This window comes from Amborella trichopoda, chromosome 4, assembly GCF_054954075.1.
Source record: "Amborella trichopoda isolate Santa Cruz 75 chromosome 4, AtrichopodaSantaCruz75HAP2 v2.0, whole genome shotgun sequence".
Lineage (NCBI taxonomy): Eukaryota > Viridiplantae > Streptophyta > Magnoliopsida > Amborellales > Amborellaceae > Amborella > Amborella trichopoda.
Window position 1 is genome coordinate 30701333 of NC_142339.1, and position 144179 is coordinate 30845511.

A 144179-nucleotide genomic window follows, 5' to 3' on the forward strand; every position below is an offset into this window, starting at 1 on the left:
TTAGTTAGTCCAAACGGCATCACTAAAACTCGTAATGACCATAACGAGTCTGGAATGCGGTGTTAGGGACATCTTCTTCCTTGACTCGCAGCTGATGATAACCTGATCGAAGGTCAATCTTGGAAAATACTTGGACCCCTTGGAGTTGGTCAAAGAGATCATCAATTTTTGGCAAGGGATACTTATTCTTCACAGTGACATGTTTCAGCTGCCGATAGTCTATACATAACCTCAAAGATCCATCTTTATTTTTAACAAACAGGATGGGTGCACCCCAAGGCGACACACTAGGCCAAATGAAACCCTTCTCCAGTAATTCTTGCAACTGTTCTTTTAATTCCTTTAGTTCAGATGGGGCCATCCTATCAGGGGCTTTAGAGATGGGGGCAGTGCCAGGGACCACATCTATCTCAAATTCTATTTCTATGGCTGGGGACAGAGAGGTTAACTCTTCGGGAAAGACCTCTGGATATTCTCTCACCACCAGTATTTCTTCTCACTTAGATCAATCATCCTTATTTTCCACTACGTAAGCTAGATACCCAACACATCTTTTAGCCAATAAGCGGGAAGCCCAAATAGCCGAAATAAAATGCAGAGGGGAAACATCCTTGATGCCAAAAAAGTTCAACTTAGGCTGCTTAGGGCATCTAAGGGTTACAGTCTTATCACGATAATCTACAGTACCATGTTGTGTAGATAGCCAGTCCATGCCCAAAATAACATCAAAGTTTTGGATATCTAACAATATTAGATCATAGGCAGCACATACCCTTCAAGAAAACCCCACAGTGTTTAAAAATAGTATCAGTTTCTAAAGATTCTCCCATAGATGTGCACACTACCAATGTTCGGTCAAGCAAGGAAGGTCTAGCATTTATGTGGCATGCAAAGTGACGTGCAACAAAAGAGTATGTAGATTCAAGATTAACTAGGATTTTTGCTTCAATACCACCAACGAAGAGCATACCTCGGATAACTGAAGTTAATGCCTTAGCTTCCTGTTCGATAAGAGCAAACACCCGACCTTAAGTATTTGGACGGTTCTTTGGTCCCCTGGCTGGGCAATTTCTAATATGATAGCTTGGCTTGACACACCTAATGCACGCTCCAGTCTTCCTTCGGCAATCAGCCGCCGAGTGATTATCTTTCCCGCAATGTGAGCACGTTGGGCGTCGGTTCTCCCTTATGTCGCCTAACAAGGTCCTTTAAATCTTCTTACCCCTCGAATTATCTCTTCCCCTGAAGTCCCTCCTTGGGGGCAATCGAGCCTTTCTTTCCAAACTTCCAAACTGGGCTGGGCCAATTCTACAGTTTTCTCTAACCCGGGACTCTTCACAGTCCCTCTCAATCTTCATGGCCAAGTCCACTAATAAGGATAAGGTTTTAAGATTTGTCGAATCACCCTCCCCCGTATGTCTGACCTAAGACCCCTCTCAAACTTACTTGCTTTCCGTGCCTCAATATTGATGATATGTGGTGCATACCTCAACAGCTCAGTAAACTTGGCTACATACTGTTCCATAATTAAATTTCTCTGTTGCAGCTCGAGGAATTCTACTTCTTTTCTTTCCTACATAGAATCAAGAAAGTACTTCTCATTGAAGGCTCCACGAAAGTTTCCCCAATTTACTTCCGTCCTAGCTTCCTCCCACGACTGCTTCACTGAGCTCCACTAGTGCTCAACGTCTCCCTCTAACATAAAGGGCCCCAGTCTGACCTGTTATTCTTCTGTACATTGTAATACCTCGAAGATCTTTTCCATTTTCCGTCTTCATCGATCAGCTCTCTCTACTCCCCCAAGCCCCAAGAAAGTCGGAGGAGCCAGACTCCTAAACTTCTCTATCGAGTTATTGTCATTTAGATCAGGGGTGGGGGTAGACCGGGCCGGCGTTGCCTCCTTCACCATTTGTGTCATGGCCCCTAAGGTCTTGACAAACTCACCAAGGGCCTCGGTGTTCTCATTACTAGAACTGGCTTTGTTGGCCCACGTCCTTGACATCTTCAACCTAAGACAAGCACTCAGTTACTAATATACTAAAACTATTCTAAAGACACTTCTAAACTCCCTAGGCCAAGAACCCAAACCTGGCTGCTCTGATACCATAACTGTCCCAAGCCGGAGGGCAACAGAGTGCGAGATCGCGACCGGAGGTTGCGTACGTCACTCAAGTGGGAGGAGCATCAACAAGTGTTAATAGGGAAGAATCAAAGCAAACAACGAGAAATAAATAAAAACTCATCCAACAAACACTGAAAACTGAATAAATTAAAACCATTAACTTCATTCTTCTTCAAAAGTCTTTACAATAAAGTTTGAGGCTCACAAGCCTAACATTCGTCCCAAAATATTACATCAAACAGAACAACACGTGGCAACGCCCCCAGACACATACAAAGCCAAAAAGAAATCCTGAACCGGTTAGAACTCAGAACACCTGATATCACCAGTTAGTTGCTCACTACACTCGGACAGGTACTAACACTATACATAGATGAAATAAGCGTAGTGAGCAATAAGCCCAGTAAGTAGATCATTGCCCTTGCATTCTTGAATATCAGTGTATACATATAACATGCCCATAGTCCATTAGAAATTGCATTTGTCACACAGAATATGGTCATACATCAGAGTATTAGTTAATAAAGTATTGCTTGTTCTCGATATGGCATCAACCGTTATGCATGTCACTAATATAGCTAGGTGTTCATACATAATACAGAATTCAGATAAGCATAATAGATTAAATTACTCCTGAAGTAGAAGTCACATCGACCAGGCTAATCCAATCCTGAAACTTGGGACTTCTACCCTCATTCCGTAGAGAGGATAATGACAAGCAAAGGTCCCACTTCGTAATATCCATACTCACGCACACATCCCCGATGTGTTTTGGGGTTTTCGATAGGTTGAGGCCTTGCAAGACACGACCCTCTCTTGTACCCTTAAACAATAGGGCGTTACATTACCATTGGAGGACCCAATGCGTAGTACCCATGACAATTTGGGGGGCGCGACCCTCCCTATTATTCACCGTCACCTCTCAACTCCACTCCTATCATATGGGTCGAGGTACAGTATAGCCCACTACCAATGGAAGACCCAATGCGTAGCATTCAGATATCAGTATTCATATAATAGAATCAGAAAGTCTACTACCGATGGAGAACCCATTGCGTAGCAGTCATATATCAGTATTCATATAACAGAATCAGAAAGTCTACTACTAATGGAGAACTCATTGAGTAGCAGTCAAATATCAATATTCATATAACAGAATCAGAAATTCTACTACCAATGGAGGACTCATTGCATAACAATAAGATATCAGTATTCATATAACAGATTAGAAAGTCTACTACCAATGGAGGACCCATTGCATAGCAGTTAGATATCAATATTCATATAACAGAATCAGAAAGTCTACTACCAATGGAGGACCCATTGCGTAACATTCAGATATCAGTATTCATATAACAAATCATAAAGTCTACTACCAATGGAGGATCCATTGCGTAGCAGTCAGATATCAGTATTCATACTTTACTATTTTCAAGAGGTCAGGAACATTCAACATTCACAGCATCATAAGCATGCCATTTCGGTGTCTTATCACCTTGCAAAGGATTTAAGCTATGTTCAAAAGAAACATTGATGCATGACATGTGCATAACTCATATACAACTTAAATTATTGTTCTTATCAATCATGGGCATATACAGAATGAGGCATGACACCCAAATTATGAGGGGAATTTAACTAATTTTTTATTCCAATTTGCTAATAGAGCATTACTTAATTAATTGAGGGTTCAACATATCGTTCTGAATCTTGCTAATTTTTTTCCCATGGGGACATATGTTCACAATTCAAATCATAGCTTGCAACCTAGCAGAAAATTTAAAACAATTTAATCATGCAACTTTTAGTAGACATTCAGAGATTTCAAATGGTTGTGGTTTTGGGGTAATTGGACTTCATTTGTTCAACTAAATTCATGGCAACAAAGACCAAAATTTTGAGTTTCTGTGAGATCTATCAATAGTGACATACTGGAGCATTTCTTAGTATAGCTCATCATTTACACAGAATTTGGGAAAGGTTAAAACATGAAAATCGTATAAGACTCATGCATCTATCAAATGACTATGTTTTTTGGATCATTTGGACGTCAATACTTCAAGCAAAGTTCTAATACAGTAGAAGCAATATTTCTGAAAATTATCATAGTCTGCTAACAGCGGCATAAGAGTACAAAATGAAACACATCTTCCAAACTATCAAGAATCTCAACTGGACATAAACATTCTATGGACTCATAGACCTTTCAAATGGTGGTGATTTGAGGCAAATTGGATATCATTTGCTTAGTCAAAATCTTATTTCAAAAGCATGTAAGTTCCCTGGAAAATCACAGTACACTCATGACACATTCAGAAGACCACTCCATAACTTCAAACCCATATGATATAACAACATGAAACCCTTTTCTATCTTAGGCTAGACTCACACAAGCCACATTCCATAAAATTTCAGGATCCACAAGAGAGATAACAGTGCCCAATTTATCATGCAAAGAAGACCTCATTGCTGGAAAACAGAACACAACATACATGTCATACTTTGTTCATGAAAATTCATGTTTAAATCTCATACTTTCAATTTCATGCTCTTACAACTTTATGCATGGGGGTAGAAATCCACTTATACAGCCAATAATGGTGCCCTCCAATCTTTCTTCTACAGTCCTTCATCTCCAACAATGGCTGCTCCAAAGTGAGGGTGTGAACTTCCACACAACTTGTCTTAGAGAGAGAAAGAGATTTGGAGGAGTGAAAAGTGAAGAACGTGAGGGAGAGGAAAGGGCTTAAGCATCCCCTCAAGTGGCAGATGACAACCCAAGCTGATGGGTGACAACCAACTCCCATGCAGCTGGACAAGTGGCGAACACTTAATCACATATGGCAATGCCGCAGCCGGTGTTGCGCAGTCGGAGCTATGCACACGGCGATGCCCCTTGTTCACTGGCGGTGTTGCGTTCTTGCTGCCGCGCTCTCTTCTGCCGCCGCGCGCTTACTATCGCCGCGTGCTCACCAACGCCGTGCGCTCACCATCGCCGCACGCTCACTATCGCCACGCGCTCACTATCGACGTGTGCTCACCATCGCCGCGTTCTCGCCATCGCTGCACGCTCACCATCACCGCGTGCTCACCATCGTCGGGTGTTTACTATTGCCGCGCGCTCACCATCGCCGCGTGCTTACTAACGCCGCGCACTTACTTGTGTCCTTATATCCCTCCCATTTATAATTTGAACTAAATTGTAAGTGAGAAACTAATCGGCAAAGAATGATGACCATCAAACCATTCAAGGTGGCCAAGGGAGATGAACCCCCCAAGAACCGAAAGCTAAAGAAAAACATATGAAAAATGGGGACAACAATTCTCATTGGATCCATGAGGAGGGAATACCATAATTAGAGAGGTTTCGATACAAATATGTCGAAATGAGTGAAGTTTTGGCAAAATTTGTACGTTAGCTAGCTACCTAACACAACCTAGGCGCCTTTACCTGGGCATGGGACGTGTTAAGGGAAAGTTTAAGTTCATCACCTGTCTTAGACTCATACAGAGTAAATAGTGTATAAAACAAGGGCTAGTTTCTAAACTCCTATATAACTTTAAACCATGGATGGAGTTCTTAGATAAACCTTACACATAGTGAGAGAGAAAAAGAGAGAGAGAGAGATAGCATATTTGCATTGAACCTGTATAATAGCTCTAAGGAGAGAGACTGCATAAGGAGAAGGAACAACAGAACAGAAAAAACTAACCTACAAATTAGTATTTTTTCCCATCATCAAAGATTTATCTCCAACCTGCATTGATATAAGCTTTTTAGCTTCGTGTTCAAGATTTGATTTAGTGCTACTAAATAACAACTTGAACCATATTGAATTAAGGAAAAACAAAATATTATATTGGGAAAACTTATTATATATCCTCACCTACATATATTTTTTCTACATCACCTTGCTCCGAGTCGTTCGATTTGAATGGATGCTTGAGATGCTTTCAGCCTTAATGTCCTTTGATCTAGATCTCATGACTTGGAGTATTTTATGTTCAAATGTTTTATACAAATCATATGAACATGAAATTTGGTGCGTGTCATCAATCTCAATGGGGTGCACCTAAAAAATATGAAAAATATTTCTAAAACGTAAGGTGACCAAAATACTCATGAAACTTTCAGGGGTATTTTGGTCATTTTATTTTATCAGGGATATTTTAATTTTATATTTTTTTATCGGTGCAAGCTTAATAGAAGATTTGGACACCCAAATTTGGTGTCAATATCAATTATAAAAAAATTAAAAATAAAATAGTGTTTAGGGGTGACATTGCGATTGCGGCCATCTATGCTATACATTTAGATTGAACATCTCAGACACAAGAGATGCAGGTAAAAGACATATGAGTGGGGACGTATAGTTAGTTTTCCTATATTAATAAGCTTGTCAAACATACTCATTATCGAGTTTTAAAGCTAGTATTTTGTAAATCAAGATTGATTTGTTTTTTGTTTTGGATTGGGATATTGGTTTGTGTAATGTCCCTAAATATTAATGGCTTATGCATGGACTAAAATACATATAAGAGATATGATAGAAAGAGTATACACATTTGACCAGATTATGCCTTGGGAAATTGATCAAAATTAATTATTTAATATTCTATCTATTTGTAGGTAATAAGATAAATTTTCCTCATGCCTATGATGCAAGGAAGTCGCTTGAACATTGGATATACAACTGGGGAGTCTCATTGATTTAGGCTCAAAATAACACGTGATTATTGTAGGAAAAATTGAATCGAAATGGTTAACCGGATATGGGTAGGAAGTGGTTTCTTGGTACCAACCGATAAACCAACCGATTCAACTGGCTTAACCGAGCAAGTCCAGGGCGGTAAAAAAAGTATTAAAAAAATACAAAAAATCTAACAAACTATGAAAAATATAGTTAAAGCATGATTAAACAAAGCAAATCCAAATAAAATTGAAAATGAATTAATTTTTAAAAAGGCTGTGGTTTCTATAAGGCTACAACCTCACACCTCCAAATTTTATCATAACATGTAATTTTGGTGTAAAATTTCTAAGGATCGTCTGAAAATATATTTTTAGATATAATTATAAAGTTTTAAGCTCCAAAAATGGTTAAAATCAAGTAGATATATAAACATATGAAAATTTAGAAAATGGATGGTCTAGATAATGTGTTTCAAGATATACTATTTATCGGAGTTAATTTTTTTTTTTTCATATTCATACATCTTGATGAGAAGATGATCAATTATAGGGTTTTTCAACATTAAAACAACATTTTTCGATCGATTTTTTAGGTACATCTATATTTCTACACTTTAAGATTGCAACATTATATAAACTTTTTCTTTTACAAAATCGATTTGTGCTCAAAGGTATTTTTGAAATTAGTCAAAAACATGTAAAAATGTAAAAATAAGTATTAATGCCCAAAACAATTTCTAGCTTTTGCCAAACTGATGAAAAATATTAAAAAGACACATTACAAACTAAATACATTATTTTTGAGATTTTATATCAATTCTTTTGATTTTTTTTTTTAAATACCCAACCAAGTTACCAAAACCGGCATAAATCGAAACTGACTAGTTTCGATCTAACCAAACAGTTCCAATTTGAACTGCCTAATTTTTCCTACAATACAAGTGATATAGTTGAGATAGCAATAGGAGCAATAATGTGCATGAGGAGGTTTAAAAGGAATCTTCAAACAAATATGGATAGAAGTAGTGAGAAAATACGAGCAAGAATATGCATGAGGAGGTTTAAAAAGAAAGATTCAAACAAATATGGATAGAGGTAGTGAGAAAAAATAAACTCAAAGATAATCATGATAAAAGCGTATCCTTTGAGCATTCATATACTAGACCCCAAATAATTTGGATTCAACAATGAGGACGATTGCTCCAGTCCGTCAGATTTGAAAATTGACGGGTAGGGCTACTCAGTAGCTAGGCATTACCATGATACCTTCCATATTATTCGCACATGGTGGAGACATATATGGGGGACAGAGGGAAAGCCTGGTATGATTTTTGTTGACAAATGTTTGGGCAATTGAGACGAGCATGTCGGTCTTCATGGGCGACCTTCCCTTCTTCTTTTCACCCAAGGAGGGAACTGTGCTTCTATGCCACCCAAATTCTCGAAGATGGCGTCGACAAGGCCGCAAAGAGCTTTACCCGAAACGCAAAGACCATGGACTTGCTCCTGGCCCAGTTGCGCCAACATATCGACAAGGTACTCCCTCTCTCTCTATCTCTCTACTGCCACTTGTCTATGTAAGGGCAGGATTTGAAGTGGATTTTTGGCCTGACAAAAACAGGTGATTGAGGGTGGAGGCCCTGATGCTGTTAAGAGAAACAGGGATCGCAATAAACTCCTGCCTAGAGCGAGAATCGATTGTCTTCTTGATCCTGGTTCTTCCTTTCTCGAGCTCTCTCAGGTACATGCTTCTGGAACTATTTTTTCTCTTGTTTCTTGTTTCCTATGGCGGATAATTTAAATTCTTCATTGAAATTTTTTCTTGTTTTCATGTGTTGCGGAACCTAAGAGAAAACAGAAGAAGAAGCTTCTATTGGGCTTTAGGTACAGTTTCTCTGGTTAAAGAGATAACACACTCTCTCTCCCCCTGCATGTTTGGGTGGTTCCCCTTAATGCTTATGGCCTTGATTTGTATTTATTAATTTTGGGATGTTCCTCACTGCTTAAGGATGCAGTATGAGGTGGCCTATCCTATGATTACATTTTTGGTTGCCTCTCCTACTCAATAGTGCTCTTTCCTCAATTCTCTCTCCTGTAGTTTTCTCTCGTTCTGTTTATGCCTTACATATACAGGTAACTAGGCTTCTACTTGGAGCTCAATAATGTTTCTTTAATGTGGTAAAACTTATCAATTTGAGCTAACATAGAAATAATGTTTCTTTTTCCAGAGTGTCTGAAGTTCAATTTTTTTTTTCTCTTTTTTCTTTTGTAAACATATGTACCTGATGAGACACATTCCTTTGGTAGTGCAATATAGTTCTACGTCTCATTCTCATGAGGATTTGCAGTTGAAGCATTTTGCTGTTAATTTTGTTACAATAGAATAAGATAGTGGCTGTTTCATTCATTTGGTATGTGTTCTGTGTTACCAGCTTTGTGGTCATCCTAGGTGGGTTTGAGGGTTGTAATAGTACCTGATTTTAATTAATTTTGCATGACTTTCAGCTTGCACTTCTTTATTACAAGCCCCATGTAGGATGGTCTTTGCTACCATAAGACATTTTCGATGAGGAATTTTACCGACCAGTACACCACTACTACTTTTATATTGACTTTGTTTTATTTTGTTTTGGATGGGGGTATCAGAGGTGGAAAAAGTCTCCTACCCATTTTCATTAATCAAGGGAAGAATGCGACATTAATTACAATTAGAAACCCTTTGAAAGGGAGTATTTGTTTTTTTATAATTTAGAGGTAAAAAAACCAAATCAGGTGGCCTACCTCGCCATACTATATCTTCTAATGCCTGGCCAAATTCTGGGTAGTGTATAAGCAACCTGATTAACTTCTTGATTGACATGTTCAATTAAACAAAAACCATAAGGCCTACTGCCTAGCGTCTGCTCTGCTCTGCCCTGCCTGGGGGTAGGCAGGTACTTTTGGGTGCGCTGCCTCTATGCGCCTTTGCCCAAGTTTTGCCCTTGCCCTTCAACAGAAAATGCCTTGGGGCAGGGCCATTTCATCAATTTCTCCTCCATTAAGGGAGAAAAAAGGACTTTTGTTTTTGTTTTGGAAAAAAAAAAAAACCGGAAAAGACCTTTTCAGAGGGCATTGAAGCCCCAAAGAAGAATTTTCATTTTTTTTTTTTTTTAGATTGAAATTTTTTCCAAGTTTCAGAAATCATCTTGAACTTTGTCTTTTTTTTTTTTTTAGGCATTTTGGTCCAAAAGGAAAAGATATAAGGGGTATTTTAAGGTGATTTCGAGCTTCATTTTAATGCAAAAACTTTGAAGATCGGGACAAAAGGTTGGTTTTTGTCTTTGTATTTGAGATTTCCTCACGTTTTTCCAAATATCTTCAACGGATTCTAATTTGAGTAGAGATCTGGGATGGAATATGGTCTTTATTCAGAGAAAAATGTTAAGTATAAAATCTAGTCCAATTTTTGTGGTAAAGATACAAATGTAGCCAATAGATTTAAAAAACACCTCTCGAGTATTAGGGGGATGTTGCCCCATGTAAGGAGGTTTTATGAGAAGTTATGTGGATGCCAAAAATAGGAAGAAGGGAGCAAAGGAGGAGAGTATGGCAGAGTTGAGGGCAGGGTTAAACATTTACAGTGATGATGGGGATGCTGATGATGAAACAGAAATGGAAGTGGGTTCCTCTCAAAATTCTATGAGAGGATTGCTGATGAAGCAGCCTTGTTTTATAAGGCCAATGTAAGCCTTTCCTCTAATCCCGAGCTTGCAGTAGAGAAAGGCAAAAAGTAAGTTACATTAGAAAATGGGTTCAAGAAGGAAGATTGTGGCCTAGCAGATAACTATATTGTTCGGTTTTTTATCAAATTGGCATTTCGTTTAATGCGGTCAGCGGTTCACTTATCCACCTTCTATATAATGTAGGAAGCAATTGGCCACTTTGGGCCAGGATTTAAGGTCCCAACCGCTTATTTGCTTAAGGAGCCATTGCCTTAGGAGGTACAACTCACAAATAAGTACCTCAAGTACCTCAAGATCCATGCATGGATCTTATTTGGGGTCACAATTATGATAGATACGTGGAGTGATAAGAGTAGGAGTGTGATGAGCGTAATGTTGCATTGCCCTTTAGGGATAATATTTCCGAGGTTTTTGGATGCATGTAAAGATCTACATGATGCACAATTCATTTTTATTGACAAGGGCATGGAGGAGGTTGCCGAAGAGAATGTTATAGAAGTGGTAACTGTTAATGTTGCAGCAAATACGGTTGCTGCTAATTTGTTGCACTAAAAGTGGCCTCATATCTTTTGGACTCTGTGTGTGGTACACTGAATAGACCTCATGCTTAAGGCTATTGGTGAAATGCCTAGGATATCTGGTCCTCTTACTAGGCTAATGCCGTGAACGATGTTCATTTACAGCCACACTCTTACCCTAAGCATGATGCGCAAGTTGAATGAGAAGATAGATATAGGGAGGCCTGGTGTAACAAGATTTGCCACTTCTTTCCTAAGTTCACAGATTATATTGGAGAAGGAAAACCAATCGAGATCGATGTTCACTTTAGAAGAATGGTCTAGAGGCAAGTGGTCTAGGCATGCTAAAGGGAAGAGGGCATGAGATATAGTCTTGTCTAAGAGTTTTTCGTGTGGGGTAGTATACTCAGTTAAAAGTATTCTGCCCTTATTGAAGCCTGTTATGTTCTTCTCATATGATGCACTAGATGGACCCAAGAGGGAGATAGTAGGGGCTTTGAGCAATGATGAGGGTATGTGTTCATCAATATGGTATATTATAAATAAAAAATGGGAGACGCTGCTTCATTGATCAGTACATGCAGCTGAGTATTATTTGAACCCAAAGTTCTGTGCAAACTTGGATATTGAGAGGAATGATGCAATTATGAACGGCTTTAATGAATGTCTTGAAAGGGAAGTTTCATACAGTGATTTCCAGGATAAGATATCTGTGATTTTGTATAAGTGTACATTGAAATCATTTGGGAAGGACAAGGTGGTGAGACAACGAACTCAATTAGATCCAGGTAATCTATTTAACTAGAACAATTTCTTCAAGATTCATTTATTTTACATGGTTTCATATGAATGTAGGTATTAAATTTGATCATGGTATAGAATTTGTATGCTTTGAATTTGCACTTTGTAACCCAATTATGGAGCTAGCATGGGACTAGTTTTCCAAAGTTAGAAAGGATGGGCATAAGCATAGTAAGCTTAACATGTAGCTCATTTGGTTGTGATGAAATTGGAGTTCCTTCGAGATGGTAAGAATTTACAACCATTATAGATTTAGTGATCATACTACTAGTGTAGTACTTTAGTTTTGTAAGTTTGAATTATGGTTCATACTTTTTCCTTGAGGTGCACACAAAGAGAAGGAACAAGCTTGAGCAAAAGAGGCTTAATGATTTAGTTTGTGTCGAGTACAATCAGAGGCTACATGAGCATTTTGAGGATTGTTAAAAGAAATGGGTGCGGTTTGTATAGAGCCTAGGCTCTAAACAATCAAATTAGAGCCTACCTTCAAATAGTGTCGATAAATATGCTTTCAACACTGGAAATTTTTGTGGTAGCCTTAAAATATGTTTTCATCTTTATTTATAAAGTTTAATGCTTAAAAAATAGTGTAGATCGATAGATCTATGAAAACTTGAAAATCTTGAAAATTGACGGTCCAAAATGCATTACAAAATACATCATTTCCAAAACTTGAAATCTATGATTTTCTCATGTCCATGCATCTTGATGTCGAGATGATCAAATTGAGGATATTTGAGCATCAAAACAATTTCTTCTAGTGAAATTTTTGAGGTAGGCTCTAATTTGATTGTTTAGAGCCTCGGTTCTATATAAACTTTTCCCAAAAGAAATATCCCCTTGCATCCAAAGACTTGGATGGTGCCAGTGAGTGGTTGGTTGAAGATCCTGGGATTGAAGGGGTCTACCTTGGTGAGAGATTTGACATGGGAAATGGTTGAGGAGGCTTCAGGGCCAGTTTCCAACTCATAGTTGTGGGAACCTTGAGGGCAGGGCTACAGTCCCACCTTGGGAACTCGATCCCATGGTTCCTCTAAGGGATCTTAGAGGGAGTTGGGTTTAGAGAAATAGGGATCTCGCTCCCATAAAATGGATCTCGATCTACATGCATGTGTGATCTCTTCAAGGAGAGGAGCTATACTATTAATTGAACTACTGATCCTCCCCTTGGTATTATAGACTTATTTCTTTAGAATATGTTAAATTGTGGTGCATATCACATCGTTGTGTTATAGAACTATGGTATTGAAAAACTACAGTTTAATATATGGCATTGGTAATAAGCTAAGGTGTATGATAATGGATTGAGTATGCATTGGTTGGATCCTAATTTTATCATATACTATTAATTTATCTTGTGTTGTGTAATGGAGCTTAGACCCCTCCAAGTCAAAACCACATAGTTATCGAAATCTCTCACCCAAGGTTGCGATTCCGATTCTAAATTCCAATTCTACGATTTATTGAATCTCAATTCTACATTTGTTGAATCTGGATTCCACATATAATGATACTCCTCCATCAAATTTGAAACACAAACATAGTGCCATAAACTACAAAATAAAAATTTCGGAACCTATGAGAAGCATCAAATTAGAAGCTCGGATTCCAAAAATATTGGAATCTTGATTCCATATATGAAAGAATCTTGGTCCATATCGGTCGATTCCAAATAAGTTAGAAACCCATCTCCCAAAGGACAGAATCTTGATTCTATATATGTAAGGATCTCAATTCTATTTGGGTTGAATCTCAATTCTTATAAAGTAGAAATCTTGTTTTCCTGCAATTCCCCTTGTACGGACATAGATTCTAAGAATAGGAATCTTCTAGCCAGTTGTGATTCTGCAATTCCAATTCCTTAACCATTCGAAATCTCAGGTGTTTCCAGCAACTATAGTCAAAACCTTGATCCCTAGGACACGAGCTCTCGCTGCCAAGTATGCTAGGATTTAGCTCTTTAACTTGTTGAATCTATGGCATTCCTCGACCCGCTTCTGCCTCAAACAATTATGTTCTTACCCTTGGAGGTCTACATGATCAATGACCACCATTCCTAGTCCACAAAGGAGGGGGAGGGAGATAGATGAGGAAGAGGAGGTTGATTCACTCGAGAAGAGGAGGTCAATTCACTAGAAATTGAGGAGGAGGGCCATTATATTGGAAAGGATGATGATTTTGACAATTGGGCCTGGAATTGGATGGAGGAGTTAGGGATGAAGCCAATGATTATGAATGATATAATGATGATTGTAATCTAAATTCCAATTAATTTTCCTTTCATCTTTTATACATTCATGACATTCAAAGTTCTCACTAAATTGTGGGTTTGAACTTTAGATTTTGCTATTTTGGAAAGAGTATGGAGTATGGACCCTGGAGATTGGAGTCTAATCTATGAACAATTGAGTATGGACTTGTGGCTTGTGCTCGTGTATTAAGTTATTTGGTTTGTTCTTTAATTTTTATGGTTATTCAAGTGTTTTATGGACATTGTAGATATCATTTGTTATTTATTTTGATCTATTACAAATTTGAAATGTGATTCAATTGTTCATTGTGTTTCTCAGAGTCTAGGCACATATACATATGTTTATATGTATACATATATGTATGCATGTGAGCCCGCATGTATGTATGTATGGCTACAACACCTGTAAATGCAGAAATACAACATATAGAGAAGTCAAGTAATACCTCTAAATTGTGTGCAAGGAAAATTGGTAAAGAAACCCTTTACGAAAGCTCAAAGAGCATCTGACATTTTAGAAGCCCTCCACAGTAATGTATGCTGTCCCATGAATGTGGCAACCAAAAGCCACAAGAGATATTTCATTACTTTCACAGATGACCACTCACGTTTTGGCCACGTTTATTTATTGCATGCCAAGTCCAAAGCCCTAGACCATTTTAAGGAGTGTAATGATGAGGTAGAGAACCAAATCAGTGAGAAAATAAAAGTCCTAAGAACCGATAGTGGAGGCGAGTATTCTTCACAGCTCTTTAAAGAGATGTCTATAGAGCATGGCATAATTCATCAATTTACCATGCCCTATACACCTCAATAAAATGGTGTAGCTGAGAGACGGAATAGGACCTTGGTAGAGATGGTGCAGAGCATGATGGGGCATGCAAAGTTCTTCCTAGAATTCTAGGGAGAAGCAGTATTAATGGCGGGGTATATTCTCAGCCGTACTCCAACAAAGGCAGCCCCATTAACTCCACACGAAATCATCACTGGTCGTGCTCCGTTTCTTGACCATCTTAGATTATGGGGATGCTCGGCCCATGTCCTAATCCCATACTAAAATCGGACCAAACTTGATCCCAAAACCGTTAAATGCATCTTTATAGGATACGCAGATCATGGTAAGGGCTATCGTTTCTTCAACCTAGAGAATGGAGCAGTCATAGAGAGTAAGGATGCTTACTTATTTGAGGATGAGTTTCTCAAAGCAAGATGTAGTTACAAGAAAGTCGATCTCTTTGAGATGACTAGTGACAAGGTTGAAACTCGAGAACTTGAACCACAAAACCTTAGGAGAAGCAACCGAATTAGAATACCACTTGAGTTCTTCACCTATTTGGGGGAACACTATGAAAGAGTTGGGGAAGAACTTGACGATGAGCCTTCAACCTATAAAGAAGCCTTATCTAGCCCTAAAAGAACCCAATGGGAAAAAGCCATGAATGAAGAATACCTCTCTATTATTCAAAACTAGGTTTGGGAATTAGTGCCTCTACCTCATGACCGACAGTCTATTAGATGCAAGTGGGTGTTCAAGAAAAAATTGAACTCTGAAGGAAAACTAGAGAAATACAAAGCTAGACTTGTTGTCAAAGGGTTCATCCAAATGGAAGGGATCAACTCAGTGTTTTAAAATGTGGGATGCGACCCTGATGTGGTGGGGGGCCGATGAGGCGATGCGGCCCGGATGCGGGTGCATCGCGATGATGCGGTCAATAAATGTAAAAAAATTCTAACATTTTTTAAAAAATACGTTAATGCATAAAAAATAATATGAAGGTGATATATGTGATAGTAGGTATTTTAGTTTAATGATTAACTTCAAAACTATTAGCTGTTGGAGATTCTGTATCCAGTTATCCATCCATATAAGTATTTTCACAGAGCAAGCATATCACACAATTTCTATCTTTGGAATTTTTTAGTTTAGTATATTTCCAAGCCGGATCCTTATTACTAGAAGATTGAGAAGAAGACATTGCCCCAAAAATATGTATAATAGTAATATTGTACAAGAAGGAAAAAAAATTTATCGACTCTGTGAAGTACTGCTCGATTTCTTTACAACCTTTGAAACCCCTGATTTTTTATCACAAATTCACCCTAACATCTCCAAATCAACAATCAAAGGCATCCAATGAACATCCAAGTATCAAACAACTGCCAAATCGAAGATTTCGATGAAAAAATAAATCCTGTCTAAATTGTTTTTTACCTCGATTTGATGCAAAAAAAGCCACAAAAGTGGCTGAAAATCTTCGTTTAGGCCCCCTAATACCCTCCCAAACAGTTTCCCTAACATTTGGATGGTCAAAAAGACCATTTTGCCCCTACCTGAGGGGCAAAACAGAAAAAAAATTTGGCGGACTCTGTAGCAGTGGGATGCAGTGCGATGCGGCCTATGCGGGATGCGGCTACAATGAGGCGCATATGCGGCCGCATCTGTTAAAAGTGCAGATGCGCCTGTTTCTGATGCGGATGCGAGCGCATCTAGCATGATGCGGTCGCATATGCGGCGATGCGGCCGCATTTTAAAACACTGTCACAATGAAACCTTTTCTCCAATTGCTAATTTTCTGTCCATCAGGAACTTGATTGCCATAACAGCCCATTTTGACTTTGAGCTCCACCAAATGGATGTTAAAACAACCTTTCTGAATGGGGAGCTTGACGAGGAAATTTACATGCAACAACCTGAGGGCTTCATAGAAAAAGTAAAAAAGGACTTGGTATGTAGACTTAGACAATCCTTTATAGCCTTGAGCAGGCTTCACGACAGTGGTACATAAAATTCCAAAAGACTTTGTCTAGAGCAAGATTTGTCTCTAGCCTGGAGGATTACTGCATCTATGTCAAGGCAAGTTGGAGTGATGTGGCTTTTATCTCATTTTATATGGATGATATGTTGATTGTCAGTAGCTCGATGGCTCTAGTTAAGGAGGCTAAGGATTTCCTTTCGCAACACTTTGATATGAAGGACGTAAGGGAAGCATCATATGTATTGGGCATAAAGATAACAAGAAATAGACAAAATCTGACCATTCTACTCTCCCTGGCCGCTTATTGCAAAACGGTGTTGGAAAAGTTTGAGATGGACAAATGTAAGCCCATAACTAGCCCTATAGATAAGAAGACCAAATTAAGCCTGCAAATGTACCCGACTAAAGAGTATGAGAAGAAAGCCATGCAATATCAGGTACGACACCAGACATGTCATTTCCCATGAGGGTGATTAGCCTTCCAATGCAATCTTGGATTGGAACATTGGAAAGCAGTTAAGAGAGTACTCAGATATTTGAGAGGGACCACGGATTATGCACTCATATATGGAGGGGGACAGACATAGTCATACAGGGGTACTCAGATGTGGGACTATCAAGGAGACCCTGATGACCCCAAGTCGACATCTGCGTATGTCTTCATCCTGGCTGGCGGGGTGGTTTCTTGGATGTTTAAGAAACAAGATGTGGTGGCACTGTCCGAGTACTTGGCATGTTGTCAAACCACCAATGCATGGATAAAGAAGTTTCTCAATAAACTTATGTTTGACCTTGTGAGATGCCCATGTGTGAGAATCTTTTGTGACAACCAATCAACAATGTGTATCAAAAGAGTCAACGCCTCCACAAGAAGTCCAAACACATCAAGCTGGCATATTATTACGTTCAGAATGAGTTCCAACTTGGAGAGATAGAGATTGCGTATCTCCCTACAGTGGCCATGATTGTGGACCCTTTAACTAAGGGGTTAGTGGCGAATGTGTTCTCCAAACATGTACATGGGATGTGGCTGAGAAAAAGTGAGGAAGAGAGATTGTAAGGCCTTCAAAGGCTAAGTGGGAGATGTTGGGTTGTTGTGGCCATTTAAAGGCCTAAGAGAGCATGTACTGAAAATCTATAATGAATATTGACTCTAGTGGGAGTATGGTCCAGCTTGGACTGCAGGGCATTAATAATGCATTAGACTCACATGAGTTTTGATTGGTTATGACTCAATGTGAAATCCAAAACCCATAGTCCTGGGCATTGTGTAAGCACAACCGATAAGGATTTCGATGTTGGGTTATCCCTAGATGAGATCGGAGATGTGCTCAGGACAGCTGGCTAGGGGACATGGATTTGACCTCTGTGTGTGATAGATGGCCTTGAGAGGACAAAGGCCTAAATCCTCATAATTACCATCACACGACATGTACACCAGATAGCCGTTCGGGAAGTTATTTGGATAAGGGTATGTGGTACATGTGCAGAAGAGTTGACTCTCTGCAACACATAACTGTGATGGAAAGACCCATGGAGCATACTACTGAAGTGGGCCCTGGACTTGTTCTCAGAGAGGGATCTGTAATCCATGGTCTAGGATCGTATCTTCTCCACTTATTGGCGGACTTTGATGGTCCAATCATGAACCCCTACGATGGATTGTGGGTCATGCAATTGGTTGGGTTAGTTTGAGAAAGTGCAGTGAAATGTGGTCTCTAGAGGGTGGGGTCGTCCGTATATTTGTCGTAATCCTAATTTTATGGATCCAATTCTCATCAAATATTCTTTAATATGTTTAAATAAGTCTTAATTATTTTATAGATAACTAAAATGAATTTTTAGACCTCTCTGGGTATTTTATTTTATTGTAATTGATTTTTAAATGAGAAAAATCAATTTTCTGGATTTATTTTAATCAGAGAGAAAAATAAAATATTTTAAGGCTTTGTAAAATTTGTTTTAATATGTAAAAATTAATATTATTATATTGGGGGCCCAATGGGGTTCAATAGGCCCATCAATGTGTGGGGCGTGTGGCTCACATGGACACCACATGGGTGATGTGCCCCACCCCATGCAAGCTTTTCGTATTGTTTCATGTGCCTTCTAAGGCGTGTGTGGTTTTAAAGTTTTGGAAAGTGAAGGTGTAGAGATTTGAATTGAAACTAGATAAAAAAGTGTAAGATATTAAATAGCATGCATGAATACTTTCTCTACACAAAATATTTGATGGGAATGGAGTTATGGAAACTGAGGAATAAGGTTCCACATCATTTAATCATGATGGCTGATTTAATGAATGAATGGTTGAGATCTCTTCACCCCATAGGTCTCCAAGATCAAAGGTCATGATTAAACCTCTTAATAATGGCAAAACTTTAACCTTATAAACTCTAGCCTCTTGTTTATCTATCTCTCTCTCTCTCTCTCTCTCTCTCTCTCTAAGCAACCAAAGGGGGCACGTCCCACTTTAGCCTTCTCTCTTCTCTCATAAAAAATTAGGGTTTAGGAAAAGTTAACCCTAAGGGGTGGCACGCACAAGCCACACAAGCCCTAGCCCCACAAGCCCTAGCCCTAGGTTTTTGCCTCATGCTCATGTGTTGAGCCTTGGTCAAGGAAATCCCATGTAATGCTCTGGTTTTGCCTAAGCTTCCTTAGTTGTGAGGTGTGTTCTTGAACCAAGATCCCGTGCGCCATCGGTGGGGGAGACTTCGGTTTGGGGTGTATGAAGTCCTTGGGGGTAACTTGAGGTAAGGTACGAGTTGCTTCATAATTTCGTGCTTCTATTACTTTCCTATGTAATTTTTAGTTCTACATGATGAATGTAATTTTTTTTAATGCCATGCAAGTGAGAAGTCTTGGCTATTTCATTAAGTCAAAATTGTGTTTTGGACATTTGTAAGTGATCCTGGTGGCAATACGTATAAAAGAGTAGAAAAAATTTTAATTGGTTTGACTTACCCTGTCACATAGTCCACCTTTCATTGAGGAGGTTGGTGAAGAGAATGTTATAGAAGTGGTAACTGATAATGTTGTTACTAATTTGTTGCGCTAAAAGTGGCCTCATATCTTTGGACTCTGTGTGTGGTACGCTGAATAGACCTCATCCTTAAGGCTATTGGTGAAATGCCTAGGATATCTGGTCCACTTACTAGGCTAAGGCCGTGAACAATGTTCATTTACAGCCACACTCTTACCTTAAGCATGATGTGCAAGTTGAATGAGAAGAGAGATATAGGGAGGCCTGGTGTAACGAGATTTGCCACTTCTTTCCTAAGTCCAAGATCAATGTTCACTTTAGAAGAGTGGTCTAGAGGCAAGTGGTCTAGGCATGCTAAAGGCATGAGATATAATCTTGTCTAACTGTTTTTGGAGTGGGGTAATATACTCAGTTAAAAGTATTCTACCCTTACTGAAGCCTGTTATGTGCTTCCTATATGATGCTCTAGATGGACCCAAGAGGGAGATAGCAGGGGCTTTGAGCAGTGATGAGAGTATGTGTGCCTTAATATGGTATATTATAGGTAAAAAATGGGAGAGGCGGCTTCATTGATCATTACATGCAAAACTTGGATGTTGAGAGGAATGATGCAATTATGAAAGGCTTTAATGAATGTCTTGAGAGGGTAGTTCCATACAGTGATATCCAGGATAAGATATCTGCAAATGAGGCGATTTTGTGTAAGTGTGATTTGAAATCGTTTGGGAAGGACAAGGCTGTGTGACAAAGAACTCAATTAGATCCAAGTAATCTATTTAATTAGAATAATTTTTTCAAGATTCATTTATTTTGGATAGTTTCATATGAATGTAGATATTAAATTTGGTCATAGTATAGATTTATAGTGATTGTATTTTGTATGCATTGAATTTTCCCCTTGCAACCCAATTATGGAGCCAGCATGGGACTAATGCTCCAAAGTTCCAAAGTTAGAAAGGATGGGCATAAGCATATTAAACTTAACATGTAGCTCATTTGGCTGTAATGAAATTGGAGTTCCTTCAAGATGGTAAGAATTTAAGACCATTATAGATTTGGTGATTCATATTACTAGTGTATTACTTTAGATTTGTAAGTCTGAATTATGGTTCATACGTTTTTCTTCAGGTGCACATGAAGAGAAGGAACAAGCTTGAGCAAAAGAGGCTCAATGATTTAGTTTGTGTCAAGTATAATCAAAGGCTACATGAGAATTTTTGAGGATTGTAAAAAAGAAAGATCCCCTTGCATCCAAAGACTTGGATGGTGCTAGTGAGTGGTTGGTTGAAGATGTTGGGATTGAAGGGGTCTTCCTTGGTGAGGGATTTGACATGGGAAATGGTTGAGGAGGCTTCAGGGCCAGTTTTCAACCCATAGTTGTGGGAACCTTGAGGGTAGGGCCACGGTCTCACCTGGGGAAGTTGATCCCACAGTTCCTCTAAGGGATCTTAGAGAGAGCCGGGTTTAGAGAAATAGGGAACTCTCTCCCATAAAATGGATCTCGGTCTACTCAATAATTCCTTTACCAGAAATGTTAGATTTCTCCAACCCCAATCCCGCCCAAAAAACACCAAAAACCCTAACAGCAGCCCCGAACCCCTCCACCCCTTTGCTCATCCAGAAAGACCCCATCCTCCACCTCTTACCCAAATACCATCTCTCCCCATTCCAGTAGATAGTAGTTAGGGACACCGTCCACATCCAAACCTGTTCACAACCCCCCCTCACACCACTCCTTTAACCTCTTCAACACTTCCTACTCATAACCCTTTCCCACGTGTCCCTGAAAAAGAGTCTCCTGCTTTTGGCAACCCCAAAACCTTTGCTCAGGCAGCCCTTGATATATGCATCCAGCAACCCTTGCAAACTCATAACACTGCAAAGACTTCTCCCAAACATCATGTGTCGGTCCTTAACCATGAACCCCACATTTGGCTCTCTGCTAACCCTAAGATTTCTGAGCGTATTACTTCATTAGAAAATTTTGTTAGCGCTCCGCAAGGAGAACAACGTACAGTAATCATAGGTGCATCTGATAATATGTAAATATGGGTAGGAAATACCAAACTTAGTTAGCTTACCAGATTGGAAAGAAAGGCAACATACTATCTATCTGCCTCTCCCATAATCTCGCACATCCCAAACCATTACTCGATGTAGCCACCACTTTGATAGTCAAGTTACGGGAAGGAAGCCCCTATTGGGTTGGGTAGGGCTAAGAATGCTCATTCCTTGCATTGATTTCCAAGTTATAGCTCAAAGCAAATCCTTGGTCATCTGCTTCTCTTATAGGTACCTTCCTACCTCAGCACAATGACGTCAAAGGGATCAACATATGGCTGCAGAACATTTTCAAAGACTAAGTATCACTTCTCCTTTCCAGACAAATTCAATCCGGCTATCCCTTCTAATTCCACCCTTAGCTTTAAAGGTGGGAAACTATCCTTACAAAGATGGAATTCGTCTTTGGGAGGCCAACATATCAGCAAATTCTGGATCACACTAGAAGGTATCCCTTTCCACCTTTGGACCAACAAAAATTTAATATTAGGAAACAATTGTGGTCACTTTTATCAGTCCATTGGAAGTCCATGGGATTTCTTCCCTTGGGAAAAATTGTTATCCTAATTTCCTCATAATCAGAAGATCTCATCCCTAGTTCCCTGAACTTGCACTTTAATGTTTTCTCATAATAAATTCTAGTGTCAGTCTAGGGTCCGGATTGCCATAATCGCCTTCAGCCAGACCGCGATGGTTGGACTGTGGTCCAGCATAACACTTGAGTGCCCTCCGATGCTCTAGCCCTCAAATTCTGCTCTGAGATCCCGGCCTACCAAAACTTCTCACTCCAAGGACCATAATCCCCCCTCATCCAACGGTGGTAGCAGTATCCACCCTTTGTCCCGAGATCCCCGCCTTCAATCGGCCATAGGTACTCATTGAACATCCCCGAAATTGGCAGCTGTCTGATGTCCCATCCACATCTTCCAGCCGCCCACCACGTCAAAAGTTCTCTCATGAGTGCTTTGACATCTGCTATCCCTCACCGTCTTCATTGATGACCCATAACTTGGTCGCACCACCTGTCACACAACCCCCCTTGTTTGCCATGCCACCTTGCCTAGTGTCAGTCACTCCATTTAAAATTGCCTCGTTGATCGTGACCTCGACTGCTCCCCACCCCCGCCCCATTTATGACCCTAGCTATCTGCCCCATTGACTTAAGTACTCCCTGTCAGCCGCCGCCTTCAACCTTCCCACTTCCTAACATATCTGAGGTGGCAGCCATTCTACCTTGTTCCCCTCTTCCCCACCTTAATCACCTGGCATCACGCAACCCCTAGCCGCCTCTCTCTATTAATTCCGCTTGTCCCTTAAAAAAATTTGCAAGTCATTTCACTTCTCCCAATGCACCTTCCTCTGTATTCCTGCCCATTTTCATCTTCTCAGAGCGAACTCCAACTAACCCCTCATCTTTCAGTAGACTCGCCTCCACCCTCCCAAATCCGCCCGACACAAGTCTACAATACTTCGGCCTAGACAAGTTAGTGCCAATGCCCTTGGAGATGAGGTCTGCCTTTAACCAACACAACAAACAAGAGGTCGGCTTCTGCCTTGCATTCCCCCTCTCAACTACTTCTTCCCTGCACCTTCCTCACCTTCCCCTCACCAGCCGCCTGAACATTCCCTAATCCATGACCCATATCTCTCCTCTTCTTTCTACTCCCAGAATTCACCGACTCCCCTTAACCCTTATTAGGGGTCAGATTTCAAGTCTGATATTCTATGCTCAGCTTCAACTGGCTCGTTGGAACTTGAGAGAATTGAAAGAGGAGAACCTCTCTTGGCCGAAACCATTTCAGAAGCAGGACTTGTCTTCCATGAGGGCATTGATACTCTCACCAACCAACTCTCGGCCAATACAGGTCCACATGTACTTTCCTCACCCCGAAGAAGAAGGAGCTCTTGGGAGCTTGGAAACCTCCACTCTGGGGTGAACTATGACACCCCTCGGAACTCAGCCAAGCTGACTTCCTCAATGTCTCTTCTCACTGTTAACCCCATTAAGAGGAAAACCTCTAGGAAATCCACCTGCCGCCCAAACTGCCCCAGATGAAGGTGCTTTGTTGGAACATCAGAGGACTTGGCTGCCTCACCAAAAACAAATGTTGTCCGCTCTTTTGTGACTAAGCTCCTGTCCCCTGATGTATCTTTGATAAGGTCTATCTGGGGCTGAAACCCCTATGCTTGGGAGGCCAAAGATTCACAGGTGGCCTCAAGTGGTATATGGGTTGTTTGGAACCCAGGAATCCTCCAAGGCATCTCGACACAAAGCCTTAGCTACTCGGTATCTTTATCCTTTACCCGCCTAGCAGATAATTTCCCCTTTTCTACTTCCTTTGTTTATGGCCCAAATAACCCAACCGTTAGCTGAAATCTCTGGCTGGAACTTTCCTCATTGCCCCCCCCCACTTAATATCCCTTGGCTATTGGCTGGCGACTTCAATATTGTGAGATGGCCACATGAAAAATCCAATGGGGGGAGTATTAACGCATTGATGAGAGATTTTTCAGACTTTATAGAGAGCATATCGTTAATAGATATTCCCCTCTTAAGAGCCTCCTTCATCTGGTCTAACCATGTTAATATGTCAAAATTAGATAGGTTCTTAGTTAATCAGCAGTGGGAAGCTGAGTTCCCTGGCTCCAGTTCCCGAGTACTCCCTAAAACAACCTCAGATCATAAACCTATTCTCCTAGATACCAACCACATTCCTTGCATCAATAAACCTTTTAGGTTCGAACTGCATTGGTTTGAAGAAGCAACTTTTCCACCTTTGTTCGCCTCAGTTTGGTCCTCCACAAATGTTTCCGGTTGGGCAGGGTTTAGGCCCACTCGTAAGCTCCAAAACCTACAAGCTGCTCTCAAGCTTTGGTATAGGGATCTCTCCTCAAACTTCATAACCCTGATAAGAGCTTGCTCGACCTTAATCTCAGACCTGGACCAATTAAAAGAAACTAGACACCTAATTGCCTTAGAAAGTCAAAGTAGAACCCAAGCCAAATTTGATCTCTCTCAAACCTTAAAACAATAGAAGATTTATTGGTATCAGAGATCTAGGATCAAATGGCTCAAACTTGGTGACCGAAATACAACCTTCTTCCATCAGAAGGCCAATTCCAGACATAGGAAATGCAATAACACAAATCATAGTCGGCCCCCAATTTTTCACCAACCCTTTCCACATCAGTCGTTTTTTTATTATGTTTTTCTCTAACCTCTTTTCTAAGCCCAACCACCCTCGCTGCCGATTAGGCAACTTATCTTTCAAAGTTATCTCCCCTGAAGATGCTGCCTATCTTGAGAGGCCTTTCTCCTTGGAAGAGATAAGGATAACTACTTTTGATCTTCCAAAAGATAAAGCCCCCAAACCTGATGGGTTCCCCATAGCTCTATTCCAAAACCTCTGGGATGTTACTACCCCGACCTATTAGTTTTCTTCAAAGAATTCTTCCTGAGGGGCAGAATAAACTCAGCTCATAAATGTACCTTCCTAGCTCTAATTCCCAAAATAGAGGGTGCCATAGGATGATATATTTCTTCCCAATCAGTGTTTTAAACTCTTCTTATAAAATTTTAGCCAAATTGTTAGCAAGCAGGCTTCATCATGTCTTTTCCTCCATTATCTCTCCCACTTCGTAGCTAACAGACAAATCTTGGACAGGGCCCTGTCTGCCGATGAGTCCATCCATTCTAGATCCCTCTCAGGACAACAAGGTCTCATCATTAAGATAGATTGAGAGAAGGCCTATGACAAGGTAGATTGGGATATCCTAGATTCCATCATATCCAGAATGGGCTTTGGTTTAGTTTGGAGAAATTGGATTTTCGAATGCATATCCCACCCCTCCTCCATCCTCATTAATGGATCCCCCCGAAGGTTTCTTTTAAGCGCAAAGAGGTCTTAGGCAGGGAGACCCTCTATCACTTTTCCTTTTCAAACTTATAGGGGAACTCCTCAGTCAAACTTTCTCTAGACTCAATGACTGTGGCTCCCTTTCGGGCTTTCGAAATTCCCCCTCTGGTCCCATCATTTCTCACCTTTCCTTTTCACACTTATAGGAACTCTTCAATCAGATTATCTCTAGACTCTATGACTATAGCTCCCTTTCGGGCTTCCGAACTTCCCCCTCTGATCCCATCATTTCTCACCTCCTCTATGCTGATGACACACTCAATTTTTGTGATGCCAACCCTGCCCAAGTCGATAGTCTCTGGCGATTCTGGAGAGCGTTTGAACTGCTCACTGGAATGTAAGTAAATCTCTCCAAGAATAAAATGATGGGCATTTATGTTGACAATGCAGTTCTTCTTAGCCTGACTTCTCACTTAGGTTGTTCCACAAAAACTATACCATCCTCTTACCTAGCCTTCTTCTTAGCTTAGGAAGACCAAAGAAAACATGTGGGATAACCTGATAGAGAGATTCACTTGGAAATTTGCCTCTTGGAAAGGCAGATACCTTTCGTTTGGGGTGGAATTACCATATTCCGAGCATCCTTAGCCAACATTCCCATCTACTACATGTCTCTGCTTCAAATCCCCATCTCGTTGAATGGGATGAATGGTGTTGATTGGCTGCCTAGATCCCCCCCACACAGGTCCTCAGGTGCTTGGAAAAGCATATCTTCCACTGGAATAGATTTCGCCAACAGAACTAGATTTAGTTTAGGCAATGGCCATAGAATCAAATTTTGGACTGATACTTGGCTAGGATCTTCTCCGCTACCTCTAGCCTTTCCCTCCCTTTTCCCTATCGCCCACGATCCAGCGTCCCTTATCACAGACTATGGGACTTTCTCAGGCGCAACTTTGGTCTGAACACCAATCTTCAAACGTAACCTCTACGAGCAAGATTCCACGACCCTCATCTCCATGTTACTAACTTTAGGAAGTTGCTTTAGTGCTCTATCTAGACCTGATTCTCTAATCTGGTCCCTTGCCCCCACAGGTTCTTTCTCCGTGTCTTCTTTTTACACTTCCCTACTACCCAACCCCAACCCTAAACCCCTCATTAACCGTTCTTGGTCTTTACCCATACCCCACAAAGTTCTGACGTTCATATGGGTTCTTTTACATGGCAAAATTCTCACTCTTGTCCAACTCAAAAAGAGGGGCTTTCCCTTCCCTAACTGCTGTATTCTCTGTCTCCAAGAAGAGGAGACAATTCCCCATCTATTTCTCCATTGTGAAGTGTCTCAAAGTCTTTGGTCTTCACTTCTCAGGTTGTTCGGCTTACAATGGGCCACCCTAGCTAATCTGACCCAGTTCTTCGAAACCTATTTTGCACCACCTTCACAAAAAGGAAGGAAATTATGGCACCTTGTTGTTGCCGGCCTTTTTTTGGAGTCTCTGGCTAGAGAGAAACTCCAGAACCTTCAGAGGTATACAGAAAACAAAAACGACAATTTTTTATTCTATAACTGCACTGATAGCCTTCTGGGCCAAATCCATTCCCATTTTTCCCACCCTGCACATCTCTCATTTCCTAATAACTGGGATTGCCTCCTACATCTTGCATCCCAAACAAACAGACCTAGACATCATTGGTCCCCCCCCTTCCCTAGGCTTCCTCAAACTCAATGTAGATGGTTCGTCTTTAGGTAACCCAGGCCCTTCGGCCATTGGAGGAACATTGTCGGATCCTAATTCAACCATTTGGACCTTCTTAGAATTCATTGGGCACCAAGATTCGACTTTCGCAGAGGCTAAGGCCCTTCTAGTAGGCCTCAACAAGGTGCTAGAATTAGCGCTAGCAGTACAAGGCATTTTGGTGGAATTAGACTCTTTCAACATTGTCTGTTAGGCCACACAGCTACATCAGCCTCCCTGTAGGCTCTCATATATCTTTGAGCACATCTATTTCTTATGCAACTCCCTTCCTTAGGTGTCCTTCACCCATATCTACAGAGAGGCAAACTCAGAGGCAGATCGACTAGCCAGAGGGGGAGCAAACCTTGGCTCGTCAGCCCAGCTAGCCAACTCAGCTAGCTACATAACTTGGACTCCCTACTCCCCCTCTCTAACTCATCTCTCCCTTCTTATTCTTTTTCAATGCTTTACTGTTGTAATAGACACGAAGGAGACAAAAAAAAAAGAGGAAAAAATGAAGGAGAAGAAAAAAAGGGAAAGGAAGGGGAAAAAAGGGGAGGGGCAATTTTCTGATCATAGACCCCTGCTTTTTGTAGTATTGTTGTCAATAATCAATAATCAGTTCAGTCTCTCCCTCTCTTTTTACCTCTTCATGTTCTGTCGTCTTTTCCACTGAAGCACTCTTACGAAAGGGCCTATTGCTTCCAACAGCTTTCTGGTGACCATCGTCTTCAGCCTCTCAAGGTATGCACCTCTCCTCTCTCTCTCTAAACCACCTATCTTCTCTCTTACTTCTCTCTTGCCCTTCCTTCACCTCCTACACCAGTAGCAATGCCTCGGAAAACTTCTCTCTGGGAATTACTCTCTTAACTTCCTCCGCAACTCTCCCCTCTAGCTACTTCTCTTAACCAACCTGTCTCGCCACCACCACATCTATTCTCCTATACATCTATCACTCTCTCTACGTCCTAATCCTACCCACTCAATAATCTCCTACATCACCTAGTACTCTTTTTTCTCCAATCTTCTGATCTCCCCCCAATTAAGCCATCTTCTCTCTAACGCCCCTCATTTGAATTCATCCTATTTCCTGAGCACCCGCCCCTCTTTTCTCTCCTCTTAACTTACTCACAAAGTTTATGTTTCTCCACATTGATTTTACCCATCTTTTGAGGTTTTAAATAGACCATCTCTCGGCGATCTAAACCCTTGCCAGCTAGCTACCCGCCATGCTCATTGACAAACAGTCACAACTTGTCGTCCTTAGGTGGACACTTTTACCATCAGGAAGTTATCCCCTGCACGCAGAATAGCTCCACTCTGCACCTACTCAGCTTATGACTATTTTCGTCTGATGAAATACAAAAGGACCACAAGACAAACCTCCTACCTACAGTTCGACCTCCCCAGCATGGGTTTTGCTCCAATATTGCATCCCACCCACAGGAGCGCACTACCCGTAATTGGGAATTCTCCAACCAACCAGAGTTTGGATCACTCGTCACATCGATTCTTGAGACTTTTTGACTTGTTAGCAGTGCATCTCACCGACAGGCGTTCACTACACCAATCTGGGATTTCTCCAATCAAGCATCCACTGCTTTGGATAAATCGACTGTTTGATTTATTAGGGTTTTTTGGAGACTATCTTTTATTGCTTTGTACTATTTGTTTGGTTTTTTTCTTTCTTTTGCCTTTTTCTTGTTTATTTTAGTTCGTCTCTTCTGTTTTTCTACATTCTTATCTCCTTTGCTTCTCCTGGTTATTTTGTACACTGAGCACCTAGTTTGTGGGATGCCTACTTTACACTATGTAATTCTTTTTAGCAGTACAAAGTTAACCTATTCTCAAAAAAAAAAAGCTAAGGTGTATGATAATGGCTTGAGTAGGCATTGGTTGGATTCTTATTTTATAACATACTAGTAATTTATCTCGTGTTGTATAATGGAGCTTAGACCCCTCCCAGTCAAACCATAGTTATCGAAATCTCTTACCCAAGGATGTGATTCCGATTCTAAAGCTAAGGTGTATGATAATGGCTTGAGTAGGCATTGGTTGGATTCTTATTTTATAACATACTAGTAATTTATCTCGTGTTGTATAATGGAGCTTAGACCCCTCCCAGTCAAACCATAGTTATCGAAATCTCTTACCCAAGGATGTGATTCCGATTCTAAATCCCGATTCAGTTATTTTGACAAGGAATATTTTCACGAAATCCGTTTCATGAAGTCAGGAATCTCGATTCCAACGCTTATAGAAAATTGTTTCTAATATTTATTGATTCTCGATTCCACAATTGTTGAATCTCAATTGTACATTTGTTGAATCTGGATTCCACATATAATGATACTCTCTCCATCAAATTGGAAACGCATAGGGCCATGAACTACAACAAAATAAACAATTTCAGGGCTTATGAGAAGCATCAAATTTGAAGCTCAGACTCTAAAAAAATCGGAATCTCGATTCCATATATGAAAGAATCTCGGTTTCATATCGGTCGATTCCAAATAAGTCAAAAACCCGACTCCCAAGAGGACAGAATCTCGATTCCATATACGTAGGGATCTCATTTCTATTTGGGTCGAATCTTGATTCTTGTAAAGCAAGAATCTCATTTTCTTGCAATTCCCCTTATACGAACATATATTCCGAGAATAGGAATCTTCTAGCCAGCTATGATTCTGCGATTCCAATTCCTTAACCATTCAGAACCTCAGGCGTCTCCAGCAAACAATAGTGAAAACCTCGATCCCAGGGACATGGGATCTTGCTCCCAAGTATGCTAGGATCTAGCTCTTTAACTTGTTGAATTTACGATGATTCACAAATTGGTCCCACTACCGAACCCGCTTCTGCCTTAAGCAATTGTGTTCTGACCTTAAGAGGTCTACATGATCAATGACCACCATTCCTAGTTCACAAAGGATGGGGAGGGAGATAGATGAGGAAAAGGAGATCGATTCCATCAAGAAGATAACAATACATTTTCGTATGTGTGTGTGTGTGAATTTAGGCTGCCGCATGTATGCCTATATGTGTTTTTGGGGCGCCCACTAGTGCCTAGGTGCCTTCCCCCATCCCCCCACCCCCCCGTGCAGGGACCACCAAAAGAAACCCCCTTCCCCCAAAAACCGAGGAAATAAAAACAAAGAAAAGCATTTTACCGATATTGGATGTGTCAAATTGTAGTCAAGTAATCATGACGCAACCAAAGGCAATTATGAGGCAATTATGAATGAGTGTGAGAAAGTGCCAAGTAGGAACCATCTTTCTTGTCGTAGGTGCCACTAACAGCATGACTGTCAGTGCAATTGAGTTAGGCACTCCTCTTTCCAAGGCCATGAATTCAGCTGAATTATTTGAGTTCTTCCCTATTGGCTATGCAAAACCAACCACAAAATTTCCATTATGATCACAAATAATATCTCTACTTCCATACATGCCCGGATTCCGAAAAGATGTGTCATCAATCTTAAGCATGGGGCAATCAAATAATGTTGCCGAACAATTTACAAATGAAATTCTTGGATGAGGAGATTGTATCTATTGAAATTGAAGATTCCTAATGTGAGTTTTTTAAAGGGGTGACAGAACTCCATTTTCGCACTGCTTACAGTTCTCTAGTGTGGATAACAATACACCTAAGGATGCGTTCTCAGGGAGAAGACCTTCCTTGAGACATGTGGTTACTTTCCTGCCAAATGAACCATATATCAACCAACCAGGAGACCTGAGTCATACCTTTCGATTTAAACTTAAACTTCCTTCATATTAAGAGCAAAGAACATTTGGAGGAGATCATCACCAACAGGAAATTCCCTACATCTTTAACATCAAGTTGCACAAAAGATGCTACCAAGGAAACCAATTGATAAACCACTCCATTTGATGTTTGTGGATCTATATCACCTGTAATTGGTGTGACTTGGTCCTTTTGGACTGCTAGATCTTGTGCTGTTTTTATGCTACCAGGGGAACCAACCAATACACCATGGCTTTTCCCACTATGGCACCGTAGTGTGACTTGGTATTTATGTGGTGCTAGACTATGTGCCTTTCTTGATTACATAGTTATGTTTGGAACTTTGGGTATCATCCCAACTTTCTTTGTTTGGGGCTAAACAGATCTTCTCAACACTCTGTATCGATTGCTCAATTGGTAGCTACCTTAGTACTTTTGTAACAGGGTTTCTTGTTTTATGGTCGAGTTCACTGCGTGACTTGCATTACAAGGATTTCCTCCTCCATAAATCATCTTGTGGTGCAAAAGGATTTTTCTATGCATGTGCCGTATTTTATGCAGGTTGTTATCTAAATTGTGAAATGCTGCTTTCAAGCATCATATCTCAGAGTCTTATGGTACTTTTTCCAGCCTTTTCTGAAAATGCCTTGGAATCCACTAATAATTTGTTTAGTATAGATTATTAGATGCAAGAGAATTACTTTCTCTAGTTCTTTTAGCTTAAGCATATGGCAGTATCTTACCAAATTATGATGATAAAAGCTTGCAGGGCATGAATTGTATCAAGAATCCTTACCATCTGGGGGGATTATCACTGGAATAGGACCTGTACATGGGCGCCTCTGTATGTTTGTTGCCAACGATCCCACTGTGAAGGGTGGAACCTACTACCCTGTAACTGTAAAAAAACATCTCAGAGCCCAAGAGATTGCTGCTCAGTGCAGTTTGCCATGCGTATATCTTGTTGACAGTGGCGGAGCTAATCTTCCAAGGCAGGCCGATGTCTTTCCTGACAAAGATAATTTTGGAAGAATATTTTACAATCAAGCGCAAATGTCTGCTGATGGGATTCCCCAGATTGCTCTTGTTCTTGGTTCTTGCACAGCGGGGGGTGCTTATATACCCGCCATGGCTGATGAAAGTGTAATAGTCAAAGGCAACGGTACTATATTTTTAGCTGGACCTCCACTTGTGAAGGTTAGTTTCAGCACACTGATTCTGTTGGTTCTGGCCATTTCATGTTTTCATGATATCTGGATCTGTTTAAAGTTCAAAGCAATTTGAGATGGATGGTTTTATAACCTAGGTTGTTCTGAAGAAGTACTTTTGGTAGGCTGCAACTGGTGAGGAGGTCTCCGCTGAAGACTTGGGCGGGGCCACAGTGCATTGCAAAGTATCAGGAGTGTCTGATCATTTTGCTGTTGGTAATTCTCCTTTTTGAAATAATATTTCTTCTTCTTTGTATCAACTATTGTACCCATTAGATGCTAATTTCTCATGATTAGACAATATGTTATATGGTAACATTACCTTCTAATGGTTTTGATTTGCTTTTAGTAATTCCCGTTTTTTAAATAATTTTTCTTCTTCTTTGAAGCAACTGTGGATTGTACCCATTAGATGCTAATTTCTCATGATTAGACAATATGTTATATGGTAACATTACCTTCTAAAGGTTTGCTTTTGTATAATATATTCCTATATTTTGGTTTGATTAAGTATCTATCAAATAAAAAATAGTTATCCCTGCCAATATGATGCATGATAACTAAATTTCTGTCAAATAAAAATATTTTAAGCAGCAAAGTGGGAATTAAGGTTATCTTATTACTTGGAATTATAGATGGCTTCAACCGAGCTATACAGATGGAAGAATTGGAAGGATTTCTAGCTCATTTGAGCTTTTGTCTACTGGCTGCATGGTTAGTTATTTTGGACTTAGTTAAGGAGGCCCCTGTTGGATTGGGTAGTGCTAAGAAGACTCGTCCCTCGCTGGATCCACCAGATATTACATCCATGTCAATCATCTGACGTGGAATTGGACTGATTTGGACTCGGCCTAGTCTGACACGTGACTGTCTTGTCCATGTGGCTTGGTTGTTAGACTTGGCAAGTCCATGTATTTTTTTTCCTGCTGTACCTCTAGAAGGATCTTATTTCAGGCTCGTCCTTTGATTTTGCGGACTTGTCCGAGGATTGCTTCTCACCCTCAAATCCGTTGTTTGTACCCTTCTGCATTCGAGGAAATTATTGGGAAATGAATAAAGAACTGAATCTTTTTCGATAAAGCTCTTTGGGGCCACAGTTCAGGTTTCAAACTTTTGCTGTAGAAAGTTTCCAATCTTGCGAATGAAGCCATGTATGCATTTTTAGTTACAGTTCCAATATGGATTGGCATTTCCCAAAATAAATGGATAAATAAACTGCTTTTGCTTTACTGTTTTTAGTTTTCAGGAACATTATTTACATCTTTATATCTTTTATCATAGTGATGGACATTTTTTTAATGATTAGTCCAATTTTTTGAGCTATTATGAGTACATTCACTTCCTGTATTCCCCTGCTTCGTATGACTTGGCTTTTAAGAATCTGCGAGAGTCAATCGGTTTTCAATTGGTTTTGAACAGTAGGAATTCTTCTTTGAGCAACTAATGACAAGCTTGGTGGTGCAACTTTAAAAAAAATTTCTGCATTATTTGGGCAACCTTTATTATTAACCCTACCATGCACCTCTTTTACAGGTGTCACTTTTGAAATTTTGTGCAATGCAACTTGAAACAAAAAGAGTAAAAATGAACTAAAAGCACCCAAGATATGATTGCTGCCGTATTCACAAATGTAGGGCTCAAAAAAAGCAAAATCAGCAATAGAAAAACTGAGCTGAAAATCATTTAGAGTGACCCTCTAGGATTTCATATAATTCGTGATTCCCTAAGGTCGCAGCTAGTATTACACATGCTTTGTAGGATGTCCTGTTCAGGCTTCTCGAACCTTCTCCTCCTAGGCTACCGTCTTCTCACACATGCATGTCCTGCTTTCCTCCTGGCCAACAATCTACCATTAGGCGGATCCAAATTTCTCAATTGAGGCAACCTGTAAGCCTACCCCAGATATGTATCCAAGGACTATTGCTAGCTGTATCCTGCCCTGGTTGTGGGCTCCACCCTACCTAACCAAGGCTTAGCTGCACATAAAGCTGAGGGTGATAGAGCACTCCAAATCCCAATCATAGATTCTGCTCAAAACCAGCAGTCATGCCAAAACCATCCTAAATCACATAGGGCCCTTAAATCCCATGGAGCTTGCTTTCATGGCCTGTTTGAGCCATGAGTCGAACACTCCCGCTCAAACTGGGAGTCGTTTTTTAATTGATAAAAAAATGCATGATTGCACGAAATACATGGCGAATACACGAGCTAGGAATCAAGAACCGACTGCTAAGGCCTTTAATGTCCAAAAAAGACCAGCATTTGCTTCATGTGGAACTATCCAATGCTTTCACTGTATAAAGCAGCTCTGGGGCATGGTATGAGCCTCATAGATAATTTGATTTATATTTTGAATATGTTTTAATTTGATTTATATTTTTGAGTCTGATCCTAGACTTTTTATATTTGTGGGTCGATTTAGAAAATACTAAGCAACATTAGATTTCTATTTGGAAAGTAAAGTAGACGAGAAATGAATAAACTTCCTACAGATTGAGTTCATTGCAAGTTCAGTTTCTTGGGATTCTTGCAGTGTCGAGGCTATATATATATATATATATTTTTATTTTATTTTTTTTATTTATTTTTTCTTGGTGGGGGGGGCAGGGGGGGGGGGGGGGGGGGGGGGGGGTTTGGTTCTGGCCCTGGGAAGGTCCTTGTAGTTAGAATTCCATTTACAGCTGAGACAAAGTATGGACCTTGGATCTGCAATGAAAGAAGTTTCAGGCTAAAAATCACTAGCTTATCGAAAATTTATTATTAGAACTATAATTGATGGAAATGAACTATATCATCATATGTGAATTCACTACTAGCAGTGAAATTGACTTTCCAACTTTACTTCAGAGCATGAAAATATGTGGCAAAAGTTTTATGTTAGTTGCCAACCTAGCACAACCCTCCTTTCTCTGGGCTTGGGACCGCTTTGGGCCGATTAGAAGGAGCAATTTGATTCAAGTGGAAGCTCTAAAATGGCAAGGGGATTGCTCAAAAGAACATAGATTTAAGTACTGAGACGAGATATGATGACTTATGGTCTGACTCAGGGGTATACCCTTGATAGAGTGTAATGGTAGAACATGATACGTATAGCAGACCCCAAATATAGTTGGAATAAGGCTAAGATGATGATGATGATGTATATGTATTATTAAGCTTTTTTTTTCTTCCTTTTTCTGGGGTAAATTATGTAGTACATGGTATCTCAGGTGATTGCTAAAGACTTAAGTTATTGATATTGCATTCTCCCAATCTCTATCCATGGAATTGAATCCTCTATTTTTCTACCAGTAACTGTTTGATGCAGTGGTAGCTTCAAAATCTTATAATTCAAGAATTTCATTCCTGAGTCCTTTTTTTTTTTTTGGGTAATTCAGTGGGGAAGACAGGCCCCTACCCGTTTTTTCAATAGATTGGGGGAGTTACATTTTGAAGGTGTTAATTGGGGGTGTCAGCGGGAGGAATGGATACCACGATGTGGTAACTGGGTGTGGGGATGCTACCACCACGACCCCAGCCTCTTTCCTATTCCTGAGTCCTTTGACTGAACAAATATTTATACTGCTCTTTAATAAGAGTGAGTTATGTAATTTAAAATGAGAATATTGCTAATAACTTATATTTCACTTGTTAAACCTCAAAATCTGTAGTTTTGATGTGATTGGTAGCACAATTCTACAAAATTGTACATGACTGCAGTACACACACAGACAGAGATTTACATATGTCATGAACATTATCATCATCCGAGCCTTATCACAACTATTTGAGGTCGGCTACATGGGTCTTATTCCAAAACTCCGCTCCATCAAGGGTAATATGCTTAGTCAGACCATATATCACCATATCTCTTTTCACTACTTCCATCCATGTCCCTTTAGGCCTTCTCCTTGCCATATTAGAGCGTTTCACTCGAACGAAATCATCTCTCGTGGCATACCCAACGACACACCAAGGTGGGCTTGCAACCAGAAGTTTTCCATACTAAGAAGTAGCTGTCAGAGATCTACTTCACTTGGAGAGGCTCAAGTTCTGTCATCTCAGAATAACTAAGAAAACAGAGCTTACTAAAGTTCACAAAACAAAGTTCACAAAACAAAGTTCACTCTTCTTTATCTTGTAGGTTACCTTCCATCAATAATCTGGAGATGGCCATGGATTTCTTAAAATCAGATCATTTTCTTTTTCTTTCCCTTTAACTGATCCCTTTGTGGGTTTTACCACTAAATCAATGTTCTTCTGGATTTATGTCAACGGGTCCCTTTTTTTTTTGTGTGTGTGTGTGTGTGTGTGTATGGGTGTGGGTGTGGGTGTGTGTGTGTGTGTGTGTGTGTGTGTGTGTGTGTGTGTGTGTGTGTGTGTATGTGTGTTTGTTTTCCACATAAACATCTTGTTTTCTATGTAGACCTGATTTTATGAATAACTTGGTTATAGGAATGTCACTTCCGGGTTTTTTCTACTATCTTCCATCTTACATTTTGGTGAATTTGTTCTGATAATAGATGAGATGCACGGACTGTCCATCGGGAGAAGTATAATTAAAAACCTTCACATGGCTGGGAAACAAGGAGAGGTGAATGACTCACCGTGTCCTCTTTCCAATTATGAAGATCCATTATATGATGTGAATGAGCTTCGTTATATTGCATCAACTGATCAGAAGCAGTCTTTTGACATCCGATCTGTGATTGCTCGAATTGTTGATGGAAGCGAGTTCAATGAGTTCAAAAGGTTGTATGGCACGGTAAGATCATCTTTTTTCCATTTGAAATGTTATTTGTAGTAATGCTGATTGTTGCATTGAGCATATGAAATTTACAAGCGTTGGTTCTCTTCTTTTTGTTTGCAGACTCTTGTCACAGGTTTTGCGAGGATATTTGGGCAACCAGTAGGAATAATTGGAAATAATGGCATCTTATTTACTGAATCTGCGTTGAAAGGGGCCCATTTCATTGAATTATGTGCACAACGTAATATTCCATTGATATTTTTACAGAATATCACTGGCTTTATGGTACGATCTCTTATCCTTTGACATAACCAAATCCCCCATTGATATTTGCAACAGTAATTGGAATGATTAGAATAATCTCAAGGGTCTGTTTGGAAGAAAAGCAGGGTGACTTGTGTTCTGCTCAGACCGCTATCTGCACTTTGTAGATTGTGATCGGATTAGAACTAGTTATTTCCAAATTCCGAGCGACTTGCAAGAAAAGCAATCCTGTTATAAGGACGTATTATACACGATGCTTCCTTCTTGATAGGGACACTAGTAAAAACCAATGAAGTCCAACAATATGGCGATTATACTTCAAGCCTCTATTCCTGAAAGGAAGGCCTCTGTAGTGCTCTAATATAACTAACATCCTCGATAAGGTGCAGAAACCAATTGAATGAAAAGTCCACAGAGGTTTGTTCAAATGGGGAAAAAAATATCCTGAAAATAGTCAACAAAATACCTTTCCCTAATATTTCAGCTTCAAAGAATGAAGATTGGGGTCATATGACACAAACATCTCTTTTGTCATGTTCCTTGAAGTTAAGTCTTCCTTCAGAAGTGAGGAACTTTACCTATTATGCTTGTTGTCACTTAAATCTTTTGACATTTCATTGTCTACAATGTTGTATGAACCAATCTGTAGTTCAATTGTTCTTCAGTGTATTTAGTAGTTTAATTTGTTCCCATTTGTATTGAGTCATGAAGTAGAATAAATTTGTCCATTCTATATTCTATTGGCATCTCAAATAATAACGAAATTTAGGATCCTTAATATCAATTCATTAAGGCAATACTCTATTCTAAAATTCTTTTGTTATTTAATTTGCGATGCCTTGACTGATCATGAAAGTAACTTGTTTGGAGGTTCGCTAAATTCTTGTAAATATTGTTTAATTACAGGTTGGTTCAAGATCTGAAGCGAGTGGCATTGCCAAGGCTGGAGCGAAAATGGTGATGGCAGTCTCATGTGCCAAGGTTGCATTTATTCCTATACATAATACACTGAAAATATGTCATTTAGAATCAATTCATTTTTTTTTCTTCCCAAGGTTAGGCCAGCCCAGGTTTAGTTGGGTCATTGAATATCTCTTCTATAATGAATTTTCCAGATTGTTGTTGGATTTTGTATTGAGGCATGTTTAGGTTGGCAAACTTAGTTTATTTTCATTCTACTTCGATTTTTTTTGCCATAACATGGTTATCTTGGATGTGAATTACTACTTTCAATCATTGCTGGTATATCTTCAACTAAAGTAGATGAGGAATTTGGAGCTTTGGCTTCCATGGTTTCATGTGCATGATAGCTCTCCTTTCATTGTAATTAGTTTGAAATGAACCTGACATATGGAGTGGAATATTAGCCACTAGATTGCCCAGGGATTTTCTACAACAATAGTGTTGCATCGCAACGGGTTTAGATCAAGTATGTTATCTTAGTAATGTTCCAAATGAATGTTTTGAATCTTAATAATTGCACAAGGCATGTTGGGTGAGCTGCCAGGGTATGCCTTTTCTGCTAGAGATTCGTACACAGTTACAAATCTGGTAATGACATGTACAGATACATACACAATACAAAATGATATGGGCTCATGTTTGACCAATCAAGATTCTGACCAAAAGAGCTGCTCTCACGAATCATGACTTGATTTCTGCACTAGGGAACCTATTGTTTCATAATAGCACCTTAGAGTCAGGTTTAAGATTGCTGACCAACGGAAGAAAAGTTATTAAACTTGATACTTGGACCAAAAGTTATGCTGAGGATGCCCCAACGTCTCTTAGACTTTTGTAACTAAATCCATTACCATAGAAATATATCAATCCAGAGTTCATTGCATGAAGAATACTATGCGGCTTTAATATGGAGTAGAGTTCAAGGGCTGCAAGTGTCCAATATTGTTGCCTTGTGAGAATATAATTGCTTGAAGGCCATTATTATGGAGCAGGCTAAATTTGCTGAAGTTCTAAGAGTGGGGGGACGCTCTAGGAAAGAAAAAAATTGCCTTGAGAAAAAAGTGTTCTGTTTCAGAAAGGCATGGTGGTAAGATAGGCAAAGCTCAATGACAAGAAGGAGGATGAGTAATGAGTATCAAGGAAACTAGGATGATGGAGGTGGAAAATAGTTTCACATGCATAGTATGATAAATGCTTAGGGAAAAGAAAAAGTCTGATTGTAGAAATACAGAAGAAACCAACAATGTGCTCTGGTGTAATGGCAGCTCAATCTGGGGATGGAGGAGGCAGATAGAACTTATTTGGTGAAGATGACGAGTTTGATCCTTTAAGAAGGCATGCCAATGATGAATTAAAAGAAAGAAGAGTCTAAAACCAAGAAGGATTGGCTTGCGAGAAATTCAGAAGAGGATAATTTTTACTTGGTTATGGCTGAATATGTTAGTATTACCTTTCCATCTTGACCCACAAGCATTCATTGTTGCTTTAGGTATAATATGTTGCATGTTCCACTTGTTACTTATCTTGGGATGTACGCTTCATAGTAGCTTTCAGGTAACTGGGCAGACATCCATGCTTGTGTCCACTATATTTCTGATCTTGGTTCCATCAGATCGAACCTCTCTTGGTTGGGTGTCCTTCAATTGTATAGTCTTTGAATTTTCTCTATTAAGTGTTGATTAATTTTCTGAAAAAAGCTCAATCCTGTGGTTTTCTATAGGACAAAGTTTATATAGAGCTGAGGCTCTAAACAATCAAATTGGAGCGCACCTCAAAAATTTCACTAGAAGAGGTTGTTTTGATCCCCAAATATCCTCAAATTGATCATCTTGACATTAAGATGCATGTACATAAGGAAAAAATGGATTTCAAGTTTTGGAAATAGTGCATCTTGTAATGGATTTTTGGACCATCAATTTTCAAGATTTTCAAGCTTTCATAGATCTGCTTGATCTACACTATTCTTGAAGCTTTAAATTTTATAATTAGAGATGAAAATATATTTTAAGGCTATCACAAAGATTTCTAGTATTGAAACCACATTTCTCGGCACTATTTGAAGGTGCGCTCTACTTTGATTGTTTAGAGCTTTGGCTCTATACAAACCGCACTCTTTTCTATATGAGTTTGAGACATTCATCGATAAGCAACATGTGGATGCAGGGAGTGGACCGGGTGTGTGGGGGGGGTAAAGCTCCTTCCCTCCCTGCCACCACCAAATCTTTCTCTGACAATCCCAGGGTTGGAGCTCGAGTGGGCCTCGCTCACCCACTACAAGGGATTGTGGTACCAACTGAATGGGATCACAGTTATGTGTATATGTGTGTGTATAGTATAGAGGATGCTTCCTATCACTCCATATACATATGGTGCATTTGTCAGAGAAGGAAGAAGCTTCAACCATGGGAAGTTCCCAGGCTCCCACTCTTGTTCCCAACAATTGTGAGCAACCCACTTCTTACAGTTTAAAGTAATATTTGATAAGGCTTAGTAATCAACGGGTTGCCAACACCTTTTTCATCCAATTTCAACCTTTTTTTGCTTTAGCTATTACTTATGCCTAATTCAATACTAACTCTAGTAGCACATGGACAATAATCATTTTACAAAGAGCTTTCAATTGGCAAAGGAGCATTTAAGCTGAGATGAATATCACATTTAAGTACTAAAAATGGATCAATAGCGGACCCAAAGTGAGTCTTGCGGGAGCGATTGCAGAGTTTCTGCTGATGTGAAGAAGTGGCGCCTCCCCCAAGTTGAGTCAGGAGAAGAGGCATACTAACAGTCACTGTTTTCATTAGCAGCTTTTTGTTCGTTGATATGACAAAGTCAATTCTTGAGAAGGGGTTCTTAGAGGATTTACATGCAGTCATCGGTGCGATTCTCAGTTTGCACCATGCATTTGATGGTCAATCCCAAATAGTTTAGGTTGCTAAATGCTATGCGTTTGGCTAATCTCTGTCCTTCAGTTTTCATGAATTATTCAGTATCATCCATTATCTGTTCTGTTATTCACATCTCTTCATGTCTGCCCATTGTATTCGACTGGGATTCTGTTGCTGACATCCATTTTCTTCTCTTATGTTCACCTTACTCTAGCTGAGATTAGTTATAAATTTCTGCGATCTGATCTTTTGGCAGGTTCCCAAGGTGACAATTATTGTTGGCGGAAGCTTTGGTGCTGGAAATTATGGGATGTGTGGGCGTGCATACGGTCCCAATTTTCTTTTCCTTTGGCCTTCAGCTAGGATCTCTGTGATGGGCGGTGCTCAGGTAGTGCTACATTTCTTTTCATAATCCTGTGGGCTTCCTTTTGTTAGGCTTTTCCAATTTTTTGTGGTAATGTGCTGTAAACATCTGCGTCATTATGGATGGACTGGCATCAATCTTTTCTTAAATTATTGAATGAAGAGTTAGTTGCGCGCAAAGAGCTTTGGAATACTCTAACCGAGCAGAATCATGCGGTTTTAGTTATCTAACTCGCCACAAGAGTTAGGACAACTATGTAACCTTAGGACTTTAATGAAGTTTGTCTTTTCATGAAAAAACATAGCAAATCTGTTCAACCTCCTGTTACAATAATTTACAAATATTGGTCATTGCTTTCGAAAGGAAAAGATCAGTGAGACAGGGCCTCAACTGAGAAAATGTGGTTCCCCCTCATTTCTCTATATTTTGGATGATTAAGGACAGAAAAGTCTGCAAGTCCATCGTATGGAGCCCCAAGAGCTAGATCCTCGAAAAGAAAATGGATTTGGAGCCTTTTAGATACCCTTCTTGAATGCCTTCTCAACAGGGAACTTGGACAGTCCACTTCATTGGACCCTGGATCAGTCAGATTTGCACCATTTTAGAGTGCTAACCCATTTGTCTTGGGTGGAAATGGATTCACAGGATTTTAGAAGGTGTTTTAGGTCTTCGATCCATAAAAAAGATGAGTTTGATGGGGGCCAGCACGGTGTTGCATGAGGCAGGTGCCTCATGGTGGCACCATCCTTCGAAATTGTAGAATAGAGCAGCTTGGATAGAAACCTCATTTTCTGGGTAGGGGTGTTAATTGGTTGGGTGGGGTCGAGGTTGGCCCCGACCCTACCAACTTGGTCCTAGTTGGACCTAGACCCAACCCAAACCCGACCCATTGGGTCTGGTCTGGTCTAGATAAAAGAAATACAAATTATAAATATTTTATAATATATGATAGTGTTATATATATATATATATATGAGTAATGATCCTATGAGACCCTCCCACACTCATATGTGTAAGACCCCAAAGGATCACCTTTAAATTTAGCACAAATCTCTAGAAAAGTTATCACATGGGTGTGGGACTTGGCTTTTCTAGAGATCTGTGCCAAATTTAATTGCGATTTTTTGGGGTCCTACACACATGGGTGTGGGAGGGTCTCACAGGATCATTACTCGATCTCTCTCTCTATATATATATATATCAGACCAGAATCGATAAGGTCAAGGATGGACCCGAACCCAAACTTGACCTAGGTTAGGTCTGGGTCGTCCAAACCCAGGCCTGAACCCAGGTTCAATATCTAGGTCCAGACGCACACCCATGTCGGGTCATCCCATTGGGTGGACCCTCCCTAATGGAACCTTTTTTATGGGAATGGTCTTGTAAATGTATTCTTTGAAGAATAAAGGATTACGAAATTGAATATAGCAGTGTGCCGGAACTCGCCTTGGCCAAGGCCAAAGCGAGCTTGAGAACATGGCTGTGTCCTGCACAGAGCCAAAAGTCCCTACAAAAATGAAAAAGGAAAACATAGAAAATTTGTAGTAAAAGTAAAAAATCTGAAAAAAAAAAAGAAAAAGAAAATACAAAAATAGTGGTTATGACAAAAAACACTCACCAATCTTTCCAAATACATCTCGATCATATGAAAAACGTTTGTATAACATTTCAGCATTTTTTGTAAATATTTTTTACTTTTTTGAATTTATTTTTTATGCCCCGAGTTGTACACACAAGGCTACTTGGCTGCATCCAAGTGGACTCGGCCGAGGCTTGTCACATTGGGGATGTAGAATCTTGGACTTGCTGAATAGATGACATGAAAGTTCGGATTACTTCTTATGATACCTGCCATTTCTGAAAGGTTAAACTTCAAAAATTACATCCATTTTGTTGAAACAAACCCTGAAGATTATATTTTGTTTATCTGTTTTTTATCATTTAGGTTTATATACATATTAGCTTTAAGAATGCGATATTATAAGCTTATTATTGTGCTGATACTTGTTCTTTGGATGACTTTATCATAAATATGCAGGCTGCTGAGGTCCTTGCTCAGATTGAAAAGAAGAATAAAAAGTTGCAGGGATTGAAGGTAGTTCCTCCTTCTCTGGACCAAATTTTTCTTAAAATTCCGAAAGATGGTATAAATAGCCATCTCAAAATTTGTATAGAAAATTTTCTTTACCATGCACAACAACGTTATCTTCTTTTACCTTTTTACAGTCTCGTCATGTCATGCCCCAAGAGTTTACAATACTGATATTCCTGAGATGTGACAGTCAAAACCTATATACATCTCTTGATAGGACAAATTTACAGAAGCGAATTCTTACAAAGTAACAAAAGAAAGTTTAAGCACAACTACAATATCTTCCAGAGTTGATTCAGACGAGCACTCAAAATGAAACCGCAGTTATCTTGAAAAAATGTTTACTATAATTTGATGAGTTTGGCTACTCAGTAAGTGATCATCATAATCCTAAAAATAATCATGGTTGAAAGATATCAAAATTTTCAAAAAGGAGATCTATTAACAGAAATGCATTAACAGTTTCACTTTAAAAAATGCATAATTAAGTATAAACCGAATAATTGAAATGCATATAACATTTTAACGGCAGTGCATAATTCAAAGGATTTCACAAAATACCCTATTGACGTCCCAAGTAGGTCACCTATATACCCCATCAGCGTTTTGATGGGTTCACTTAATCCCTATCGGCGTCCCAGATAGGTCCACTTAATCCTTGCAGGTCTACTTATACCTCACTGGCGTACGGATGAGTCCACTTAATCCCTACCGGCGTACCGGATAGGTCCACTTACGCCTCATCGGCGAACCGGATGAGTCCACTTGCATACTTAAAGTATTTCTAAATCTCTTTAAACATTTGAAAGCAGCAATATCATGTACTCAACATATCATTGAAATTATTAATATGAATTTCACTGAAACCATTAATAACAGTCACTTTCAATAACATTTCAAAAATAACTAGTCAAATATTTTGGGTTCAAATTTAGAAAGGTAGCAGTTCGTAAAGACATTCTAGCATAATTGCCAATCTAATATGTATAGAAAAACTCTTATAAAAATTCACGAATACGGAATTATCACAATTTATGGGATGTCAATTCGCAAATAAACATTTCACAGACAATGCTATAATCAAATGCAAAAATATCAGTTTTCAGATAATAATGCAGTCATTTGCACATGAATTTTACAATGTCTAAATATTCAAAAACAGTAGAAAGAAATCTCACAATTTTAGTAAAAGCAGAACTATCACATTTATTTCTAATAATTTTATTTCTAAAATTTTCTAACAATAGATAAGATAAATAAATAAATAAATTTCTTTCTAAGAATTTACAACATTTAAAATTTCTAATATCATAATTTTATTAAAAAGATTTTTTTCAAATTAATGAGGTCGCTTGCGCATAAAATTTATCGTGCTTAAAATTCATGATAATAAGCAGAAATAATTATTTCATTTCATTTTTGAAAAGAACGAATTATTTTTCAAGATAATGAAGTCACTTACCTAAAATATTTGAGAAGAAACTTTTGATAAAAATTCGGCTAGAGAGAGAAAGATTTCAAAAATTTTCTAGGGTGAGAGTCCTCACCTCTCCTATTTAAATTCTTAAGATACTTTATTATATTATCTTATTAAGTTACACCTCATACATGAGGTGTAACAATTATATTACACCAGAACGTTTAAAGCCCACGTCCACTAAAGGACCCGACAAAGCAGCAAAAACTTAAACTAAAAGCTTTTGAAAGTAGTGATGGTCCCTAAGGACCATCATGCTCATATGGACCATCACTTATTAAAAGTTTTTTTTTTTTTTTGTTTTTAAAGTTTAGGATTGTTACATTCTTTCCCCCTTAAAGAAATTTAGTTCTCTAAATTTGTGTACCTGATTACTGAAAAAGATAGGGATATTTTTCTCTGATATCGTCTTCTCGTTCTCAAGTCGACTCCTCTCTTGAATGGTACTGCCATAATATACAGACCAAAAGAATCTCCTTGTTGCGCAACACTGGTACCTTTCTATTCAGTATCAAAATTGGCTGCTCAATGAAGGATAGGTCCTTCCTGATCGGTAAAGGTTCATATTTCAAGATATAGGATAGGTCGGGCTGATATTTTCGTAATGATGATACATGGAAGACATTATGGACGTTTGCCAATTCGGGTGGTAACGCAAGTCTATAAGCGACACGTCCGATTCTTTCCAGGATTTCAAATGGTCTGATGTAACGTGGGCTCAGCTTTCCTTTCTTACCGAATCTCATAATGCCTTTTATTGGTGAGAATTTTAGGAAAACTCAATCACCTTCCTCAAATTCAAGATTTCTTTGTCGGTTATCGGCATAACTCTTTTGTCAACTCTGAGCTGTCTTGAGCCTTTCTCGAATTAATGCTATCTTATCTGTGGTTACCTGGACAATTTTTGACCTCAAAAGGTTTCTTTTACCAACCTCGTCCCAACAGATGGGTGACCTGCATTTCCTTCCATACAAAGCTTCATATGGTGCCATTTGAATACTGGCTTAGAAGCTATTATTATAAGCAAATTCAATCAGGGGTAAATGGTCTTCCTAGCTTCTTGTAAAGTCAATGACACAGGCCCTCAGCATATCTTCCAAAGTTTGGATGGTCCTCTCCGATTGTCCATCAGTTTGAGGGTGAAAGGCAGTGCTAAAGGTGAGTCTCATCCCCATGGCTGACTGTAGCCTAGCCCAAAATTTAGAAGCAAACCGAGTATCCTTGTCCGATACAATACTGACCGGAACTCCATGCAACCGCACTATTTCCTTAATGTACAACTGGGTCAGTCGATCCAAAGTGTACGTCGTGCGAATCGACAGAAAGTGGGCAACTTTGGTCAGCCGGTCTATAATGACCCAAATGCTATCATGTCCTGAATTTGTTCTAGGCAAGTCAAAGACAAATCCATAGAGATGTGCTCCCACTTCCACTCTGACACGGGTCAAGGCTGCCACAACCTAGCGGGCCTTTGATGCTCAACTCTTACTTGCTGGCATGTTAGGCACTTAGACACAAATAGTGCTACCTCTTTCTTCATATTATTCTTCCAAAAGGTTTTCTTCAGGTCCCGATACATTTTAATACTTCCGGGATGTATCGTATAACGAGAGTGATGTGCTTCTTCCAAGATAGCTTTCTTCCCACTCTCATCATTTGGGACACAAACCCGACTTTTGAATCTTAGCAAATCCTCACTACATATAGAGAATTCTTCTCTCTTTCCCAGCTTCACTTTTTCTACAATTATAACTTGAGGGACCTGAGGGTCTTTCTTTTGTGCCGATCAAATCTCTTGGATTAATTGGGGTTCTGCCTTAATGTTAGCAATCATACTTACCACACCATTAATGAACCGAGTCGAATGCCAATCCACTATTTCCTCTAACAATTTCATTTCTTGGATCATTAGATGAGCTAAGACTCCCGTAGATTTCTATTTAGAGCGTCGGCCACAACGTTAGCTTTTCTTAAATGATAATGGATTGTACAATCATAATCTTTTAAGAAATCCATCTATCTTATCTACCGCATATTTAAATCTTTCTGAGCGAAGAGGTATTTCAAGCTCTTATGATCCGTGTATATTTCCAATTGCTCACCATATAGATAATGCCTCCACATTTTCAAAACAAATACTATTGCAGCCAGCTCCAAGTCATGAATTGGATATCTTTTTTCATATTCTTTCAACTGTCTGGATGCATATGCTACTACCTTCCCATATTGCATTAATACACAGCCCAAGCCTTTATGTGAAGCATCACTATAAATCACAAATCTCCCACTCCCCTCAAGAATAGTTAAAATAGGTGTTGAAGTTAATCGAACTTTTAGTTCTTGAAAACTCTCCTCACATTCACTTGTTCACTCAAATTTGATATTTTTCTGTGTCAATCGAGTCAATGGGGTTGCGATTTGAGAAAATCTTTTTACAAATTTTCTGTAATATCTTGTCAATCTCAAAAAACTTCGAACTTCAGTCACATTACTTGGTTGTTTTCAATTAACAACGGCTTCAACCTTTGAAGGATCAACTGATAGACCTTCCTTTGATATGACATGTCTTAAAAATGTCACTTGTTCAAGCCAAAATTCACATTTACTAAGTTTGGCATACAATTTCTTTTCTCTTAATATTTGCAATACCATTCTAACATGCTGCTCATGTTCCTTCTGATTCTTGGATTAAATTAAAATATCATCGACAAATACCACAATAAATTTATCCAAAAAGGGCTTAAAGACCCGATTCATCAAATCCATAAATGCAGCCGGTACATTGGTTAATCCAAAAGGCATGACTAAAAATTCATAATGGCCATACCTTGTTCTGAAAGCTGTCTTGGGAACATCTTCACTTTTAATCTTAAGCTGATGGTATCCAGTTCTAAGATCAATTTTTTAAAACACTTGTGATCCTTGTAATTGATCAAATAAATCATCAATTCTAGGTAATGGATACTTATTTTTCACTGTCACTTGGTTCAATTGTCTATAATCGATACACAATCTCATGGTCCCATCTTTCTTTTTAACAAACAATACCAGAGCACCCCAAGGTGACACACTGGGCCTGATAAAACTTTTATCTAATAATTCTTCCAATTGTTGTTTAAGTTCTTTAAGTTCTGCAGGTGCCATTCTGTAAGGTTTCTTAGAAATTGGGGCTACCCTTGGCAAAAATTCAATAGAGAATTCAATTTCCCTGTCAAGCGGTAATCCTGGCAATTCTTCAGGGAAAACATCAGGAAATTCTCGAATAACCAGAGTGGTATCCAAATTTGTCTCTTCCTTCCTATCTTCTTTGATATAAGCAGGCAAGAAAGTCTCGACACCCTTTTCGAAAGAGGCGATTAGCTCGAATACAGGAGATTAAATATGATGGGGAGTCTTCTATGATACCATTGAAGTAAAATACTGGTTGATCCGGAATACTAAAGGTAACCATTTTCTTGTAACAATCAATACTTGCATGGTATGCAGAAGTCAATCCATGCCTAATATTACATCAAAATCTTGAATTTCTAGAAGTATTAAATGAACCAACAGTTCATTTTCTTCTATCTTTATTACACAAGATTTTTACACTATATTGGTGTCACTTGAATTTTCCATCGGTGTGGCTACCTCTAGAATGTATTCTAATTGTTCTGGTTCGACCTTTAAGTGGCATGCAAAGTGTGGTAACACAAATGAATAAGTAGATCCGGGATCAATCAAAACATGAACGACTTTTTGGAAGATAGTAAGAATACCTTGAATCACTGATTTTGAGGCATGAGCGTCTTGCTGGGTGATTGCAAATACTCTTCCCTTCATTTGAGGCTTTTGAGCTATTTCTCCCTGCTTTGGAAGCTGTTGCATCTGTAAGCTAGGACACTCTGTAATTTGGTGCCTCAATTTTCCACATTTAAAACAGGCTCTAGTATGCCAATAACAAGGAGTCGATCCACGGTTTTTCCCATATTTTTTACGTGGTTCTATTGGGCTTTGAAGTGGCAAGAGCCTTGGCTTCTTGTTTGCCCTTTCAAACTGTTGTCGATTAGATGGTGTGGGTCTAATTTAACATTTCTGATTTTCCATCTTTTGGAAAATTTTCGAAATCTTTTTCGACAATTTGGGCTCGATCCACTATTTCAGCATAAGTTCTCAATTTTAAGACTGATATTCTGCTTCTAATAGCAGGTCTGAGACCCCTTTCAAATTTTTTCACCTTTCTTGCCTCATTGTTAATCATATGTGGTGCAAACCTGGCCAATTCAGTAAACTTGGCCTCGTACTGTGCTACTGTCCGGTTTCCTTGGATTAATTTTTGAAATTCCATTTCTTTTTTGTCTCGAATAAGATCTGGAAAATACTTTTCATTAAATGCCTCTAGAAATACTTCTCAAGTCAAGAGTTTATTTCCTTTGACCAATACTCCTTTTGCCATTCGCCACCAATGTCATGCTTCACCTTCTAACATAAAAACTACCAAGGCCACCTTCCTATCATCAGGACATTCCATTACTACGTATATTTTCTCTAATTGCATAATCCATCCCTCGGCTTCCAGTGGGTTTACAACACCCTTAAAAAAAGGTCGGTTCAATTTCTTAAATTGTTCGATATTACTCCCACCATTTCCCGTAACTGACTACCTTGGTGGATTGTTGTTTCCATCTGATGTTGAATTAGAGCAACCATATTTTCCAAGGCTTTGTGAATTCCTTCCATATTAGCTTCAGCTATTCTGGATTTGGACTTCGTCCCGGTCTGTACACACAATAAATGTGATTTTTAAGTATATTCTTTTTAAATTTCCTAAGAATCTTAAACCTATTGCTCTGATACCATAATTGTCACGCCCCAAGAATTTACAACACTGATATTCCTGAGATGTGACTGTCAAAACCTATATACATCACTTGATAGGACAAATTTACAGAGGCGAATTCTTACAAAGTAACAAAAGAAAGTTTAAGCACAACTACAATATCTTCCACAGTTGATCCTGATAAGCACTCAAAATGAAACCGCCGTTATCTTGAAAAAATGTTTCCCGCAATTTGATGAGTTTGGCTACTCAGTAAGTGATCATCATAATCCTAAAAATAATAATAGTTGAAAGATATCAATATTTTCAAAAAGGAGATCTATTAACAGAAATGCATTAACAGTTTCACTTTAAAAAATGCATAATTAAGTATAATCCGAATAATTGAAATGCATATAACATTTTAACGGCAGTGCATAATTCAAAAGATTTCACAAAATACCCTACTGGCGTTCCAAATAGGTCATCTATATACCCCATCAGCGTCCTGATGGGTCCACTTAATCCCTATTGGCGTCTTAGATAGGTCCACTTAATCCGTGCAGGTCCACTTATACCTCACCGGCGTACCGGATGAATCCATTTAATCCCTACTGACGTACCGAATAGGTCCACTTATGCCTCACCGGCGAACCGGATGAGTCCACTTGCATACTTAAAGCATTTCTAAATCTCTTTAAACATTCGAAAGCAGCAATATCATGTACTTAACATATCATTGAAATTATTAGTATGAATTTCACTGAAACCATTAATAACGGTCACTTTCAATAACATTTAAAAAATAACCAGTCAAATATTTTGGGCTCAAATTTAGAAAGGTAGCAGTTCCTAAAGACATTCTTTTTTTTTTTTTTTTTTGAAAGTTTAGGATTGTTACACGTCAAGTGGGAGATAATGCGTAATCTTTCATTCTGTTGATAAAGATCTCTATCTCCCTAGTGATCTCAGGTACCCTGATCATATCTGTACTTTGCAATGAAACCTAGGCACTAAAAAATTGTACAAGTTCCATTTGTCGACATGTGTCACCATAGAGACATATCGTGGCACTCCTACAAATGGGGAAGGACACTTGCAAGGGCAGTGCCAGACGTGTATAATAATAGAAAGAGTTAAGGTACTGCCAGGAAACTTTTGATCCGTAAAAGACAATTTTTGGTTGGCCCTCGAGCCTTGGGATTGCGTTGAAGGAAGCAGAGCCCTGACCACTGATGAAAGGAACCAAAGAGCACAGTCTATGCTAAACAACCAGCTTCTCCTCCGCAAGGAAGAGATCTTCTGGTCCTAGAGATCCAGGGTCAAATAGCTTAAATTTGGTGACCTTAATATCGCTTTTCTCCACAAGATTGCGAACTGCAGAAGGCGGGAAAGCTCCTCCAACATCAAAGTTGGTGAATTCCTTTTCAACCACCCCCCACCTAAAAAAAAAGTGGAAAAGGCAATAATTGACTTCTTTTTCAACTCTTTACTGGCCCCTCTGACCCAAGGCCTAGGGTAGCAAAGCTGTCCTTCCGTTCAATTCCCCCCAGAGAAAGCTGCCTAGCTTGAGCGCATGTTTTCCGAAGAAGAGATCCTTAGGGCAGTCAAACGACCTCAGTCAGGACGTAGCCTTCAGACCCGACAGCTAACCAGTGGCCATTTTCGAACACTGTTGGGACTGTTTTCGTCCCGATCTGCTTGCCTTCTTCAATGAATTCTACGCGAAAGGTATTATTCATAAGGCCATGAACGCTACCTTCATCACCTTGATGCCCAAGGTTGAAGAGGCCAAAGAGCTTAAAGATTTTAGGTCCATCAGTCTAATTAATAGCTCCTACAAAATTATCTCAAAGGGCCGAGCTTCTCAAGGAGTTCCTCGGTTGGGTCACGTCTCTGTCTCAGGGGGCTTTCATCAAGAACCGTCAGATCCTTGACTGTGCTCTTAATGCACATAATGCATCCACTCGCAAAGAAGAGATATTCTGGTCTCTGAGATCGAGGGTCAAATGACTTAAATATGGTGACATCAATATTGCTTTTCTCCATGAGATTGCCAACTGCAGAAGGTGCAAAAACTCCATCTCCCACATCAAATTTGATGAAATCCATTTGGCCCCCCCCCTCCCTAGGTGGAAAAGGCAATAATCAACTCCTTTTTTATCTCTTTACTGGCCCCACCGGCCCAAGGCCAAGGATGGTAGTGCTGTCCTTCCATTCAGTTCCCCCGGAAAAAGCTACATGGCTTGAGCACCTGTTTTCCAAAGAAGAGACCTTGGTCAGGACCGAGCCTCCAGCCTAGACAGCTACATAGTGGTCATTTTCAAACACTTTTGGACTCTCTTCGACCCTTTCTGCTTGCTTTCTTGGATGAATTCCATGTCAAATGCAGTATTCATAAGGCCATGAACGCAACCTTCATCGCCTTAATACCCAAGGTCAAAGGGGCGAAAGAGCTTAATGACTTCAGGCCCATCAATCTAATTAAATAGCTCATACAAAATTTTCTCAAAGGTCCTAGCTTCTAGGCTCAAGGAGGTCCTCAGCTGGGTCATCTTTCCTATTCAGGGGGCTTTACTCAAGGAACGTCAAATCCTTGATGATGCTCTTGTTGCACATGAGTGCATCCACTCTAGATACCTCTCCAACATTCCAGGTCTCGACATCAAATTGGATTGAGAGAAGGCCGACGACCATCTGACTGGGTCATCCTAGATGACACTCTCAGGAGAATGAGGTTTGGACAAAGATGGAGGGGTTGGATCTTGGATGCATATCCATTCCTTTCTTCTCAGTCATTATTAACGGATCCCCCAAAGGCATCTTCCCTACCTCTAGAGGTGTTAGACATAGAAGCCCTCTCTCGCCTTTCCTGTTTGCTATTGTTGCTAAAATTTTAGCCGATCAATCGCTGGGATATACCGTAACAACCTCCTCAAGCTTCTTTATAGGAAATCAAGGGCCGGAGATTTCCCATCTTCAATTCGTTGACAACACCCTTATTTTTACAACGCCTCCACTCAATAGGTCGATTCCGTCCTTTTCCTCAAATGCTTCGAGATGGCCACTAGTTTTAGGGTAAACATGGCCAAATACAAAATGATTGGCATGGCTATCCAGGCCAATGAGACCCAATGCCTGGCGGACCATTGGGGTTGCACGGTGGATGACGTGACTTCCATTTACTTGGGTTTGCCTTAATGTATTGGGAAGACCAAGCTACGGCAATGGAGCAATATCGTTGATAAGTTCGATTGCAAACTCGCCAATTGGAAGGGCAGGTTCCCCTGCTCATAGGGGAGATTTACCTTGACCCTCTCCACATCCCTATTTTCTAGATGTACGTCTTTCATATGTCGACTTCAATCATGGCTTGGGAACAACTCATGAAGAACTTCCTTCGTCAGGGGAGGGGCTAAGGAAGTACCGCCTCATTTCATGGGCTAAAGTTTGCTTGCCAAAGGCTCATAGTGGGGTGGGCATCCGTAGTCTTAAATCCAACAACTTAGCTATTTTGGGCAAGTGGTGGTGGTGCTTTGCCACACAAGAAAACCATCTCTAGCAAGAAGTCCTCCGACATGAGTATCGTTGTGGAGCCTTGGCCTAGCTCCCTAGCTGCAGCGTCAACTCCAAATCCTCTGGAATCTGGAGATCCCTCCTCCATACCCTTAAGCTCTTAAAAAACAATATCCGTTTTCGGCCTCAGGAAGGTACCAGAGTCATCTTTTGGCCCAATCTCTGGATAGGCTATTCTCCATTGATGGAGAGATCGCCAAACTTGTTCTCCTTGCTTGTGATAGCCAATCGACTGTAGCTGACCACTTTGACCCCTTAGGATTGGATAGAGTTTGGAACCCCAATTTCAGAAGGCCCTTAGCAGACCACGTGGTCCATGAATTCTTGGCCATGTCATGCCTTCTCCATTATGTTTTCCTCCCACCCCATAGTGCTGATAAGATTATTTCGTCTCCGGCTCCCTCAGATGTTTTCTCAGTAGCCTCATTCTACAGCAAAATCACTTCCTCATTCTACACCCCCATCCCTTGCTGTTAGAACCTGACTCTCCTTCATTTCCCCCAAAATCCAAGTCTTCAATTGGATTGCATCTCCAAGAGTTGACCATTGGCCAGATCCAAAGAAGGGGAATGCAGATACCAAACCGATTTGTCATGTGCCTAGCGGATGAAGAAACCATCCAGACCTCTTCATCCACTGTGACCTAGCCAGATTACTCTAGGGAGACCTCCAACTTTTCAATGGTCGTGGGAGACTCCGAGATCTGTCCCACACCTCTTTTGTGCTTTTTTCTTCCCTTTGTGGTCTAAGCCGGGCACCCCTCTCTGGTGGGCCTCCGTGGCTGCCATGTTATGGGTAATTTGGATGGAGAGAGTAGGACTTTCCGAGGGGAGAAGGCTACCGTCCAAGCCTTGAAAAATAGGCCCTAGGTCACCTTTTGGGGTAAACATCACAAAGTCTTCAAGCATTTCTCCTAGACTGATTTTCACCAAGATTGGCTGGTGCTGCTGAACCTGAGCCCCCCCCAGAATCCTCGCGCCTCCCTTTGGAGACCACCTGCCCGTCTTCGACAGTTTCTCCCTTCGCAACACGAGCCCTTCTGGTATTAGGGACATTTTCAGAGACAAGGACGGCTGAACCGTTTTCTCCTTCTCTCGATGCATTCGCCACACCGACTCTACCATCACAGAAGCAGTGGCTCTTCTTGAAGGCCTTAGGAAATTCAATCGAAATTGGAGCCTAGAAGTAGTCGTGGAAGGAGATTCCAAAAGCCTCATTGCTTGGCCTCCGGGTCCTCACCTTGCCCTTGGAGACTCTTATCACATTTTTTATGAGATTTTTCATATTTGCAGGGTTATGCGTGTCTTAAGGACACATACATGGCGAGAGGCCAATGCAGTAGGACAACACTCGGGATCTCTGGCACCTTTTTTAGCACTTAGTCCCCCCTTTTTGTATCGAGTTTTCCTTTTATTTCTGGTTGTATAGCATTTTCTGGATCCCTTTAGGGTTTTTTCTGAGAGCACCCAGCTTGCTGGATGCCCAACCTCTTGTACATTTCTTTACCATACGTAATAGTTGATACAATACTACAGTCAAAAGATTCCAAAAAATAAAAGGTAGTGCAGATATGGGATGTCCAAATTTATTGAGGCAAAAAGTGTCCCAACTCCAAACAGGAGTTGGGAGTTATGACCTCTTTTAAAGCCAAGAGCTCTACCACCATTGGTTTAAGCCTTATATGATGATAGATTCAAGATTTTGTAAAATATAAATTACATAGAACATCAAGAAGTTATAGTACAATATTTGGTGAAATTTGATTCATTTTCTTGATAAGTAATTGTCTAAGTATCAATAATGAATGAGGCGATATGTGTCTTTCCCCTTGACATGGGAGGGTATTTTTGGTCATCCATGGATGTTGAGCTTTTCTTTCAATTATTTAGAAGATTTAGGTCGTTTTCCCTCTTCTCTTCTACCTTCCATCTATTTTGCCCTTTGTTTTTATAATAGTGGTGTGATGTAATTGTGTTGTTGCAGTGGAGTGTAGAAGAGGAGGAGAGATTTAAGAATGCTGTTGTGGAAGCATATGAACGTGAAGGGAATCCATATTATTCAACAGCGAGGCTATGGGATGATGGCATCCTTGATCCTGCAGACAGTAGAAAGGTTTTGGGCCTTTGTCTTGCTGCTTCTGCGATACCCATCCCGGCTGACACCAAGTATGGTGTCTTTAGGATGTAAACTTTCCATGAAGTAGTGTTATTCAGCAATTGATGCATGGCAGTGTATGCTTTACTTTTGCAGTTTGTGTTCATGTTTACAAGTAGTTTGAAAGCTTTCCCGCAAATGTAATTTGCTGCAAAACTATTTAACAAGGAATGGTATAGGCCACAGCAGCTTGGCCCAACGCCCATTATAACAGAATAGACAGAGGGCCATTATGACAGAAATGACGGGTATAAGAACAATTCATAGAACAAATTATGGCCATCGTTTCCGTAATAACATCTGTTACTTTTCTCTGTTTTTCCATTTTTCTGACTTTTTACAACTTCCATTTTTTTTTTCTTTTTCTTAGTCAAATGCCTTTATAAACAGAAATGTACCAGCCCTTTCCGATTATGTTAATGGCGTTTTCGTAACTTACCTCCACAATATATGTCACACCAGAGTTGAGCATCTATTGAGTTATGGACTTTGCTACGTGTTTGTGGGGAAGATATGCCGCGCAAAAATTACGTAAAAGCTTTTGTTGTAGATTTTCTGGGTAGGATTTTTTATGAGCTTTTAAAAAATGAAAATAAAGAGTGAAAACGCAAAGATTGAAATGAAATCCAAGCATGGAGAAACATAGCTGAAAAAGACCATGCCCGTGTTCAACTGCTTCTGCTTCATTTAAGGTCTTTCCGAGAGCTAGGAGGTCTGCAGCGAACGTGTCACATCTCTAATACATATTTAGGGGGGGGGGGGGGTTGCAGCAATAGGGGTGGCAATTTGGACGGGTCGACCTGATACGGGTCGGGATTTGGATCTCTATATTGAAACTAGTGTGTCTAGATCTAGACCCAAATATTGAATCCGGTGTGTTGTGTCAGGTTATGAATGAGTGGACCCGACTTGCATTGGGTCTGAGTTTGTCTTATCGTGGACCTTGTTAGGTCAATTTCAGTCGAGGTTGACCCAACCTAATCTGACCTGATAATTATTATAATATGTATTTGTGTATATGCAATATATATAGGAAAAATTTTATATAAGGATGCAACCTTATAACGTAGAACTCCAGATGCACCTCAAAAATCCATTGGAAAATGTAGTTTTAATGTTGAAAAACCCTTTGATTTATCATCTCGACATCGAGATGTATGAACATGAAAAATAAAAAAAAATAGTTCATTTAACAACATATTCTCTACACTGTCTATTTTCAAGATTTTCATATGTTTATAGATCTACTTGATTTTAACTATTTTTAAAATTTAAAATTTTATAATTAAATATAAAAATAGATTTTGAGATAATCTTAAGAACATTTTACATCAAAATTATATACCATGATAAAATTTGAAGGTGCACCTTAAGGTACGAATGCCATGCCAACTGCACCCATATTATTAAGTATAGAATATTTATAATAAAATACATATTTTTTATCTAGGCCTTAAGCTTGTACCCAAGAAGGTCTGGGTTGGGTCTAGGTCCAGCTAGGATCCAACACGCGCTTGATTATGGCCCACATGTCCTCTACCAAGGCTTTGTATTATAGCTAGCGGAGGGGCGCCAACCCATCCTTGGCTAAGCAGTACAGGTAGATGCAAGCTTTGCTGCCGCATCAGCTGGAACACTGGCTTGTTCTGGCTTTTTGCATTAATGTAATAGACCCCTCAAAAAGCTTCTAAACTTCCCAATAATTTTATAAGATTTTTTTGAGAATTAATTCGGTATATCCCCTCATAAATGTTATTATTACAAAAACTCCTTAGTTTTTATATATTACTAGCGGGGGCACATGCTGCGCATGTTATTAGATTCTATTTATAAATGCAATGAACTATATAAGTTAGATGATGTCTGAAGGATCTTCAATGACTAAAAACCTAGGAAATTATACTATTATTTTCATTTGAATAATAATAAGTTACATTTTAAATGAGCTAAATCATATCTATTACTGTTTTAGAACTCTAATAAGGATCATAGTGGATAGGCCCTCCATTTGATCAATATGTATTGGTCGATACAAACTAAAAAGGAAAACAGAAAACATGAAACAAAAATTATTCTTTGTAAAAAAAATTAAACTTTTATTTTAGTAATAAAGTATTATCTTAATAGAAAAATATTTTTCTTTTCATGATTAATTTTAGATCATGTTAATGCCAATGAGAATCACATATTGTAATCAGAATCCATGAGGAGTTTTGTATAGAATATTTATGAAAATATTCGTATTTGACAAAAGCCTAGTAAGAAATGGCGCGATGTAAAGTTCGATCCACATCAACTTCGATCCTATTGGGGTTTGCCCTGCCCTACGCAAAATCAAGGAATCGTACCTGGTGCTGCATCCAAAAGAAAATGGCATAGTTAGATTTTTGAGAGAGAAACAGTGATAGTGAGATCAAGACAGGAGAGAACTTGATGATTAAAGGTACATTTATTAAGTGAAAGCGCTTTTCGAAACTTTAAGCTTTCACATGAGCCTACCAAAAGACTCGCTCTCACCACCTGAATAGATGGATTGGCAGTTTCTCATGAAATTGGTTAAAGGCCGGAAAAATGCTTTCCCAAATGGTGTTCAAATACCCAAATGCCCACAAAATAAATATGAGAAAGTGGCAACCAAGGGGAAGGAACTCTTTTAGAAAATTCATTTGTGCTAAATAAACATGTCCTAGATCAGGAACAATGAGTTTGGAGTCTGAAAGAGAGCTATCAAAGAGAGATATCAGAAACTCATTTTTTAATATGTTGGGTACGTGTGAAAATACTTTTGTAAAAATATTTTCACATGAAAAAATTCCCTTATGTAATTAGGTGTAGAAGTATTTTGGGAAAATTATTAATAACCCCCCATAATATACTATTCACTCAATTTACCCCCTGCTGACTTTTCTCTCTCATATTTTTCCCCTCAACAAACTATCCCCGCAAAAACCCCCTCAACGCAAAAAAAAGTAAGAAAGGGACAAAAAGACTTTTTTGGTATTTCCCCTTTTCCTTCCTTCTTACCCCGTAAAGTTACCCAATAATTTTTTTTAACAGAAGCTTCTCTCGCACCCTCACGGCCCGAGCTCAGCAAGGCTTTTCTTCCCACTTTTTCTCCCTCATGGCCCGAGATCCACTCCATCTCTCACTTTCTCTCTGTAGCCTGAGCCCCCTCCTCTCACGCTCTCTCTCCCCGGCCAAAGCCCCCACCTCTCACGCTCTCTCTCCCTGGCCCAAGCCCCCTCATCTCACACTCTCTCTCCCTTGCCCAAGCCCCCTCCTCTCACGCTCTCTCTCGTGGGTTGAAGCTTTCTCCCTCTCTCTCTACGAAGGAACGCCCAAGTTAAGGCCCGAGCTCTCTCCGTCTCTCAACGAATGATACCATTGGGCTCTCAAAATCTGTGTCCCAACCCAAACCTGATAGCACTACTTCGATTTTTACTTTACCCCAAATCAGCCCCATATAAGGTAATTTTTTTAATAAAATTGTTTGAAATTTGTTGGCATTGACAATCTGTTGTATTTGATTTGGCATTGAGTTACTTGATTTGGCATTGACAATGAATCTGTTGTATTTGATTTGGCATATACAAAATGAAAACTAAGGACCCCCCCTAAATTGTATTTGATTTGTGTTTTCAATATATTGAGCTAACTAACAGAGAGTTGATGTTAACTTAGTGAATTTGTGGGAATTTTGTGTGTTCAGTTGTTGTTTTCGTTGATTAAGCCCATTCTAGATAATTGGAATAAGGCTCGAACAATGATGATGATGATGAATTGTTGTTGATGTCAATGATGTTATCAAATGCGGGTCTTGTTGTTTTTCTTTTTCCTTTTTTTAAATAAAACAATGCAAAAATTGTTGTTATCTCAAGATGAGTGTTGTGAAATTAGACTTCATGAAATTGGGATAAAATTGAAACTAGTTCTGTGGATTTATGGAAATTTAGGGTATCTAACTATCATTAGTAATATTCTTCATAAAAGCATGTATTAGCATGCTGCTATCAAGGAATTGAGATGCCATTTGCGCTATTTGGGAAAGGAGAGTAACTACCTTATTGTGTCATGAAACATGGGAGTAGAGCCAACTTGGAAGCCATGACCTATTTTCGACATGTATCAACAATTTTACACACATACTGACCTAGATCCTTTTGTAATCTTCTTCATGCTCAGTGACCATTGAGTGCATCATTGAAGGAGAATTCTATCTTCTTTTTTGTTTTGAGCAGTCACTTGTAAATTTTCAAAACATGTATGAATTCAACCAACACATAATTGAGATTTTGAGCTACTCATCCTCAAATTGTTTTTGAGTTACATGTAAACTTCGATCAAATTGTTTCGAGCTATTGTATTTGATTTGGCATAGTGACCTCAAGAGTTTTGATTAAACTCAAATTGCGAATCTAGTTTATGGGTCATTAGTTTTCATTTTGTATACAACTTCTCTTAATTTTTATGGTTTCCCTATTATTTATTTTCTTGTTTTTTTATTTTTACTGAATTGTAAAATAGAAGAGCATTGGATTCTCAAAGGGGTAAAGCCTTTGGCCTTGGGAATAAATATGATCGAGTTTGCTCTAAAATAGCCACTGATTGAAAGTATGTGTTTATATCCACAAAGTCATTAGTGTTGTATTCAGATAATCGTTGGGTTTGTTTATTTGTGGGGTGTAAATTATTACAAATCTTGTGCAGAAGAAAAGAAAATGAGTGATAGAAGATTGATTTATTGTATTTGTGGTGGAGGACTCTAATCAAATATCGATGGGACTTTGGACTATATTGGTAGTGATGCATGTACATTTATGATTGAAAGTAGAACTAGGTTAGATGACCTGCGAAAATACGTAGCTGAGTGTTTCTCGCTAGACATACACCTGATATAATTGAGGTATTTTGTCTTGAAAAATAAAAGATTTATTGTGAATTTATTCATTGACGATGATATCGAGAGGATGTTGAATGCACATAAAGGCGAGAATAATCTCTTAGTTTATGTATTTGATGGGAGTGAACAAAGGGTTGAAAGTACTTCACGTAACCCTAGGGCAATCGAAGAGGTCAGACCCCCCCAATCCTCTAATGTTTTGGTATCTAGTTCCAAATAAAACAATGCACCAAGGTTGCTTAGTTCATGGGACGATGCACTTACAGGTATAGGCCAACAATTTGAATCTCTAGATGACTTCCGAGAAGCCCTTAGTAAATTTGCTATAACACACCATTTCACTTATCGTCTTGTTAAAATGAGGGGTATCGCATAAGGGCAAAATGCAAGGGTGACGGATGCAAATAGGAGATATATGCTTCGAAGTTTGGCAGGACGAATGTCTTTAGTATCAAAACATGGAAAAAAGAACACTCATGTAATATTGGGACAAGCAATAATGTATAGAGAAGAGCATCACAAAAATTTATTGCATCATTAATCAAGGATAAATTAAGTGACACTGCACAGTACAAGGCTAAGGAAATCATGAATGATTTGTCTCGAGAATATGGGCTAGAAATACCCTATTGCAAAGCTTAACGAGGGAAATAAATGGCCATCAAAGACATATATGGTTCGCAAGAGGAGGCATACAACCAGTTAGCCGCATATGTAAACCGAGTGATGGAGACGAATCTTGGTAGTTATGCGACAGGACAAGTATGACAATATGACAGATTTCAACAAATGTTCTTAAGCTTTTATGGCTCAATACACGGTTTCAAAAGTGGATGTCGTCCACTGATATTTCTCAATGGGGCATCATTGAAAGCACAATACCTTGGAATTTTACTTACTGCGAACTCACTCGATGGGGGAGAACAAATGTTTCCTGTTGCATTCGCTATTGTGGATGCCGAAAGTATCGACAACTGGTTGTGGTTTATGAAATCTCTAAAGATTGCTATTGGGACTGATCGTGAAATCACTTTTTTATCTGATAGACACCCTGACCTAGTTGATATTGTTTGTCAAGTTTTTGAAAATGCCCATCATACCTTCTGTGAGCGTCATTTAGCAGAGAATTTCAAGAAGGAAGTAAAAGACATACCTAATGATATTAAGAAGGCAGTTGTAAAATACTTTGTTGGAGCATGTACACAAGAGTATTTTGACAATATGAGTGAAATTAGGTCAATTTTTTAGGTCGCATTCAAGTGGTTCATGAAAGTATCGCCAGACCGTTGGCCACATCACTCTTTAGCGATAAACGATATAATCAAGTAACAACCAATGTGGTATAACAAGTAGATTCAATAAGCACGTGATATGCCAATTCTCTAGTGCGTTGACTTGATTAGAAGATAAATTATGAAACTAATGACCACTCAGAGCTTGGAAGTTGAATCCTGGACCACAACACAAACTCCTCACGTGCAAAAGAAACTGATAAAGATCATAAATTAATCCCTTTCCATTAGGGTCATTGTGTCAAGTGAAGCAATATTTGAAGCAAGGGGTGATCGTATGAATTATAAGGTAAATATAATTGAACGAGAATGTAAATGCCGTGGTTGGCAAATTACGGGTTTGCCCTGCAAACATGCTTGTAAAGCCCTTCAATGGATTAATAGGGATCCCGTCGACTATTGTGAAGGCTATTTCACAATTGCAAAGTTTCGTGAAACATATTCTGAACCTATCATGCCAGTTACCTTGATCGATCTATCTGGACGTGCGTATGCACAACTTCCTGAGGATGGAATAAGAGTACTTTTACCTCACTCCAGACGACCCCCTGACCGACCTAAAAAGAAGCGCATCGAGTCACAGGAAGTACCAGTGCGATCTATTCACTGTAGTAGGTGCAAAAGAACTGGTCACAATAGGGCGACATGTAAAACACCCACTTGAAGGCATTTTTTTAGTTATCTTCTTTGTTCAGTCTTTTTAAGTTGTAGCACCTACTTGTGGGAATTTTTGTCAGTACATATATTGGATATGCCACTTTTCTCTCTCTTTTTTAGTTATCTTCTCTGTTCTATCAGTACATATATTGGGTATGCCACTTTTCTATCTCTTTTATATTGGATATGCTAATGTTCTATCCGTTTTTTTATTGGATTGGATATGCCACTGTTCTATCTGTTTTATTGGATTGGATATGCCATTGTTCTATCTATTTTATTATTAGATTGGATATGTCATTGTTCTATCTCTTTTCTTATTGGATATGCTACTTGTGGTTAACTTTTTATGCCAATTATGATAATATAATTAGCAATGCAAGACCCGGAACAACTAAGAGGCATAGGGGAGCCATCCACTTAACCCCCAAATATGGACTTTCTATGCACTTTAACCTGGTCTAACTTTTCCTAACATATTTTTCCCCAAAACCAACTATTTTAACTAATACCCCCAATACAAAAAGTTCATTTTTTGACCAAAATACCCTTCACGTATATAACAAATCATTTTTAGATCCCAATAAAAGGAAACGCTGGACAACACTTGTACAACTCCATACTGCTCACTTCAAAACGTCAGATCGGCACTTTAAAAAGCTGGACTGCCCCTTCAAAATGCCGTACCACCACTTCAAAACGTCAGACTGTCCATTTCTCCAATAGCACAATCCCTGAACAGCCATAATGAAACGGCAGATTGCTCATTTCAGCAAAATAAGCGCTAGACCGCCTCTTCCAAATGCCAGACCGCCCTCTCTAGTAAAAATGATTTGTTATGTAAGGAAAGGGTATTTTCGTAAAAAAATGAACTTTTTGTATTGGGAGTATTTGCTAAGAAATATAGTTTTTGTAGGGGAGGGGGGGGAGGGGGAAGAGTTGCTAGGAAAAGTTAGGTTGGAGGTAAAGTGCCTAGAAAGTCTATATTTTGGGCTTTTAAATAATTTTTCCAAGAAACTTTATCTCAAATTTTAAATTTTATAAAGAGAAAGTACCTAAAAATTATTAGAAAGATAAACTATATCAAATTTTATAGTGAAAAACTACTTGGAAAATTTTTGGATGGAGAAATTATCTCAAAATTTTTAGAGAAAAATATTATCTCAAATTAATTTAAAAATGACATTATAATGAAAAATACAATAAAAAGTATTTAAATGTTTTTAAGACATTGAATTTTGTCTTGCAGACACCCATACCGGCTTTTTCTTACGGACTACCAAATAACAAGAATAGTCCACAAGATTTCCTAGATTTGGATAGAATTTTATCTAGTGTACAAGGACTTGACCGAGTCCACTTAGACTCTACCGAGTCACTCAGCCTCGCCCTTGTCAAGTACCCCACGAGTTGCATGTACAATTGGGGCTTACAAAAATAAAATAAAAAATAAAAATCGTAAATTAATTGTAAAAACTTTTCTCTCTCTAACCCCTTTTCATTCCTTTATGTCTCCTCCCCCTCCCTCTCTCTCTTGATGTGTCTCTTCCCCTCCATCTTTCTCCATCTCTTTCTAATTTCCAGCATACAATCCACAAGTTTAGCATCTCTTCTATAGCCCCAAACTTCTTCAATATACACAATTTTTGTTGTGAATCTATACCACGCTTTTCTCTCTCCTTAGTTGGGCGTCTCTCTCTAGTTGAGGAGGCATATAAGGTGAAGACCCATGATGAATGCTGAGAAAGGGAGAGGGCATGGGAGTGACATGGAGAGCGAGAGTAGGATATAAGAGAGAGAGAATTATGGAGAGATGAGGAGGGGATATATGGCCCAAGGGGTGGGGCAAAAGAGGGGGGGGGGCTGCATTGCCTAATGGGGAAGGAGGGCTACATGGCCTACTGGGGGGAGAGAGGGGGAGGAGAGGGATTGCAAGATCCATGGGAGGCCACATGCTTGGAAATGTGGCCCAAAAGGGGTCACATGCCTAGGCACGTGACCAGAACTTCCCTAGCCCATCTCTCATCCTTTCTTTCTTTTTTTTCCTGGAAATAGTGTTCTACTTGAGCGAGTAACTCAGCTCGAGTCAAGGCCGAGTCCTTGGCCCATGCTGAGGTTCGAAAAATTGAATTTATCTATGGAAAAACTTTACTTATTCAACATCAAACCTATACCATCATTTTGCATATTGAATAATCTTTCGAATGATCTAAAGATCACATGAATCTTATAAATCCTTCAAAACTGACGACCATTTTATTGCACACGACCAGTGTGAGAAATCACGTTAGCTAGGCTTGGCACGTCTTGTAGTGTCGTGCATGGCCCAAGATGCACTGTATACATGCCAAATTATTTTGTACAAGTATAAAATTGCATAGACACATTAAAAATCACTTAGAATGTTGTAAATGAGCTTTATAATGTTGCAAGACATAATTTTAATATGTTAGTGGTCAGGTTTTGGTTGTTGATTGTGTTGGACTAGGGTGGTCTACCTTTAATGGGTCGGTGGATCCCCATGGTATTACTTTATTCGTTACGGGTTGACAAAAGAGGGGATTTTTTTTATTGAAATTGTTGTGTAAAATGCTATTCAAATAGATATGGATAGCTACTTGTAGTTATTTGAATAAACAATGTGGGGAGAATAAGTGGGACCAGGTTGTTGTAGAGATAGAAAGGTTGGTTTTTTGGTGAATTGCACGTAGCTCTTTTGAGACCCTCTCACCTCTCTCTTAGAAGCTCCTATTGCACCCCCACGTCCATTTTCTCTCTTGCATTTTCTCTCTTGCCCATCCAACCCTACGTATCCCCTTCTAGCGAAGCGAGTATTCTCGAGCCATCCATTAAATAGCTCTACTTTGCATTGTGAACTTTCCTCCTGGTTCTTATAGTCAAAAGAGGGTGACCTAAAGGGATAGGATCCAACTCTTGATACTCATAAAGGGGTAAATCAATTTAAAAGGGATATCAGATCCGCAGAAGTTGTGTACCTCTATTTTTGAGTTTTTATTGTAGCTTTCGCTACAATAGGCTGCCTAGGGTGTCCAGCATTGGAGGTTCGCTCTCATATTTGATTGTTTTTAAAGTGGATTCATAGAGTTTCGCTCACAAATCTGATTATTGTGATGCAGGTTCACTCTCGCAGCGAGGCACAAGACGGCACTTCTGACCGTTGTGCCAAGCACCTTCAGATGCAAATGGAGACGATCAATGGTAGATCAAGGACTTCGTCAAATTACAGTCCAAGAGAGAAACTAGTCTAAGAACCGCTCTATCACGGACCACCTGCAGTTGCTGGCTTATCGAGCAGAAAAACAGAAAATCCTCAAAGAAGAAGTTTTGAAAATTTTAGTGCAAAGAGGGCAAGAGATTTTAAAAATGCTTTCGAAAAAGAACTAAAACTAAACTAAACTGATCATGCAAATCAAATAAAACATAAAGAAAGAAACAGACTTACTTGGAAACCAGGCCCACAGGCCCGGCAGCTAAAATCAGTGGACCTGGTTCAGAAATCGTGCGACTAACTTTCTTATGTTCCTTAGAGTTTGCCGGACAGGAGTGACTAGTTTCAAAGTTGAGTTTGAATATTCGACAGTATAGGTCTAGGTCATAGGAAGTTATTCTAGGGGTGGGCCTCTAAGGTGTATGGTGATGGTATCATAGTTTGGAAGCCATAGGAATTGGTGTACGGTTAGGTTGGGCCGACTGGAGTCCTGCAATGGATTCATGGTCTGTGGGGGCTTAGAAATTAGGATTAAGATACTTACGGTTTCTAAGGGTCTTAGGACTAAGTCTATGGTGCAGCAGGGCTTCGCCTAGAATCTATGGCTTAGGGGTCCTGGAAATCGATGGTGGGGTCCCTACTTATATAGAAGTACCCTGGTAACTGCTCTAAAAATTGTGGCAAAATTAGGACCATTGGTCATCCGCGACAAAGGTTTTGCCACTAGCGTTAAAGGCTTTGATTGCAAACAACCGTGGGCCCCACAGTCACTTGTCCTCTTGTGTCCATTGGAGCATTTTTAGGACGTCGGTGTGAGTGTTTGAGGTCGTCTTAGTGGGATAACTTGCATAGGTTTAGGTTAGATTAGGTAATTTTTAAGTGGCTTAAGGCTTCATTAGGTAAGTTTAGTCCTGTTTTATAAGGTTTTAAGAGAGTATTAGCCTAAATTAGGAGGTTGAAGGAGGGCTTAAGTCATTTAAAAAAGGTTGTAAGTAAACTAGAGTTCCGTACAGTTCCAACTAAGGTAAGATCTCCTCAAAGGGAAGAAATTTGATGGCAAGAACTACAACATATGGCATCATAAGATTTACTACTTACTTGAGGATTAAGTGTGCTTGAACACTAGACCACTAGCACGACTCTCCCAAGGGATCTCTATTCAGGTACATTATGAGCTCAAAAGAGATCATTGTGTACACTTCATATTCATAACGATGTGTAGCGTGCAAAAAGACCTGAATAGATAGTTTGAAACTTATCTAACGACTAGGGAGATGTGGCGGGCATTGGAGCTCTATTTCGTTGCATCAGCCACTAAATTACGTGAACACACTAGTATTCGAGGCATATATGATGCCGCCAAATGTCTCCATGATGGAGCATTCGAGAAAATTGTCACAGATCATATATGATTTGAGTGTTGTAGGTAATATCACAAGCTACCAGCAGCAGATCATGGTGATCCTTAAATCACTTCCTCACTCTTAAAAAAGCATAAAAATTATGATAACATATGTTAAAACAATTGTTCATCTTTTTCATCATCTTGTAACATATGATGATGAAAATGTTGAAACAATTGCTCATCTTTTCTCGTCATCTATCTACTAGTGTACAAGGGCTAAGGGTAGTAAGAAATCCAAGATCAAGCCTAAGGGCAACAATCGTCCCTAGAAATAGGTAATGAAGGTTGAACGTGCTAAAGGCAAGAATGCCAAGTGAAGGGGAAGCAAGCATAAAGCTCTTAGGGCTCGTTTGGATAGGAAGAAATTAGGAATCCTAGATATTTGAAATTCAAGGAAATCTATGGATTTTCAATATTAAGGATTTTTATCATGGATTTCTCAATTGTCTTGTTTGCAATATCAAGGATTTTTATCATGGATTTCTCAAATGTCTCGTTTGGATAAACTATGCAAAATTCATGGATTCCTTGCTATCACTTTCATGTCCATTGTTAGGTAACAAAACTTGATACAATTTCTCTCTCCAAAATTTTTATATGCTTTGTCTCGCTAAAACTCAAAATTTGGGATAGCGTGTATCTATAAAATTTTGAGATAGTTTCTCTCTCTAAAATTTGATATGGTTTGTCTCTCTAAAATTTAATATACTCCCTATCCAAAATTTAAAATTTGAAAGTGTCTATCTAAATATTTTGAGATAATTTCTCTCTAAAATTTTTAGGTGCTTTACTCTCTCTAAAATTTAATATAGTTTTTCTTTCTAAAATTTTAAAATACTCTATCTAAAACTTAAAACTTGAGATAGTTCCCCTCTTCAATAATTTTGAGATAGTTTCTCTCTTTAAACATTTTTAAGTAGTTCTCTCTCTAAAATATGATATAGTTTTTCTCTCAAATTTTAAGATACTTTCTCTTTCTAAAAGCTAACATTTGAGATAATTTCTCCCAAAATGTTTTGTGATAGTTTCTTTTTCTAAAAAATTTTATGTACTTTCTCTCTCTAAAATGTGATATAGTTACTTTTTTAAATTTTAAGAAGCTTTCTCGCTCTAAAACTTCATGTTTGAGATGGTTTCTTTCTCTAAAATTTTGAAATAGTTCCTCTGTTTAAAATTTGATATTGTTTCTCTCTGAACTTTGATATACTTTCTCTCTCTAACGTTTAAAATTTGAGATACTTTCTCTCTCTAAAACTTAAATTTTGAGATAGTTTCTCACTCGAAAATTTTTATATCTTTCTCTATTTAAATATAGTATCTCTCAAAAATTTTAATATACTTTCTCTCTCTAAAACATAAATTTTGCAATAATTTCTCTCTCCAAAAATTTTGAGATAGTTTCTATCTCTAAAAATTTTTAGGTAGTTTCTCTCTCTAAAATTTGATATAATTTCGATTTTAAAATTTTAATATATTTTCTCTTTCTAAAATTTAAAATTCGAGATAGTTTCTCTCTAAAGCTCAAAATTCGAGATAGTTCTCTCTCTAAAAAAGAGATTTGATATAGTTTCTCTCTCTAAAACTTTTTTAGATAGTTTCTATTTCTAAAAAATTTTAGGTACTCTCTCTAAAATTTGATATAGTTTCTCTCTCTAAAAATTAAAATATAAGATTATTTCTCTCTCTAAAAATTTTGAAATATTTCCCTCTAAAAAATTGTGATTGTGTCTTTCTCTCAAAATTTGCATATACTTTCTCTCTCTAAAATATGATAGTTTTTCTGTAAAACTTAAAATTTGAGATAGTTTATCTCTCTAAAATTTTGAGATTAGCTTATCTCTCTAAAAATAATACTATCTCTCTATAAAATCATACTTTCTCTATCTAAAAGTTAAAATTTGAGATAGTTTCTCTCTCTTAAATTTTGAGATAGTTCATCTCTCTAAAAAAATTTGGTACTTTCCCTCTCTAAAATTTCAACATACTTTCTCTCTCTAAAATTGTGACATATTTCTCTCTTTAAAAGTTAAAATTTTTTATAGTTTTTCTCTCTACAAATTTTGAGGCAGTTTCTTTCTTTATAAAATTTAGGTATTTTTTCTCTCTAAAGTTTTCATACCTACCAAATGCTCCCTATGTTTCGGGTCGAGGGAGTCAATGAGTGAAATCCATCGGCCTTAGAAATGCAAAAAAATAGATTTTGGTATGGAAATGAAATCATGGAAAAGTAGGTCTTATTTTCATAATTTTGATTTTCTTAATTTAAGTATTTTAACCATTAAAAAATTCAAACGGTGGTTTTTGACAATATGAAATATATTAGGAATCCATGCACCCAAACAGGCCCTTAAGGAAAAGTCAACCTTGATCTATTTTGATTTTAAAAATTCCGATCATATCACTCATGAATGCACTGAACCGAAAAAAGCATAAACCACTCATCCCATTGAATTGTTAGTGTACGCATAGAGGTGCCAGTTGCTCGGCTCCTTTTTAACGGTTGGATTGTGGGCGCAGGGCTTGTTAAGCTTCACCAAGTTCTAGTGCAAGTGGAGAATATTCATGGGGAACATTGCCACTGATGATGTGTTCGATATGGGGCCCTACTGGTTACAGTTCCAATTTAGCCGAACTACGTTTCTTCGTGATGATCTCTATGGCAGTACTCCCTAGAAAGACATTTAGTTCCATTCTAGGCAATAAAGCAGAAATTAAACTTTAGGATCATTCCATTTTTAGTGGATTTTTAGTTCATGGGCTCTGTAATTTGGATATGGAATATTGTTTCCGTTCTCCTTCTCCATTTGTTAATGATATAGCGTTTTTCCCATTCTTCTTTTTCTTTTTCATCTGTGCAAGATGATTTGTCTTTAGTTCTATGATATGGCATGCCAGTCTTGGACATATAAGCAAGGATAAGATGACTAGATTAACTAACAAAAGATTATTAGGATCATGACCAAAGTAAATTTACCCACCTGTGCCCTGTTTGATAGTAAAATTTACCAGAAAACGATTTTCTAGGGCTCAAGATACATAGAAGCCTTAGAAATTTTTCTCTCAAACATAGGAAGTCCGTTAAATGTGATGGCCCCTCCACATATCCCGGTACTTTATTAGTTTCATTGTTAAGTACTCGTGTTATGGTAATGTGTACTTACGCTCACATAAATTTGAGATAATTGATTGCCTCAAGATATTTAATGTGGAGATTAAAAACCAGTCAGAAGATTATTGAGTTCTCAAAACTGATAGGAAGCAAGAGGACACCTCTGAACTATTTTTTTTCAATATAATTTCAGGGAGATGCTCTGTTGACTGCTGTGTACATCTTTAATAGGGTGCCTTGAAAATTTGTCTAAAACCCTACATGAATCATGAATTAGCAGAAAAAATAATTCTACATTTATGAGTTTACTACTCTATTAAATTTTTATTATGAGTTTAATACTCAATTAAATTTTAATTTCAATTTTTTTTTGTTATTCTTTTAGGATTTATATATACACTACATTTGCATATATGATCGTAGAGACGTGTCCACCCCATATTTTGTCTAGCGTACTAGACAATCAAATCCACGTACTAAATATGACACCCGAGTCCGTGACCATGTAATACTGGTTTAAACCCAGCGTATCTATCAAAATATAAAGAACTGACAAGAACAAAAAACATTATATTACCAGTATATATCTTATACTTCATGCTAAATCCATTACCTCCGAAACAATTGGCAACATAAGGACACTCTTAGGCGAGGTCCAGGCCTCTATTTTATGAAGACAAAACATGGTGAAGACCTCAAGCACAAAAGATAACATACTTCATACTAGCAAGAGATATTCTGTTTTAGGAACAAAGGAAAACTCTAATCAACATATTTGAGTTAAATCAAACAGCAAGTACTTACTGCAGTTCTTAGACAATTCAACATATAGGCAACATCCTGCAATGTTTCTTCTCTATACAGGTATGGATTGATCAACTCTACTCCATCCAAAGAATCATTAAACCCAATGAATGCAGTCAAGATTCTAAAATCCGACTCTCTTCCCACATTTTGCTGAGGATGCTCAAGGAGGTAAGAACTGGATGAGACAAAGGCATACCAACGCGCACATGAATCTATTCCAAGGACTCTATTGATTGACACATATAAAAGCACCTAATAATGGGTTAAGTAATGCTAATACCTACATTTCTAATAAAAAAAGGAATGCTATGGTGATCAAAGAAAAGCAATCAACTTGGGCAATTCAGCCTTGTTCAGGGGTACAAATATATGATCACTCTGGATAAAAAACTAAGCATATTTAGTGTCCAAACTGGACGTAAGGAACTCACAGCCACATAGAAGAAACCCACTTAAGGAACTATCTAGACCACATCCTGCCTTCCACAAATATCTGAATCAGTGACATTACCTCCTCCCAAAAATTCCCCAACCCGGCCAAAACAACTGACAGTAATAACATCTGCTAAACCTGCTACATAAAAGAGATCAGGGTAGGTTATCTACATCTCCAATAGGATGAATTTCTAACATATTTGCAGGAGACCATAAACATGGAGGCGTTGCATACTCCCCAACATATCATACTAGTACGGATATCCAATAACGCATTCTCTATTCTTCCAAGAAATCATCCTTCTTCGGTCCCTTCCCCTAAAAGACCTGGCAATAATTTTACCACCAACCGGCTTGCACAACCCAACATCAATCAAGGAAGTGGCTTTCCTAGCCTCAGGAAGTGATGATGCCTGACCCATCTGAAAATCAAACAGCATTGCAAGGCACTTTACTTGGTGGGCAAGAATGCAGTCATCGTGGTCACGAGGCAGCAACTTTAATATGTGAAGATTAACCTGCAAGAATACCAAGAAATTACAGGTAATAGATCCATTAAGCATGATATGAGTCAAACACATCAACATGGATATTTCCCAGTGCATGATGGTTACCTCTGCTTCCATGGCCCGAAGTTCGTTGTACCATTCGGATTTATCACATGCTATAAAGACATCTTGTGTCACATCAGGAGGCCGGCCTCTAAAGTCTCCTGTAAAAAGCCTTAAGGTAAAATATGGAGGCCTAAGAGGGTACTCCATACTGATCTTGACCTGCCAGGGAATAATATTAGAAGTCATAGAAAAGATCAAAAACAGGATAGTGGAAATGAAAGGAGAAAAAGCACTCCACTTTACTTACCCTTGCTTCCAAATTCACTTTTTTCTCGTCACTGTTCATTTGATAACTCAAAACCAGAATGAATTCTCTTGTAGCACTATCCTTCCAAGATTTCTTATCCTTCTTATGGCATCCAACACCTGAGGCATCTTCTGTTTCTGAGTCATATGCAGGCATATCTTCATCAGTTTCATCCTCCAGAATGACTTCTGAATATTCCTCAAGTGCTCCAAGCTTTCTAGGAGTTTGAGGCTTTCCTTTGCTGGGCATATTGCTTTTAGAAATAAAGTTTAGATCCTGACTATGCTCAAGATTAGACACTTTATGGATTGGAAGTTTAATCTCATTTGAAAGGGTTGAACCTTGTATTATTAATAATGGAAGTTCCCCATCTTCCCTAGTGCTCTCTAGTTCTTCTTTCAGTGTTCCAGATTTCCCATCATTTTCAGTTTCTAAAGATTCCAGAAGCTGTTCTCCACCAACTGTAGAAACAGATGAATCCCCTTCAGGTGTGAGATCTACGGGGAGCCAGCTGCTTAAAGCACACAAAGGGCTATGAAGAGCCCATGGAACATCTTCATATGTCAATGGAGGCCATTTGTGTTGTGCTAGTAAATCAAGTTGCTCCCTGTATGCCAATCAAACTTTTCAACTCAAGCTAATACCTAGTAGCAGTTGAAAAGAAAAAAATCATGAGAGAAACCTTCCTAGGGCCACAAATTTCAGTATATGCGTTGGATAAACTAGAACCAATAAAAAGGCATTAACCCTTTAGAGCCCTCATGACAAAAATCATGCAGCACCCCAATAATTACGCTCAATTGTGCCATATGTATCTACCAATTTGTAACATGAAGCACATGCAATATAACCTAGAAAATCTTTTCCTTTTATTTATGAAGTTAATTTGGATTTAATCATAATGTTGAATACAAAATTCTGTCAGAGGTGACAGGATGTACAAGTTTAATGGATAAGAAACTCTCCATTTCTGCACACAGAACAGGCAAAAAGTGTATACGCAAAAGATCCAGTGAAAGTTCCAGGAATTCTTGGATGGACAAAGCACTAATAGACAGGGGTTATAAATGTCCTCCTTGGACAAAGTGTCTGTAAGAGAATTTGATTCTCTCCAGGTGTTAGTGAAGGACAACTGAAGAGGGCAGCACAGGAAAGAGATGTTGTCGAACAATTGACCAAGTATCCAAGGGACAGACAGAATTTAAAGCCCAAGTAATGACGCTGCAGAAGTCGCCCAGAATGAGAAGCTGTGCGCCCCAGTGGTCATCAAAATGTCTCAATCCAATAAGGACCAAAGATTCAGCCATGCTGAAGTCTGTGTACCCATCTAGACCTGATTATGGCAATAAGATCTCATCTCAATGTCCCAGGAATAAACCCCAAACCCCTGCCAGACCAGGGTTTCCTAAAGAGCACCCGTTAAAGTTTAGCTTAATGATTCCTAGAGTTGGTAGCATCCAAACAGCAGATCTGGCGATGGAAGAGGACAGCTCCAAACAATATGTTGCACTGTGGAAGGATGTAGTGGAAGAGTATCAAAAAAGTTCCTTGCAAGAAAGGGCCGAGAAGGTGATAAATGGCTAGGTCCATTCACTGAGGACATGAATTATTCATTCAATGCTTTGGAAAGTCGGCCAATTTCTCTCTAACCAAATGAATCAAAATATAGAAGGTATAATTCACCACAAAGGGTTAGGCCCGGCTTATGGATGAGTAAAATAGGCAAATCTTGAATAGGCTGTCTATAGAGGCAACACTGACCCATTGGGAATCGAATAACAACACGGAGAAGGACCAAATTTGTGTAGCACTGTAGCTACCTGATAATGCAGGAAAAGGAGTCCCTCAGTTTCTTCCTCTTCACACATGCTGCAGCAGTTGGGCATGGGAGTACCTCTTTTTTGCATGTAGTCCAGTGTGAGCACTCTATTCAAGTATAACAGCCATTGGAAGGCTTGGATTTTTGGTGGGGCATGAATAGACCAGACTCTGGTGGCATGTACAGGTTTGGGGGCTTTTTGTGGCTAGGCTATTATACAAGGACATAACAGAGAAAATACCTGAAGATTTGGGACACCAATTGATTTTGTCCGGCACTAACCTATGTTGACAGTGGAATTCAGTATAGCCATGAGTGAGAGAAGCTCAGATTCCTTGTTAATGTGCAGATTGTGTCTGAACTGTGAAGTCAAACCCACCTGACCATCCAAGACTTCAAAGAGCTCAGTGATGATGACTTCAAGTCAATAGCGAGTTAGGCGATTCTAAGGAAGGCACTTTCAAGAGTGTTAGGCCCAAGCCAGAGGTCTTTCCAGAAACATATGCAGGCTGAACAAGTATTTAATAGGGATGAAGCCTCCCCATGTGCCATATAAACTAGTCTTGGTGATTGCTCCAGGTACCATCCTAGTGTATCAGTCCCATAGCAGTTGGTGCTGACGGAGTGCCAGAGCTGGGTGGAAAAATACCACCACCATTTGCCGAGGAGGGAAAATTGTTCTCCTTGAGTTTTCTGATTCCCAACGTTTCCGCCTTCTTGGATTGGCAGACTTTGTCCCCATTCACCTGATAATATTTGTGGGCACCTCCTGCACTGTTCCAAAGGAAGTCTCTCCTAAGTCTAAGTTTATGGATGATGGAAACAGGAATACAGAATAACAGATCTGCAAATAGGGATACCAGAGTGGGAAGTTTTGTTTAGGTATTTCTACTTCCGAGGGAGAGGTAGCTACAATTGCAGCTTGCAAATCTTCTTTCAAACATATCCACATGCCCATCTCATTGTTGTTTTCCATGGCTTGCTAATACATAGACGGCACCAAGGTATTTGGAGCAGAGATGGTCAAGGCCATACCCCAGTCTGTGCACCAAGATTCCAACAAGGTCATCTCCTTGGAGATCCCACCAATGATTTTAACCATGCTCATGCTGATATGAAGACCAGAAGCTAGTTTGACACACCTAAGAAAGAGCAATAGATTGTAGATATCTTGGGGGCTTGAGCTGTAGAATACGAAGTTTTCATCTATCACAGAAGAGAGATAGTTGGGCTGATTCAAGAAACTTGAAGAGAGAGAGAGGAGGCTGGTGTCTTACAAGGTTTTCAATGGAAAGCCTGAACATTTCAGCCATGAAAGGGTATAATGGGTCACCTGCAAGTAGCTCTCAAGATTTCTGGAGGAAGCCATGGGGAAAGCCATTAATAAGGATGGAAAAGGGGGTAGAGGATACCTAACAGTCAATCCAGGATCTCTAGACCTCCCTGAAACCCATTAAAGATAGGACATGATCTAGGATCTTCCAATCAACATGATCATAAAGCATTTTCAAAGACAATCTTACAAATGATCCAGGGGTTTTAAGATAGCACATTTTCTTAAAACCTTTGTGAGTTATCAAGGCCCCACTGCGGCTTTGACAGCCATGGACAAAAGCACCTTGAGCAGTGGAAGATCTACTAGAGGACAATGCATAGCCTAGAAGCAAGGACCGTGAAAACGATTTTTGTCAGAGATGTTAACAGGCTAATGGATCTAAGTCTAGGAGTTCTTCCACACCTTTTAGTTTGGCAATTAGAATAATAAAGGTTATGTACATGTTCATGTAGAATATACCCCCTTGATGGAATTCTGAAGAGTTCCATATCATCTGGCCTGTGCAATCCCAAATTTGACGAAAGATGGCCATGGGAAATCATCTGAGTTGAGAGACCTGCCATTGCGCAAGTCAGCAATGGCCTTGAGGACCTCTGATTCCAAGAGTGAAGCCTCAAAATAGTAGATTCTTTGGAGATGGTTCTAAACTGTAAGTTGAATAGGTTTAGGTCATCTCTGTCTTTGTTTGAGAAAAGATTATGAATAAAGCTTATGATTGCGATCAAGGTTTAAAACCAGGACTCAGGGTCAGGACTCGCTAGGTATAAAGCCCAAGTTGGACAGTTCAACTAGGTGTTTATAAAAAGAAAAACAAATCCATCCAAAACAACGTAGGACTTGGGTAAGTCCCAAGGTCCTAACACAGGAATCATCAACATCCAAAACCAAGCCAACTCCAATGAGTCCCATATCAAATCAGCGAGTTTTCAAACACTTATCATGTTAGCAATTTGTGTCCAATTGTCATAAGAGCAGCCTTTGCGTTTGATTTGTGTGATGGTGTTACTCCTGCAATTGGCAGTCATATGGAAGAAGGCGGTGTTGTTAACATCCTTCTCAGTTCATGCGATCAAGATATTTGAAGCTAAAACAGTCACTTCATGTTTAGGGTGGCCAAAAATTCAGACTTAGACATGATCCTTCTGGTACTATGTTTCTCCGATGAGAGGTCCCGTTGTTCTTCAAGTCTACCGAGAATGGTAATCTCCATCAGCAGCTTGCCCTTCACAAAAGTGGTTCTTAGTCCAAGTTTTGATTTTTCCTTTTAAGGTAGCATTCTTGTGGGCCAAAAACTAGCCTCGCCTTGAACCTAGAAGGATGATCACCATTGGGGATAAGGCAGAGATTTTGTCGATCTCAGGCACTACATGGGTACTGTGGATTGAAAGAAATCACAGACTTTTCAGGGGTGTGAGATCCACAGTCGATCGGTTGGCAGAGAAAGTGAGGAACCTAGTGGCTTTCTGGGCTACCAACCATAAACTCTTCAAGAACTCTTCTTTCACTGATTTTCACAGCAATTGGCCGAACTTATTGCACCTAGCCTATCCTAGAAGCTCGGGGGCCCCTTTGTGGAGACCACCTGAACCGGGAGCCATTAAACCCAATTTTGATGGTTGCTACAATGGCAACCCAGGACCCTCAGGATTATGTGGACTTTTTCGATCTAGTGATGGATGTACTCTGCTGTCATATTCGCATCCTATTGGAGTTGTGGACTCCACTCTTGCTGAGGCGATTGCCCTCTTGGAGGGCCTTCACAAGTTTGATCACACCTAGAGTCACAACCTCGTGATCACACTCTTGGGCATCTAATCACTCATCATGGCCATGGCATCTTAACAACATTTTTGACGAGCTTCTACATTTAACCCATGGCTGCAGAATTTCTTGGTGCCACGCCTATAGAGAAGCCAACTCAAACACTGATCAATTGGCTAAAGAGGGGGCCTACACCAACACCCCTTTGGGGACCCTAGGCTTTTGTGGCCAACTTTTCCACTTTTTCCCTTTCGTTTCCAGAACTTGGTTCTCGCTTTGTATATTTTTGGACCCTACAGGGCTTGTATAGGGTGACCTTTTGGGTCGCCATCCTTTTTGTACAATTTATTACTAAGTAATGCAATTATAGTGAATTTCTCTTGAAAAACAAAAAAGAAGGGATAGGGATCAATATGGGTTGCTTCACTATCAGGGAAAACCAAGGAGTGATCAGAGACAGGTTAGGAAGGACCCTCACATGGACACATGGGTAAGCCTCCTCCCAGGCTGAGCAAATTAGGAAATATCTATTTTGCACATCTATGAGGTTTAGTAGTTCATCAATGCTGAGAAACCATTCGTAGTAATTGTAATGCCACCACCCTCAACCCTCCATTTCTTTAGATTGACCAGCTCATGACATTGAGGTCACCACCTAAGCACAAGGGGAGGATGGAGGAGGTATGCATGGAGTTAACTTCATGTCCCCTGAACTCAGGTGGATTTCATCCGTAGACCACCACAGTGAAGTTCCAAGTGAATCCATCAGAAAGGCAAAATAAAGAATTAGTTACAGAAAGATGACCAAATGCTTATTTGTAATGATAGGATTATCCAGAGGATCCAGATGCCACCAGAGGTCCACCAATTAAGGAGCGCAAACCATGCAAATTATTATTTGGTAATAAATTGAGTGAGCCTCTGTCAAAATTGGGGCATCCTACTTTGTCTCTAAGATGACAAGGATACCAAAAGAAATTTAACTAATGGAATTTATTTTCTAGAGGTCACCTAGACCCCAAATTTTCAAAGTGAGTATTCTCATGGGAGAAGGGCGTTATTGCATAGCAGAGGACTCTAGAAAGGGACCGGTGGAAGTAGGCATTTGCATCATGCCATTCCATGAAATGGATTTCTCATATTTGGTGTCACAGGAAAGATTCTTGAGTTCCCTATTACCCTTTCCTTTCCGTTTGACTCCTTGTATGTGGGAGGTTTTCTTTTGATGTTGTTCAGCTTGAAGGACACTGCGATATCTTCCATTTCGGTATCAAAAATGAGGCCCATCATGTATAGCATTTCCTAGACATTCCCCTCCACCCTGGAGATCATCGCAGTCTTCTATGAGTCTACTCATTTATTAGAAAAATCTGAAGACAAGGGATAATGAATCATCTTCTTCCAAGCACACTATCCAAGGGCACAATAGGATGGAAGCAGGAGCAATGGGGAGGAGCATAGTCTTGATGGGTTGTTCCTGTGGAAGGGATGCAAAGTAAAGGGGCGCTCATAAAAGGATAATTGGTTTTTAGGAAATCTTATTTTTGCGAAAAGACCAAGGATGAGAGAGAGGAGGGGAATTGAGGTTAATTTTTGCGAGAAGACCATGGATGAGAGAGAGGAGGGGAATTGAGGTTGGGGATCTCACCATTGTGGCATGGGGGTACAGCACTACTGAGAACAGGTAAGGGTAAGGATCAAAGTGCCAGCAGCCAGCTGGAAAACAGGAAGAGTGGTAGGTTTGAGGCTGCTTTGAGGTGCCGAGTGTTTTTTTTTTTTTTTCCTTTTTTTTTCTTTTTTTGGTTGGTTGGTTGGTTGGGAGATGGGGGTGTGGGGTGGGGTTTGGTTGATCAGGAAAATATATAGGGATTTGGGTGATGTCAGTGAAGGACAGTGGACTGGAAGGGTATAGAAGTGTAGGATAACAGGAAAAATGGATGATCAAACCCTAAGTTAGGACACGATGGATTAGATGGAGCGATGGTGATAAGTTGACAATTCGATGGAAATGAGATGGTGGCGGCGTCGAGATACATTGGAGGGTTGTGGTGGGTAAAGGTGGCTCCCTGGTAGTAGTTCCATGTAACTACGTGGAAGGTGGTGGATTCAGAGGGTGTGGGTGAGGTAAGCTCTAAGGCAGGTAAAGGGGAGAGATGGTAACGGACATGGGATGGAAGCCAACAGTCGAGCCGGGGGGATGAAGGGGCGAATGGCATGACGTAGAGTTTTGGAAAAGGGGTTGGGGACAACTGTTGTTCATGAGGGTGGCTAAGGGGTAAGACATGGCCGAATCATGAGGTTGGTAGCAAGAGGAGAGAACATCGGCAGGTTTATCAACTGTAGGATTTGGGGACCACACAGTCATCTTTTGAGATGGCCCTGTATGTAGATCTAAAAGGATTGAGATGAATGTAAATATCAAGCATAAAAAATTTGAAAATTCGAAGGGGCAGATTTTTGCTTTCCGAAACTGCTCCTCGGTGTCCGCATGTTTGTCTTTGGCTGATTTCAGATTGCGTACTATGATCCAATCAGCAGCTCTCACGCCCCATGAATTTCTGGCTTAATTTTCCGGTTGCCTGAAAGACGCAAATAAGGAGATTTCCAGTCATCCACCCTGACCATGATGAGTAAAGAAATCTTTGCTCCATCCTGGCCATGACAATCTGCCATCCGTCAAGATTTTACAGGGACAGGTAGCAGTCTGTTCTTGCTCTGTAGAACGTGCTAACAACCTCCACTTTCTGGAAATTCTAACATGCAAGTGTTTTCATGCGCATGCAGGGAAACGAGAAAACAAGGGGTTTGCTCGATCTGCTACAAGTGGAACGGAGCTTAGCATTAGCAAAACCCCTCCAACCAATCCTCTTGACCGTCCATAGAAGTTTCTGATCATTGCAAGACTTCAAGGTTCTAGACATGGAGAGGAATGCTCTTAGCCTGAACCCAGGCCTTTCCAGCTTTGTGGTGCCCTCTGCTGGTGACCAGAGGAAGAGATAGAGAGTAGCTGTCGTGAGATATAGACCCCTTCTATTTAGGAAATGGCAAGTCATCCTTATAATCTAGAGAGAGAAAGACCTTTTCATTCATAAAAGCATGACAAGAAACCTGAGTTTTCCACGAGTTATTCATCCAGGACGAAATGCTCTCGCCAACAAGTCTTGTCAACTGAAATACTCCCTCGAGGGAAGCTTTTGAGCGAGGAAAGATGCTAGGCGATGATGGTCTCTCTGATGGGCCAGTTACAGTAATATTCTAAAGGTGACTCACTAGGTTGCAGGGTGGTGATACAAGATGATGATGTTCCTGCAAGTGAGGTAGATCTCTGTTTTAGAAGTCGGATGTAAAGTTACTGGGTAAGGCAAATAGTAGCGGGATGATTTAGTCTGATGGCACTGTATGTGATAGGATGGAAAAGGGCAGGAATTAAGAGGAGTTAAATTGAAGTTAAAGACGGAGGAGCACAGAGAGAGAGAGCGTATGAAGGATATGGAGGGAGCTGTTGGGCTGGATGGAAGTAATGGTTTCCATTAAGGGTGCACGATGCCAATTGGGTAGGGCTTGAGGGCAAGGTTTCGCTCTCTCTCTCTCTCTCGTCATCCCGCTCTCATTCTAGCTCTCATGTAATTCCGATAAAAAAAATTCATTTTTCTTATTTTTTGGTACATAACAAGAAAATTTTCAGGGGTTCAAAATAAAATTCATAGAATAAGGAGACACTACTTGTCAGAAATTGTGGTGCCATTACATTTGTCAAGAACTATAAGAACAGATGGTCATTAAAGAACTACGAGTCCATCATCTATGCCAGCCAGGATTTAATGTCTAACACCAATTTATCCAACATTCATAAAGGTAGTGACTCACGAAAGAACCAGCTGGGCCTTCATTCGAGCCCGGATCCTTTGCACAACTGTCATTACTCGATGTTGATGACGATACATAGAAAGACCAGATTGAATGGCTGCAGTTCTTGGAGCATCGCAGATTGAAGTATAGCTATTAGTAAGAAAAGGCGATACCTCAGGCAAGAAATCAAAGCCAGCCAAATGTTGTGCCCATTTATAAGGGCATGACATTGTTTTCTTTTCATCAAATGCTACATCATCACCAACAAAGATCTTAGCAGTCTGCACACCAGTTCACAAATTTCAACATCAAAATACTAGGACAGTAAAAGTTTCTGAATCCAACAAAATATGAAATAAAAAGCTTCACTATAAAGGGAAAACCTGAGATGCATGAAAAACAATAGGGGTACCTGGTGAGGAAGCTCATTGCCAGTATCATCAGGAAATAAGTTGCACAATAGGTTTTTCCCAGGTCCCTCTTGTGACCCTTCAACCCCCACACACACGACATTTAGCTTTAATAAGTATTCAAACCTCACGCTAACCAATTTGACAGGTTTGGCATCAATAAACTCATCATCATATACATGAAGGATGACATTGAGTGGGTGAGAATGATAAACTCCAGTCAAGTCCATATCCTCCTTGGCACGAGCCTTCTTAGGCCACTTCCTCCTCCTCTGCCCATCATCCTCTTCTTCAGGTGCATCCCCCTCCAATTTACTATCCTCCACATTTGCATGGAGCCCTGACATATGATATGGAAAAACAAAGAGTAATCCCAAGGTGAAAATTACGGAGAACCATGTAGAGCAACATGCACTTTGGTTAGAAGCAGTGACTACATACCAACATCTTTGTTTGCCAGTTGTTGCGCAAAAGCTTGGGCATCTTTTACACTTCCAGTAATTTCAACATCAATATTTTCCCCGAATGCTTCTTTATGTGCAAATAACTGTGAGTAAATCACATATAAAGGGGGTGGTAGCAGCTCCGCTGATTGATGCTGCTTCATTTTCTTGGTATGCAGAATTCCCAGCTGCTGTTGAACTGGTAAAGATGCTTTTTTAAGTGATTTCAGATGCGAAGGAAGACTTGATAAGAATTTCTTGCGGTTAGCAATAGTCTCTTGAAGAGTTCTTTTACGTTGTTCTAGTTCTTCCCGCTGTCTACAAAGTTGTTTTCGCTGATAAGCAGTACAGAGAAAAAGATAAGAGCTACTAAGTTTGCAACTCTGAAGTACCAGTAATAAAGTTCAATATTGGATTGATGTACAAATTCATTTGTCATGAAATTCAAAATCTTTCATATTGCATAACATTGGAAATTAACTTTCACCAAACTTTAAAAGAGAAATTGCATGCATGGAAAAAAGAGGGTCCTTGGAACTGAAAATGATTAGCCACCAATGAGGAATTTCACTGTTGTGTGTTTCAGGCTAACAAAGTTATATCTCAATATGATACATGTTTCAGAACCATTGCATACTATGAAACTATGTATGTCTTAGTGACTGCAAGCTATCGCTAGTGGAAGTGCTCCTGCTACAGGATCAATGCTTCCCAGGAGCTACAGAACTTTTCAGGCAATGAGAAATGCTATTCTACCTTCAGAATCCTAAATGCTAGTAACATTGTTTGACACATAGAAGGGACTAAAAAACAATTGCACTTTTCAATGGAAATAGCTAGAGACTCCACACAGGACCCTGTCACAAACCACACGGAACATTTTGATAGAGGTTGAATCATAACAACACAAAAGACTCCCACAAAAATACAGGACCCTCCCAAAAACAACCAGAAATATCTAAATATCACGTGAAGTCGTGAACAACTATTGTAAGAGAAAATAGCCATAGGAGATGACCACCCATGTGACCACCCATCCTCAGCAGAACAAAAAAGTCCATTATCTGGAGATTCTCAAAGAGCAAATTTCATGCATGAGATCTTGAGAAAACTCAAAGGAAAAATAAAAAAAAGGGAAAAAGTTAAAAATGTTATAAAATATTTCAAAACACCTTGGGAAAATACAGAAAATATCAAGAATTTAGCTTGAATATACAATAAGAAATTAAAAATCATGTAAGTTTTTGTAGATTTCATTGGTTTATGGCGAACATAATCTGATGCAATTTTGAATGATATTGATTATTTCTAGCAATGTAGCACATGCCTCTTCAACAGTCAAAACCACCCAAAATATAGAATTGCAGATTATCTAGGAGCCCAAAAATCATAGAACCATTGGAAGCCTTCCAGAAGCACAATGTGAAACAAGAACCACCTGAAACCCCAATTTTTAGCATGGGAAAATGATGGACTGCCGATCTTGGCTTCCTAGGGACAAGTACCCATGACAAGATATCTAAGGGCCACAATTAGCAGCCATTTTGGAAACTTCAGAAGAAGCAACCAACATGAAGCTACTATATCCAAGAACAATAAGGCCAGCAAAACCCCAATAGGGATGGCAGCCCTCATGCCTAGGGCTGGCAGTGGACCTGTACCTGACCCGGGACCCGGCGGGTATACCGACACAGATCCGGGTATGGGTCCAAGTTTTGGACCTGCGAGTAGGATCTCGGTCCAATATATCATACCCAAATAGTCTCGAGTAAGGGTACGGGTCCAGCAGGACCCGACCCCGTATTTCTCTTCACTCTCGTATTCTCTTCACTTGCACTATCTCTCTCTAGTGCGTGAGAGTTAACGGGATAATAAATGTACTCAGCATGACCTAAAATCACCTCGAGAAACTTCACTTCTAACACTATCATTAAGACTCCCCATGTGGCGCCCAAAACCCCAACCCACTATATTATTATATTATATACACCAGTGTTTTAAAATGCGGCTGCATCATGCGGGATGCGCTCGCATCCGCATCGCGATCAAGCGCATATGCGCTTTTGACAAATGCGGCCGCATATGCATCGCATCAGGCCGCATCATGGCCGCATCCCGCATTGCACCACATCAGACCGCATCTCGCCGCATCTGTTTCCGTGAAAAAAAATTCGATTTTGCCCCTCGAGGAGGGGCAAAATGGTCTTTTTGTAGTTCCGAAGTTTAGGGAAACTGTTTGGGGGGTTACTATACCCCCTAAACGAAGATTTCCAGCCACTTTGTGGCTTTTTTTGCATCAAATTGAAGGGAAAAAAAAATTTGGCAAAAATGTTTTTTTCATCCAAATCTTCGATTTGGCGGTTGTTTGATACTTGGATGTTCATTTGATGCTTTTGATTGTTGATTTGGCAATGTTAAGGTGAATTTGTGGTAAGAAATTGGGGATTTCAGAGGGCGTGAAGAAATCGAGCACTACTTCATAGAGTCAATAACGTTTTATTCCTTCTTGTACAATAATACTGTTATACTTATTTTTGGGGCAATGTCTTCTTCCCAATCTTCTAGTAACAAGGATCAAGCTTGGAAATATGCTAAACTAAAAAATCCGAAAGATAGAAAGTGTGTGATATGCTTGCTCTGTGGAAATACTTCTATGGGTGGTATTTTTCGACAAAAAGAGCATTTAGCCGGAATTTCTGGGAATGTAAGAGCATGCCCACAAGCTACAGATGATATAAAAAAGGAGATTAGAGAATATTTGGATAGATTGAAAAAAGATAAAGAGAGAAAAAAAAAGAAAGAAAGGAATTACTAGATGATTTGCAATTATTTGATGATGTTGATGATGATGATGATGATGATGATGATGATATGTCTGAAGTTGCTATGAGGCAAAGGGGTACTCATACCCCAACCTCAAGAGAGAGGGTTATAAATATTGGTGGTAGTGCTAAGAGAAGAACACCTCTCTCTAAAGGGCCAATGGATTCTTTTTTCACCCCTAGTCCTGAAATTGTGGTTAAGGAGAGAAAGAAAAAACAAAACAAACCACAATTGACAATAACTATAAGAAAGAACAAAGGAAGTCGGTATGTAAGTGGATTTACATGGCCGGCATTCCTTTTAATACTACAACTCTGGAGAGTTTTGCATGTATGGTCCGGGCAATTGGGCAATATGACCCAGGACTTATTCCTCCTTCACTACATGAGGTTAGGGAGCCATTGTTGAAGGATGTTGTATTTGATGTGAATAAAATTTTGATTTCTCAGAGAGAAGGGTGGGAGAAATATGAGGCCACTATTATGTGTGATGGTTGGTCCGATGGGAAATCAAGGGCATTCATTAATTTTTTGTTTAACTGCCCAACAGGTACTTTTTTTGTTAAGTCTATTGATGCATCGGACAAGTCACATGATGGTATATACTTATCTGGCTTGATGGATGAGATTGTCGATTTTGTTGGGGAGCAAAATGTGGTACAAATTATCACTGACAATGGTGCCAACTATGCTGCAGCTGGGCATTTCTTGACTTTGAAAAGGAAGAATATGTTTTGGACTCCTTGTACAGCTAACTGTGTTAATCTTATGCTTTAGGAAACGGGTACAACATCTTTATTTAGTGGGGTGATTTCAAGAGCTATGTATGTTGTTGGATTTATTTACAATCACACAATAGTCCTAAGCATGATGAGGTCTTTTACAAAAAAGAGAGAATTAGTGAGACCGGGTATCACTAGATTTGCCACGTCATTCTCACTCTTCGAAGCCTAACCAAGCAAAAAAGTGCCTTGAGGACCATGTTTGCTTCAGAGCAATGGAGTCAAAGCAAATGGTCAAAGCATAAGGATGGGAGAAAGGCTGAAAAAATTATTCTTAATACATATTTTTGGAGTCAAATAATTATTGTATTGGAGGTGGCTCGCCCTTTAGTGAGAGTGCTTCGACTGGTTGGTGGTGATGCGAAGCTCGCCATGGGCTACATACATGAGGCAATGACTAAGGCAAGAACTGAAATAAAAGATGTTTTAAAGGATGATGAAAATATGCGCAAGGCTATACTTGAAATTATTGATACGAGATGGGATACCCAGCTTCACAGGCCCCTCCATTCAGCCGATTATTTTCTAAACTCATCTCTTCACTACAAGCACCCATCCATTGAGTCAGATCGTGTAATAAATGGTGGGTTCTTAGATGTGCTGGAGAGGTTGGTGCCAGACAAAGATATCCAAGATGAGATCCAGAGCCATGCATTGATTAAGTTCAAGTTAGCCTTGAGAAACTTTGGAAGAGATATTGCCACTCGAAATAGGGACACTACAGATCCAGGTAAAGGCCAAAAGCCCAAAAATAATCTTACATGTCTCTTACTTTATGTATAGTTCCATTGTTTATTTTATACCCTTAATTTTTAACTATATTCTAAATTATAAAATATTATACAGCTGCATGGTGGGCATTATATGGAAGCGAGACACCAAATCTACAACGTCTCGTTATTCGAGTGTTGAATCTCACATGTAACTCATCTGGTTGTGAGCGCAATTGGAGTGCATTTGAGCATGTAAGTTCTTTACTCCTTATTCCTTAATCCTTATTCCTTATTTCTTGAATTTCAATTTTCTAATCTAAAATCTAATTTATCTGATTTCAAATTTCTACCACAGCTTCATACAAAAAAAAGAAATAGGTTGGAGCAGAAAAAGTTGAATGATTTGGTTTATGGTGCAAATTTGTGCTGATGGTTGTTGATTGTTGAATGCTTTATGAAGCTGGTTTCAAGTTTCTAGTTTCTATCAGGGGATAGTGGATAACTGGATACAGAATCTCCGACAGCTAATAGTTTGGAAGTTAATCATTAAACTAAAATACCTACTATCACATATATCACCTTCATATTTTTTTCTATGCATTAACTTATTTTTTTAGATTGTTTAGAACTTTTTACATTTATTGACCGCATCATCGCGATGCACCCGCATCTGGGCTGCATCGAGCCGCATCGGCCCCCCACCGCATCAGGGCTGCATCCCACATTTTAAAACACTGATATACACACCAAACCCCTCAAAATCGTAAAGAGAGAGAAGGGACAGAGAGCAAAGAGCCAAGCTCCCCCCATGCTGTCTCAGAACAAGTAGATAGAGAGAGAACTTCACAAAGATTTCTCACCTGCGTTTGCAAAAAGAGGGAGATTCCTCATTTCTCGAAGAGAGACATTCTAGTGTTGTTTGTAGAGAGAGAGTGAGGATCCTCTCCAAGCAACAAGAGAGAGAGCATTCTACTCCCTACTATCATTCACAAAAGGAGCAAACAAAGTAAGAATCAGAGAGAGTGAGGATCCTCTCCAAGCAACAAGAGAGAGAGAAAGTTCCACTTCCCACTATCATTCACGAAAGGAGCAAAGGAGAAGGAATCAGTAAAAGAGAGGAAAGAGATAGATTTCATCATTCTTTAGAGAGTGATCCATCACAATTTTGCAGAGACGCCTCGACTTTAAAAACCTATTGGCTCACAGGTATGGGTCGGGTCCCAGGTCCCAAACCAACATTCAAGTATGGGTATGGGTTTGGGGATTTTGTACCTGTCGAGTCCGAGCCCAGCAGGACCCGACCTGTTGCCACCCCTACTCATGCAGATTTAATCCACCATGTACAACCACATTGGGGAGATCCACTTACTCACTCAAAAGTTACAGTGTGCCTCAAATCCTTGGACGATGTTCATCTCTAAGCGGTGATCGATAAGTGTAACCACCAGCCAATCACACCCATCTATTACACATGATGGATTGCCAAACTTAGGAACCTGAGAGTGAAGGACCTATGAAATGGCACCTAAGGGCCTCAATTAGCAGAAATTTTTTCAAAATGTTAATAGAACTACCATGAATTGCTACATCCAAGAACAACAAGGCCAGTTAAAACCCCAATTGGGATTACCACTTGAAAGCAAATCAGAGTCCATCACATGCAACAAGAACACTGGTCCTACTAGCTCAAAAGTTATAGTGTACCTCCAATCCTTGGGCGGCAATGTTCGAAAAGTCACCTGCCCGAATGCCTAGGCGGAAAAATTGAAAAAATGACTAGGCCTAGCTAGGCGGAACTGTTAGGTGTCCTGTGTCTAGGCGCTTGCCTAAGCGGGTAAGGCACCACCTAGGCGCTACAATCTGGACGCCCGCCTAGGCGCCGCCCCATGACAACTTGAAAAATGGGCGGAAAAGGGTCTCGACGAAGATTAAAAAAGGTCATTTTTCCGCACTAAAAAGGGGGGAAAAGGGTTTTGGTGGGTATTGTAAACATCCAAAACCAAAACCGTGGCTTTTAAGAAGAGAAAAACTCCCCCAAAACCGCTCCTTTGTGATTTATTGAAAGATCGATAAAGTTTTATTTTTTAGATTTCTTCCCAAACAAAGGTAATAGTTCGTGAGTGGATTTGGAGCTTCTAGGAGTCGATTTTGAGGACTTGTGGCGACCCAATAGACGAGGTTTGCATCAAAATCAATTTGATTTTGATATTTTAAAATATTATCATATTTAAAAAAGGGTTTTGATTTGATTTTGCGACAACATATTATTTTGTGAATCATTTGTTTTTCTTTTATTTTTTTTTTAACGATATATTTACATATTTGTACTTGAAAGATTGATCATTTTTTGTGATTAATTGAATTTTTCCTTATTTGGACGACGAAATTGGGCATATATCGTATTCTTGTATACATAGTTGATTCCTCCTTTTTTTGATGTTGTTAACTGTTGTATTGAAGAGAGAATGGTAAGTACAAGAGTGATGCAGAGGAAGCCCACAAGTCAAGCCTCATGCCAAAAAAAGTAGACTACCCCATACGGGTAATCCTATACAAAAAATGCTTGGCCGTGCTACAAAAAGCCTGACTAGAAATGAAAACTGAAAACCAAAAGCAAGCCATAACACCTGCCCCACACAAATAAGAGAAGCAAAAAAAACCAAAAAGTTGGACATTCACTGTCCTGAGGAAGAAGATGCCTCTCCATCCTTAGCCAGTTGGTCCACCAGGGCGTTGAATTCCTGCCAAATATGCCTCCATAAGACGGCCGTATCCCTGCAAATGTGAATAATTTAATTAAAAATCGGAGCCAAGTACTAGGGGGGACTAGATATGGCAGCGCAGGTGATAATGTTTTTGCTTCTCCCTCCAATATAAGTGGTTGAGGCCAAGAGGGGTTGAGGAGTTTGAGGTCGGTGAGCAGCACCATAGACTCAGTAAGTTGCCGATATTTATGGAGAAGGAAGCAAGGGGGTTGTCGAGGTGATCTTAGAATACCCCATCCATCCAGTCGGACCAGGGTTCCCCAAGAGCACCCATCGAAGTTAAGCTTTGTGTGACACTCCGAGGGGGCGGACCAGTTGCTAGATCTAAGAACCCTTGGCGATTGGGTTTGGATCTTTCCATTGGTGTAGGAAAGTTGTAGCCGAGACTCATCGAAAGGTCTTGTGATTGGAAGCCCAAAAGCAACCTCCGAGGTAATGCAGGAACTTCGCATTTGGTTCCACGGAATAGCCTTGTGTTCCTCTCCATCCAGATAACTCAAATAGTGGTTGCGATGGAGGTTTTCCATAGGAGCCTACCAGCAGAAGGCCACGGAGTGTCCCTGAAAAGATTGAAGAGAGCAAGTAGAGAGGAAGGAGTAACCCAATAGAGACCAAAGAGACGAAGTAGAAGGCTCAAGAATTCGTGAGCCAGTCTGTAGTGTATAAAGAAATGAGGATTGGATTCGTTGTCGCTAGTGCACAACACGCAACAGTTGGGGAGGGGGACACCCCTCTGTTGTAATTGGTCCACCGTGAGGGTTTTTTCGGACAAGCAATCCAATTAAAGGCTTGCACTTTAGGAGGAGCGATGGATGACCAAACCTGGACCATAATGGATTTCGGAGAATGAGGAGAAGTGGGCAGTAAAAGAAGTTGCTTATAAAATGAAGCCACCAAGAAGGACCCCAAGGTGAGAAGGGGTCCACAGAATTCGATCGTGCCAAAATGGGCTAGGAAGTTCGAATTCAGCAGAGACGACAAGGAGAGGAAGTCAACAATTTCAAGATCTATGAGAGGACATCTAAAAGATGGGTTCCATACTCTCGTGTTACCCGAAAAAGGCATCTCGTCCGCAATAGAAGATGAAGAGTTGGTAGCTAGGTAGAAGAGAGAGGGGAAGCGGTCCATGAAAGGGGTATTTCCCAACCATAGGTCCAACCAGAAGCAGATGCGATGGCCATCCCTTGGATAGTAGTGAATGCCTTTTAGGAAAACAGAAAAGGATGAGACGAACGACTTCCAGGCCCTTGATGCTCTGCTTGGGGTGCGCCCTTCTGACTGCCAGGTATAAACATGGATTTTGTACTTGCGGTGAATTACTTGGGTCCACAGCAGGTCACTTTGTGTAACAAGGTGCCACCACCATTTGACGAGCAGGACAGTATTTTGTTTTCTTAGAATCCGAGTGCCGTGTCCGCCAAGGTCACTCGCTTGACAAACTTTATCCCAAGGGATAAGGTGGTATTTTTTGTCTTCAGTGTAGTTGTGGACCCAGGTAGATCCCTTTTTGTACAATGTGTCATGTTTTGATATTATACTATTTTTGTTTAACTTTATTTAATAAATTAATAATTATGCGATATCTTAATGAGTTAAATCTTATGTGAAAGTGAAACCAAGATGTTATATATATTCATTTAAGTCTTACTGTAAAGTAAAATTCAGTCTTACTGTTTTAAAACTAACACCTTAATGATGTTAATATATTATATAACATCTTAATCTTATACATTCATTTAAAACTCATCAAGTTTCTCATGTTTTTTATATCTTCATTTAAAACTTAAATTGAGTTTCTTATGTTTTTCTTAATAGTTAATTCTTTAGTCTTATGTATTTTTCAGGTTTGTTGATTAGGTGATTCTAATTCATATTGATTGACACTCAATCAATTATTATTCATTGAGATTGAGGATAATGACTTCTAGTGCATCAAGTAGGCCAAGTAATCCATGTTGGAAGTATGCATCTTGTCCAAATCCCCTTGACAAGAATAGGGTGGAGTGCAAGTTTTGCAAAAAATCATGTAATGTCAGCATCAACAAACTGAAGAAGCATTTAGCCAACATTAGAGGCGATGTGGCTGCATGCACTCTAGTGCCTGCTGAGGTCAAGAGAGAGATGCTAGAGAACTTGGACGAGGTGAAAACCAAGAAACAAGAGGTGATAATAAGACATGATGACATGTAAGGACTGTAGAAGATTTTGGAGTTCGAGGGGAGGAAGAAAACTTCTATACTGAGGTTGGTTCTTCTAGTAGGCCAAGAACAAGAGGGCCCATGGATGCTTTCTTTCCCCACCCTAATCCTGAAGTACTACCACAAGAAAGGGGTCAAATAAGCTTAGAGATCCATTTTAAAAAAGAAGATAGAGATAAGTGGTTGTTCCAAGCAGGCATTTCTTTTAATGCCGCTAACTTGAGAAGCTTCCAAACTATGTTGGAAGCAGGGGGCCAGTTTGGGCTAGGGTTGAGAGGTCCATTTGCTTATGAGCTTAAAGGGCCAATACTCAAAAAAAAAGTGGAGCTAACGAATAACTATTTGAAGACCCACACTAATGCGTGGGGTGTATATGGTTGCACAGTCATGACCGATGGTTGGAGTGATAAGAGGCATATAAGCATCATGAATTTGATGGTGAATTGTCTATTAGGGATAATGTTCAAGAGGTCTATCGATGCCTCAAACAAGTCCCATGATGCAGAGTTCATTTTTAATTTGGTTGACCAGTGTATAGAGGAGATAGGGGAGGATAAAGTGGTCCAAGTTGTGACCGATATGTATTCAGCTAATATAGCAGCCGCTAGGTTATTGAGCGCTAGGGCTAAGAGGCCGCGTATTTTCTGATCCCCTTGTGCAGCACACTGCATAGACCTCATGCTTGAGGCCATTGGTAAGAGGAAGATGTTCATGACAACCATTGAAAAGGCTAAGAAAGCCACAAATTATTTATACAGTCACACTCAGGTATACATTTTAGTACTATACTAGTTTCTTTAGTTATTTGTTACCTATTTTGAGCATTTTTAAATGCATTGATTTATTGAGGGTAATTTATTTAACTTAGAGAATTCTATGTTGGTCAAGTCCTAGCCATGATGAGGAAGTTTACTGAGAGCAGAGACTTGGTGAGGCCTGGGATGACTAGATTTGCCACCCCGTACTTGTCCTTGCAATCTTTATTTGAGCAAAAGGAAAAATTGAGGTCCATGTTTGTGTTTGAGGATTGGACCAAGTCCAAGTGGTCCAGGAAAGCTGATGGAAAAGTTGTTATGGACATTATCCTGGACTCAAGATTTTGGAACAAGGTCCAATATGCCTTGTCAGTCTTTTGCCCTTTGGTAAAGATTCTCAAGATGGTTGACGCTGAGAAGGAACTATTGGGCATATTTATAAAGTCATGGAGGAGGCAAAGGAAGAAATCAAGATATCTTTGGGGGATGAAAAGAGGTACGAGGAGTTTTTGAATATTATTGAAGACAAATGGAACTACTAGCTTGAGTGGGCCCTACACTTAGTAGGATACTACCTTAACCCTGCTCACTTTTACACTGATGATGAGGTACACAACAGGTCTAAGTTCATGGATGCTTGCAACCAATGCAATATAAAACTCAACCATGATCCTGAAGTGCCAAATAAGGCAATGATGGAGTTAGATTTATATAGGCTTGCTACTGGATCTCTAGGTAAGGAGGTGGCAGTCAGGCAGAGGTCCAAGATCCCTCCTGGTAAGTTTAGAACTTCCTCAATTTGATTTTATGATTTGAGTATTTAATTTCAATTACCCAGATGGCCAGATACCTAATTTACTAAATTACTACATTTACAATTTTACATTTACATGAAATAGGTGCATGGTGAATGGGTCATGGTGGAAGTATCCCTCATTTGAGGCAGATGGCCATGAAAATACTAAATCTGACTTGCAACTCTTTTGGATGTGAGTGCAACTTCAGCACCTTTGAAATGATAATATTACTTATTTAGTTATTCACTTAATAAGTTAATAGTTAATAGTTAATCAGAAACAGAATTGGGCACTTTTGGGGAAATGGTGGTGGAGGCTAGCAAATCATGAGAACCAACTTTGGACACAGGGGATTAGAAGCAAATATAATATCTCCTCACAAATGTGGCAGCCAGAGACCAACTACTGCTCCACAGGATCAGATATCTGGAAAACTCTGGTATCCATCCTCCCTCGGTTCAGAACTAATATTCGCTTTCATGCAAGAGGAGGAAATAGAGTGAGATTTTGGGAGGATTTGTGGATTGGCTTTTCATCACTATAAGATAGATTCCCCTTCCCTTTTGCCATCTCCAACTGTAAAGAGTCAATGATAGTGAACAAAATAACTCTCTCTGGCAATAATAGGACGTGGAAGCCATCTTTTAGAAGGTCTCTGTCTGATGAAGAACTCCTTCAATTTGCTACACTCAACTCTGAACTACATGGAGTTTTCTTACCGCAGTTAGGCAAGGACTCCATGATTTGGACCTCATCACCCTCAGGGAGGTTCACAATAGCCTCCTTCTATAGGGTCTTGGTAGATGGGACAGACAGTCGACTCATCAAATAGAGCGTGGGAGTCTATAGCCCCACCAAGGACTCAGCTCTTTTAGTGGTTAGCGACTCAAGGTTGGCCCCTAACCTTATACAACCTTCAGAAAAGAGGATTTCAATTTCCTAATAGATGTATAATGCTCCTTAATGAAGAAGAAACAGTATCACACCTGTTATTACATTGCGACTTCGCATACTCAGTTTGGGGTCTACTTATTCAGTTATTTAAACTCTCGTCGGTTCTTCCACCTTCAGTCCAGGCTACGTTACACAGACCTACGAGGATAGTTTTAGGAAATCGAAAAAATTTTTGTGGAAAGCCTCTGTTGCTGCTACCCTTTGGCACATATGGGGGGAAAGAAACTCTAGGATCTTTCGAGGAGTTAAGAATACATTCCAGCCCACGTTCCAAAAAATAATGTCCTCTGTTATTTTTTGGCCTCCCATCATAAACTATTTGTGGGTATCTCCGCCTCTTCCTTTATGCGAGAATGGGAAAATCTCCTTAACCTCAATCATCGCAGGAGTCAAAGTACCCCTCGATGGACTCCTTTAGAGGATCAAATAAAGCTCAACTTCGATGGAAGCTATCTGGGAAAACCTGGTCCGGCAGGCATAGGGGGGTTGCATAGAAATTATGAAGGACAAGTCCTTCTCACCTATTCAGAATACATAGGAATAAAGGACTCGCAGACAGCAGAAGCCAAAGCCCTTCTAATTGGAATCAAGAATTTTAACCATTCTTGGGGAAGAATACTACAGATTGAAGGAGATGCCAAAAACATTATTAACTGGGGTTCTGGGATAAACGATCCACCTTGGTGTTTGAGACATCTTTTTGATGAAATAGAACACTTATGCAGAGACTTAGAAGTCACTTGGAAGCACACCCGAAGGACCGCAAACGCAACCGCAGATGCTCTCGATAAAGAAGCTGCCTGGCAACATGCCTAACTGGATGCAGTTAGTCTGGGAGAAAGGGCAAAACTATAAGCCCCCACACAATTTTCTTTTGTCCGTTTCGTAATAGTCTGTGTAAAGGGCCAATACTATAAGCCCTATTATACTTTCCTTTTGTCCGCTTTTGTAACTACGCATATCTATAAGCCCCTCTCAATGGTTGTGTCTGTCTCGTTCGGTCCTCCACTCAGGGACCATGACAACTGAGGTCCATGCGTGGTGGACCTCCCTGTACCGATGTAACTCCTTTTATTTAATGTGAAGTCAACTTCTATCAAAAAAAAATTGTTCATACTTAATAAATTTAAGTTAGTATCTAAGTGAGTATTTTTCTATTAGGTGCATACAAAGAAGAGGAACAGACTAGAACAAAAACGACTGAACGACGTAATCTTGTTTAATATAATATAAGCTGCAAGAGCGCTATCGACAACTGGAGCACAATGAAAGGGAGGCTATTGAAGCTTTTAATATTGATGACACATGCGAGTGGTTGGTCGATGCCAATGATGATGAGGTATTCCATGGAGAGGGCTTGACCTGGGGCCAAGTTCGTGAGGCTGCTGGGACATCAATGCCCCCTACACACCACTCAGGCTCAATCTCAAAGCCAAAGGAGGGGGAAAAAGGGCCAGCAAAGGAAGGCAATGGCAAAGAAGAGAAGAGGGTGATGACATCAAGAGAGGATGATGAAGAAGAAGTAGATTCAGAGGACACGAGGGATGACGCTCAATATGTTGAGGAGGGCAATGACTCTAATGATGACGGCATGGCATCATCATCATCAGATGCTCCTCATGATCCCTTGAACACCCTGCATGGTGATGCGGGTGATGCCATATAATTGTTTGGTTAATGACTTGATGTATTTGTTTTTGCTTTTGCCTTGTTGACTTTGTGTATTGTTTCTAGTCTAGACTTCTAGTTTCCTACAATGACATTTTGGGATTTCAAGCATTCTAATGTCTTACAATCCCTTTTGAGACTTGTATCTGTAAATTTGTTATGTGATTGTAATATTATGTTTTCATCTATTTCACGAGAAGTTTGGGGCTCTAAAATTACCCTAAAAACTCCCCAAGGCTTAAAACCATGCACTAAGAACTCATCTGTTTTTTTTTGTTCTGCAGGGGGGGTTTGTTTCAATTTTGGTGAGGGCACGGCGGCCAGGCACCCAAAACGCCTAAGCAGGCGCCTGCGTTTTCTTGAACACTGTTGGACGATGTTCACCTCTAAGCAGTGACACATTAGCATAACCACCAATTAATCGCCCCCATTTATCACATTGTAAAATACCCCCTTCATTATATCCAGCTAAAAGAGTTGTTTCCTCATGTGAACAAAGCAAAAGAAACAGAGCAATTCCCCTACAAACCACACTTGCAGGCCAAAAGCAAGTAACAACTATCTATCATTCACAGCTGAGGAAGAACTGGGATTTGGAGTGTAATTAAAATTTCCCACCAACACAAATGAATTTCGAGCCAAGCAAATACAAAGCTTCTCATCGTCTTCCAAACGTGTAGCAAACAATCACCCCCTAATCTATGCCTCCTTGCCCAAAAAAAACTCCAAAGACAAAGGGAGGTCTACCTGGGCATTAATAGAAAATACAACATATCAGTTTCAGTATTTTAGATGCTGAGAAATAGGCTATATAAATACCAAAAGCACATATTCTTTGAAATTTATAATTCAATTATCATCTTCATCATCAAAGCCTTTTCCCAACTATTTGAGGTCAGCTACCTGAATCTTGGTCTGTCATTCTGCTCCATCAAGGGTCATACCCTTAATGAGGCTATAAGTCCCTATATCTTTGCTATCTACTTTCAACCATGTCCTTTTGTGCCAATCCCTTGCCCGTTTTGAGTCTTCTACATGAAACAACTACACCTCCTAACAGGTGTTGTACTAGTTATGCGCTGCATATGCCTAACCCACCTAAGTCTACTTTCTCTCAACTTATCACCTATTGGAGCCACACCTAAGTTCTCCCAAATGCATTCATTTCAAATTTAGCCCCTTCTTGTCTTGCAACTCACCCATCTAAACTACACTCATCCTATGTTTTATTAACCGCCCAACATTCTGCCCCATAAAACAAAGCTGGTTTCACAACTATCTTATAGAACTACCGCTTCAGCTTCATTAGAATGCAACAAACACATAAAACTCTAGTTGCACATCTCTACTTCGCCCACCTAGCTCTAATTCTATGTGCCACATCTTCCTCAATCTCCCCATTTTCTTGGATTATCGATCGAAGATATCGAAAGTGCGCTCTTGTTTATATTTCTTAGTCGTCAATCTTAACGACTTCCTCATTTACACTTATGTTGTTGGTAAACTTGCATTCCATATATTGTCTTAGTCCGGCTAATTTTAACACCTTTAGTTTCTAAAGCATCCCTCCAAAGTTCTGACTTTGTATTGATGCTTTGGGTCTCATCGATCAAAACTATGTCGTCCACGAACAACATACACCACAGTACTTAATCTTATAGGTGCCTAGTTAAGTTATCCATAACTAAAAGAAAGAGGTATGTGCTCAACACTGACCCCTGATGTAGACTTATTGTCATTGGCAACTCACTCGTCTCTCCACTAGTTGTTCGCACACTAGTTAGCCCTCCTTCATACATATCTCTCACCAAGATAATACCTAAAAACTCCTTCCTTTTCAAACACCCACCAAATTAAATCTCGAGGTACTCCATCATAAGCTTTCTCTAGATCATTAAAGGCCATGTGAAGGTCTTTTCCCTTCGCTCTAAGCTTCTCAATCAATTGCCTAAGTACGAAAATTTATAGCCAATATGGAATATCTATTCAACTTACCCCCATCCAAGTTTATTCTCTCACCTTTTTCTCATTAACAACTTATCTTCGCAAAAACCCCCCAACCCAAAAAGAACTAAAAAAAAGTCTAAAATACCCTTTTTCACATGCCTTCTCTCTCTCTCTCTCTCTCTCTCTCTCTCTCTCTCTCTCTTCAGCAACAAAGACAAGGTGCGTCGACGATACGAAAACTCGCTCTGGCAGTAGACCTTTTGGAGCCATGGCAGTCCGGCGGTTCATTACGTTGCTCTAGTGGTACAAAAACACACTCCGACGATACAGACATTTGCTCCGACAGTACACCTTCTGGAGCCAAAGCGCTCCGACAGTGTCGTAGTTCGCTCCAGCAGTAGACGAATTTGCTCCAACATTACGTGATCTCGCTCCAGCAGTACACCTTTTAGACACATTTCACTCCGGCACTCTAGGAATGTGCTCCGACAGTAGGGTCGTTGGAGCCACAACGCTCCGACAGAGTTTTCAGCACTCTGACGGTACACCTTCTGGAGCCACAGCGCTCCGGCAGCACCTATTCTGATCCTGCAATCATTACAAAGCGCTACGACAGTGTTATTCTACGCTCCGGCAATACGCAACTTGGGATCGCCAGTTGAAATTTTTTGTATGGGAAAGGCATTTCCGTCCAAAAAATAACAGTTTTTTACCTTGGGGGGTTTTTGCGAGGAAAAGTTGTTGTGGGGAAAAAAGTGAGAGGAAAGGTTAGCTAGGGGGTAAGTTGCGTAAATAGTACATTTTGGGGGGTTTTTTGTAATTTTCCCAAATTTATAATTCAATAAGGACTAACTTTGTAAAAAGAATAATTAATAATTTTAGGGGAATGTTATCAAAACCCATCAATAGCATTAAGGGCAGCCAAAATGTCACAAAACCTTCAAAAAAAATAACAGAATGATTCTCTCTACAAAAACAATTTGTAAGATAATCTTCAATGACTCATCCCCTCCTTATTTGTAGTCATATAATTTTTTCAATCATCATCATCATCATAGCCTTTTCCCAATTAATTGGGGTCAGTTACACGAATCTTGATGTGTCATTCTGCTCTATTTAAGGCCATACCCTCAATGAGGCCATAAGTACCTATATCTTTTCGGACTACTTCCAGCCACATCCTTTTGGGCCTACCCCTTGCCCTTTCAATCCTTCCACTTGAGCTAACTCGCACTTCCTAACAGGTGTTGTACTGGATCGACGCCACATATAGCCAGCCCACTTAAATCTACTCTCTCTCATCTTATTGCCTATTAGTGCCACACCTAAACTTTCCTGAATGGATTTATTTTGGAGTCTATCTCTTCTTGTCTTGCCACTCATCCATCTCAGCATCCTCATCTCCACTAGTATATTGTTTTTTGTCCGCCAACATTCCCCCTATAAAGTAAAACTGGTCTCATAGTTGTCTTATAGAACTTACCCTTCAACTTCATTGGTATGCGGTGATCACATAAAATTCCAGTTGCACATTCCCACTTCGCCCACCCAGCTCTAATTCTATGTGCAACATCTTCCTCAATCTCTCTATTTTCCTGGATTATCGACCCAAGGTATCAAAAGTGCGGTCTTTTTTGTATTCCTAGCCATCAATCTTAACTACTTCCTCGTCTCCATTCCTAGTACTACTAAACTTGCATTCCATATACTATGTCTTAGTCCAGCTAATTTTAAAACATTTGGATTCTAGAGCATCCCTTCAAAGTTCTAAGTTTGTGTTGATGACGTTTCAGATCTCATCGATCACAACATGCACAACAGTACCTCATCCTATAGGTGCCTAGTTAAGTTGTCTATAATTAAGGCAAAGAGGTAAGAGCTCAATGCTGACCCTTGATGTAGGCTTATTGTCACTGAAACTCACTCGCCTATCCACTAGTTGTTCGCACACTAGTTAGTGCTCTATCATATATCTCTCACTAAGTTGATGTAGTGTTTAGAGACTCCTTTCTTTTCCAATACCCTCCAAATCAAATCTCGAAGTACTCTATCATAAGCTTCCTCTTAATCAATAATGACCATGTGGAGGTCTTTTCCCTTCGCCCTAAACTTCTCAATCAATTGCCTAAGTAGGAAAACAACTTCAGTTGTTGACCTTCCTAGCATAAAACCAAATTGGTTTTCAGATACACTCGTTTCATGTCTTAGTCGTACTCAATCACTCTCTCCCAAAGCTTAGGAGTATGGCTCATAAGCTTAATCCCTCGATAGTTCACACAATTATGTATGTCTCCTTTGTTCTTGTAAAGAGGTATCACAATACTTTTCCTCCATTTGTCTGGCATTTTCTTTGTTTTCAGCACCTTGTTGAATAGCTTCGTCAGTCAGTCAATGATAATCTCCCCCATGCACTTCCAATATAATTTTTTCAATGGAACCCAAAAACAAAAATAATGAAAAAAGTAAAACTTGATTCATCTCAAGGAAAAGGCATGTACTATAGTAACATTCAAATGGAAATAAGTGTAGTTGTAGTAAAGACATTTTTTGTTTGTAAGTTTCCATTATAAATATAACCAAGCGTCATTTTTCAATCAGTGTCAAACCATAGGATGCCATTAAAGGAAGTTAAACCAAGAACAAGCACTCATTACAAAAAACTGTAGTTGCTGTAAAAGAGATGGTATTTAATGTCCAATGCAGTTGCTGCCAAAAAATTGTTTTTCTTCTTTTTTTTCCTTTGAAAACCTAACTAGTATTATATTATATCTGAGAATTGGATGTGTCTCCAAAAATTTGTCCCTACATGACATGGTATACAAAATTTAAATAAAGAAACTCAAAGTTTTTCAACAAGAATAAAGGGATTAAGCTATTTGTAAAAGTTTGGTGAGAAGAATCTAAATGTGGAGGTGGCCGAGATTGAAAGGTTGAGTTTGAAATCGCCTTCTTTTGCAATGCAGTCAGCAGTATGGTTTGCCTCTCTCCATTATGACACTTGCAAAGGTTGGCATAGTAAGAATATTTGGATGAACAGTTGGTCGAATCTACATGGTATGGAAGAGGACTTGGAAGCCCAAGCACTTGTTGCAATAAAATCTCATTGCTACACGAGCAAGCATTTGAAGTCCAAACATAAAAGATTATATAGAATATACTTCCCAAACATAAAAAGATTATATACAATATATTTCCATCGAACAAAAGAACATGTTTACTTCAACACAAATTAAATACAATTTTGGAAGGGCCAATAATCTAAGGCAAGAAGCTTATATCTGCATGCATGTTCATCTGCGCACATAGCTTATGCCTGAGTGGTATGTATTAATGTCCATCAGTATTTGTTTGAACTTATCAAGCTTAAAATGCGAGCCCAAGTTGACTTAACTTAGACCTCACCTAAGGCTGACTTCTTATACATACGAAGGCCTATTTTTCCTGCCTTGTTAACTCAGGCAAGTCTGTTATTCTACTTATTAAAGTACTATCCAAAAGAAATATAGTATGCTACTAGGGAGCCCAACCCCTGTCCCCCAAACCCCAACAAAACAAAAATACCCCTTCTCTTAAAGTTTTACACAAACTCCAAACTCTAAAAAAATAATAATAATTTAATAATAGATACAGTCGTTTTCCAGTCTAATTCCAAAGGCTCTCACACAGTCACTTCTGCCAGATTATGCCAAGACCCAAGTGTTCTATTAAGCTCTCAATTTTCTTGTTTTGCCTTTTTAAAATCCGATGCATAGGTTGGAGTTATAGTTGTTGGAAACGTCTGTGATTCCGAATCGTTTCTAGAGTCGAAATCGCGGAATCGCGTATATCAAAAGTTTCAGAATCTAGGAATCGTTGTCCATACGATTTGGATTTGAGAAAAAATGATTCTCACTATTTCGGAATCATGATTCAAAAAATTAGGAATTGTGTTTCCTATTTCCAAGAATCGATGTCCCTTCATGTTGGAATCGCGTTTCATTCCTATATGGAATCACACATGACCCCACTTGTTCCGGTGGTTGTTGGAATCGTGATTCCTAAACATAAGGAATCGTGATTCCTAAACTTTTAGAATCATTGTCCCCATCAACTTGGAATTCACATTCTCACCATTATAGAATCGTGATTCTCCCCATATTGGAATTGAGATTATCCCCTTACTAGAATTGCAAACCAATTCCCTCCGGTATATGAGAGAAGTAGTCAGAAAATATATAAATTTACCCATTACTACAAAATCGAATTTTGGTCTGCATATACTCAATCCAAGACTCCAAGTACTAATGTCAACCTTCATGATATCTTTGTGGACAATCTCATACAATAGACTCGGTCTACCGATAACCCTATTATGCCTACAAGGTCTGGAGCTAGTCTGTGGCATACAAGGAGTGAGAATAAGGGCAAACTCCCTTTATCTCCTTTCCTTGAATTATAAAATACATACAGACATAGTAATTCTTCTTTGTTAAACGTAATTTAGAGTCTTTTGACTTTTGAAAATTGAGTTATTCGGTTTTTAGTCAATTTCTCTGATATTTAATGATTAATTTAACCTAAAACACCGGAAAGACCACGTTGCTCATATCCTTATTTTCTTATTTTACTTAACGAAAAGCATTTTTATCCTCTTATTCAACTTGAAGATATGACGGTGCTGATCATATATTAAACATTATTACATTAGTAGTTTAGTATCCACACCATTTACCAAACATTATTAAATTTGAAGTAACATTTTTTTAGTATTATTTATTCTTGGTAAGAGTTCTTAAAAACGGAACATGGAATGAAGGATGGAAATTAGTATATAAGAAAATAAAAAATTTAACATATTACTTATATTTTAAATTTTAATTTTATTGCCATGTGAAACAACTTCAAATTCTCTCATGCACTCATAAATGTCACGCTCATTCATGATTGAGCACACATCGAAGGGTTTCTGCTCTCCCTATGTCCACATATTACTCATATTTTAAATTTTGATTTTATTGCCATGTGCAACAACTTCAAATTTTCTCATGCCCTCATACATGTCACGCTCACTCATGATTGAGCACACATCAAAGGGTTTTTGCTCTCCCTATGCTCACATTGCTTCCTGACAACATGGATTCGCAATTCCTTAATACTTTGAATCAACGTTTATCATAAGTAGAATTGCATTGTTTTGTAGCAAGGAATCATGTCGTCTGCGATATAGAAAATTGATTCCAAACAATATGGATTCACAATTCCAAAAAATTTGGAATCAACATTTCTCACAAGCAGAATCGCATTCTTGTGTAGTTAAGAATCATAAAGTCCTCGATATGGAATCTTGATTTCGGCAATCTAGGAATCGAGATTCCTAAACTAGGTGGAATTGGGTTCCGTAAAAAAAGGAAACATGATTCCTTTCTTTTAGAATCGACTTTCGCCCGGGGAAACGCCGAATCGAGATTCCAAAACGGAATCGCTACCCTCATAGGCGATTCGAGTAGCTATAGTTTGAGTTTTAAGTAAAAGAATATGATCCCAACATTTTCCTTTTAAATTTTTCTTAATGCAAAAAAGTTGAAACTCTTGCTAAGTCAATTCAGCAAGAGACCAAGTAGTACTCAGAGTCCAACGTATCCAGTGTAACTACGAAATTCAGAAAGGAGTTTAGAACATCAAATACTAAAGGTGCAACAAAAGTACCTGAAAGAGCTCAAAGTTCAACCTCTTTAGCATTAAATCCTGTGGAGCATCCTGTGAGAGTGCACTCCCTTTTATTTCCTCAGGAGCATTTCTGTGAAATTCTTCTTCAGGCACAAGTTCTATATCTGGATACTTTGACTTAAAGTCCTTGCAAGCTTTGATTGCCTTCACATAATGATTTCTCTCATATAACAAATTGTGAAGCTGCAAAGTCGTGAAGTCCACTGGAGCTTTTGCACTTTCAGTTTCCACTTTTACACGATCCTCCTCAAGAAGGATTGAGCGGTTTACCTACAAAAAACGACATTCAACTTCCGTAAATAAGTAAGCAATGATACAGTCCAGGAGTTGCCTCTGGTCTTCTTCATAAAAAAGAGAACCAATTCTCTCAGGAAAGAGAAAGGGGGGCAAACACGCACAAGCCTGCATGCGCAACACATATTCTCCCCACGATACATGCTTTCAACCACTCAAAGAAAATAAACAGCTGGGACATGTCATTGAAAGGAATGGATATCGTCGTAATTCACACATTATAAAAACATGCTGACCATCCAGAATTTCACTAGATACAACAGAACTATGAATTGTCACAAGCCAGAGAATATTTCAAAAATTATGTAGAGTAGAAATCCAAAAGTTCATTTTTAGGGTTAACATTAATTAATTGATTGAGAAAGATTTACATTTGTAATTGCATAAACAAGATTTCCAAAATTGAAAAAGGAAAATAAATTTGATAGTAATAGCTGGAAAGGAAAAACAATATCACCAGTTCAAAATGTACATATTGTGTCAGAAAGGATGGTAGCATTATTTGACATCCACAGAAAAATAAACAAATAAACAATCAGTAAGATGGCTACACGAACAACAGCGTGGACTTCATCAGTGCATTCATCATTGACACAGGCCTGAACCTAATTAAAAATCAGCAAATGCAACAAGATGCAATGAGGCCATGTCACAAAATTTAACAGCGGAAGATCACTCAAGATATAGTGTCACCATCATGCCAGATTTCAGTTGCCCTCAACTAGAAGTTGCCACTAAAAAGTAGTTTTGATTTGAAATAATAACATACCTCTTTTCCTGATCGATAAGAAGTAATTTCAAACTTAAGTAGAGTATATAGCTGAAGATCAATAGAAATCACAGCTACATTCTTTCCAATTCTTTTTCCAGAAGTCGTTTCAACAACCGTTTGGCAACATAAGGGATCCATATTTGCAAACTCACTACTTTTTTGCCAGTTCAAAAAAAATCTAGGTTCTCAAAAAGCGAAGTCTCAACTATGAGAAAACCACATATATAATTGGGTTTAATGGTAAATGGCTAGCAACTTCACTAAATATGTAGAACCCATCGAGTTAACGCTTGCAACAGTTTGTTTCACGCTAAAGACTTGCATTCAAATGGATTTTGTCCAAAGTCATTCCCTGGATAGAAGACGGCCTGCAAGGGATCATCAGCGTCATCATCGTCAAGCCTTGTCCCGATTATTTGGGGTCGGCAATATGGGATAATATTTAGAAATCTTAAATTCAAAATATTCAATTTCTGGCATAAATGCAGCAATTACTGAGAGCCATGTACCATGATTTTGAATGAGAAAGTAAAAAGAATCATTCCAATGTTAAAACGTCACTCATGTTGAGCTCCGACATTTTTTTTATATATAATTAACAATAGAGAGAAAGAAGGTTATACCAAGCTTCACGTGGAAATAAAAGGGACAAAATTCTAGGATAGTAAGAGAACAGATAGAAAAGGAAGAAAGGGGATAAATTAAATAGAAGAGAAAAAGGTCCTAGTGTAACAATAATATCTCAGATCAAGAATGAGTTCTCCATTGCTCCTCAAGCATGAGCAGGCCCTAACGCCCTAACCATTAGCTTCTCCAAGCATATGGGGATAGGATATACAAACCAAGTACTTTTCTCACAAACCACTTCCATGACATTGCCTATTACAAGGGTGCTATAATGTCTTTGTGTACCAACATAGGACATTAAGCTAATCACCTGCAATCAATAAAAGGCAAAAATAAAAACAGAGGAAAACACTACGGTCTAACCACCATGTCAATAAATTATGATGATCCAAACTATCCCAAGAACTAGCATCAGTATTGAGTTTAACAAAGGTCCACCAGTTGGTTGGCCCATGAGGTCCTTGCCTTGTACATAAGGTTGATTATTCAGGAACCAGGTTCCATTCTTTTCATTGGTACAAGGGTGGGTAAAGATTAGAGGGAATGAGACAGGTACAATAGTAAAATACAAAAATGACTCCCAACGAATACAGCACTTCAACAACTTAACCAATAATGAGTATAATTTTGTTGGAGGAATATTTCCTGGCAACATAACAACATAACTTTAGTAAGCAATGCATGAGGATCTCGAAGTTGCACATAAAGTAATGAGTAGTATACCAGACCCTAACAAGCAAATGAATGCAAGATTCGTGTATACCAGAACACTGGATTGATAAGGACACCTCGTTACGTAGTACAAGGCTCAATGTTCTCATAGAAACAAGCACGCAGCATCATGGGCAAGAACAGAAGATAGTCACTATTCAAACTCAAGTTTCTACACTAATTTTAGTACACTGAAAGCACCAAACGATTGGCAGCACTTGCACTATCAAGCTTCTGGCTAAAGACACCCATAAGTTCAGAAAATTTCATACCCAAAGTCAGCTCATATGGGGGACTAAACCACCATTTAATTACGCAAACTAAATTCATTGGATACAAGGCTTCCAAGATTTATGTTACTCCACCAATCAAAGGAATGCATCTAAGGTCCGAATTGGCAAAAGCTGCAAGACCCATTACCTCTTTTTCGATAGTCAGAACCTTCAATAATAAAGATGCATGTGCCAGCTCAAGCAAAAGCTAACAAGTCCCCCCAAAAATGCGGCCTACTAATTATGGCAGTCCTCACCGACCTTAAGGGGCCCAATACAAAATAGCAGCCAACAAAAAGCCTAACCAGCCATATTCTCAATCCATGCGTTTGCTGAAGTACAAAAACACATAGCAAAAACAAGGAAGCACCTTTTTTATCTATTCATGTTAGCCTGTGGCATGGAAGCAGGACCCGTGGTTTCTCAACTAAGCTGTTGCGTGAAATCTTTCACTTAAAGCAAGACAGAGAGATGAGGGGTGTCCATGGAAAACAAAGGATTCCATCCTTTCTGCAATAAAACAAACAATACTCTATGCAAGCCAAGACAATAACCAGAAAAAAATGATGACAGGAAAAAACCATAAAGAAGATAGTAGCTTCACCACTATTGATAACCCTTAGAATACAGATCAAAACTAGAAAACCAAACAAATAAACCAAGCTATCACAAATGAATGGAAACACAGACAACCCAACAAACTTATCCCAACAGCCTTCTCCGTGGCGTCTGTTGAATATCAAATTCTCAGTAGAATTAACATTAAAAAAGTGAAGGAATGTAAAATACTGTAAATGGATCAGACATGCAAGCATCAACTGCAAACCCTAAAGAACCAAGAAACCATTGTCATTCTATCAGTGTTAGATAGAAACCTGTCTGAGGTTGAGGAAGAGGAGGGAGACTTGGGTGAGGAGGGGGGAGAGGTCGGCCTTGGACCTTTCCTTCTTGGAGAAGAGCATCTTTGCCACCGCCTCCTCCATCGACTTCCTCGTCTCCTCCATTACCTCGTACATACTCTTCCCCTCAACCTCCCCTTCTTCCATTCCCATTCCCATTTCCATTCCCTTCTCTGTAGAGCTTCTCCCTCTAGAGCTTCTGAGGCCAAGGTCCAGGACGCAGCGACAGCGCGTTCCAGGACTGCCGTTCCAAGGTTATTACCGTACTGTCCCAAAGTACGTTTTTCTATAGGGTGCGGTTTGTATAGAGCCTGAGCTAAACAATCATAGCGCTTACCTTGAAATAGTGTCGAGAAATATGGTTTGCATATTGAAAATTTACGTGATAGCCTTAAAATATATTTTTATTTTTATTTATAAAGTTTAAATCTTTAAAAAGAGTGACCATCGATAAATCTATAAAAATTTAAAAATCTTGAAAATTGATGGTCAAAAAACGCATTACAAAATGCACTATTTTCAAAACTTGAAATCCATTTTTTTCTCATATCCATATATCTTAATGTTGAGATTCAATTTAAGAATATTTGGACATCAAAACAACCTCTTCTAGTGGAATTTTTTATGCAAGCTCAAATTTGATTGCTTAAAGCATCAGCTCTATATAAACCTTTCCTTTTTCTAAAAAAGAAAATTGTTTCATGTGGCGGGAATTCTACATTTGTGGTCGGTCCATCTAAAAACAATTGAAATTAACAATCCAAATGTAGGTCATGGTGTATAGTTCTTTTCAAATATCTAGAACCCTATATACAGCATCCCAATTCTCTTAACCTAGGTTACTAGTATAACTATCCAGTTGACCCACAACAAAAAGGTAACCATAAATTTCATACAAAACATGCCTATAAAAGCGCAAATCCAATACTTAACAAAGATGTCTTTGGATTTCGAGGCTATAATACAAATTTAAAGACAAGGACCTCAATGGACGTGAATTTACATCAAATGTCCATTTGCTAATTACTTTGGTAGAGATGGGGTAATCCTTTTATAGGACAATGTCACTCGCGCCATTTCTATAGGTCCTAAAAACAAGCCAAAATTTTGAAAACAAGTTTGGTGGCACTGAAGTCCATCCTCCAAAAAATAGGTCCCTTACTACATTAGAGTTCATAACAAAATATGTTCATCGATCACCTAGACCTAAGGTCTTTTGAAGCCTGTAGAAATTTTGTGCGTGACCGGATCAACTGTAAAATCAACAAATATATGGCAAGCAGATAGACCCCAAAGGTTTGTACATAACATACCTTCCTAGTTTATAAAAAATTGGAACATCTGTTGCCATCTTAAAAGATGTGCATCATCGACACTAATCTAGCCTTTCACTATCCTGGTTCTTATGGGTTAGCGAATTATCAATAGACATCTCAAGAAGTAACCAAGTTTATCACTTTGAAATTGTTAGTTGTATAGGGTCTCACCGCGGTTAACTATACATCACATTGGACATAAACTCCCATATACTGGGACCTAAAATCAGGGGATCAGCTTGCACAAGAAGCTCTCGCTTTCTTCGAAGTATTAAATGCCCCCATCTCTGTAAAATTATGAAGTGCAAAGGGGTCCCGATGAGTACACTCCCAGGATACAGCCCCATACAAATCTTGAGTGATTGAGTTACACGCTCATGAGATCCGTATAAAACAATAGTCACAAAAATATTGATATGTATTTCTGATCGGTATGATACTACAAACATCAATTGGAAACATATTTCTCTCTCTAAAAAAATTATCATCGAATTGGTAAATGCAAACATCAATTAAGATGATAAACTTCTCTCTCTTACTACAAAATTTATCATCCAATTGGTACACTATGATAAAAATATCGATTGGAAACATCTTCTTTGTCACTGCAAATTTGTCTTTTAATCAGTAAAATAATAGCAATTTGATATCGATTGGGAAATAGAAGCACATATATGGTCATCCCACACCTTAAAATAAATCATTAAATGTAGCAGTACCTATCACCTGAATATCGTGTGAGGCAAGTGCTACTCATGAGAGAGAGACATCAAAAACTTGTTACAAGAGATAAAGAGAGTTCTCTACTTCCTGTAATTGATAGGAAGAGCAGTATTTGTTACTTGAATGTCGTGTGAGGCTAGTGTTACTCATGCGAAAGAGAAGTTTGCCATCCTAATTGATATTTGTATTATACCGGGTTGGATGATGATTTTTGTAGAGAGATATTTGTTTCCAATTGATGTTTGTAGTATCATACTGATTAGAAATACATATCAATATTTTTGTGATTGCGGTTTTTACGGGTCTCATGAGTATGTAACTCAGGGACTCGAGATTTGTATTCCGATCTAGCTGTATTCTAGGAATGTACTCACTGGGACCCATTTGCACCTTGAAATTTTGCCGAGACGGAAGCGTTTAACACTTCAAAGAAAGCGCGAGCATATCGTGCCTCTAGATCACTTGATTTTGGATCCCAATATAGGAGTTTATGTCCACTGTGATGTATAATCAACCGCAGTGAGACCCCATACAACCAATATGAACTTGTTGAAAAAATTCTTCAATTTTTGCCTCAAAATTTATGTATTGTTAGAAATCAAAAGAAGAACTCGGCAGTTTTGAAATGACACCATTTATTCCTCACTTGGACTCACACTTAAAAAATGACCTAAACAATTCTCAAGTATAATAATCACAACATTGAGAATGGTTATTTTTAAAAAAAAAATAATAATACAATAAAATTTTCTATATTTCATGGTGTATACACCCCATTTTAAAAAATTGGCAAAGTCAATGGTTTTCTAAACCTTAGCCAACCTTAGGACCACACTATCCCAATAAACCCACGGACTATAGACCACCGTAGTCCATACTCACTTTTTGGGAATTTAATCAAGTAAAAATAGCAAAACTACATATATTTTACTTGATTTTTGGTAGGCAATGTCTCAAAAGCCTTTGAGTCACTCCGGAATTGGAATCTACCGATTTTGAGTAGATTTGGTCTGGGTGACGCATCTAATGTCCCTGACACACCAAGTGTTGCCCATCGAAAATTATCTAGAATCACGTGATTTTTGACAGGTGATATCTCAAAAGCCTTTGGATCACTTGGAATCGAACCTGCCGATTCTGAGAAGATTTGGTCTGGGCGACACTCCTAGTGCCGCCCAACCAAAACTGTCCAAAATCACTTTATTTTTGGCAGGTGATATATCAAAAGCCTTTGGATCACCCCAGAACTAGAATTTATCGATTTTGGGCAGATTTGGTTTGGGAGAGTCGCATATCTTTGACCCAGCTCATCTCCCGAATCATTTTTGTTCAGGTTCATTGAACCTGGACCATTTTGGTACGGGCGACACGGGTAGGTCGCTCAAGCCTTTGACCATCAAAATGACAGTCCAGGCTAGGAAATCTATTTGTTACAGGTTGTTACCCATTCCAATCATTTTTCACTTTTAAAAACTCATTTTTGTGACCCGTTTTAGGGGAGACTCTTTAGACTCTAAAAAAACGGTATGCCTAGAAACCTGAAACTTTGATATTTGAGAGAAGACCCTGAGAAGCCCTAGATCTATGAAGACCTTAGTTTTAGGCCATTAAACATGCAGCCCTTAGGTTAAGAAAGCCATCAAACTAAGATAAGGCCGGGTCAAAATCTGAAGAGAAGCAAAGAGCGCGCATGAAATAAATTCAGTAGGTTCTAATATGAGCGAGACCTCGAAGCCTCAGGAGCCCTGAGCCAACTGGCCCGACCTAGTATATTTTACTTTTTCCTACACTTCCTTTCATTTTTATTTATTTTCTTATAATTAATTCAATTTTATTGTATTTTATGTAGTATTTCGTATTTCAGATCAATGCTGGCTCTTACATTGATCTAAGCAGCAGATCTGCTCATTTATGAGGAGATCTGACCTTAGATCAAAATTTGATTGTCCCCACTCTCTATCATTCTTAAAAAAATCAGTTTGTGGATCAGATTTGGTCAATCTTCTTCTCGAGATCGTCTCGATTTGCATTGTAAACACCTGAGACACATCTTTCAGGCAATCCAAACAGTGAAGATGGATCTTTCAGGTTTATACCGAATGTTATCCATACAACAAACACATATCTTCCAAGAAATGTCAATTCCAAAAGATAGGAATTCTGGGGATGCATTTCCCCGGAGTCCCATTTCAAGGAACCAAACGGGTAAAGAATTAAAAAAAGAAAAGTAGCTTGTGCATCAGGGGACACACTTCTACAATAGCATCCCCTAATGCATGGAACAACCATCTTGGAGATGGATGTTACATGGTGGCAACCCCATAAAATTTTAAAATCAACGGTGTTAAAAATGTTTAAATAAATTTTTATTTTTTGCTGTTTAAATTTATTGATTTATTCCAAGTTAATACATTCCATTATTAAGATGATACAATCCTCAAATTTTTGAATCCAAAATCTATCTCTAAAAATGTTTTAGAGAGAGGACTCATTTGATTAGGTAAGTTGGTCGCCTTATAGAAACCTTGTCCATTTAAAAAGGGTGTGATTTGCATAAGGTTGTAACCTTAAATAATAAAAGTAAGGCACACCTTCAAAATTTTATCATAAGATAAATATATTTATATAGGTTTGTCTAGAGTTAACAACCCCTCAAAATACAACGCTTAAAGTTAGAAGAGGTTGTGATGGTGTATTTATTAAAAAGATCATTATTTTTTGTTTAAAAAATTATTTTAATAGGTACCTGAACCATTACGCAATGACAAATTCGAAATTTTTACAAAAGTACAATGGCATTTTGGAAATTAGTGTCTTAAAATTTTATTTATAAGGTGCCATTGTCTTTTAGTAAAATTTTCAACTTTACCCTCTATAGAGATGACAAAAGTAACCTTTGTCTTGTAGTAATATTTACAAAATTGCCATTACTTAATGAGGAAGATATCACAAAAAGTAATTTTTTTTTTAAAACAATAAATTATAAAATTAGTAAATCCACCATTCACAACTCTCTCTATCTTTAACCTTTGTAATTTGAAGGCTTGTGAAGTTTAGATTTATTAATTTTATAGTTTATTTTTTAAAAAAAGTTACTTTTTGAGATATCTTCATCAATAAATAAGTAAGGGCAATTTTGTAAATATTACTACAAAACAAGGTATATATATATATATATATATATATATATAGGATATGAGATAATCTAGACTTCCCAACCCTTTAAATTACAAAGGTTATAAAGATAGAGATAGTTGTGAAGGGTGGATTTACTAATTTTATAGTTTATTTTTTAAAAAAAGTTACTTTTTGTGTTATCTACATCATTAAGTAAAGGTAATTTGGTAAATATTAATACAAGACAAGGGATACTTTTGTCATCTCCATAAAGGGTAAAGTTAAAATTTTTACTAAAAGACAATGACATCCTGTAAATAAAATTTCAAGACACTAAATTCCAAAATGCCATTGTACTTTTGTAAAAATTTCAAATTTGCCATTACTTAATAGTTAAGTTACTTACTAAAACAATTTTTTAAGCAAAAGTAATGATTTGTTTTTATATATACACCCATCACAACCCCTTCTGATTTTGACTTTTTGTATTTTGAGGGGTTGTTAACTCTAGACAAACGATATATATATATATATATATATATATATATATATATATATATATATATATAGGAAGTGCTACAAAACGCCCACTCGCGTTTAGTGATGAGGTGCGCTAGCGGTCATCTTTCAAATATATATATATGGGAATTGCTACAAAACGCCCGCTCACGTTTAGTGATGAGGTGTGCCAGCGGTGATTTTTCAAATAAGATTTTGTTAGAAGGTTGAGATGGGCGCATTCAAATAGAAAGCATCATATTTCCTTCCCTTTCCATCTTCTCTCTTTCGTACCCATTACCCCTCTCAGTTACTGTCCCTCTCATGCCCACTACCTCTCTCTTGCCTATCAAAAGAACTCACAGAGTCCAAGCACTTCAATTTCTCACTCCAACAAAACAAAATCTTTCACCCATCTGTCTCTTTTGGGAGACTGGTTCATCAGTAAGGCCAAAAACCTCGCCTTAGATTATTGTGTACTTTTGGGTTATAGTATCTAACACAAGGGATACAGATGTTTGCATCCACCCACAGGGGGAGTCTATATCTTTGGACATGTTGTATTTGATGAAAAAATATGTCCTTATGCTAACCCTAATTCTTTGTTTGATAGTGCTTAGGTTCAGTGGGAGCTGTCCACTTATGCAAAACGGTTAGAGTGTTACTCATTCAACACACATACTCATTCTTCTTCTGATTCATCACTTCCACATAAACCACTCATATGGGACGCCCTCAATGTATCCTTCTTTGCCCATCACCAATTATAGTTCTCCAATTTGTCTTATAGAAGAAGATGTCACCACTACAACAACAATCCAATATGTTTAGGATGATGCAACACACAATCATGGTGATGAAAATGTTGTCACTCAAGAAACAAATGAATCTAATTTTTTACCAGTCTTTGAGCATTCTCGTCATCACATAGCCACATGATCTCAAGATGGTACTCGAAGACCTCAGATTCTCCATCTATGGCACCAATCTCAAGTGCTCTTACTTTTGAAGCTAGCCCATAAGAACCTAAAACCATTAAGTCTACCTTGAGTCATCCGGGTTGGCATCATGCGATGGAAGAGGAAATTATTGGTTGTCGATGGGTTTATAAGACTAAATTAAATTCTGATGGTTGTCTAGAAAGACTTACGGCCTTATTATTTGCTAAAAGATATAATCAGGTTGCTGGAATTGATTTCTATAAAACATTCAGTCATGTTATTAAGCCTGCTAGTATTCGGATTGTGCTTTCCATAGCTACTGTGGGTCACCGGCCTATCAAATAGCTTGATAAGAAAAATGATGTCTTGAATGGCTTTCTTAAGGAACCTATATTTATGGAACAACCTCTTAGACTTATGAGCTCAAAATATCCTAATCATGTCTGCAAATTAAAAAGAGCTTTAAGCAAGCACCATGGGCTTGGTTTGATCGATTTAGTACCTATTTATTATCATTGGGCTTTTATTGCAGCATAGTTAATTCATCTCTATTTGTTTCTCGCACTATTCAAGGCACTATTATCCTTTTCCTTTATGTTGATGATATTGTTGTTACTGGTGATAATTATGACTTTCTAGAATGATTCATTTCCCAACTTGGAAGAGAATTTACAGTGAGAGATCTTGGACCTCTTCACTACTTTCTTGACATAGAGGTATCTTATTTTGCAGGTGAAATTTTTCTGTCGCAAATCAAATATGTTTGGGATCTTCTTGATCGTGCTCAGATGCTTGGTGCTAAACCTATTTACACACCAATGGCGATGAAGAATAATATTCATGAGAATTCTAATTCATTTCCTAATCCATCCCTTTATCGGAGCATTGTTGGTGCACTCCAATACATTACCATAACATGATCTGACATTTCCCATAGTGTTAATACAGTGTGTCAACTTATGCATGACCCTACAATTGCACATTTTGAGGCAGTGAAACAGATTCTTCGTTATCTGGATCGTCAGAGTCTTGTGGTATAAGAATATTAACTGATAGTTCTCTTCAGTTATATGCTTTCTTTGATGCAGACCGGGCTAGATGTTCAAACACTCATCGTTCAACCACTGGTTTATACACCTATCTTGGTTCTAACTGCATATCTTGGAGTGCTCAGAAACAATCCATTATGGCTCGTTCAAGTGCTAAAGTAGAATACCGATCTATGGTGTCCACTGCTGCAAAATTGACATAGCTTTCTTTTATTCTTTGGGATATTAGGGTGCCTCTTCATCAGACACCAACACTTTTCTGTGACATTATTAGTGCTCTCTACATGACAGTTAATCTTGTGTTTCATACCTAGAGAAAGCACATTGAGTTAGACTATCATTTTGTGTGTAAAAAGGTTGCTCTTGGATTACTTATCACTCGATTTGTTTCTTCTCGTAATCAAGTAGTTGATATCTTCACCAAGCCTTTGTCACAAGATGTTTTTCCAGATCTTTGATTCAAACTCGGGCTTCAAATGCCTCCTCAGCCGAGTTTGAGGAAGAGTAATAGAAACAAAATTTAAATAAGATAGCAAAGTGACTTACTCTTTCCTTTTGAGAGGAGAGTGTAACAAGCTAGGAAAATGTATGCAAGATAGGAAAGTGTATATTACACCATTGTATTACCATTATATATACAATGAAAGAACCACCACAAGAATTGTGTGGGGCATAATTATTTTTTCAAGGAGTTCTTCTCACTTTAAAATTCTTTATGAGAGAATGCATAGAAGAAAGAAAGAGGTTAGAGAGAGACGGTGTGAGAGGAGAGAGAGAACATGAGAGAGGGTAAAAAAAAGAGAGGAGACAGGGGCTAAAGAGATGGGGTATGGAGAGATAAATATTGGTTTGAGTAAAGATAATTTTCTAGCTCTGCACATTCTCTTACATTGCTTTTACCTTTTTACATAATTCAATAATAATATTTATAATGATATTTTATTATTTAATAAGATATTATTTTTAAAATTTTACTTAACTAATTATATATATCAATCCTGACCAAATTTTACATATGCATTATGCCTATGTGGTTGGGTGCCTCAATCTCACCTTCCGGGCCGGGATGGCCTGGTGGCGTGGCTCCAGGTTCACGATGAGCTCGGGACCGGAGATCGCTCTCTCGAGAACCGAGTGGAGAGGATGCAGGCATGGTACCAACTAGTGAGAGAGGAATTAAGGTCGTGAGGTGGGACTTACCTCACTGGTTAGGTGCTTCGATCTCGCCCTCCGGGTCGGGATGAGCTGGTGGCCCGTGTCTCTAGTTTCAAGGGAACTTGAGACTTGAAATCGCTCTCTCGAGAACCTTGTTAGGAAACAAGGGCAGGTATACCAACCGATGAGAGAGAAATTTTAATGTGAGGCGGGACACACCTCACCTAAATCCGTGACTCACTCGAGCTAACTCGGGCGGGCGCCCTCTTCAATCACAACGGAAAGCCTCAAAGTCTTACAACTAGTTCAGAATCGCCTCCCTTGGCCTATAGTCTCCTATTTCTGTAATCACAAATACACAGTTAATTTATAAGACAAGTGGGCCAAGGGACCCCACCTTGTCTTTGGGCGAATGCACATAAGCATGCACATTTAAAAGAAGAAAAAAGGGAAAAAAGGGGTAAGAGGATAGATGAAAGGAGAAGAAAGAGATAGAATAGAAGAATGGGGAAGAGAGCAATTTGACCAACTGGCCAAACTAACACAATAACTAGACTAGCAAGTGATTGACCAGGCGTGGTGGTAACACAGACACGATAAATCAGACCTACACAACGACAATACTACTAGATGACAGAACAATCACCGATTAGCCTGACACAATGGCTAGCCTATCATGGTAGCAAGATGGGTATGATAACTAAGACCGGCACATCAACAATATTGCTAGACGACAAGACTATCATGGCAGTTCTTGACTTGGCCTCCCTTGGTCAAATGAAAGGGAAAGAGATAAGGAAGAAAGAGGGAGAAGAATTAAAAGAAGAAGGGAATAGAAGAGCAGAGAAGAGGGAAGAAGAAGAGAGAAGAGAAGAAGCAGAGAAGAGCAGTGAGAAAGAAGAGAAAGGAGGGAGACGAAAGAAGAGAAGGAAGAGAGAGAAAGAGAGAGAAGAGGAAGAAAGAGAGAGAAGAGAAACATGAACGGCAATGGGGTTCCGCTATCAGAATAGGAGAGAGAAAGGTAGAAAAGCATGGACGACGATGAGGCTCTGTTGTTCATGACAGAGGAGAGGGAAAACATAGACAGTGATGAGCTTCCGCCGTCCATGACAAAAGAAAGAGAAAACATGGACGGCGATGAGCTTCTACTATCCATGATAAAGGAGAAAGATAATAAAAGAAAACATGGATGGTGATGAGCGTCCACTGTTCATGACATAGGAGAGAGAAAATATGGATGATGATGAGTTTCTGCCGTCCATGATAGAGGAGAGAGAAAATATGAACGACGATATACTTTCACTGTCTATGACAGAGGAGATAGATAATAGAAGAAAACATGGATGACGATGAGCTTCTGCCGTCCATGACATAGGAGAGAGAAAACATGGACATCAATGAGCTTTCACTGTCCTTGACAGAGGAGAGAGAAAATATGGACGACGATGAGCTTTTATCGTCTATGACAGAGGAGAGAGAAAGCATAGATGATAATGAGCTTCCACCGTCCATGACATAAGAGAAGAGACAAGAGAGAGAAGACACAGATTTCAATGGGGTTTTGCCATTCATGACATAGAAGAAGAGACAGGGGAACTTGAACAGAGGCCCGACCCACCACTTGGGCTAAGGCTCGACACATTATTTATGTTCTAGGAGTAGGAGGACATCATACTCAGCGATAGGCTCTACCATGCATGATTGGAAAAGAGAGAGAGAGAAGAGAACATGAAGAAAGAAGGAAGAGCGAGATTAGGAAAGCAATGAAAGAGAAAGGAAAGATAGAAGGGAGAGAAGGAAAGTGAATAAAGAAGATCACGAAAGGGAGAGGAAAGAGAAAAAGATATACACAAGGAGAGAAAAAGAGAGAGAGAAAAGAGGAGAAGAGAGAAAGCGAGAGAAGAGAGGAGAAGAGAGAAAGAGAGAGAAGAGAGGAGGAGAGAGAAAGAAAGAAGAGAGGAAGAGAGATAAGAGAAGAGAGAAAAAGAGGGAGAAGAGAGGAGGAGAGAGAAAGAGAGAGAAGAGAGGAGGAAAGAGAGAGAGAGAAGAGAAGAGGAGAGAGAATGAGAGTGAAGAGAGGAGGAGAGAGCAAGAGAGAGAAGAGAGGAGGAGAGAGAAAGTTACCTTCACAAAAGGGTACCAGACTTTTTCTTCTCTCTTCTCTCTCTCTCTCTCTCTCCAAGATGTGCTCACAATTTCAACATGAAAAGTCTCAAATTTTATTCATGAGATTGAATAATGAGGGGTCCTTTTACACTTAGGTTTAACATGTATTTATAGAATTGGGCTCAAAACATGGGTGAATGCTCAAAATCTAGCCTAATTGATAATAATTACAATTTAATTGAATTAAAATAAAATCTAAAAATGGGTGCGAAAGGACTGTTTTGGCCCTGCCCAACAATAAATAAAATTCCAAAACAGTCCATACTGCTACCCTAGAACGTGCGTGATCTTCCATGGATGATTCGGGGTTGCTCTGGCATCCGTTTGGCCAAAAGATGATTGCTTTCTTGTCGGGTTCGGCATGACGATCAATTTTATATCAACTTCGAGACACATATCGCGTTTTTAGGCCATGATCATGCAACTCAAAATTTGTATAGATCTTGAAATATTTCGGTCGATAGTGTGCTTATTTCTTGATGTTTTTCTTCGATTTTTTCACTGAATTGCATTGAACATGCCGTCACATTCATGTTGCAATAAATGCAGTTCGATTTCGTGTCCGGCAAAAGATTTCATCGTCTTGGGTTTTTGGTCGGATCTTGAAATCCGGCGATCGGAATCTGTAGTAACTTTGACGCCTTCATGTGCAGAATCCAACCATTCATTGTACGTGGGGTTCGACCAGACATAGCCTCGAACCTTATGCACATAATGCAATTGGTTTCATGTTGATCGGGTATGCTAGCTTGCTGATATGGCCGCTCAAGCGAGGTGTGTTGCTGCTGAGTTTTCTACAATTATCTTCACGAATCGCCAAATTGTCACTAGTTTTTTTCCCTGCTCAGGTATCATCATGGGTCGTGCCACATATCAAAACACTCATCTTGACAAGACGAACACACTCACCAAATTTTAGCATGATCCGATTCAAGACGAGTGAGATACGAGTCTTCAAAGTTGTTACTCGTGGCTGTGCAAACCAGCCTCCCCTTTTTAATGGAGATTGGGGAGGCCAAACAGGAATAACGTGCGGTCCACCCCTTTTAATGTGTCACCCATAGCTTTGTCATGAAATATCTGTTTAAGCTAAAACTTGACCCCTAAGAGTTTTCGACCGTTTCAGATTCAATGGTGTGGTTCCACAGCTATTTGACGCATTGAAAATAGAGTTCTAGTTAAGGGGTCTATTTTAGGGTGCTAGAGGCTGATTTTTCGAAATTGTTTCTTTGTCTGCACTGCTTTAGACATATTGGATTATGACGAAACTTGGCAGGTGGCCTTTTGGAGTGCTTAGGAAGATTCTGACTTGTTCTGAGGAAATTACGAGATTATCAGGAATTCCACTGTATGTCAAGGCTTTATTGACCAACATCTCTTTTATTCCGCATCAGGGATGCAATGTGTTGAAAATATGTGTTCAAACAGCTTGCCCCATTGAATGTTGTGCTTTGAGAGAAGAGAGAAGGACAATATGTGAAAAATTTCCTTCGGCTTTATTACTTTTTTCTTCCTAGCCACAGGACTATGTGAACACTGAGAAGATCCACACAATGCTGTAATTAGGATGCTCAGACGTTTGGATGAAATGTACAGGTCCATCTGTGGAGACTTAGGGGAGAGAAAAGACTTTTGAGGGTTCCTATCAAAGTCCTCACCCTCGTGTGGACTGTTTGTGATTCTGACAGCTGAGGATTTTGTACGGACCTCGTTGATAAGAATTAGGCCCGTCTGACAGTCGAGTGCCATGCTTAAGGGCATTTTTCCCATTTAGTCTGTGTTTGTTTGTTTTGTTGTTTGTTCTGGATGGTCTGGTGAAGGGCCTTTTGTTGGTGGCCGTTTGCGTTTCGCATAAGATTTTGCTTGGCGGGCAGGGTACCTCAGTTTATCGAGGTGACCGGCTTTGGGTATAACCCCTGCTTACTGCTAGCAGTTTCAACAATTAATATACCTCTCTTCTTTGTCCGAGGCGACCCGTGAGGGCTCAGTCCTGTTGCTACATAACAGGTCCAAGGTTTGGCTGACTTGGCTTTCTTGGGGCACCTTCAGCATCTTGGAGTGCATTAATGACCTCGTGGGAATAGTGCTCTTATTCATGAGACTTGTCTTGCCTTCTTCGCGAGTCTTCTGTCCTTCGAGTCCTTTTTGCGAATGGACTCAGGCTCCTTGATGCTCACATTTTTGGGTCCTGGTATTATGACACCAGGGATATTTTCTTTTGAATGTTGGCTAAAGTCGCCTATAGAGGTGAGCGCTGCATCAGCCTATTTATTGGTCCAAGAGCCCTTTACAAATTTTCACTTGGACTTTGGAAGCGGTGCCGTAGAGACGATTTTCACCAAATTCCTTTTATTTGGGGCTCTTTTACCCATGACCTTTCGGCCATGTCCACCCTTATTTTTCCATTTTTACTCATGGTGCCCTTTTGGAGTTTTCATCGTGCCCAGGTTTTTATTTTATGGAACTCTTTTACTCATGGTTTTGTGACCATGCCTATCCATCATTTATACTCATGGGGTTCCCTTGTCCAGGTATATACCATGCCCTTTATTCTCTTTTGTGAAAGTGTGTTTAGGGCCATACCTTCATGACCTATGCAAGGCCTTTTAACGTCATGCGGTTAGAACGTGCACTACAGTTTAAGGTCATACAGCTGGACCGTGATGGTGATGAATGGCGGTTTGTGGGGGCCATGAAGTGAGTATGGTAGAGGTTCGACTCACTTTGGGGAGATGTCATGAGGCTACCTATGAAAGATGGATAATATACAGATGGAAGGTGAAAAGTGGTGACCCACTAGTTTACGGGAAGTATGGATGGCGGAATGGCTCGCCATTTGCGAGTGAGGGTGAAACTCACTGGGGATTAATGAATGGTAATGAAAGAAGATGGATTTATTGGGGAGGTTGATGAAGGTGGTGCATGCACATGTTCGGGTCGGTTAGGGAAGGCATGCGTGAAGACATATGTAAATGGCGTGTGCGTGTGTGTGGGGGCATATTTAAGGTCATGCCTCCTGGACCTATGCAAAGCAGTTTAACGTCATGCGGTCAGGATGTGCACTATAGTTTAAGGTTATATAGCTTAGACCGTGGCTATGTAGTTTAAAGTCATGTAACTAGGACCATGTAGTTCAAGGTCATGCAATTAGACCTCCGCTACAGTTTAAGGTCATATAATTTGGACCATGGTGCTCAACCTTTTAACATCTTGAGGCTAGGACATGCATTATGGTTTAAGGTCACATACCTTGGACCATGGCTATGAAATTTAAAGTCATGTAGCTAAGACCATGCAGTTTAAGGTCATGCAACTAGACCTTTGCTACAATTTAAAGTTGTATAGTTTGGACCGTGGCTGTGTAGTTTGTTGAGATGAAGGTTGGCCTTGGGTCGGCTTCATCCCTCAGGTTGATCTCTTCAAGCTCATCAGCCGTAGCCTGCCCGCCCTCTTCCCACTCTTTGGGAGCTTCCTGGAGTTCCTCGTCAGAGGACTCACAAGGGTTTTCTTTGATCTTTAATGTGGCCACCCATGATCCTGACATCTCGGCCTCTAGGAGGGGCACAATGGGGAATAGGACTGGTCTCTGGCTGGTCCAGGCGATGGAAGGGTCGGCTTCAAGTGGGGGGTCCATGACCTATGATTGGGCTCACTTAGTACTTGCCCCGAGCTGGGCGACGCCTTATGTACTTGGATCATGTGACAGGCGTCGTGAGAGCAGGAGCTCGAAGGTGGTTCGATTTTGGCCAGTGTTGCTGTCGAGAATCCTGCCGCTTGGGCCAGTATTTCTCTGAGGCATTCTTGCTATGGTATGGTGAGGCTGGTGCCTCCGAACTCTTTGTTTAGAATGTTGAAATCTGGGCACCGTCTAGTTGTACCTGCAGAAGGAATAGAGGAGGGGGAAGGAGAAGAAGAGTTAGAACATTCTGGGCAGTTTTTTATGTCATCGCCGAAATTGGACATTTATAGGGGGTATTTAAGGTCATGCCCCAGTTTTGACCGTTGTGGGGTGCTTTTAACATTGTCACCCATTTTGGCCGACTCCTGATATGTTGACAACTCAAGGCCGTCTGCTTGGTTGGACGATAAGATGAGGCGAGTTGTGCTTGGGATGAAGTCCTTCAAAGTCAGCAGTGGAGGAAGGGGCCTGAGCATTTCTTCCTCGACTAGTGGCTGAGGAAGATGATTCATTCGGTGGGCTGACCTAGGTGCTCGCTATCTCATTTGGGTCCCTGAGGGGGTGTTTGTATATCCCTATCAAGCTGGTAAGTGGCCCTAGCATGGTAGACTACCTCACGTTTTAGGGATTTGAGACTAGTCCGCCCATGGTAGACTTCTTCTGGCTGAGAGGTCGAGGGCTCTGAAAGGTCTAGTGCATGCTCATGAAGGGCTTGTAGCTGGGCTTCCTCTTGAACGGGAGCGAGGGCTTGGACGTGTCTTGAGAGAGCCGCACAGATGATGTGGCCTTGCTGGACTTTCTCCACGACTATGGCCTCGAACCTAGTGCACTCCTTAAGTTCCTGACTCCACACTTGGTGATAAGGCACCAGAGTTTTTCCGTGCCTCGGCCAAGACGCTTAGGCTATTTGGCTGACTTGGGGGTGACAAAGAGGGCCTGCAGAGGGTATTTCTTAGTATTTTACTGAGCTTGCATCAGGGGGTCTTCTTGCACAGGCGGAAGAGGGACCTGAGGGTGTCTCGTTGGGTCGCCCTGAACCTCCTGACACTGCTGCATCATTTCTGCCAAGAGTTTATGGAAGTCGGTGCACTCGCTGATGTCATGATCTCGTATCTGGTGGTAAGCGCAACAGAAGTTCTCAATACTTGGAGCTAGGAACTTGGGTTGCCTTGTTGGCTTTGGGGTGGCGATCCCTTCTTCGAGCATTATAGAGAAAAATGCACGAAGGATAGCGGGTGCCTCTTCGTCCTCTTGGATCGTGACTATGTGAGATGCCTCAGCTGCCTTGAATGCCTTTTTCAACTCTTCGAGCTTTATTTGGCCCTTGTTGATAAGGGCCTCGATAGTGGCGTTGAGCTTGTAGCAGTTGTGATTGGGTGGGCTACTCTCCTATGATAGACGCAGTACTTCTCATTCAACTCTTACCACTGCAACTCTACAGTGGTGACCTCTAGCAGCTGGATCATGTTTTGTTCTAACAGCTATTGGAGCAGTGCAGGGGTCCACTCCGTGTCAAAGGGGTAAACCTTATTCTAGTGCTGGGTCAAGTAGTCATTCCGCTTACTGTTTTTAGGAGGCGGGACCGCATTATATGATTTATGCTTGCCCCAGGTCTGAGGTGTTTGTGCTTTAGAGAGGTTGCGAGTTTGGGGAGCCATGCCTTTGGTGCTAGCCACGAAGACGGCCGTGCTGATCATTGCCTTTTGATTGCCCCAATTGTTGGAGCGATAGTTTGAGCTGAAGGATTGTTGACGAGGGCTGCCGTGGTGCTTGAACAATCCCTCGATACGAACTGCCTTAGAGATGAGCTCTGACATGGAGGATGGATTGGATGCCTCAACATGTAGGGCGATCTCGAGAAGCATGTTTCGTATGCAGGTCTGAACTGCATCCTTCTCGGTCATGGGAGTGACGTGAAAGGTCGCCAACTTTCTTCATCGGGTGATGAACTTATCAACCGAATCACCAGGGTCTTGCATCAAGGTGAGGAGCTCGATGGTTTCCACATTCCTTTGGACTTCTTAGAAGCGTTGGCAGAACTACTCCATTTCTTGTCAAGTGTGCACCGAGTTTGGCGGCAGTCAAGCATACCACTAGAAGGCTGGTCCTTCGAGAGTCTTGATGAACTGGTGGAGGATGAGACGTCTATCAATTGCCATCTCCCGGCAGGGCACTTGGAAGTGGGCCGTATGTTGGTGAGGAGACGTGGTCCCATTGAACAAGGGGAGTTTCCCTTTTTGGATACGGCTTTTGGTAGAGTGGCATCTCCTGCATGCCCAAGACCTTGTTATTAAGGCTATGGGCCACCATAGCATCTATATTAGTTCGGGAGACCCCATGAGAAGAGGAGTTGTCTTGGGAGACCGAAAGGGGAGTCTGCCTAGGAGCTGTGTCCTCATCGGTCGGGGAATCAGACGAAGAAGGGAACCTGGAGGCCTCTAGGCGCTCCATCTTTCCGAGGATATCATTTCCTCCAACTTGTTCATCTGCTCCTCCTGAGTGTTGTTCAAGTCATTGATCACCATGACACAGACCGTTTCTTCTAGGAGGTCAGTGTCAAGTGATGCAGCAAACTACCGAGGCTGGCGAGTCGTGCGTGGCAAGTTAGTCTAGAGGGGCTCGGCTTGCCCCGATTGGACTCAAGCTTTATATGCCGATCTTGTGAGGACTAGTTCTTGACGGTCTTGGGACCATGATTTTTAGGTGGTGATCACTAAACAGTATTCCTGGACTTGTTCAGGCTCCGAAGTTTGAAGAGGGAAGAAGGGATTACAAGGAAGGAGGTCGTCAGGGGTGGTGACCTCGACAGCCATGAAGGTTTCCCTAGTCAGAATCTGCAGGCCTCTTTTCTGCTTGATCCTGAGGCTTGAGCAACTCATTTCCTTAGGATAGCCACGAGTGCAGGGATAAGGAAGTCCCCAACCCAGATGAACGGGTTGAACAACTAAGGTGGCATAGAAATAGGTGCAGAAAGTAAAAAGGAAATTGATCAAACAAGAGCGAACCGACTGAGTAGTGAGTCCCCAGTGGAGTCGCTAAGCTGGTTAGGTGCCTCGATCTCGCCCTCCAGATCTAGGTGATTTGGCGACACGTGTCTCAGGTTTCTAGTGAACCCGGGATTTGAGATCACTTTCTCGGAACCTTGCTCAAGGGCAAGGGCATGTATACCAACCAATGAGATATGAATTTTAGGTGGGTTCGAGACTTACTCAGGCTGGCTCGCATGGACGCCCTTTTAGATCACGAAGAAAGCTCCCCAACTACTTGAGCTAGTTTAGAATCGCGTCCCTTGACCTGTAATCATCTTGTTTTTCTGCACAACACTTCTTTGGTTAATTTGTAAGAAGTGTTGCATTGTCAGGCTAAGTCTACCCTCAGTCAAGTGAGAGGTGGAAAGAACGAGATGACAAAGAGAAGGGGAAATCCAGACGTCAATAAGCATCACGGTGAGCAATGCATGGAGATGACGCATCCCTTGTGGACGGCGCTAGCTCCTGATGAGGCACATGGCGTTAGTTTCTCTTAGGTCACATGGCGATAGGCACGGGATGTAGGGAGAATGGCGATGAGCACCGGGCACGTGGAGGAGGCTCGTAGATGGCGATAGGTGTTGCCAAAGCCCCTAGGTGGTGGCAATAGGTATCTCCATCTACACTAGATGCACGACAGGGAAAGACCCCTGTAGGCGGTAACAAACCTTGCCGTCTGGGTTCTTCACGGAGACGTCAAAGCTACGTCTGTGGGCGGCGATGGGTAGCGCCGTCTACAGACCTCACTTGAAGGAAGGAACAGACGAGTAGAAGGGGAAGGAGACTCGCTCATGGAGGTGCCGTCGCCATGTGCACCCTGTGAGACCAAGGGAGAGGCATGCACGACACTGCCACTGCCATGCATGACCCCTGTTAGGAACTCAGTTAAAGAAGAAGGAGAAGAGAGGGGAGACGAGAGAGAGAAGAAGAAAAGCAAAAGAACAGAGAGTGTTTACCTCAAACCTAAGGGTACCGATCAAAAGTTTCTCTCACTTCACTCCCTCTCTCAAACATGACACAACAATAGTAAGAAATAGAAACTTGTATTAAATGAAAACTCTCTCTTGTGTGTGTATGCCTCTGTCTCTTTTTTTTTTTGCATACAATGATGGTATGTATGTATAAAAGTGTGCCCCATGATCAAAAGTAACCCTAATTACTGGAAATTAAGATTAAATTGAACTAAAAAAAAAATAGAAAATAGGGTGCAAAATGACAGATTTTCCCCTTCTTAACAAGTTGGGGAATTTCAGAACAGTCCCTGTGTTGCCCTAGGACTTACGTGATCTTCCATGGCTGATTCGGGGTCATTCTAATTCCTGGTTGATCGTAAGATGATTGTTTTCTTGTAGGACTCGACATGGCAATCGATTTGATACCAACTTCAAGCCATGGATCGTGTTTTTGGTGCACGATCATGTGACTTGAAATTTTAATAGATCTTGAAACTTTTGATCGATAGTGTGTTCGTTCCTTGATGTTTTTCTATCTTTTCTTCTCTGAATCACACTGAGCATGCCACTATGATCGGGGCACCAATGTAGCTCGATTCAGTGGTCAAACGAAGATTTTGCAAGTTTGGAATTTTGACCGGAATTAAGGATTTCGACAACGAAATTTGTAGTCTGTTCATCGGCTTCGTGTGTAGAATCCAACCGTTAATCATGTACGGGGTTCGGGTCAGAGATGGCCCGAGACCTTACCCCCGCAATGGAATTGGTCTCACGTTCATCGGGCTTGTGAGTGGAGTGATTTGGCCATTCGAGCAAGGCATGACGCTGCTGAATTTCCTGTACTTTTTTCACGGATCAACAACTTCGCTCTAACTTTTCTTCACTCTCGAGTATCGTCACGGGGCGTGCCACATATCAAATCGCTCGTCTTGACTAGGCAAACATGCTCACAAAATTTGAGTACAATCCAACTTAGGACGAGTGAGATATGTGCATCGAAAGTTACTAGTCGTGACTGTCCCTTCAATGGTGTAGTGTTATAGGGTGGTCGCACGAGAATAGCGTGTGGCTTCTCCTGTTTCACGTTTTTACCTATAACTTCTTCCTGGAATATCTGTTTGAGTTGAAAATTGGCCCCTCAGGGTTTTCAACTGTTTTGGATCCAATGGTGGTGGTCTCACATCAATTTGAGATGCTGAAAATGTAGTTCTAGTTATAGGGGTCCATTTTAGGGTGTGAGAGGCCGATTCTGCTGGAACTATTTCTCAGTCTGCACTGCCGTAAACATGTAGGAATGTGGCGAAACTTAGCAGGAGACTCAAGAGAGACCTCATGAAGATCTTCGCCAGTTCTAGGGCTATTATAAGACTGTTGAAATTTCCACTACTTGCTAAGACTTTATTGAGCGGGGGACCCCATGTTGTTGAAAAATACCTTCAAACAAGTGGTCCTATGAGGAGTGGCTTAGGGAAGCAAACTTCACTGGGGATTAGGGTGTTAGTGTGACTCCCAGGGGGTAAAAAGTGAGACTTTATGGAGAATAGGCTTATGGAAAGTAATTCGACTCCTTGGGGATAAGATAGCAAAGGAATAAGAACTCGGTGAGAAACAGACCTACTGGGGGTTGAAGAGGTAAGAATGACCCTAACTCCACTGGGGATAATGGGCTACAATACGTGTGTGACTCTTACTGGGGATGAGGGATAGTGGCCTGCTCTTGACTCAATTGGGGATGACAGATCGCGGCCTGGGTGCAGCTCCATTGGGGATGTAAGGACCGCAACTTTAATGGACTTGAGATGCTCACGAAAATAGAGATTATAGAAGGAAACACACGCCCGACGCTAAGGAAGGAGGCACACTACCGTGCATGTATTGGCCATCACCGCACGTGAATTGACCTAGAGCCATCTGCGTGAAGAGAAGGCATAACGCTGGCTGTGTAAGAAGGCATAGCCCTGGCTATGTAATAAGGCATAGCGCCGGCTATGTAGGAAGGCATTGCACTGGCTGCATAAGAAGGCATAGCGCCAGCTGGGTAAGAAGGAATAGCGTCGGCTGTGTCACCTATAAAATGATATCCAAATGTACTCAAATCACAGTCATTTGATAAATAAATGTGTCTACTATTATGTTTATGTTTTAACCCTGTCCAAATTCTTTATAATGGTTGAGCTATGCTTTAAATTGTTAGCATACTTCATTGGATTTAACAACTGATATCTCGGTTGTCATCAGTCTTGACTAACCAAATGAAGTCCGAATGCTTCCAAATAACTACCATTCAAAATATTTGTGTGTGTGCTAAAAGTTTCATGTTGAACGCTTTTTGAAACTCCCTGTAGATTAAGAGTTATACCCCAAAATATGTGGGTATACTACTGTTCACAGTTGCAGCAAATTCCAACAATTGTCACTCACATTGTATTGAGATTTTGGCCTATCGAATGTTATTCAAACACCTTCAAACCACCACCATTTTGAAGGTTTGTGTGTAAACTTAGATTTTAATGATTTTGATATTCTCCGTAAATTGGGAGTTATGCCTCCGAGAAAGGGGGTACGTCACTGTTATATAACACAGAGACTTTCATATTTGTTCTTGTTGTAGAAACAAATGGTTTTGCACTCAATACTTTGTTCAATTGCATTCTTTTAGCCTTCAAATGAGCTTTATGCAAGTCTATTTAGAAATCAACTTCTGAATAATACAAAACTCTCCACTATTTGAACTTAAATGTTATTGCATAGCCTCCTTATGATGAGTGCTACATATGTACTGCCATGGAACTGTATGAATAATGCTATGCAATTGTGCCATAACTGATCATTTGATAAATGTGCATGCTCTGTGATATCCATGTAATACATATTGCATGAATGAGACTGCGAGTCATAATGTCAAGTGTAAATGCTATGGGAAAGCTCTCTTATGAAGGATGCCTCATGTTAGTGGCATAACGTACTTGTTGGCTGTTTATTTCTAAATGATACTTTGATGAATGGCCACTGCTTATATTGATATTGACCATTGAATGGTGGGACACTCATTGGTAGTGGATATTGTTATGATACTGTGATGAATGGCTACTGCTTATATTGATATTAGCCACTACGTGGTGGGACACTTACCGGTAGTGAATACTGCTGTGATATTGACCACTACGTGATGGGTCGCCTATTGGTAGTGGGTGTTGTTATGTTATGATACTTAGATGTTGAGCGCTATGCAATGGGTCACCCATTCGACTGAAGTGATGGATGCTATGAATATTCTTTGGCATGCTTTGTGTGTATTGCATAATCAAGATTGATATGAATGAGTGCTTGCTTTGAGAGTATTGCAGGGCCTTATGTGACTGATGTGATTAGTGTTATAAGCATTATTTGGCATGCTTTTTGCGTATCGCATGGCCTAGAATGAGATTGAGAGATACCTGCTTTGAGAGTATTGTAGGGCCTACTTATGTGACTGATGCCAGTGAGGTACATGCTTTGGGTGTATTGAATGGCCTGACCATCTGTTTATTGCGTATTGAAAATGTGCACTATGATAAAGCAAGAGTATACCTTGTTGAGGCAAGAACGTCTAATGTGAAATAGGTTCGGTTATAGATGAACGAGTGATAATGCGAAGTGCATGATTGCTATGTACCATGATGGTGTTCATTAAGGAAAGGTTTTCTGAACTGTTATTTCTTCTGATATATGTTATTTGCACTGTGAATGTGAATCATAATTATTGTATTAATCGAATGAGAATTTTGATGCCTGAAATGATGCATGTGATTGATGCACTGATGAGATTCCTGTTTTATCTGATATTTATACTGTGATGGATTTATTAATGATGCTTAATATCTAGACTTACTTACTAGGCTGTTCAGCTCACTCTATTATTTTACCAACTCTGTAGAGCAAGAGTCACAGTTGGAAGACATGGCTTAGTAAAAGCAGTTGACGGTTGAGATCCAGAGCCGACGAAGATACCCTCCCCCATTGTATGTTGAATGGGTAGTTTGTCCCTAGTTATTGTTTATTGTGGAACACATGTACTATTGAGCTCTGATGCCCCAAACTGAGCTACAATGTTTATGGAAGAATTTTCATAGTGGGTTTTTGGTGTATAAGAATTCTATTTCTGGATGTTCTTCTACCTCTTTGAATCATTGTTTTTAATTCCTGGCCATGGTTTGCTTTGTGTACCACCTTACCAAAGAGATGACTACACTTCGACCTGAGTGGTATTCGCTACCTCCTGTTCATAGACCCGCTCTAGACCGCCCTCAAGAGGATGGGGGCGGGGTCGTGACAGTATAGTATCAGAGTAGCCATGATATGTTTCTTGGCTTAGAGATTTTTAGGAGTGTCCTTAGAGTGGTTTTAGAATGGAGTAGTGACTTGGTGTTCCTATGACTAGGTCGAAGATGTCGAGAGCTCATGGCTATTGTGGGGGTATCAGTAACTATGACACTGAAACCCTCGACGAATTTTGTAGGACTTTGGGAGCCATGACCCAAATAATGAAAGAGTCGATGCCGACCCTATCCACCCCTACCCCATAACAGAATGAGAGTAACCTAATAGAGAGGTTTAAGAGGCTGGCACCTCCAACTTTCTTAGGGTAGGAAAGTGTAGAGAAAGCAAAGAGACGTATAATGCAAGTGGAAAATATCTTTAGAGTCCTACAGTGCTCTGATGAGCAGAAGTTGAGACTAGGCGCCTTTATATTAGAAGGGACCGCCAAACATTGGTGGCATTTGGTCCAGCAAGCATGGGAAGAGAATGAGATAGTATCTACTTGAGAAGGATTTTTGGAGGTCTTCAATGAGAAATATTTCCCTGAATCAATGAAGGAAAGAAAGGAGGTTGAATTCATAGAGTTACAGTATGGGAATCTAATCGTTGATCAGCATGTGGCCATACTTTCAGAGTTATCTCGATATGCGTCGCATATCATCAACACGGAGGCTAGAAAGGCAAGTAAGTTTGAGAGAGGGTTGCGGCTTGATATCAGAGGGAGAGTCTTGTTGGCCAATCTTAAAGCCTTCTCTCAATTGGTGGATTTGGCTAGGAAGGTAGAAAAAGACTGTGATGACTATCAACTGAGGAAAGAGAAGCAAAAGATAGGACCTCCACCCTCTGGGGATCTACGAGAAAAGGAAAGGCGGAGGAATGGCAAGGCCCAAAAGTACTCCCAGGGTGATGTCAAGCAAAGCCATCTCATGCATTGTACCTCTTGCAGGAAGCAGAGCCATGCAGCTTCTGAGTGCTAGCTAAAGACCAAGGCATGTTATAATTGCGGCAAGTCGGGCCACTTGATTAGAGACTACCCGACATTGAAGAATGAACCCAAACTCAAGACTCAGGGTAGGGCCTCTGCACTTGCGGGGGAGAAGAGCTAAGGGCCTACACATTAGAGAACTAGAAGTGTTTTTATTGTAATATGAAATGTAAAAAGTTTTGTTAGACCTTGTTTCCTCTCACTGTTTTTGTAACACCATATTTTGGCACATACAATAGAATTTGAACTTTTATTATTTGACTGTGTTTATACGGTGTGTGACCATTAGGGATCCTGTAGAGATCCTTTAGTATGATAACTGTGTGGGACCTTACATGAGGGGTATGCCCTATCCCTTTTAGTTGAGGGCTAATATGTGCCATGTAATTGAAGTGATAAGTATTGTATGATATGACCTGTCTAGCCTATGGTGTGATGAATGGAATGTGATGTATAAAGTCTGATAGGAATGTAGCGAGTGCTACATGGTTTTTAGAGTGCCGACTTTGAGCGTATTATAGGGCCTAACTGTGTGATTGATACTGATAGGATGCCTGCTTTGAGCGTATTGCGGAGCCTAACTATGTGATTGATTGACATGCTTTGAGCGTATTGCATGACCATACTGTGATATGTGATTGATTGGTATGCTTTGAGCTATGCTTTGAGCGTATTGCATGACCATACTATGATATGTGATTGATTGGCATGCTTTGAGCATATCGCATGACCATACTATGACATGTGATTGATTAACATGCTTTGAGTGTATTGCATAACCATATTGTGATATGTGATTGATTGGCATGGTTTGAGCATATTGCATGGCCATACTGTGATATGTGATTGATTGGCATGCTTTGAGCATATTGCATGACCATACTATGATATATGATTGATTGTCATGCTTTGAGCGTATTGCATGACCATACTGTGATATGTGATTAATCAAAATACTTTGAGCGTATTGCATGACCATACTATGATATGTGATTGATTGGCATGCTTTGAGCATATTGCATGACCATATTGTGATATGTGATTGATTGACATGCTTTGAGCATATTGCATGACCATACTGTGATATGTGATTGATTGGCATGCTTTGAGCGTATTGCAAGACCATACTGTGATATATGATTGATTGGCATGCTTTGAGCGTATTGCATGACTATACTGTGATATGTGATTGATTGACATGCTTTGAGCGTATTGCATGACCATATTGTGATATGTGATTGATTGTCATGCTTTGAGCGTATTGCATGACCATACTGTGATATGTGATTGATTGATATGCTTTGAGTGTATTGTCAGACCTTATCTAGAGACTAATACTAATAGTCAGCTGGTTGTGGGTGAACTAGTTGAGAGTGTTTAGAGTTGAATGGCTTGATTTGATTTGTTTGTGTCAACTTGTTAATGTTGACTGATTGGCTTAATAGGGTGCCTAAATTGCTAAGGTATTTGAATGGTTAGTGCATGACATTGTGCGTGAAATGTGAAGCATAGACTATGAAATGCTGAAGATAAGACTATAGGCAGTTGGATGAAACAGTAGTGGGATGTGTAGGTTACATTGGAGTTCACATATATGATTTTGGGAAGAAAATCCTTTTTAAGTGGGGGATGATGTAACGACCACAACTTTTCTGGACTAGAGACGCTCACAACAATAGTGATAAGAGAAGGAAACACATGCCGACGCCAAGGAAGGAGGCACATTGCCGCGGATGTATAGGCCATCGCCTCGCGTGAATTGGCCTAGCGCCGTCTGCGTGAAGAGAAGGCATAGCGCCAGCTGTGTAAGAAGGCATAACACCGACTATATAAGAACGCATAGCGTCGGCTGTGTAAGAAGGCATAGCGTCAGCTGTGTAAGAAGGCATAGCGTCGGCTGTGTAAGAAGGCGTAGTGTTGGCTGTGTAAGAAGCGTAGCGTCGGCTGAGGAAGAACCCAATGCTAATTTGAGCATCACCGCGCGTGTATAAGGACCCATCGTCATCTATGACCCAGCACCGTTTGTGAAATGGGAGAGCGTCGTGAGTGCCACTGCCGCGAGTGAGCAGGTCGTTCGTGGAAAGAGCATAGCGTCGTGTGTGTTTGGCCAATTTGTACAACTGTCAGCGCCACCCTTGTTAGAGTCGTGCATGCCAGCCACATAGACCTCACCTACCCTATCAGTAACAGTGAACCCCACCTACCCACGAGTACTTGAACACCACTCGTCTTCACCCCTCCGTCATTTTTTCTCATCTCCCTTCTTCTTCTCCAAACTTTCTCTCTCTAGAACCCAAAGGAGAACCCTTTGCTGCTACCATTGCGGAGCCTTGCCAAGAAGGTTGAAGTGGTATGTGTGTGGAGTTTAGGAGCATCGTGAGCATCAGATAAGTGATTCTAGCTATTATGCATCTATAAATTTTAGGGATTTATGTTAAGTGTTGAAAATGGGGGAAAAATGTTAGGATGACCTGTATGAGTATGAATGTATTGTGATGAGCTTGAAATCTCATATGCCATGATCGATTGAGCCCTGTATATGATTTCATTTTTGGTGGAAATGTGTGAAGTAATTTACTTATGGGAATAGGTTATTATGAACTTGGTTTGCATCAAGATTTGCTTTGGCTTCTGCAATATTGAATGTTCTTGAATGTGGGTTACACTTGAGGAGGCGAATTTCCAGAACTGTGATGGTCCTTGCATTAGATTTTTTCATGGCCAAACGGAATCCAAATGGACCCAAACTGGTTTTAAATGAATGATACGGTTGTCTACTTCAACGTTTACCTTTATATCACCTTGAAATTTCCATAAATTAGAAATTATACTTCAAAATGTGAGGGTATGTCACTGTTAAAAGATTGCAGAAAATTCCTGTACTGTTACTCTTTTTGTACCAAACGTTTGACCTATCAAATGATATCCAAATGTTCTCAAATAACCTCCATTTCATAAATACATGTCTCTATTATAATGTTTATGTTTTAACCCTGTCCAAATTCTTTATAAATGTTGACATATGGTTTAAATTGTGCATGTAAGTCACTGTTAGCGAACTTCACTGGATTTCATAGCTGATACCTCGGTTGTCATCAGTCTTGACTAACCAAACAGAGTCCAAATGCTTACAAATCACTTCCACTTGAAATTTTTGTGTGGACTAAAAGTTTCATGTTGAACTCTTTTTGAAACCCCATGTAGATTGAGAGTTATATGCCAAAATGTGAGGGTATACTACTTTTCACAGTTGCAGAAAATTCCAGCAATTGTCACTCACATTGTGCCAAGCTTTTAGCCTATCGAATGTCGTCCACACACCTTCAAACCACCACCATTTTAAAGGTCTTTGTGTAAAATTATAGTTGCATGTTTTAATCATTTTGAGATTCTCCCTAAATTGGGAGTTATGCCTTCACGAAAGGGGGTTCGTCATTGTTACATAACATGGAGATTTTACGATTTGTGCCTATTGTAGAAACAAATGGTTTTGCACTCAAACTCTTTTCAAATGCGTTATTTTCACCTTCAGATGAGCTTTATGCAAGTCTATTTCGAAGTCAACTTCTGAACCATAAAAAAACTCTCCACTATTTGAAAATAATGCTCTATTCCTATGAGGACATCATAGTTGTGGATGAAATGAAACTATATTCACTTGTTGAATGATTCAATGATGATTTTAAGTAACAAATGTAAAGAATGATAACTAATGAACTTAAATGTTATTGAATGGCTTCCTTGTGATGAGTGCTACATATTTACTATCATGGAAATGTACGAATAATGCTATGCGCTCGTGCCATTAGTGATCATTTGATAAATGCGCATGCTCTGTGATATCCCTGTAATAAATATTGCATGAATAAGAATACAATTCATAATGTTAATTGAAAAAGTGTAATTGCTATGAGATAGCTCTCTTATGATGGATGCCTCATGCTAGTCGCATATCGTACTTGTTGGCTGTTTATTTCTGAATGATACTATGATGAATGACCACTGCTTATATTGATATTGACCACTGCGCGGTGGGACACTCACTGGTAGTGGATACTGTTATGATAGTGTAATGAATGACTACTGCTTATATTGATATTGGCCACTATGTGGTGGGACACTCACCGGTAGTGGATACTGCTGTGATATTGACCACTATGTAATGAGTCGCCCATTGGTAGTGGGTACTATTTTATTATGATACTGTGGTATTGAGAGCTACGCAATCGGTCATCCATTGGTAGTGCGAATGAAGTGATGGATGCTATGAGTATTCTTTGGCATGCTTTGTGTGTATTGCATGACTAAGATTACATGAATGGGTGCTTGCTTTGAGAGTATTGCAGGGCCTATTATGTGACTGATGTTATTAGTGTTATGAGCATTATTTGGCTTGCTTTGTGCGTATCCCATATTGAGATTGAGAGATACATGCTTTGAGAGTATTGCAAGGCCTACTTATGTGACTGATGCCAGTGAGGTACATGCTTTGGGCGTATTGAATGGCTTGACCATCTGTTTATTGCGAAATGAAAATGTGCTCTATGATAAAGCAAGAGTATACCCTGTTGAATCGTTGTTTTAATGCCCCAAACTAAGCTGTAATGTTTAAGGAAGAATTTTCCTAGTGGGTTTTTGGTGTATAAGATTTCTATTTTTGGATGTTCTTCTACCTCTTTGAATCGTTGTTTTAATTCCTTGCCATGGTTTGCTTTGTGTACCGCCTTATCAAACCAATGAGTGCACTCTGACTTGAGTGGCATTCGCTACCTCCGGTTCACAGACCAGCTCTCGGCCACCCTCCGGCGAGCACGGTAAAGAGGAGGGGGGCGGGGTATGACAGGGGACAACAAATCATGGTGTGGGTGTAACTCCACTACGGATGATAGGTCACGGCCTGGGTGCAAGTCCACTGGGGATCACAGGTCACGGCCTGGGTGCAACCCCACTAGGGATGACAGGTCATGACTTGGGTGCAACTCCACTGGGGATGATAGGTCATGGTCTGGGTGCAATTACTTGGGTGCAACTCTACTGGGGATGACAGGTCACGACCTAGGTGCAACTCGACTAGGGATAGTGGTAGGGCACTCACGTTGGTGACCAGGTTCTAGCACGCATGACGCTAGCACATGCATGGCGCTAGCACATGTGCTGTGATAACATGGGGAGCGTAATACGCAAGGTGGTAGGCTTGAATGGTAGTACCATACGGCACTAGCACGGGTGGAGGTAACACGTGCGGCACTAGTGTGTGCAGTGGCAACACACGCGACAATAGATTTGAGATCACAGTCGGCGCTGGGCACAGTTGGCGCTAGCTTTTAAGAACACAGCCGGCGTTGAGCTTTTGAGAACATAGCCAACACTAGGCACAAATTACACAAACAATGCTGGTCACAATTTACAAAGACGGCGGTGACCTGTGTTCGGGCCTCTGACCTGAGCCTGACTCAGTCTTGGTCTCTAATTCATGGGGCTTCATGGGCGACGGTAAGCCTCCGTTCGGGCCTCGAGTCTGAGCCCTGCCCGGTCAGGCCCATTGCTGTTTGGTCTTCAGGGATGTGCCTAGACTTCCCGATTTGTTAGGGGCACTTTGGGGAAACATCACCTATATAAGGGGGTAAACCCCATTTTTATCTTTTTACCGAAGGTAGACTCAAACGACTAAGGCATTTTAGCAGTGAGAGTGAGAAAGCTCCCTGTGAGAACTCTGGCAACCACGCATGGCTTACAGGCGTGGGTTTGCAGGAGTTTGCCGAAGGCAGTCAGATTTTCTTTGAGCTCTGACGCGAATGGAGGGCACTTGAAGAGAGTTTACATGGGTCTACTAGTGAGAACTCCGGTGAGAAGGAGGACAGCACCAGTAGGGTTACACAGTGAATCACAGAGACATTCGTGGGCTTCTCCTCACCGACGTCAAAGCCATAGAAGTTCCAACAAGGGTTTTGAGATACCGAAACAGGGACTTGGGGTGTAGTAGTGGCCTACTACAGGATTTTGGTGGTTTTCCAGTGATCTTCTAGTTGTTTTCTGCCTTCGGGAAGAGGGGAAGGTACAATAATGGGTTTCTGGCAAGTGAGAAGAGCTTCCCGATGAGTAACCAGAAGGTCGCAGGGGAGTGAACAGTTGCTTAGAGACGAAGGGTCACTAGGAGGTAACGGTCATGGGTAGACCAGTGGTCACTGACAGCGAACGGTCACCAGAAGGCGAATAGTCATCAACAACTATCGACCACTAGGATGTGAACAGTCACGGGGAGTCGAAAGGTCACCAACAACAAACGGTCAGCGAAAGGTGAACAGTCGTGGGGAGTTGAGGGGTCTTGAGGAGCTAAAAGGTCACCTGCAGTCGAAGGGACGCGGGAACCGGAGGGTTGTAGGGAGACGAAGGGTCTTTAAAGGAGCTCTAAAGCTTCACAAGCTAACACACATGGCGATAGAGAACACAACCAACATTAGCCTTAGCCTACGTTAGCCCTTTATCAGATAGAGGTGGCGTTGTTTCTTGATGACACAGCTGGCCTTAGCCTTTTTGGGAAACGTAGCTGACGCTGAGCCTTAGAAACACAGTCGACATTAGCCACTAGGAAACAAAGCTAGTGCTGGGCTTTAGAAACACAACCGATGCTAGTCTTATGCGGCACTAGTCAATGCCTTAGTTGCACATGGCTAGCAACATGACGCTCCGGTGTTAGTCACGCATGGTGGTTGCTGTTCGCTCGATCTTTTGATGAATGATAGTAAGTTGTGCTTGGCTGTGGTCGTGCTCGGCAATGAGTTGCATGTGGTGATTGTTGCGCACGACGTTGAGTCTTGTGCGAAGATGGTCACACACAACACTATGTCACTCGCAGCAATCATCATGCACGACGGTGTCTCGGGTAGGCAAAAGGTGGTGTCCAATGGTAAGGCCGGGCTTATGAAGTCTGTTGGAAGCCAAGTCCTCCAGCACAACAGTGAAGTCCATGTTGTTCTATGGAAGGGTGTTCCCTGTGATGAGGGCGTGCTCTCCATCATAGGTCAGTTCCTTGCCAGAAGGGTCTGCTTTGTATGTCTAATAAACTCGATCTAAACCCCTTCTACCCTCCTGATGCGGGAGCGGGCTTCTTGGCTTGTAACCATCATCTTTTCCTCAGATGAAAGAGTAACGCTGGAGAAGCTACTCTCTTTTCTTCTGATGCAAGAGCAACTTTTTGGCCTGCAACCGTCATCTTATCCTCAAATGCAAGAGCAACGCTGGCGGTCAACTGCTTTCTTTTCCTCAGATGCAATAGCAACTTTTCGACGCAGTTACTCTCTTTACTTCTTATGCGAGAGCAGTACTAAATGATAGATTTGTAACCTCCCTATTAATGGGCTTTTTGGCTTGTAACTCCTTATAATGCAATAAAAGAGTTAACTTTGTTTGAACTGTCTTACTTCTCTTCTTTTTACTGCCTTTTTTAACTCTTCTTATTGACATTGAGTCTTTTTGAGTATGCATCATGGGTATTTCTTTAGATATCGTCCATTGCTAGGGGGCATTACCTTCTCTCCATCAGGATGTGCCAGTATGTAAGCTTTATTTGGTGAGACTTTCTTGACTATAAAGGGACCTTCCCACTTAGGTTCAAACTTCCCTTTGGGCCGCCCATGCATAACAATTGGCCTCTTGATGGCTAGAACCAGATCCCCACGGCAAATGAGCAGACTTTGATTGGCTTGTCAAAGGCCCTTTTCATTCTCCCCTGATTGAGTTTGAGGTTTTGCTGAGCTTCTAACCTCTTTTCATCGAGTGCATCCAATTCTTGAAATCAAAGTTTGACTCTCTCATCTTCGGTTAGTCCTTGATGTAAAACGACACACAGTGAAGGGATTTGAATTTCAAGGGGTAAAACTGCTTCACCCCATAGACTAGGGAATAAGGAGTGGAATCGGTGGCATTTCGCGTGGTAGAGCGATAGGCCCACAACACTTCAAGAGGCTTCTCATGCAAGTTCTTCTTTGTTTTTTATACCGATTTCCTTACAACGTTGCACAAGGTCTTATTGAAAGCCTCAACTAATCCATTGGCTTGAGGGTGGTACATAGTTGAGTACTTCCACTCGAAACCAAACTAGTTAACTAGTCGATCAATATGATGACTCTGAATTGAGGGCCGTTGTCAGATATAATCCGGTTAGGCACTCTAAACCAGTATATGATGTGGTGTCGTACGAAATTAACCACCGTGGTCCTAGGAACTTGCTTGAGGGGGACCGCTTTAGTCCACTTGGACAAATAATTAGTTGCAGCTAGAATAAAGACATGACCCATTACCGAAGGAGGGTCAATAGGCCGTACAATGTCTATACCCGATTGTGAGAAGGGTCATGATGTCACTGTAGGGTGTAAGGGCTCTGGAAGCTGATGAACAAGGCTTAAGTGTATTTGGCACACCTGATACTTCTTTGCATAAATTAAGGAATCACCAATCATCGAAGGCCAATAGTACCCCAATCTGCATATCCGTTCATAAAACTTAGGGCCAGACTGGTGCAATCCACAGATGCCTGAGTGTACTCTTCGAACACCTTATTTGCCTCCTGTATGTCTACACATCTAACAAAAATACCATCAAAAGACTGTTTGAAGAGAGCATCTCCTTCGATGAGGGTGTACTTGGTAGACATCCGACGCACATTGTTGCGCTCGACATGATCTTTAGGGAGTCTACCACGTTTTATGAAATTAATAATGGGCACTCTCCAATCTTCTACTTGCTCGACTTCCGTGCAAATTGGGTCGAAGGACTCCGGTTTCGATATTTGAACCTTAGGTCCTTGACTCCGTGCCATTTCATGTTCAGTCTTAATAGCTTCTTTGGCTGATAGAAGTGCTACGAATGGATAAGGTGGGCACTTGGGGAAGAAAAGATTTCTCTCATCATCCATGTCTACCTCGGTTCTCAGTTCAATGTGTCTCCACTCTGCCACCTAGACAGGTGTGGGCCTTGGTGAGGACAATTGAATCGTAGACTCGAGTTTTGCGAGTGCATCGGCTTGCGAGTTTAATCTCCTGGGGATGTGACTCAATGATACATCATTGAATTGAGCCATATACGATTTTGCAGTATCATGATAAGGCTTGAGAGTGTATTTTCTCATGTCATAGATCCCCTTAAGCTGTCGAATAACCAATTCAGAGTCACCATAGATCTTGAGCTGCTCCATGTCTAGATCGAAGGCTATCTCCAACCCAATATAAGGGCCTGATATTCCGCCTCATTATGGGAATCGGCTTTGGTGAGAGAGAAAGAAAGAGGCAGTATTCCTCCTTTCAAAGTCATGAATACCAGTTCGGTGCCTCCTCGATCAGATTTGAAGGTTACGTCGAAGTACATCTCCCACGCATGAGCAAGCTCTGCACATAATTCTTCTTCATAAGGGATATCAATTGATAAGGGAGATTCTGCTTGTACATGATGTGCTGCGAGAAAATCAGCCAAAGCTTGGCCTTTGATGGCTTTTTGTGGGATATATGTGATGTCGAATTCCATCAGCAATAATGCCCACTTAGCAAGACGTCCCGACAAGCATGGGCGTGTCATGAGAAACTTTACGGAATATGCTTTAGATATAAGTCTTACTTCATGACCAAGCAAGTAGTGGCAGAGCTTTTATACTGCAAAATTGAGGCCAGGCACATCTTCTCTATAAGGGGATAATTCTTCTCGGCCCCTTGCATCCTACTGCTGAGATTATATAACGTGGTCTCTTTCCCTTCATCATTGTTCAGTGCTAATAACGCCTCAAGTGACTCGCCCAGGGCGGTCACATACAGGATGAGAGGTTTTCCCAGCACAAGTGTAGAAAGCATTGGAGTATTGAGTAAATATCGCTTGATGTCATCAAGGGCCGCCTGACATGCTTCATCCCAGATGAATGGGGTATCCTTCTTCAATAGGTGCGTAGAAGGCTTACAATGACCTGAGAGGTTTGAGATGAACCTGGGTATCTAAGCCAACTGCCCTTGGAGGGATCACAGCTCTCACAATGTTATTGGTGACGACATTTCCTGGATTTCCTTGATCTTGACTGGCTCAACTTCTAGCCCTCGGATTCTAACAATGAACCCTAAGAACTTTTTCTGAACGCACACCATAAGTGCATTTCAGTGGGTTCATCTTGAGCTGATGAAGGCGTAACCATTCGAACACCTTTTCAAGGTCTCTCATATGAGCATCTTTCTCTTCGGATTTCACCACCAAGTCATCCACATAACATTCCACCTCTTTGTGCATCATGTCTTTGAAGATGGTCATCATTGCTCTCTGATATGTGGCACTAGCATTCTTTAATCTAAAAGGCATCATTGTGTAGCAAAAGACCCCTTTTAGAGTCAAGAACGTGGTGGCTTCCTCATCTTCTGACGCCATCCATATTTGATTATACCCGGAGTATCCATCCATGAAGGAGAAGATCTAGCAGTGAGCTGTAGAATCAATGAGCATCTCCGTAAACGACAACGGGAAATCATCCTTCGGGCAAACAATATTTAGATCACGGAAGTCAATACAGACCCTAATTTGGTCGTTCTTCTTCTTGACTGGAACAAAGTTTGTCAGTAACTTTGGGTATTTGACATTGCGAATGAAACCTGTTTGCCGAGCTTGGTCATTTCAACATCTATCTGCATTTCGAGGTCAGGCCTGAACCTCCTTGATTTCTGCTTAACAGGTTTGACAGATGGATCGATGCCAAGACGGTGGACTGAGACTTAAGGATTTAAACCAGGCATCTCGTGATAATGTCAAGAAAAAATGTCTTAGTTTGCTCACAAGAAGGCAGTAAAATTATCTTTCTCTTATGACGACATATTTATCGAGAATGAAAGTGGGCCTAGAGTCTGCTTCATCTCCTAGATTTATCTCCTCGAGCTCATCAGTTGTGGCTTGATTGCCTTCTTCCCATTTTTCTAAGGCTTCTAGCAATCATTGGCTTCAGAGGACTTCTTGTTGACCTCTAATGAAAATACCCACGCTCCTGACATTTCTTCTTCTAGTCAGGCTTTGATATGGAACATGGTTCTTGCATCCTCATCTTGCTTGCCGACAAAAGGATCAACCTCGAGCAGAGCCGATGTATGTGGTCGAGAGGATTCACTTTGAGGTTCCTGGGACAACTGCAACTCAACGATGATACAGACAACCAATGTCTCACGAGGACCTTCCTGATGTTCCCTTGTATTCACCATGGGTCTAGGTAATGTGGTAGGTTGTGGGTCAAGTTTAAGTGGTTGGGTATATGGGACTAGAGGCATCCCAGGGAATTGGAGGATGGGTGGATTGTCTGTTGTATTTGGGCGATGAAGGAGCCCAAGGAGCTAGAGGATGAGTAAATTGCTTAAAGTATTCGGGTAAGGGAGAGGTGGTGGACTAGGAAACTTCAAAATGCATGGCTTTTGAGGTGGAGGTTGTAGTGTTTTCCCTGATCTCAGGCTCATTTGCCCTGTGCTAGGTGATGCTTCTGAGATTTGCACCATGTGACAGACTTCTTGAGAATAGAAGCTCTGCCCTCTTGATTCTCTCAGTCTCTAGTCAAAGTCCTGCTCAGGAGGCCAATGGGGTTTCTTCAGCTTCGACTTCCTACGCTTCTTTGTGGAAGAGAATGTCTTTAACTTGGCTCGAGCTGCCAAGGCGTCAGCAACTATTAACAATCCAGCTGCCTGGGCTAGCATCTATTTCAACCACCTCCATTGCGCCTTGCTTATATTGGTTTCTTCAATTCTCTGTCAAGAGCCTCGAAGTATGGACATTCCCCGGTTTTACCTATAGGAGACATAGAAGAGGACGGGGAAGAAGAAGAAGAAGATGGAGAAGAAGAAGAGGAGTTAATAAGTGAGGGACTTTTAAGGTCATTCCCATCATCAGACCGATTTGGGAAGCGTTTTATGTCATCACCAGAGTTGGACATGTGCAGGGAGTCTTTTAGGTCTTTCCCTTGCTCAGACCGTTGGGGAGTGCTTTTAACGTCGTCACCCTCATTGGACGTGCCTCGAGTAGAAGATGGTTAGGGACGTCCTCTTGATGGGATGAGGAAGGGAGGATGGTTACATCGGGTATGAAGTCCTGTAAGGTCGGCAATGGGCAAAGAGGCCTGAGAAATTCTTGCTCGACTGGTGGTTCGGCAGTCTTGTTTCTCCAGTGAGCAGCCCTTGGCACCCGTCTTCTCTTGGTTTTCATTGGAAGTGCTTGATTCATCTCGCTAGGTTTATGAATATCCTTAGCTTGCCGAACTGCCTCTCGCTTTAAGGACTTAAGTCTGCTCCACTCGTGGTAGACTCTCCATGGTTGGGAAGTTGAGGGTTCAATAGGATTTGAATCATCATTACCCGGGTCTTGTGTTGGGAGGCCCTCCTGCACCGATGGAACAGTGACTTGGGTGTTTCCTTCAGGAACGTTACAAGGCTCTTGACATCCTTGTATTTTCTTGGCGATCATATCATGGAAATTCGAGCATTCGCTCAAGTCGTGGCCCATATCTGATGGTACATGCACCAGTGGTTCTCAGTTCCCTGAGCAAGGTGTCGGGTTTGCCTTGCCGGCTTTGGATTGATGAGACCTTCTTGAAGCATCATGATGAACAAGGTGCGAATGAGATCGAGCGCTTCGTCTTCCTCTTGGACGGTCACTGTGTGGGAAGTTTCTGCTGCCCCGAATGCTTTCTTTAGCTCTTCAAGATTTATTTGACCCTTTTGGATCAGGGCTTCCATGATGTCGTTTAACGTATAACATTCTTGTGGGGTGGTTTATCCTCTGATGATAAGCACAGTGATTTGCATGGGTGTCAAGTCCAGCTTGATCAGGGAGCTTGGTCTCTGGAAGCTCGATCATGTTCTGTTCGAGTAATAATCGGAGTAGTGCAAGGACCCATTCCTTTTCAAAAGGGTAGACTTTATTCTTATTCCTGGTCTAATAATCATCTAGATTAAGGTTCGCAAGTGGGGGTACCCGGTTCTATGATTGTTGTTTTTTGCCTGCCTGAGGTACTTTCACTGTGCTTACCCCTTTAAAGAGCTCCAAAGTTTGGGAGGGAGCCTTCTTTGGATCACTGACAGTGACGGCTGCACTGATTACCCCTTTTTATTGGTTGCCCTGGGCATTGGTTTAAAAATACCATTGCCCCGGCTGTTTCCCGAGCTTACAGACTGTTGTCGTGACCCGCCATGGAGGTGTGACAGGCTTCTATGTGAACCGACTTAGAGATCAACTCTGACATGGAGGTCGGATTAGAGGCCTCAACATATAGAGCTATCTCAATTCGCATATTTCGCACACAAGTTTGAACTGCTTCCTTCTCAGGCATATGATTAGGATGGCGAGCAACCAAATCTCTCCATCTTGCTATACATTGATCGACAGGTTCGTCAGGTTCCTGGGTCAGGGTGAGAAGCTCGATGGTTTGAACCTCTCTTTCGACCACATAGAAATGCTGGTGGAATAGTTTCTTCATTTTCTCTCAAGTATGTACTGAATTAGGGGGAACCTGAGCATA

At 40.2% G+C, this 144179-nt stretch overlaps 2 protein-coding genes and 1 long non-coding RNA gene across 7 annotated transcripts; 1 reads left to right on the top strand and 2 right to left on the bottom strand.

The window, feature by feature from the left end:
- Nucleotides 1-8135: 8135 nt before the first annotated feature.
- Nucleotides 8136-56082, top strand: MCCB (3-methylcrotonyl-CoA carboxylase). Of its 4 annotated transcripts, none has more exons than XM_088863965.1 (11): nt 8136-8351; nt 8437-8556; nt 8665-8699; nt 32011-32445; nt 32555-32672; nt 36959-37200; nt 37306-37470; nt 38356-38430; nt 41554-41685; nt 43700-43756; nt 55588-56082. In XM_088863965.1, exons 6-11 carry the CDS (start codon nt 36964-36966, stop codon nt 55789-55791), a joined length of 870 nt encoding a protein of 289 aa, XP_088720091.1. In that variant the 5' UTR covers nt 8136-8351; nt 8437-8556; nt 8665-8699; nt 32011-32445; nt 32555-32672; nt 36959-36963; the 3' UTR covers nt 55792-56082. The 4 variants fall into 4 exon arrangements, with proteins under 4 accessions (XP_088720091.1, XP_088720089.1, XP_088720090.1 ...); XM_088863963.1 differs by having other exon boundaries at nt 32582-32672; XM_088863964.1 differs by lacking the exon at nt 8665-8699.
- Nucleotides 56083-57946: 1864 nt separating this feature from the next.
- On the bottom strand, nt 57947-66440 carry LOC148782406 (uncharacterized). The gene is made up of 2 exons (XR_016053459.1): nt 66071-66440; nt 57947-58112 (listed from the first exon to the last, which is right to left on the bottom strand). It is a non-coding gene; the product is annotated as an uncharacterized LOC148782406 (long non-coding RNA).
- Nucleotides 66441-71049: 4609 nt separating this feature from the next.
- THO5 (THO complex, subunit 5) lies at nt 71050-107125 on the bottom strand. Of its 2 annotated transcripts, none has more exons than XR_016053460.1 (8): nt 106730-107125; nt 103158-103448; nt 82070-82406; nt 81631-81968; nt 81237-81499; nt 72454-73097; nt 72207-72365; nt 71050-72110 (listed from the first exon to the last, which is right to left on the bottom strand). XR_016053460.1 is itself a non-coding variant. In XM_006842901.4 (8 exons), exons 1-8 carry the CDS (start codon nt 106916-106918, stop codon nt 71844-71846), a joined length of 2451 nt encoding a protein of 816 aa, XP_006842964.1. In that variant the 5' UTR covers nt 106919-107125; the 3' UTR covers nt 71050-71843. The 2 variants fall into 2 exon arrangements, 1 of the variants encoding a protein (XP_006842964.1); XM_006842901.4 differs by having other exon boundaries at nt 72454-73060.
- Between the last annotated feature and the right edge of the window lie 37054 nt (nt 107126-144179).

Bases quoted from the DNA above. Each gene is read 5' to 3' on its own strand.
- MCCB (XM_006842900.4), top strand. From the start codon at position 8,157: ATGTTTGGGCAATTGAGACGAGCATGTCGGTCTTCATGGGCGACCTTC. The intron at 8,557-32,010 runs GTACATGCTTCT...TGATGATAAAAG, and splicing joins CCTTTCTCGAGCTCTCTCAG to CTTGCAGGGCATGAATTGTA. The intron at 32,446-32,581 runs GTTAGTTTCAGC...TACTTTTGGTAG, and splicing joins CTGGACCTCCACTTGTGAAG to GCTGCAACTGGTGAGGAGGT.
- THO5 (XM_006842901.4), bottom strand. From the start codon at position 106,918: ATGGAAATGGGAATGGGAATGGAAGAAGGGGAGGTTGAGGGGAAGAGT. The intron at 81,969-82,069 runs GTATGTAGTCAC...ATCATATGTCAG, and splicing joins ACTGGCAAACAAAGATGTTG to GGCTCCATGCAAATGTGGAG. The intron at 73,061-81,236 runs GTGAGTCACTAC...ATTGGCATACAG, and splicing joins AAGGCCCAGCTGGTTCTTTC to GGAGCAACTTGATTTACTAG.